This window comes from Nipponia nippon, unplaced genomic scaffold (genome assembly GCF_047370975.1).
Source record: "Nipponia nippon isolate SJK-2023a ecotype South Korea unplaced genomic scaffold, ASM4737097v1 scaffold_1, whole genome shotgun sequence".
In the NCBI taxonomy this organism is placed as follows: domain Eukaryota; kingdom Metazoa; phylum Chordata; class Aves; order Pelecaniformes; family Threskiornithidae; genus Nipponia; species Nipponia nippon.
This window is the reverse complement of record NW_028262290.1, coordinates 28,078,335-28,222,513: the sequence shown is the minus strand read 5'-3', so window position 1 is coordinate 28,222,513 and position 144,179 is coordinate 28,078,335. Positions and strand designations below refer to the sequence as shown.

At 39.3% G+C, this 144,179-nt stretch overlaps 4 protein-coding genes across 5 annotated transcripts; 2 read left to right on the top strand and 2 right to left on the bottom strand.

The window, feature by feature from the left end:
* The first annotated feature begins 26,806 nt into the window (after nt 1-26,806).
* Nucleotides 26,807-43,816, top strand: OSGIN2 (oxidative stress induced growth inhibitor family member 2). Its single transcript, XM_087750181.1, has 6 exons — nt 26,807-27,004; nt 30,114-30,268; nt 35,039-35,175; nt 37,662-37,853; nt 38,484-38,575; nt 40,585-43,816. Exons 1-6 carry the CDS (start codon nt 26,961-26,963, stop codon nt 41,630-41,632), a joined length of 1,668 nt encoding a protein of 555 aa, XP_087606307.1. The 5' UTR covers nt 26,807-26,960; the 3' UTR covers nt 41,633-43,816.
* Nucleotides 43,817-52,132: 8,316 nt separating this feature from the next.
* NBN (nibrin) lies at nt 52,133-76,999 on the bottom strand. 2 transcript variants are annotated; one of them, XM_087735105.1, is made up of 17 exons: nt 75,989-76,221; nt 75,517-75,521; nt 74,857-74,990; nt 73,589-73,734; nt 72,041-72,200; nt 71,508-71,611; nt 66,859-66,976; nt 66,389-66,579; nt 65,198-65,298; nt 62,862-63,003; nt 62,146-62,409; nt 61,390-61,861; nt 59,256-59,327; nt 57,632-57,787; nt 56,512-56,625; nt 55,423-55,472; nt 52,133-52,323 (listed from the first exon to the last, which is right to left on the bottom strand). In XM_087735105.1, the coding sequence occupies exons 1-17, from the start codon at nt 76,057-76,059 to the stop codon at nt 52,293-52,295; spliced, it is 2,331 nt and encodes a 776-aa protein (XP_087591231.1). In that variant the 5' UTR covers nt 76,060-76,221; the 3' UTR covers nt 52,133-52,292. The 2 variants fall into 2 exon arrangements, with proteins under 2 accessions (XP_087591231.1, XP_087591222.1); XM_087735096.1 differs by lacking the exons at nt 75,517-75,521; nt 75,989-76,221 and adding an exon at nt 76,679-76,999.
* Nucleotides 77,000-82,735: 5,736 nt separating this feature from the next.
* Nucleotides 82,736-104,225, top strand: DECR1 (2,4-dienoyl-CoA reductase 1). The gene is made up of 10 exons (XM_009469281.2): nt 82,736-83,071; nt 85,821-86,023; nt 86,995-87,052; nt 87,196-87,282; nt 89,761-89,908; nt 93,095-93,194; nt 94,372-94,444; nt 97,601-97,747; nt 98,063-98,125; nt 98,223-104,225. The coding sequence occupies exons 1-10, from the start codon at nt 82,997-82,999 to the stop codon at nt 98,280-98,282; spliced, it is 1,014 nt and encodes a 337-aa protein (XP_009467556.2). The 5' UTR covers nt 82,736-82,996; the 3' UTR covers nt 98,283-104,225.
* A 2,752-nt stretch (nt 104,226-106,977) lies between these two features.
* Nucleotides 106,978-124,890, bottom strand: CALB1 (calbindin 1). The gene is made up of 11 exons (XM_087750169.1): nt 124,676-124,890; nt 124,286-124,362; nt 119,651-119,725; nt 114,730-114,813; nt 114,585-114,641; nt 111,410-111,487; nt 108,934-108,989; nt 108,799-108,838; nt 108,659-108,712; nt 108,455-108,526; nt 106,978-108,039 (listed from the first exon to the last, which is right to left on the bottom strand). The coding sequence occupies exons 1-11, from the start codon at nt 124,755-124,757 to the stop codon at nt 107,926-107,928; spliced, it is 789 nt and encodes a 262-aa protein (XP_087606295.1). The 5' UTR covers nt 124,758-124,890; the 3' UTR covers nt 106,978-107,925.
* Between the last annotated feature and the right edge of the window lie 19,289 nt (nt 124,891-144,179).

The window sequence follows — 144,179 nt, the reverse complement described above, 5'->3', positions numbered from 1 at the left end:
AAAGAGATTTTTCTGAGCCCCGTATACTAAATACAACTGCTAAGATTCATGCTGATTGAAATAGATGAATCTCCATTAAATAAGCTGAATGTGCCTACTTAAAACAGAAACGGTACATTAGAGTTTATACCTTCTACCTCCTCCCCATTCTTTTATGAACAAAGTTTAAACTGGGTCTAAGAATATTTGATAATTTTGTTTCTTTAGTGAAAACCTTACCTTGTTGTCTTGTCACCAAGGACGTTTTGCACTTTGTTTGACCCATATTTGAATATGTGTAGTCCACAGCTGCAAACACGGAAAAAAAATAGTGAAGAAATCTTCCCTTCTTTTTTAATTAATATATGGCTATAATGCATGACATCTCTTTAAACACTGCTGACTAATGCTCCGTTTTCTAATTAAGAATTATTATCAATTCCCCTTCTTAATAAAGGGAAAGTGCTAGTGTAAATTGCACTTTTATAGTAAATAGCTTTTTAGCTGTTGCTTTACCGGAAAAGAATTGTATAGTACTCTCAGCTAATAACAAAACTACGTGTCTTCTATTGTTTTCTAAACATGGAAAAAAAGCTCTTTTCTAGATTACAAATCCAAATACTTTATAACCCTATATGGGTCATCTGGAATTAAACCTTTTTTTATATATGTCAGGTAGGATATAATCACCCAGATGTATTCTGAATCATGATTTCAGAGCGCAAAAAGAAATATCAGTAAGGGGGGGGATGGGAAAAAACCCTAAGTGAATAGAATATGTACTTTGTCACTAAGCTAAATGATGTATTAGAAAAATTATTTGCAAAAGAACAAGATGAAGTGTTTCTTCAGTCAAATATTTGCATTTCTTTATGTAATATTTCAACAGTCCTAAGTGACAACATTACATTTTAAAAGCTGTGTGGTAGCATTAAAAATGCCTATATTCTGTTTTATTTTCCCTACCGAGTATTTTCTACCCGTAAACCCCGGATAAAAGCATTAGTACAGCTGCATCAACCAACCCAGGGTTGTCAAAGAGGCTGAGTCCCCGGCCGATGTAACTGTGCCGGCCATTTCATTATATCAGTGTGAGATAAAGCCTTACCAGTGCAGCAGTGCTCTGGGGCCAGCAACTACTGCATGTCTCAGCTTCCAAGGGAAGCTATTCCTCCACTCAGCCAAACCCTCAGCAGAAACAGCCTCATGTTGCCCTGGGAAGGGCCATTGCAAAGCTTTTGGGCACAGTGTTGACTGAGGGCTGGTGCCATCTGAGGTGGACAGACCACATGGGGCAGACGCACATTCCGCCCAGTGAAATCATGCCTGCATCCTCCTAAGCATGCTGGGTGGTGTGTTCAGGAGCATGTCCTGCACGGGATGTAACTATGTAATACAGGAGATTCCACGTGATCTGAGATATCTGTCGAGGCTGGGATCTGGCTGATGTCTCAGCAATCCCCCACAGCGGGAGCCCAGGCCCTGAGCTTGGTGGCCTGCCTGAGGGGAGGGAGAGGACCCTCAAGGATGTCACCCTGGGAGAGCCTCTGCAGCTATAAGCTCGGAGACTGCTTGTTTCCAGAGACTTTGTCTTCCAAAGGGTACTAAGAATTAATCTCATGGTATACGCTGTATTAAATATACATCATTAGCTTCACAAATAGTTTTCCACAATGTATGTCTCCACTTGGAAAAAATGGAAAGACTCTGCTAGAGCCAGATGGAAAATACAGAAAATACTGTGGGAAGTTTTGTCACGAAAGAAGACATAATTTTAAAACAAAACTTTTCTTCTCAGAGGAGTCACTATTTTGAAATCAGACTACAAAGTACAGGTCACAAGAGCTTTTATTCTTAAACGAGTATTCCCTAAATGCTGAGAACCCCCGCACACTGCAACACCATTATTAAAATACTCAGGTTTTTCCATGTTTCTTGAGTTGTTGTAGGATGGAAAAAAACGGAAAGACATTTTGAGGAACATATTGTCCCAGCTGGAGATAAGAAAGTTCCACAGTATGAATTGATTTGGATGTGGCTGACTGCTGGTGAGAAGAGTGACACAACTTCAAGGTCAGGAAGCACTAGAGATTAAGAACTGCTGCAGCTCCCCATACTACATTTTTAATATTATTATATTTTCCTGTGAAGAAGTTATTTCTTCATCTTCCCAAAATCCATGATCTGGCCAGATTTCATCCCTCCTCACCACTCTAAGTTCTTAACCAACCAACCCTCAGAAAAAGTGCTGCCCAAACTTAGCCCCAAACTGGAAGTTCCTGGGATCAGCAACCAGAGGCTGCTGAGATCCTTCTCTCAGATGTCACATAGTGAGGCCAGTTTCACTGCCATTTGCAAAATAACTACTAGCTCTTTTCGCTTGTGTTCCACTAAGGACTACAACAGCTTTGTGGAAGTTCTGCAAAGTGGTGTCATCCCCAAACACTGAAGAATTACAAGTGCTTATAGCACCACCTCAATAAATCTTCCAAGGTTTAATACTAAATAATATTGTTAATATTACTCAGTTTAACACTGATGTTGCAAACATCACAAAGGCAAACTACCCACCGCTACTATGTACTTGATGAAACTCTAAAGACTTCCCTCTTGTGGAGAACTTGGTCATGCAAGGGCAGAATATACATCTGGAGATTCAAGGAACTAGAGTTTGAGGAAAACTTCTGGCAGAAAGAGAAGACAACATTATGGGACAGCTTTGTGACAAACCAAAGAGAACTGGATTATAAATCATTACCCAAATAGAGGAGGAATTTCTTGGAAAAGGCCAAAGTACTATATACAGTTGTCTGTTTATTTAGACACAGATTGGATTCCCGATGGTGAACAGGACAGTGTGGGCTGTTAACTTAAATGGTATAGACACTGTATTTCAGCATTGCCAGTAGTCATCAAGAATGACCATAAGAAACAGAAGTGAAAAAGGTCAAGATGTAGATGCAGTTAACGAATGTTAATGATGATCATATACTGATCATCATGTTGGGCTCCTAGCTAAACAAAAAGATTTAGGGAGTAGGTTAAATGCAACACTATTAGCAAATCCTCCCCCACAGAGTGATTCAATTGGTTGCATAAATGTCATTTTAACTATAGTGCAATCAACATACTCCACCCATGGTGACGCAGACTGTACAAAACCTAATGTTAGCATCATTTATCCTCTTTTTTTGCCATTAGGACCTGTTTTTTAAAAGGCAAAGGCATACTCTTTTTGTTTGTATGTATTAATAATATATTTTATTAGACTGACTGCCACAACTAGAAAAGCAAGACAAACTGTCAAGTACGCACAATGTTGAAATAGTGTAGTGGTAGCAGAATATCACCAAGTTCTTACACATCCTTCCCCTTTGCAATTTCATGTACTGGAACCTACACACATGCAATCATTGAAAGATTTATTAGAAGACAATCCTATTTTGAAATAGTGCTCTCCAGAACAACCCTAATTACACAGGCCCCAACCTCACTAAACCCCTTATGAGAAGCAAGTTGCCCGTGGCCAAAACAAACTAAATATGTTTAGGCCCTTCCCAAGGACAAAACGTAACCAGCATCTCTCCACTACAAGCACAATAAATACCCCTTAACACAGAACAGTCAACTCCTATGCCTGTTCTTCTGGGGACATAACACCTTTCATCAAGTGCATCAAGTGCTTTCAGGGTAACTATGCAGGTGAAACTAAGCAACTACTGTGCACCAGGAAGAATGAGCATGTACAAGCTGCAAAGGACAGAAGTGTCCAGTTGTCACGGAGGGAACGTTTCTTAGAAAATAATCACTGCATTTTGGACAGGCTGGATCGTTGGGCCGGGGCCAACTGTATGAGATTCAACAAGGCTAAGTGCTGGGTCCTGCACTTGGGTCACAACAACCCCATGCAACGCTACAGGCTGGGGGAGGAGTGGCTGGAGAGCTGCCTGGCAGAAAAGGACCTGGGGGTGTTGGTTGACAGCCGCCTGAACATGAGCCAGCAGTGTGCCCAGGTGGCCAAGAGGGCCAATGGCATCCTGGCTTGTATCAGGAATAGTGTGGCCAGCAGGACCAGGGAGGTGATCGTGCCCCTGTATTCAGCACTGCTGAGGCCACACCTCGAGTACTGTGTTCAGTTTTGGGCCCCTCACTACAAGAAGGACATCGAGGTGCTGGAGTGTGTCCAGAGGAGGGCAACGAAGTTGGTGAAGGGTCTAGAGCACAAGTCTTACGAGGAGCAGCTGAGGGAGCTGGGGTTGTTTAGTCTGGAGAAGAGGAGGCTGAGGGGAGACCTTATTGCTCTCTACAACTACCTGAAAGGAGGTTGCAGCAAGGTGGGGGTCAGTCTCTTCCCCCAAGTCACAAGCGATAGGACGAGAGGAAACGGCCTCAAGCTGCGCCAGGGGAGGTTTAGGTTGGATATTAGAAAAAACTTCTTCACCGAAAGGGTAGTCAGGCATTGGAACAGGGAAGTGGTTGAGTCTCTATCCCTGGAGGTATTTAAAAGACGGGTAATCATGGTGCTTGAGGACATGGTTTAGTGGTGGACTTGGCAGTGCTAGGTTAACGGTTGGACTCGATGATCTTAAGGGTCTTTTCCAACCTTAATGATTCTATGATTCTATGATTCTATGAATGTCTTAGTCCTGAGCCTCAAGGAATCCTACAGCATTTTCCAAAGAAAAGCCACGAACTCACAGACAGTGCTTTTGTGAGATTAAAATCCCCCATCACCACCCTGATGTCTCTCTTCCTCAGACTCCTCTTCCTCCCTCTGTTCCTTCCCCCAACATCTTCTTTCCTTGAAAAACATCGGCTACTTTCTCTTTGAGATTATCTGAGACACAACTAATGTAATAACTATAAGACAACGCTCTCAACTTGTACTTAGCTTTGAAGACTGCTGCTTCTATTTTAGACCTGACGAAGGACTCACATGCCCTAAAACTTGTCTAATTTTGCCAGTGATACAAGCTGGTCTAATAAAAGATATTGCTTCCACCAACAAAATCTGTCTTGATTATGTCTTTAGGCTGTCATAACAACAGCACCACCACCATTATTCTTCATGTGACACAGTGAATCAGTAGATATTTTATTTTTTGTCTTTCCATAAGTGATGCATAAAGCTAAAATAAACCAGGCGCTGCTTTTTTTTTTAGACTGATGGCTCAGAGAGAGAAAGAGAGAGCACTCCAAATAGTACTCCAACCAGCAGAGCCATAATTCTGACAGAAAATGTGTGTGGGCAGTGAAGGGGCAGGGGTGAGGGAACTTGTGGTTTCAAAAGACATATACAAACACCTGAATTAAAAAATTAAATTCAGAACCAGAGTAAGGTGAGAACTGAGAGATGCGTTCAACCAATGATGACACTAAATGTCAAATAAACTCATGAATTGAATTGGAATTATTTGGGGGAAACTCCTTATAATGTTGAATTAAACTGAATACTATGCTTAACCAAACACAGTGGATATAAGGTTGAATACTTTTTCTTCCAGGTTTCTTTTTACTTCTTTTAAAGGCTGACATTTGCCAGCAGTGTCTTTTTGAGGAGAAACAGAAGAGAAAACTCAGCTGTAACAAGAGGGAGAGATCATTTGCCAAAAAAACACAGGGGAGAATACAAGCATACAGTGAAAAAAGATAAAAGCAAAAAAAGGCTTCCAAGAGGGGGAGCCTGGCAGGAGTGTTTGAATAAGTACACACTGGGGGAAGGGAAAAGGGAGGAAATAAAAGACATGGAAATTTTTTTACTAGATGTCCATAAAGACAAAAAACTAGTGACTCTTAGTCACTTAGTGACTACATGATGTAGATCAGAAGGACCTGGTGAAGGAGATTGAGGGGATTGACACATGGCTTGATCAGCAAGAAAGGAAGATGATTTCTGTGGCAGCACTGTAACCTCCATCCAAGACCATACAGCAAAAAGAAATAGAAAAAACTTTACTAATTATGCAGCAGAAACAGAAATTTAAGAAAGCTGATTTTTAACCACTGTTTTCACATAATTTCTGTTATAAAATGTTAAAATTTAATCTCAAGGTTCAGCAGATATTATAAACCACAGTTATTTCTGGACCTGATAATTGTTTCATATATGCAGATCAGTTTACTTTATTAAATGCCAATCTGCTAAAGGCAAAGCAAACACTATCACATCAAACTTCTTTCATTGACTACTGTATTGCTTTTAAGGAGTAAGAGACCTGTTCCCCAAGTATCTATTTCCTTGAATAAGATGCCTATTTAAAGAGATGTGTGGGATGATCTTCACACATATTTTTAAACATCCAGCTTGGATCCATCAGAGTTTTATTCATGCATTCATTCTTCAGCCTTCTTTAAAGGACAGTCATAACAACCAGACATCTGAATTCCAACATAAGCATGTATCTGTACTGAGCATCATCTTCTGCCCAGATGCAGCTGTACTTGATAGGAAATAGAGAAGCAATTTCACAGCATTGTCAGACCAAGAATTCCTGTTTCAGTGCTCCACTCCATAAAGGCACAGAGCTCAAAACAAAAGCTTTGAGATGCGCATTACCTATTGCATTTGAAGGAGTATTTTGCGCTCTTCCTCAGGGTATTTGAGGCATTAGTCCTGAGCTCCCCAATACCATCTGAGCAGCAGGGAGGGAGCATGTCCTGAAAAAGGCACCGAACTGAGCAGTGAGAACACAGTATCATCACAACATTTTTTGCATTAGTTTTCCTCCACAAAATAATTCCTTCAACTGCCCTGTAGAGGTTTCTTTTCTCTGTTTCAGGTACAGTAACCCTTGTCTTTGATCTTGTTCGTTCTCAAATATTGCTTTGAACTACCAGGACCTCATTTTAATTTCTCATTTATATTTCAAAGTTCTTATACTCTCTACCACACCCATGCTTGCTCACTCTCTAGCATCCCAAATACTTTATTAAAGTTTACAGTTCTTCTGTAAAACAAAAAAAAAAAAAAACATTAAAAACATACAGAATACCTCAGCCTTGATGTCACAAGTCTAATACCTTTTCTTTCACCTCTCCAATCTTCACACCAGCTACAAGCAATTGCAATGTCTACCTCACTCTAAAACCATACACTGAAAGTCCCCCAAAACCTAAACTTTGTGGATTTGAAATTTTTAAGTATTGTTGTTAACATAAAACGATGAACTTTAACCACAGTCTCGCCTTATGAAGCCTCAGCAGACTCTGTGACTAATGAGCCTGAGTTTTATTCCCTCAGGGCATGGATTAGCGTCAAGAGAGGGCCTGCTGAAACCCTACTGTGTTTACAGTCATTCTTTCTCTGCTTATTAGTAAGTCTCACACATCCCACGGAGTACTGAGCTAACTACAACAGTGGGTTAATATAAACTGCTCAGCTTTTTCTCAAGAGGCTCAACAACTGCTAAAGATACTAGCATGTTACTGAAAAACATCTAATTTCCTAAAATAATGCTGCTATTTCTTGCTTTGTATCTTATTTCTCTACTGACATATCTTATGTGAATTTCAGATTGCAGTAATTTTAAAATTGCTTCAATAAGACTGTTTTGGAATGGTGTACTACGTGAATATACATATCCATAGGTCATTTACACACCACTCTCAAAACCACACTATGCCACAACAAAGCACATCATAAAAAACTATAGTCTACATGTGGTATCCTCAGACATGTCTAAGCAAATAAAGGGCCCAGAGCAAAAGAGAAGTCCTTTAAGTGTCTCTGAAAACTCCACCCTAAACCTCTTCCCTTTTTAATACTGAACAACCTTTGTGCTGTACATTTCTGATACTTCCAAAGAAACCAAAGAAATCTCATCTCTTGAAACATCTTATGCTTCCCCAAACTCTAGAAAGCTAAAGCATTAAAAAAATCTATACTGCCAGGGAAACGTATCAAAAAAGCTTTGCTAAAGGCAAGCTCCTGCTTTAAACCTCTGTGGACTTGGTTTCAGTTTAGAAGGTGTCCCTAGGTAGCCATAATTGCTGTCCCCAGATAGCCTGTGCTGGACAAGACTACCACAGGCTTCAGAAGGACCACTGCTGGCCTAAGGAATCCAGCGTCAAATCAGACAGGTAGAAGTCATGATTTTATTGCACCACATTTAAGAATGCAAAACAGCCAGAGTAATTTTCTGGAGGTTTGAAAAAAAAAAAAATGACATTTAGCCAATCCATTGACCAGTCTGTGCGGAGCAAGTATGGCCTCCGGAAAACTCAAAAGGGTTTTTCATAAGAATTCCTGTTGGATTTTCTGCTTATGTTTTTCATTCTCTGTTCATGTAATCATATTAATGAATTAGTCAGGTAGCAGCTTTCCTTCTCAAGAATGAAGCGTCAACTGAGTTCATTTGTAATCTGAAATATGTTCACTTAGCAACTGTCGCAAAATGAGTGGTTAGGTCGCTGAAAGAATCACTGTCAAAGATATTTGCAAATAGTGATTTTAATAATAGAAATTTATAAAAGGGTGATTTAACAAAGGTTGATGGCAAGGTTCACTCTATTACTTATTAAATGAATGGAAGAGAGAGAGAGAGAGAGAAACTGGAATATTGAGATATAGAAGAAAATACAAGGGGGGTAAAGGAGGCTCTCCTGTTGAGTCACAAGCTTCAGAATGGACTCCCTTGCTTTCTAAACTCCTTCTCAGAGAGGAGCCTAGGTGTGGCTGGACCCAGACCTAGTCTCAGACTTGGTCAATGGTTTATGTCTAAGGATTATATATGTTTAACAGCAGTTTAAGGTTTGTTCACAGTAAAGAGAGAATCACAGGAATTTAACAGTAATTAATCATTGGTTAATTTAGCATTTACAAAGTGATTAAATAAGGTTTGCTACAATATTTGTATCAATACACACACACACAGAGTAGGCCTAATAAAGGTACCTAGTAATTTATCGCAAATTTAGTGAAATACTCCCAATATGCATAAATAAAGGTACCTGGTAAAAATTCCCCCAGGTTCGGTGAAATACAATATGCATATATAAAGATACCTGGTAAAAATTCCCCTCGAGTTCAGTGAAATACTCACTTCAAATGATTGTCTCAACAGGCGACGGTCGAGGCTCAAGGAGTGAAAAGCGCTGGAGATTAGCCCAGGTCCTGTTTCCAGGACTCTGTATGCAAACTTAAAGTTCGCAACTCTGAGAGGCGTCCCACTCAGAGGGAGATACCAGCGCAGCCCGCCACGGTCCAGGAGAGCTCAAAGGGTCTCCCTTGGTGCTGCTGTTTATAGGGTTGTTAGATGATTGACTTTAGGCATCAGTGAATTTCCATTCTGGCCACAATTCCGGCCGGTAATTGCTGAGTTCGCATCAATCTCAGCAAGACAGGTACGATCCTCCTGTACCGATCCGCGTGAGTTATGATCCGCTCATTGCTCAAAGGCCAAGCCTTTGATCGTAAAGCAGTCCAGAGGAGGAGCGAGGATGCACCACCACAACAATCAAGCTTAAAAAATGCCGTAGTAAAATTCCAAAATCTTGTATTCAGAATGACTTCTGGAATTCAGGAACCGTATCAGCTTATTACAGTAATAGAAAGTCTGATTGCAAATGTATGATGTCCATTTAAAACAAAACTATTTTGGCAAATTTTGTATTCAAATTCAGACAATTTTTAACAAAGATTTCACTATAGGTGCTCTCAAAAAGGAAAAAGAAGCAAACAAAATAGCAATATTTTCATTTCTTAGAATGTCAAAGATGTTCTTAATGCTGAACGTCCACAAGTTGAACAGTCTTATAATTTAATATTTATAGAAATAAAATTAAGATCTTAATAGTTCTGCAAATATAACAAACTTTTTACTGTGTGACATTTAGTTTTATGATCATTTATATTTTTAAACTGTGACATACAATCTAGTTGGTTCAGGTGAGACAACATGACAAAATTTAGCTCTCCTTTATTAGCTAAAATCTGTTTATGTATGAGCTCTGTCTTGATTGACATGCATTAAAGCAATTCATGTACAAGAGAATTTCTCCTTGCTCATCGAAATGCATGTCTGTAGTAAGACAACTGTGCTGCTCTCTCTTAGGTAACTGAACCACAATAATGAATTCCCTCTGGGTTTTACCAAAAAACAGATGAAGGTTTTTGCTTTTTTGCAAGTAGGGTCTGTTGAAAGAGTCATGTCATAACGTGGCACCTGATGAAAGGAACATTAAACCAGTTCTGAGATTTCCAGTGGAAACTACTGCAAATACAGTAAAAAAGTGGCCTGCAGTGGAATATGGCCCCAACCTCAAAATTCATCACTTTTTGTTCTAAAATGAATTATTAGTAATACTTGCAGAACAGACTTCTAAGTTACACCTTTTGCTACCTTCATTTTGATAAATCTGTTGGTATGAACGGGAGTCTTACATAAATAAAACTTGTGGACTAAAATCTGAAAACATTTGCACCAACAGCAGATTTAGGTACCGAAATTTGCACAGTTGTCATCTCATTCCTGTTTCTGACCCTGAGCAGACTATGCAACGATGCATCCACCAATTAGATTATATTTCCTATTTAAAATATAACTTATGATTAGGCTCTGTTGATGAGTACAGTCAGTTCATTGCTAGCTTCTTCCTACCTGGATGTGTGTAACTTTTTCATTAAAGGAGTGCTGTACTCCTACTAATAATGTCTTCTGGAGAGCAGTGCTTAGACACAGCATTTCATTTATACAGCTGTCCTGCTTTCAGACCAGAGCAGAATTAAAATCTGGCCACCATGCACTATAAGCAGAGCAAACACACACCAGTTTCCACCTGCCTATCTGAATACACCATTTTATTTTTCTACAGTGACAGAAGATGTCTTATGTCACATGCATGTTTTTGTTTTTTTTCCCCCCAGGTATTTGGCAAAGCACTAAAACTGAGAATCAGTAAAGTAATACTATAGTAACTTCAGTAAGGACACCTTTTGCAAGCATAATAAAAAGTAAGACTCAGAGGCTGATAAGGCTGATAAGAGTGAGAATCCTTACAAGAACGTAGTTGCTTAGACCAGCAAATCTGACATTGACACAGTTTTTATAACATCCCTCAGTTTTACTCAAATAAATGAAGTTTTGTCAATATTGTTCACTTGATCTGTCTAGCCATGGTGACTTTTATCATCTTAAGCACATACTTTGTATCATGTACACCTGTCATTTGATTGAATTAAACAGATTAATTTATATTCTAGTAGTAGTTAGTTTTGTTATGAAGCAATAATTTACCACTAAGCTGCACTTTCATGTCATATTTTTCCCATTGCCCTCTGCTGCAGTTTGATAGCTCTTCTCAGCAGATGGCATTTCTAGAAAACAACCAGATTCCAACTGTTTCTACCAAAAGAAGCTCTGGATTCAAGGCAAAAAAGTGTTTGCTAAACACCAGTTACTACCAACTGCAGATTTGGTACTTTAAGCTCAAATCAGCTGACTTGTATGAAACAACAAATTGATTTACAGGCAAGAAAGACTTCTCACAACTCCTGGCTCCCCAGCTGCCCAGTTAGCAACCTAAGTAGGGTCAATGGTTTGGTTTGTTTCTTTTAAGGAGGGAGAGGGAAGGAAAAGGAGAAGGAATGTTAGTAGTTTTTTAGCATAAGCCTCCAAAAAGAAAACAGAGATTTAACATACAGAGGAGTAGTAGTTGGAGCAACGTATGCTACCATTTATTTCTAAATCACTACAGACAATACATAATGTAAACCTAGGTTTAGTAACAATGACTACACACTGGAAACAAAGGTATGCCAACCAACATCAGGGAACTGAAGGACTTAATCGTGTAATAAAGAGTACACAAAACACAGTCAAGGATGTATGTTCTGTAGTAGCACCTCCATTGCAAGTAAGATGCTTCAGTATGTCCTGAGAAACTTGGAAATGAAAGAAGTCTCCTCTGCTTAAGAATGATCTATTAGTTTCGCAATAAGTATCTTTTTTCTTTTGCTAAAGAAACTAATTGAGCATTTAATCAAGTATGGGAAGTGTTAAAATGCTATATCGAGAACACCCCTTTTATTACCAATTTGAACAGTATGTTTTACTTTACTTTTTGTCTTTCTGGGCTAAACACCACCTTACTTGTGAGGTGAATGAGTGGTACTCATGGACCTGTCAGTTGAAAAGCCCTGTGATCATAAGACTATGAGATTTTCCAGTTATTTGAGTCACATTAGTAACAGCTCAGCTAATTAGCAATTTTAAAAGGATCAACCCACTAACAAATTAAAAGAAGTATCTGTATACAAAGAGAGATTGTTCGGTTTGGCTCCAGTCTTGATAGTAATAAATAAAAGCATCTATTGTGTGCAAGCGGGGAAATGTCTCATCTGTAGTGATAGGGATTCATTTTGGAATGACACAGTCGCAGTTTCTATTTTCTCAGTGTTTTGTGGGGTATGTTTTGGTTTCTGCTCATTGAGAGTGAAATTTAAGGTCAGAGCCTAAATGATGCCAAAATGCCTTCCAATCATTTGATGTGACAAGGCAGCTGAGCTGTTCAGGATGTGTCCCAAACACCACAAATAGGTGGCGTTTAAGGGAATACTGTTGGTGGACTTACTGTTTGTCTGCAGTTCCTTTTTCAAAAATAAAGTGACCAATAAGGACATTTTTGAAAATATTGCCATATGCTTCTAGAAGTGGAAATGCTGTTACTCTAACACAAAGAGACTGCCATAGAAAAAGTGATTCTAGAGGTCCTGGCTGGATGCCCCCCCACCGTCCCAAGCACTGTGATGTCTTTCATGGATGCTATGAAACATTTCAGTTTGCCTTGGATTAGCACACTGGCAGTACAGAGCATGTGATCCCAGCCTCAGCAAAGCATTCTTTCTCTTCGGGATACAGCTATGGAGTGATTTTTCCTAGGAGATTAGATGAATCTAGCCTGGGCATCTGCAATACTTTTTCCTCTCACATAATGGAAAGCTTTTCATCAGAAATAAAACACAGACTAGTAACAGAAGCCCTCTTGGTTTTCTCAAAGCAAAAATAAAGAAATCAAACCAAATAAAAAACTCTAAAGACCCTAAACTAGTTCCCTAAATATGCAGCAGAGAATTCATGTAACTCAGAGAAAAAAGAGCCCCATGTTCCAAAGAGAGATTGTTACCACATGTTCAAAAATTATTCTAAAGGCAACCATGCAAACTACTTGCTGGCATAGCATTACCCCACTATCACAACTGAAAGCTTGTTAAAATAACTTCAGAATTACTAATCTGAAAATATCAGGAGTACTATGAGCACAGCTCCCTGACTTCCAGGGGGCTGGTATCAGGCACTGTGGAAATAATAGATGGCCAGACCCACAGGGCCTTAGTCCGTAAGCGATGCCAAGAAATTATGAAGTCAGTAGATTTTGTAAGCGAGTGCCAGAACAAGATACATAGACTACAGCTCAGCAATTTCCGAGGGAAAGATTATGGAAATGCATTGCTTTTCCTGTATTAAAAGCTATGGTGATCTTTCATTCAAAAAGCTCAGTCATTATGTGCCAACACTTGTGATGAGACCTTTCTATCGTTGTTTCATACCAAGCATGATAACCCATTGCTGCTGTTGGTAACAGCACAGCAGAAGAGGCAAAATTTTGGCTGGTGGATCTCCAAGGATTGATTTTAAAGTTCCCAGGAAGAGTCTAAGCATAAATGAAGAGAGTCCTGTAGGTTTTGATTGTAGTTGAAATTATGTGCACAGTTATATTCTGCTAAGATAATCAGAGAATGTCCTAATGTGATGAAGTTTTGTTGTTCTCAGTTGAAGTATTTCTAAACTGTATGTTAGATAAATCACAATGAATGAAAGCAAATAAAGGAAAGGTATTAGCAAGAAGAAGAGGGAAAAAGAAGTCCTGTAGGAAAAGTAAGAGTTTAATAAAAGTGACCTGAACACAGATGTTCATATGCTTGTGGTCTGAGGGAAGAAGGGTCAGAGAAAGGGACTGGACAGATAAAAACAGTTTTAAAGCAGAGAGGAGGAGGAGGGTATACCTGACATCTAAAATTAAAACAGCGTCATAAGTATCTTCAAGTATTTAAACCAAAGTCATGAATAGCTGAGGCTGAGTGGAAACTATTTTTTATAAAGAACATAGCTTAAGAGAGAAAATAAATTAGTCCATATCAGATAAAGCAACTTTTGGAAAATAAAAATACAAGTACCATATAATCATATAATAACCATACAATCAAGAAACTAAATGCAACAAAAAAATCTGCTTTTCACACTAAGAATTATCAAGATGAATAATTTTAATTGTAATTAGTGATTCAAACTCAGGAAAAAAAATCACAAAGATGAAATTCAAAACAGATAAAGCATTGCTTTTCTCCTTCTCCCATCTCTGATTTATTTTACACCAGCTTTTAAAGGCAGAATTTACAAGCATGAGCAGGTCAGGGATCCAAAATGACCGCAAGTGCAAATAAAGAGCCTCTACATTATTTACATCACAACTTGCTAAAAATCCCTTGCTCATTTACCAATGTCTTTGCTCCACAGAAGAGCTTCATAAGGCAACACTTGATAGGAAAGATGAAGCTTTTCATTAAACCAGCTGATACAGCTGTGGCAAGCAAACCCAACTGGCTCCAGCTCCATTGATGCAGGCTGCACCTAACTGGGCTCTGCAGGCAGCAGCCGGAAAGCACTCCTCATTCCGGTCCCAGGTGGGTTATACGAGCTGCAGAGTCTCATACCTTCCTTACTCTGCCAGGTCAGTGCAAAACGAGCAAGTCTAAATTCTGTGTAAGAGTCCCTGGAGTTTCAGAAAATTTGAAACAATCTCTTCAGTTTCATCTGAATGTGTGAAAGCAAAATTGAAATGTATGTAACATGTAGTTTTCCAAAGACGAAGTTACCAATATTGATTACAACAATGTGTATTTTTGCCATTCCACAGTGTGTATGCATGAGGGGTACGTATTCACATCCTGCATTCCCAAGGAGTTCTGTTTTATATGTACTGAAATGCTAAATGCTTGCAATTGTTTGCTGTAATACGCAAAGGCCAGTTGGCTGGCATGTAGAACAGTTAAGCCTTTATTGTTACTAGACTTAACGTTTTCAACAAGGTTGAATAAAGCTATTATCAGTGAGTCTTTAATCTGTTGTTTCAGTAATATAACATGGGGCTTTTTAAGCAAATGCAGAGACCTATGTGTATTACTGAGGCTGAGCCCAAAACAAAGTTGTACCAGAAACACTAAGCCACTTAAGAACATGCAAAATTAAGAGCCTTGTCTGCTTCTGTGCCAATTGTTCCCATAACTTGTCCCAATAGATTTTCATGCAATCCCACTGAGGAGCTAGATGAATTTATTTCCATCATGCATTCATCCAAAAATATTCTTTGAAAATGCAAATCAGTACATCAGTACACCAGCAAACTATATTTGACTACTGAGATAAATACAGTCTGGGGGATATAACAGCATCTGCTTTTACCTGGTACTGAATGCTACTTATTCATTTAAAATATAATTATAAATAGGTCCTTGTATTCCCCAGCATTACAATCCAGACTAAGGTGTAATGGTACTAGATACTGTAGAAAGAAAGAACAAAACACAACCCCTCCCTCAAAGTCTGTAGAATTCAGTGCTTGAGTGACAAAATGAGGAAGGACACAGTGATGAAGATCATCCCGTAAGCACTAGAAAAATACATAACATTTTTCCTAAGCATTTTTAAAGCATTATTATTAAATATCAATTAGATTTGAATTCCCTACTTTTTCCATCAAACTAATTGTTATTGTTTGCCTTCAGACATAGCTGCTAAGGTAAAGCAAATTTTACTGTTGGGTGCAGGTAATTTTTCATGATTCATTTTGCCAATTTTGATTTTCTTACCTAATTTCACCATCACTGTGTTACTCATGCAGATTTAATGCAAAAATCAGATAGCCCATTCGGGGAGGGGCTTCTTATCTCTCTTCCATTTCTTCCAAAGTTGTTTGCACTTCCACAGTTGAAGACTCCCTAAAGCCATAAAAACTACACCATTGAAATCACAGGTTTCAGTCCCAAAACATGAGTAGGAGGTGACCAAATGTTTAACTTTGCTCTACAGCCTTCTGAAAAAAAAAAAAAAAAAAAAAGATTTTCAGTGGTGAAACTGCTAATTTTGACAAACTGAAATGCTCTTCAAGGAATGAATGTCCTTATATAATACTGACCTTGAAGTTTCTAACAAGCAGCTTTTTCCAGGCTTTCTTTTTTGAATTTATCACAGCTATTGCAGGTGGTCTGTGTCGTGGTCAGTCTTCTGCTTCAAAAACATGTGAGCTTAGCAAATATTGCCTACTATTCTATTTTTCCTTTGTCTTATGGATTCTCTAGTGAGGCCGCATTTGCCACTCCTCACCTTTGATATTAAATGCCCTTTAGTAAAAGAACATATAATAACAATATGGGGTCAGGTAATTTGCTTGGTTTTAACAGGCTATATAATTCTGCTTTGAAATGTGAAGACTTTAATGCAAATAAAAAAAATAAATAAAAAACATGTCTATACCAAAACACATCAGATATACTCATGACTTAAAAAAATATGTAGGAGTCCTCTTTTAGAAATTGTGATGGAAAATTTTACTATATGAATCTAAGGAGGGAATCTGACAATATTTGGATGCAAATTTTGCTTTAAATTATAACTCCTAAGGAGCAAAACTGCATTAAAGAAATTATGGCCCTTAGCATTTCACACTGAGGTTTGCGTTTACTCTCAGAATGGGTCCTTGAAGTTGTAATCCATTCTGCATTTTCTCTAATGTGAGAAACAACTCAAGAGGAACAACTGCATTGGAATCCACTAAATACAACACATCTTACACAAACTGCCATTGTGTTTACAGCAATGAAAGAGGAATAATCACGCATTCAGACAAATAATCCTTTAGCCCATGTACAAGGAAATCAAACAGAGAGAGAGAGACTTTAAAAAAAGAAAAAAAGATAAACAGTGGATTGTGGAATAATCCATTTATTCTCAGATAGGAAAACATATAGTCAGTACTTATTTATTTATGTGCCTTTAGCTACATGTTTTCTCAAACTGGTCCTTAAAAATGCCCATCTAGAGCACTACATACTTTCTTTAGAAAAACAAACAAGCTACGAGTACAGTTATTACTGGCAAATGCTTCCAAAAATTTTGCCAAGTCACCACCCAAGTCAAGTCCCATTCTATCCTCAAACACATGTAAAACCAAGTGCAAGCTGCAGACCACTCCTGTCGTCTGAAAAAGACAGGACACAAAACAAAAGACTGAGTTACAAAAAAGTGAGGAAAGTTATGATTAGGCAGGCTTATGACAGGCTTGATAATGTAGTTGGCACATAACAGAAAATCCTGTTGTTTCTAAAGCTTTCTGCAATACTTGTTAATTGGCTGGTTTGCTTTTTGGACTGGATTTTGTCTTTTTTTTAGGATACCTATGTGTAATTAAAGCACACACACACATGCACATAGACGATGTGAACTGCCTTTTGGTTCCCTCTCCTGTAACCTGCAGCCTCTGCTTTCCACCCACTTATCCCATGACAGACTGGTCACACCTCTTATTTCACTATTTAAATTCCAAGATCCTTGCAGTCTTATGCCTTTTACAGACATGAAGCAGTTAACAGATGTAACAATTAAAATAGCGTGACTTAAAATAACAAGGCACTTTCATATGCAACTGCAAAGTGTGGTCGAAGTGTTGTTGCTACGGAGGTGCAGCTATAACCAAACTGTCTGTGTGTACCGTGCTCTTAAAATTTAGAAATCTATCATTTAAAAGGATAAAACCTTTTGTACAGCTCTTCTTTTGGTTTCCTTTGGTGCCGAATGGAAGGAAAGGCAGAAGGTTTGAAATAAGAATATGGTGGGTGTTGGGTACTGTGAAAAGTGACTTCCCTTAATTTTCAGCAATTGTGTCTCCCATTCTGTGACAAAGCTGCAAGTCACTGGCAACAGAGCAAAAACACCCCTACATTTGTCACTTCTAATTATTATTGGTCAGCTTTAGGAAATAGAGTGTCAATAAAAAACAGACTAACATTTTGATCAACTTGCAACAGAATCAAAAAAGCATTGATGGTCTCAACTACACTAAAAGTGAGACTGACTGCTACGTAAGTGGTTACAAGGATTAGTGAAATGCCAAATTGGCAGTAACTGTACTTTTCACTAAAATATTTTGATCATCAAGTCTTTTTTTTTTTTTCTCACTTACTGAATTTGGTTTACAGCACAAGTTGAAAGGCCTAATCAGAACCAAGGCTCCAGGATGGCAAAGCCCACCCAAACACACAAGCACGCATCGCTCTCCTAAGAATGTAATCAGAAATAAAATGCTACGAATAGCTGTGGCAGATAATAGGAAAAACAGGAAAGAAAAAACAACTGTGATTCTGAGACCCTACAAGTAATTACATTGCCTAGTTCAATGGCTGAAAGCTTTTATTTTCCTTTTTAATTAAATACCTTTAAGAGCTATTCCCGAATGCTCCATCTTTCACTACTTGACACCCTTGTTTTGATGTTTCTCTCCCACTCTCTCCTTCACTTCCCACTTGGGCAACACAACAAAAGTGTGATTCAAAGAAATGTGTGAAGCAGCAAAAGCAACAGGATGCTTATGACAGCTGGATTTTGAATAGATTAAAGGAGGGAGGAATGCAGAAGCCACAGCAAAAAAAGTAGGTTGGAGTACAATACGCTGCAACGTATTGTAACTGAAGAATTTCAGCTGTTTCAACTCCTGGGGTTTTGTCCTTGTTTTGCAAACCATTGTTATCGTTCTTTATATTATTTGTCAAATCCCTTGTGCCTTCATCTACGTCAGCCTTGACCAGTTTGCTTCACACACAATCCTGTCCTTGCCCTTTTCAAACGTCGGTGCAAGTACTCAAAGCTTCCCCATGGATTTGTCATTGTCCCTAAGAGATGCAACCTGACTTTCATAGAAGGCAGGTTCGGGATTAACTGGGAATAATCTCTGTTTCATAACAGAAGAATTGAGAAACATAAAGTTCATGATGAATTCAGTTGCAATTTTGACGTCTTTAGAATTATGTTATTCATATGTTATATGTAGTCCTCTACACAGTATGCACTGCTGACTCTGAGAAGGCAGCATGAAGGCGGCACTGGATACTGTCAGGCACAAGCAGTACATTCTTATATTTATATAAAAACACTGTTTGCACGACAGCATTGTATCTAAAAGCAATTAAAGCAACACAATAGAGCTAGCTACTACTACTTACTTTTTTACTACTTAAAAAGTATTTAAGAAATTATGAATCAGATCTACAAAATCTATGGAGTTGCAATTCATTTATATTTAAGGAGTTACTTTTGACAATGTTTTTGTGCAATCACAAGTATGGCTGAGTCACATCTTCCAGGGTTTTGGGGATAGAGGATTAGATGCAGTTTATATAGTAATTTGTCTCCAGGAGCTGGACTTCAGTAAAATAACAAGCATGGAGAAAGACCTGGCATTACAGGGGAGGGTGGGGGGAGTTCTACTCTTTTAAAAAATATGTATTTATAAATAAAAACTCATGTCTTAAATGTCTTTATATAGGAAGAACTCTGAGGTAACAGGAAGCCTTTCCTAATTAAAAATTGCAGAATTTCTTCCCCAAAAATGAGTGTACATCTGGATAGTTATATATGATATAAAGTAGCATTGCTAGTTGTTAACATTAATATTATCATCATCATTAAGCTTAGATGGGATTATTTACAGACTAAGACTTTTTAGATAAACTAGATAACAACTATGAGTTGTATGTGGAGGATATCTTTACGAGAATTTTGCCACAGGCTGGAAGTATGCTTCCATTTTGTTCAGGTCAGGTACTGAGCTCCATCCATCCCAGTGCCTCCACAGATCAGCATAAAGACATTACCCCAGCATGGCGCTTCAGTTGGTTCACTGAGGGCAGTTTACAATGCTAGGGGTCAAGTCTAGTAAATATTTATCTAGTTCTAACAGAACAGCCATTCCAAAGTAAAACATACTGTGCAAAAATAAAGAGATGAGGAGTATCTATCAAATGAAGGGCAAGTATATATTCTCTATAATACCTACTTGAAGAACACTGTTGCAAATTTATCAGTGCAATGATGCCATAAGAGCCCTGCTTCACCACGCTTCAGTGGCCTAGAAACACGGTAGCATGGTTTGCAATTTTGGCAATGTTATAAACATGTTTTAAAGATTGTTTGATAGCAAATTGATTAAAAGCAAATCACTGGCCCAAGTTTCAAATAACAGGAATCCACAACCACTTTCACTCTGCTCCGTTGTTTTTGAATCTGCTCCTGCACTGAAGCGTTTTGTATTTCGGATTAGATACAGAACGTTTTTGAATTATTCATGTCTCTGTGCAGAATGTTTTGTCATTGTTATTTTTCCTTAATATAATACTAAAATAACCTCGAATTGGAAGGGCAGATGTTCATCTGTGTGTGTAAGCACTGGCATGGCTCTCATTTTTTTCTTGCAAACAGTTAAGTATCTTGTGCTTATTACCAAGGGTGATTAAAGTTCCAGCTACATCCAAGAAAGATTCAGAGCTGTCTGACTGCCTACCAGAAATAGCGTGCTTGTATTAGTAGAATAATCCATATATCGAATATTTTCTACAAATTCTTTTTTAGACAACTACACCTAGTTTTATGTTAGAATTATTGAAAACATAAAGTATATCTATGCACAATAACTCACATTAAAAATGCAGAGGACAAACAAGGGTGATGCTTATAAGAACAAAGGTAGATTTGCTGGAACTGACAATTTATTATAGATTTAGGCTTACAACATACATGTGGTTCTGGTCAAATAAATAAGAGATGCAACATTATGCAACCAACAGACGATGTCTTTTGATAGAGCAATTTAAAATAATTTTTGCATATTTTCCAAGTATATTTTTCACAAATGCTTGTTATTTTTACAGAGGCAGATAGAGCTAACGGCTCCTTCAGACGTCACACTAGAGAAGTGTAGAACTGCAAAACGAAACAGAACTTCCAGACTAATTATATTTCCAAAATACCATTTGCATATTTTATCTACAGTCTATTTATTATTATAATTAGAGACCAGGTAACAATTTTGCTCAGAAAGAAAATTTCCTAAATAAAACCTCATATTCATTAAAGGTTGTAGCTTGTTAAATGTATGCATCCATTAAAGACACAGCAGAACAGAGTCTTAAACTTCCCTGGACACTTTCTCTTACTCGTATTACTTTACCGTGGGTATTTTGTGCACTAACGCCAGAGCAGTTCACAAATCCAAAGTTAAATACAAACCATCCAAAAGATTCACTTGTTCTACTGCTGAAACAGTTGCCTCAGGGATTAAATTGATTACGTTTACAGAACAGGTCTAGTATATGTCATAGGATATGTCCTCACCCAGATCTTCCTACACACGCATACTTATTCTTGCAAACAAATCTATGGCAATTTTGAATATATGCCTTTTGCCTCACTCAGGGATATGTCATAAAGGTTGTTTCATGCCTTGCAATATGCTTACTTCCACGCGTTTGTTGGAGCCACCAAATTCTCCGGTTCCCAGAGTCTGTAACTTCTGGCCCTATCACTTCTCACAAGTCTTTTAAGGACTGGAAGCTGCTTGCTCCTTTACATCCTCTTTGCTGGCACCTAGCCCCTTCCCAGTCTCTCTTAATGGTAACTAGATCTCAATTAGCTATTCTCTCTCCCAGCAATATCATCTTTCAAACATACTGGGGGTATACTTCACATTGTAGCAAAACAATTAACAAAAACCTTCAAATGCTCAAAGATGATAAAGAATATCCATCTTTTCGTGACAATTAGTGCAAAGTCTGATTGTGGGTGATTTGACAGGCTGGAGTGGTCCCACTCCTCCACACCCCACTCAGTGCAACTGCAGCCAGCTCCCCCAGCGCATTTCAGCAGTGGCCATGAGAAGGAAGCAATAGCTGCCATTTGGTTAAGCGCAAAAGCAGACTGACAAAGTTGTATTGCCTGTAATTGGAAAATCTGGAGTTTATCTCCACAATGAAGTGCTCTCTCTGCATTTTGGTACGTCCTTCTCTCTAGGTATTTGTAATCTGAATGTTTTTTACAATTTAACAGATTTAACAAGAGTCTATATTAGCAGGCTTTCATGCCAGTATTCATACCTTTAAATGCCTCAGGAAACCAATGTCTTGACACTCCCTGACAGTCAAACAACTCAAAGAAGGTTCTGCATCACTTTTTCTATTTCTTCTAAAGCCAAGTAGCACAAACCCCCAATTACCTTGCCACCATCTAATGCCTATTGCGAATTCTCTTCCTCTACCTTGCAAAAGACAATCATGATTGACTTGTTTCCACTAATACACAGAAGAACACATTAACTGCTCCCATGGAGGGTTGGATCTATAAACTCTTATCCTAAATGTCTAGAAGACTGACACCACCAGCAGACTCCAGGTGGTTAATCCCTTCCATGTGCACTGTTTTCCAGATACCGTTTATGCCTCTACCCATCTGTCACATCATGATCTTTCAGGCTTTCTCCCATCTGATTTTATCCATCTGTTGAAGCAGTCCAGCACGGTGTTAAGAAACATCGGTTCCTTCCATGTGCTAACGATGTTATCACAGCTATGCAGTTTACCACTGGCTGGGAGTTTTGACCTTGCATCGGCAGAATTCTTCTCGTATCCTATCATGACAGAATACTACACAGACCCCTTTTGAGGTATTCAGGCAAGTCTCTCTGAAGTGCAGAAAGCCAGTAAAGACCCTCCTGTCAATCCTCCTATACTATTAAGATAATTCTTTGACACAGAAATTGCTGCATCTTTATTCTCCAAGCAAGTATTTTTTCATTAGCATTTTGAAACTTCTGAAGAGAACCATTTAAAAGACTTTTATTCAACAGGCAATGAAAAGATCCCAGGAACCTGACAGACCTGCTCCTTTAAGCTTGTTCCATAAGCATCTTTTTTTTGTCTCTCTTGGCAAGTATATTAACTTTTTGGCAGGATCTGTTATATCTGCAACAGAACTTCTTGACTGAGATTCCTCCATCTTTATCACTCATTTTCCTTGGCCAGGCAGAAAGTTGTTTTACAGCTAGATTTTCTAGTTGCCATCTTGCTTAACAGCATTAAGAGTAAATAACCTCAAGCCTTCCTAATTTCTCCTGGTCTTTCTTCAGCACCTCATACTTCAGGCTGAGTGCCACTGGCTTGTGGCAAACTCTGTGTTTGCTCATCTCAGAAAAACTTCCACTACACTGTCACTTACTGGGCCTTGCGGTTCATACATCTTTCAGAGTTGTTTAATGTTACAGGGAACAAGTTTGTTTTTGATGAGACATCTGTCCTGGTTAAGCTCCAGTACTGAGATACTGCATTATTTATCCAGACAGAGTCGATCATAGTCCTGTAGTGACATTTGAAGCCTTGCAGGTCTGTTTTATACTTATTTTGTAATTTAATCTCATATTGCAGTGGGTGGAGGCACGGGACTCTTACCAAAATGTTGCAGTCATTTTCCTTTTTTCCCCTGCTGTATTACAACGTGCAGGTTGTATTCAGCATGCATTTGTTGTCGTTCTCCAGTTGCTCACTGACCATGCTGCTTCTACAGAAGAGGATGAAGCCTTTTTTTTCCACGCTGTGTATCATGGCTTGAGACAACAGTCCCCTGCTCTAATGCTCCTGCCTTATGTGTCCACAGGATTTTTAGGAATTCTGCAGTGTTGAGCTGATGACATACTTATGTATGATACTTCAGTCAGTTGATCAGGAGAAAGATTATGCTACAAATGTTGTTAAAAAAGACCTTTGTGATTCACAAAAACTATTTTCCAAAATCATTGGCTGAGATAATGATTTACTGAATATTTGGGAAAGAAAAACTTTTAAAAGTCAATAGAGTTTTAAAAAACTATTTCTTGAACAAATCCACGATTTTATTACCTAAAATAGCATAATGAGCGTTAGTGAAGTAGAGGAAATTTAAATTGGCTGATTGGTTAGCATGATTTAAAATGCAAAGATTTGGAATATACCTAGCAGCCAATAACTGCCTGAATCTGCTAACAGAAATGAACAGAACAGGATATCTATATCCCTTTAAAATGTGATTAGTGTTTGCGTGTGGGAGGAAACATTTGCTATGGCTTGGTGTGTTTATTTCCCTCTCACTTGTTGCCTCCCTTTTCAATATGACAAAGGTACATCTGAAGACGATATGTTTTATCCTGACACATCGATTTGAAATAAATCCCCATCAAAAAACTGACATTTGAAAACTCAGACTAACATGTAGAATTTGAAGGGAATGTAAAATTTTATTTCCAGGAGAAGCATGTAATTAGTTATAATTTAGGCTGTCTACACAGAATACTATTTCCAGAGAAGCCTCATGAATATTTGTTAGGTTTGTAAAATGCCATTTTTCTAACTACCTCCTTTGTATTAAAAACTCAAGGTCCAGTATAACTTTTTCAATTTTAAATGTAAAAGTGTGCTGGGGAAAGACATGTCCTGATCATAGGTGTGGACACGTGTGGTTGTTTTTCTCTTCTACTCAAGGTTATGTCCACAAAGATAAGGGCACAAACTAATAATAGTAGCAGTATAGCTGAGGTTCTGTTATATTCTAGGCAACCGGATATGCTGGTGGGGGGAAATAAAGAGGCAGCTGTGACCAAAGGCTGCGTGGTACTTAAAGCTGAATATGTCCTTAATACGTTGATTTTGAAGTCATTGTTACCTGACTCTGCCATCGGATAGCTAGTGAAGTCTGGAAAACTTTTCCTTGGCCATAGCTGGTTGCCTTGAAGCATGAGGTCCCACAGACCTGGCGTTTTATATCTATCTGGGAAGAGGCCGAGCCCTGACTATGAGCAAAATATTCGGTGAAAAAATAACATTGCTTTCAGTTTCCGTTGTACTTTTCTGTAACCCATTTTGAAGGAGAACACAATTTTAATAAAACAGTATGAATATTCAAGTAGGATGGTCAACATATCTGGTCAACATACATGTACTTTCCTGAACGGAAGGCAATATTTTTGGAGATAGTCTCCATTTAAAATCTTGTGAGGCAATAAAAGAGCAAACTAAAAGCAGTTTCAGGCTGTTGATTCTGGTCTAAAGACACATTATAGCCAGTGTTGGGTATACTTGAAGAACAATGTGTTTAACTTGTGTTTCGTCCTTTCTAAATAGAGATTTTATAGCAATATTCTGTATTTCCTCAGTGGTACAACTCAGCTCCTGTGTTCTTTTGCCTTAGGATTTTATAGTGCACATATCTAACAAATACAAAGCCATCCTTTCTAGTGGGAATCAGACCGATGCTATTAAACAGTAATTATTTGCTGACTACACTCACAACAATCTGTTGAACGAACAACCTAGAGGTAAACTGGACTGTCAGCGACCACCAGCCACTTCAGACACAGTAACTTAACAGCCTTGTAGGGTCTTGGTATTGCAGATTTATGGAACAGGTTCACAGAGAAGACATTTCAAATTGTAAAGTTTAAGTCAGTATGAAAGGCTATAATTGTTTAATGAATAGTCATCTTTTATTGGCATTCTCCCTTACTGCTTCTTAATAGATTTGGAGAGAGAGAACCAGCGTAAGACATGGGTGTCTCGGATAGCAGGCTGACTACTATGAGCAGAGGCTGAGAAAGCGGGGACTGTTCGGCCCGTGGAAGAGACAGGTCGGGGGAATCTTATCCATATGTATAAATACCCGATAGGAGGGAATGAAGAAGGCAGAGCCAGGCTCTTCTTGGTGGTGCCCTGGGACAGGACAAGAGGCAACGGGTACAAACTGAAATACTGAAGTTCCACTTGAACATAAGGAAACACGTTGTGATTGTGCGGGCGGTCAAACACCCCAGCAGGTTGCCTTGGGAGGTCGTGGAGGCTCCATCCTTGGAGATACTCAAAACCCAAGTGGCCGTGTTCCTGGACAGCCTGCTCTAGGTGGCCCTGCTTCAGCAGGGGGCTGGACCAGATGGCATCCAGAGGTCCTGCCGACCTCAACCACTCTGTGACTAGGGAAAGATTAGGAAAGAAATTATTTCTACCAAATAAGCACACCTGCAAAATATTTATGATAAAACACAATTTAAAGTACCTAACATAACATGTATAAAGTATTATTTCTAAATAGGTGGGCATTAGTCAAACAGTGCCTTGAAACTGTTTAATCTAGTCGGATTTCTGTTAATTTCCTCCCGTGCATCTCACACGTGAAAGACGCCAGGGCAGGGCAGGCAGCTCCGGGCGGGCTGGAAGGCCGTGCGATCGCCGCCACTGCCCCTGGCACGGCAGCCTGCCGTAGTTCACCTCGGGAACCGGAGCCCCCTCCCCGCGCCGCCGGGCGAGGCGAGGCGAGGCCGCAGGTGTGCCTCTGCCGGCGGCGGGAGGCGGCGCGGCCTGTGCGGGAAGGCTCCGCGCCGGAGGGGCGGCGGGCGGCCCTCGCCTTTCCCTGGGGGGGGCCGCGGCAGGCTCGGGCGGCCCCTCCTGCTGCCGCCCCCGGCCCAAGGAGGTGTCTCCCCGCCGCTGCTCCGCCTTCCCCGTTCATCCTTCCCCCGCGCCGGTGCCAGGCCGGGGCTCCCCCCCCGCCTTCCCCGGGGGGGGAGGCGGCGCATCCCGCAGCCTCCCGAGGAGAGCGGGCGCGGGAGGAGGAAGCGGCGCCCTACCCTGCCCGCCCCTCCTTGCCCCGCCCGTCCCTCCCTCCCTCCCGGTGCTGGAGGCGGCTCCTCCTCCCGCGTGTGACCCGCTGCCGCATGTGAGCGGGGCGGAGGGACGGCACCGCGCGGGGCCCAGTGTGGCGGCGGCGGCGGCGACAGGAGGAGGAGCGGGAGCCGGGGCCGCGGCGCGGCGTCCCCCCGCAGCCTCATCGCTGGGCCCCGCTGGCGCCCCGAGCCCGCCGGCGCCCCCCATGCCCGTGTGGTGCTGCCGATGCTCCTTGGCCGGTCACTTCAGGTGAGGCGGCGGGGGAGAGCGGCCGGTGGGTCAGGGCGGCTGCCCGCCGCCCCCTCCCCGGCGCGGGAGCCGGGCCGCGGGGGGAGTGGGGTGAGGGGGCCGGGGGGGGGGGGGGGCGGGGCCGGGGAAGACGGGGGCACCGGCGGGCGGGGAGCGCAGCCGCGGCCGCCGCCCCGGTGCTGCGGCCTCCGCGGGGCGGCTGCGTGGCGCCGGGCGGCCGCCGCGCTCCCCGGCCCCGCGCGTCCCCTCGGCTGCGGCGCTGCCGGGATGCGGCGACGGGCAGCGGCGCTGGGCGGGCGCAGCGCGGGGCCGGCGGCGAGGGGATGGAGGCGGCGCCCCGGGAGGGCGCGCCGTGACCTTGGGCAGCGCTCAGGCGCAGCCCGGGCTGGGAGGAGGTCGGCGCCCGCTGATGCTCGCTCTCGCTTCAGGGTTCGTAGCGCTGCACCCTCGGGGATCCCGGCCCGGGCGGGCGTCGCTCTTCTCGGTTGCTTAAAAAAACCCCAGCAATCTGACGGTGTTAAATTTGCTTCCCGAAGTGAGGACTTGAGACCAAATTTAAATTCCTTTTATATAACGAGTTTTCTGTTAACCGCCCACTACAGTCAATTTACTTAATTTTTTGCTAAAAGTATGGAGGGAATTCTAGGATCTTGCAGAACTGCTACCTGAAAAAGGCACCTCTTATTTTAATAACTTGCGGTAAATTAAGCCAGTTATTATGAAAGAATTATTCTTTTTTTTTTTTAAGCGAGAAAAATATTTACATATATGCTGTGTTTTTTCTCTTAATGGGTTTTCACATCAAATAAAAGTAATTGACTAAAACGCATTAAAAAGCAAAAAAACCCGTGAATAGTTGTGGAATCTAAGTGTTTGGCAGAATGTAACTCTCAAGGTTATTTGCTGTGACCAGCATAAGGTAAACTAAGCACTAGCTTTGGAACTGACTCATCCTTTGGCCCACTTGCATCTCTGCAGGACTACAGCCATACGTATCTTTACCAAATCCCCACTGCTGCAAAGCTGTCTACCATGAGTTTTTATCAATATGAAAACTTCTGGTATTTGGTGGCTTTCAGTGTTGTTCAAAGGTTAGGAAGATGGTGGCGTTAGCGGCCCCTAACTTAAGGTCTTCCTGAGTTCTGGGATGATGTTCTTGCGAAGGAATTGCATGTTCCTGACAGCAGCCCTTCATCTGCTTCACGTGCACAATAGCTGAGAAACTGCGCGTTGTATGCGGGCGTTTCTATGCAAAACTAGATTCTGCACTATACCAGTTAGGTAGTTTGACATACACTACCTAAGCTGCACAGAAGAAACATTTTTATTGTTAAAGATTCTTTTGTAGCCTACAGCACTGTGCATATATCCCATAAAAGAGGTTTTGAAATGTTTCTTTTGGTTTTTATCTTCCATCTAGCACAGCAAGTATATTAAAACCACACTAGAATACGCGTGCTTTCTTTAAGCCCGTCCTTTGCAAAGCATAGTGTAGTATCGCCTTAGTTAACTTGGACCAAAGGCTGGAAAATAATATAGTCTACCTGTGCCTATCTAAAAGTGGAGGTGAAAAAAGCAGTATGATAATTAGATATCTTCCCTCTGCCTTCTGCTCATCTGCATCTAACTCACGCTGTTTGCATGTTATGCGTCTCCAAGATCAGGAGGAGCTAACGTGCAGCTGTAACCAAACAGTAAGCACGTAAGTCGCGAACTTTTTTTGTTGCAGTGCGGGAAATAGAGCTATAAAGTACTTGCTTTCTGAAATAAATACAACCTTAGAATAGCTCCCTACCCTATTTAACAAGGAAATAACTATCAGAGAGCTCTATTACACTGTGCGCCAGTGCTGTTATTACTGTACAGCTCTGTCTCTAGTGTTACTTCGGACTTCCCCATCGAGGAAAAGCTTTTGAAATACTTAGCAGAACCTTCAGTCTTGCATTGAGGCGGCACATAACATACGTGGCTTCTTGAAGGCCGTGGGAATAGGATCCATGTCTTACACTTTTGGTCCCACCTGGAAAATAATTCCTGAAATACTGGAATCGCTTTAAGATATGCAGATTCTTAGGAAGTAAATAAGACTACTTTTATTTATTAAGTTAATTATTAAAACTGTGTTTGTAAAGAGAAAAATGTTTATTTTTCATTAAAAAGTTGTTAAGTCTTTATTTTGAAGACTTAATAAAATAACTGCCAATAACAGACTATTTTTAATTTGCCTCTGCCTTTCTAGCTAAACAGATAGTGCATGCTTCTTCAATGACCTGGAAAGGCTTCAGAAAGGGCTCCTAAATAGTTAAGCAGCAAACAATATAAAAGAAGTGTTCGTAGTCTAGAAGCACGTTTAGACGGTGAAGAGCTATAAGAGGAACCGAAGTGGATGTTGCAGAGAAAGAACTGAGAAATCTAGGAAAATGACTAGGGGTGAAAGCAGTCTGCTGCGCAGTAGCCGACCTGACTGCGTGGCCGTTCCTTTTATAAAAAGTTTTCTTTTAACAGCGGTAAAACGGGCTGTGTCTAGGGCTTATGGGGATCATGCTTTTCTCCATCTTCACACCATTGCCAGCTTTAACCAGCCTTCCTTCTACTGGAACAGAAATTTGTTGAGGCAAAGTCCTCTGTGCTGCTCAGTAGGTAGGAAGGGATACGAACGGCTGCTGTTGTACCTTAGCTACTCCTTCAGCCTTTGGCTGGCCTTAATGTCGTTAATTGGCTAGGCAGTGTGTATCTCCCTCTTTTGATAAGGATAATGAGGAATGAGTTCTGCTGAGTGTGGGATCAAAATAATGCTCGCTGGTTATATTTCGGCTTTGTATAAACTGAAATTAGAAATCTGCATCTCTGCAGAGCCATCTGTGCCTTTTTGTTATCCTTCTGTAGACTTACTAGGAGAAAGTGGACTTTTTAAAAATGTGTTAGAAAAGCTGTGCTGAAGAATAAAATTTTGTAGATTGGATGAAGCATATCTGTTCTGGTCTTGGTTTTGCCAATTCCATAGCTCTTAAAGTAAAGCATCAAAAGCAACTTTATTTTTTAAGAGACTGTTCGGACAACAGTTTAACTGTTTAATTTTAGTTTTCTCCTATCTGTCCTTCTTAATTAGAAGTTACAGCGGCCCTGAAACTGAAGGACAGCTTTTGAATTCCTTCGTGCAGTATTTTGGTGACAGCCTTGGGAGGAAGGTTAAAAGAATGCCTTTAATTGAAGAAACTGTTCTTCCTGGGGACTCCCTCCTTACTCTGCCTGTAGTAATAATAGGTGAGTTTTTTCACTTTTTTTAAGATTATCTGTCGCTGCCATTGCCTTTATAGACCTGCTGCATGATGTCATTTATCATTAAATAACTAATGCTTAGCATCCTTAGAGTGAAGATGTTTATTAGAGTAATGCAGTTGTTATGATTAATAACAGTACCATAAAATTATGTTAAGGGCCTTTCTGTTGAAGTATATTTGAATTCAAATTGTGCTTTGACAAAATGAGATGCATTATTTGGCAGCAGATACGTGAGTCTTAACAACTGTTTTGATTCTAGTGTTGATCATATAGGGTTTGATTAATGTCATATATTTACTTCAGGTTGCATGGCGGTTGTTGATGGTGCACCAGTAGAAATTTGTGAGGTTAGATGGGACAGTGAAAAGCATAATGTAATGTGTGCTGTATGTTGGTTAGATGCTAACCTCTCTCATTAATTGCCTTTTTCTTTGTTGCATTCATCACTGATGTCTGAATATTGTCCCATCTTTTCCAAAATGAATCCAAGTCAATTCAACCCATTTAAAACAATAAATTGTAGTTTTGATTAAATAGTTAAAGGCTTGTATTTGTAAAATCTTGCTGAATGACAGGAGAGCAGAGGGAGCAGGCTCCTTAGATACACAGCGTAATTGAGAATGCCAGGATGATTTGTATTGGGCCAAGGTTTTTCAGCAACAGCTGGTCACCAGCTCCTTACTGCCATGACTTGATGAGGGGATAAAGAAAAGATCTGGGGTAAAGGGGGTTTTCAGTAATCTAGTCCAAAGCTGTTGGGACCACAGCAAACCACCAGCTTTAATTGTACCTGCAAACAAGCAGAGATTCCAGAGAATGGTGTTTCAGTGTAAGGCGCTCACAGTAAATCTCCACAGCTTTGAAAGACTGGTGTTTGTACAGTGCCTTTTCTCAAAGCTCTCTTCATGACAGCTTAAAATAGTACTCATGTAATACACTTACGTGGATGTGACAGACATGAATCACTTGCTGAGTTCTGCATCATAGTTGAAGAGCAACAGTTTCCTGGCATTTTGTCAACCTTAGTATAGGTTTGCCATATGGTTAATGACTCAGTTTTCACTGTTTAGTTTTGCAAATATGCATTATGCAAATACCTGTGCTCAATACTTATTTTGTCTAGAACGCCTTTCTATGTGCTGACAACAAACACAGCTGCCTTGACTACTACTTCTTGAAAAATAAATGTGTGTCCCAAATGCTTTTTCACAGATACATTTGAGACACTTCACAAGCTGCTCTTCTCCATTGGCAGCCTATTATCACTAATTCATTGGCTGTCTGAAGAGCCTTAAAAGGAATCTAAAATGATTTAATAATGTAGTAGAGGAATACAAATATAATTCTCATCCCCCCCATATATGCACACACGCACACTGCCTACTGGTTTAATCTTCTCTTTGTGATAACCGTATAGCTGGAGTTAAACATTCTTTTAGCTTCCTAGGGCCGTCTTCTTCTCATTGCACTATTTTATTAATCAGAAAGAAAAAGATGGCACACGTGTAAGCAGTTAACTTAATGATGAAACAATCACTTATATTGCCCTTTCTTTAATTTCACCATCCCCTTTTTCCCAGTTTAAGATTTGATTCTAAGCTTGTGCTGCATATTGTACTGCAGTTCTGCACAGAGTACTAAGCAACTGTGGTGGTATTAAGTAACTTCTGTGCTGTACCTGTCTTCTTCAATAAATTGGGAAGAAACGGGTACATTCCATTTGAATTAATTGGGATTGAAGAATTTCACGCTAGAGCTCTAAGTCTAGAGCATGTTCTGTGCTAAACACTTTAATCTTCTGCACTAGTTTTGAATATTGCTTTAAAACACAATGTTTTAAATTTTCATTCAAATAACAAGGTTGTTATGATGTTTGAAGTTAATTATTTGCTTTAAATTTAGACAAATAATGTAAAGATGATTGTACTGTAGTTTACTGTTGATCAAGAGAAGCTTCTGCTGCTATTCAATCAAAATATTAACTGCTGCTTAAATGAACAGGGCCATGGGGTTTTGGGATATATTGATTGTATATCTAAAGTTTGTATAATAGTAATATCTCTCAGTTGCTATCAGAGCCATTATTGGAAGCATTGTGTGTAAATAAAGAGCAAACTCCTCAGGTATAAATTTTTCATTTCAAAAAGATCCCCCCCCAAGGATGTTTTTAGAAAATCATAGCAAGTCTAATTGCAGACCTTGCATCTGAAACTTAATCTTGTGTGTTCTTGAGAGCATATTCATGAGGGAATTTCTTTCCCTAGGACTCAGTCTGCTCAAAGAATAGGAACTGGGTTTGGATCAGCTCTCTGGATGGTCCCAGGGAGGGGCTAGGGAGCTCGGTGGCAGTAATTCACCTTAACATAATCCCTGTCCTCAGTAATTTCCTTGGCCCTTTCCAGCCTTTGTTTTGGCAACTTTTGTTATCCATTTGGTTCTTTTTAGTCTTATGCAGCAGGAATAATCTTTAGCACGGCATCCTTGGATATGGCACACATTTTTCTCTTTCCATCATGGAGTAGCTTCCTTTACACCCCAGTAGGAAAAAAATATCTAGCTACATCTTTGTAAAAAGAAACAATTTTTTTTTACTATGCACGAGATACAGTTCTAAAAAATAGTTAAGAATTTACTCAGTCATGGGAATGCTTGTGAACTATAGGTATGATTAGAGTGTTTTCACAACTTCATGCAACTTTGTTATGGATGGTTTCAATGTATTGCTAAGGTTCTCTCTCGCATCCGTCTCCAGCGTGGTCAGTGGGTGACTGGAAGGGCTTGCACCCAGGTTCAGCTTTAAATTAATTCCTGGACTGAAGCGTACCCGGCTATCTCATGCTGGTGTGTTTGTGGGAGGGTAGAACAGTGTGAGAGTAAGGAAGAGTATTTTCGCTGTCTGAAAGATTCCTTACGGTCTTTTTTGTAAATGGAAGAATAAGAATGGAAGTGGTTTGGGAAATAATACAGGCAGGATCACCAAGACTTAAACTTTTTGTTACAGATTTTTGATTTAACTGTCTTGGGAGATCCCAGTGATGGAAATCCATGGCTTTCCCAGACAGTCTTTTTCCAGTGCTTTATGGTCCAAACAGTACGCAGGCACTCTAATGCCATTATTTTTGCCTCTACGTTCTGGTGCAAAACCCAGATTGTTTGGTAAAAGCCTTTAAGGGACTCATTGTGCAGTCTCTCATACTTGTTCAGGTTCTAGACCTTTAGAGAAGGCGTGCTGATTGAAGATTTTTTTACAGCTTAGCAGTCTTAGCCTTTGAAGAGCTTATCTGTAGTGAGCCCAAATTATTTTCTTGTAGCCCATGACTGATCAGTCTACACACTCAGCATTGTAATAAAGTATGGGATATAATGCTAGTGAGGAGCAGAGTGATGAGTGTAGCTTGATGGAAGAGGGAAAAGAGATCTGATGTATGAAGAGACTGGGAATGAACAGGGTCTCAGCAAACTGATGGGGGATTTAGAGACTGCGAAATCAGAAAAAGGAGAAGACAGAGGCATTGGAGAAGTGGGATTGGAAACAGGTGATGGACTGTGTGCAAAGGTGATGGGGAACAGGAAAAAATGGGTGAACTTCTGAGATCAAGAGCTGAAATGGTAGGAAGTACGAGCTAACAGCCTAACGATGAGTGCTATATAAAAACGTGAATGAATTCGTAACTTCATCTTTAGCCCAGAATTTGAACAGTGTGTGGTAAATACCATGTGTGGCACTCTAGATGGAAAACAAAGACAAAATACTGAATAGTGCCTCATTAGGAGAACACTATGCTCTTCATTCAGTTAATGAGGAAGAGGAGCTATAGAAATCACAGTACATAGTCACATGTTTAAATTCTGTATCATAGCACATACTTTTCTGACTTCAGCTTTGCCTAGCTTTTGATATTGCAACATGAGCATTACTTCTGTATTTGTATGTTATAAATATGGTCCCCTACTTTGTTCAGTCCTAGTCAAACAAATAGAAATAATTACCTTATGGTAATGTATTGGTCCCATCCATTTCACACCTTTAATAACAATTTGAAAATACATTAGTCTATTAAAATTGCAATAATGCACATAAATTAATTATAAAATGTTACAAAAAATATATAGGATGTTTGAATTGATACTATTGCTGAACGATGAATGTGGTCTTACATGACTTCCTTGTACTTTACAACTTATCTACTGTATCTGTCTTCACTCAGCTTTTACATTGCTGTTGTGCTGTGTCTGTAGCTTCTCATCTGACTTGCACAGTCTTCAGCTTTCTGCTTGTCTCTTTTTCTTCCTTCTTATTTCATGATCAGATCTGAAGAGCATATACTCTAGGTTGTCTTTCTGTTCTGTGTTTTACAGTACCCAGCGTAAGTGGGAACACAAAGTTGTAAGATGGCAGTAATATTCAGATATCACTGTGATTGACAGGCAGACTAGATCTTATCCATTGGATCATTTTCACACAAGAATAGTGAATTTGACGTAGTCCATTATGAAGTTCCTTCATATGCATTTTATTTCATGGTGTAAACAGTCATTCGTTTCTTGTTACCTGAAAAATGTTTTGCTCAGTTTATTTGGAGGAAGTTCCTACGGCAGGCTTTATTTTAACTGTGAAGTTTATAAGCTGCTTTGAATCAGGACAGTGTCACATTATACTACTTTAGGATGATTTTGTTGCTGCTTATTTAGTGACTTACAACCTTTAGGTTTTGACATTTTTACTAAAGCAGTAACTTCTTTCTTTAATAGGAAATGGACCTTCAGGAATTTGTCTTTCTTACCTGCTCTCTGGATACAGGCCATATTTATCTCCTGAAGCTATACACCCGAACCCCATTCTACATACAAAATTAGAAGAAGCTCGACATCTTTCCATTGTTGATCAAGTAAGCTTTGAATTACAGAATCATAGAATGGTTTGGGTTGGAAGGGACCTTAAAGATCATTTAGTTCCAACCCCCTGCCATGGGCAGGGACACCTTCCACTAGACCAGGTTGCTCAAAGCCCCATCCAACATGGCCTTGGTTGCCATCTTGTCTAGCTTTTTTCCTCCTGCAAGCTGGATTATGAAACGGTAGGCTTTCTTTAATGATCCTGTTTAAAATGCTTTTGCAACTTACATAAGTAGTGCCATAGACAAAAAAAACACTTAATATTCTCACTCCACAAAGAATCAGACCACAGTAAAGCTCAGTAACTGTGTGGCCTTGAACAACTAGCTTTATCTTTTGGCCTCTGTTTTTCCTACCTGTGCAATAAAGAGCAGTATATATCTTCTTTAGTGGCTTGTAACAAATTACATATAGGGCACTTCAGATGAAAAGCAATGCATTTTAAGAGCTGCTTATAAAAAAAAAATTCAGATTGCATTGTAAAGAACCAGCCTGCTTACTTAATCGTATTTCTAATGCATTAATAAGTTATTTTGTTATTCTGTTAATTTCAATAAAATCAACTCATGACCATTAGATCCTATCCTGGGGCATGTGGTTTTTGTGGTTCTTGAGGGCTTTTTTTTTTTGTGATGTTTTTTGGTTTTACAGTCTGCCCTTTGTCATGTTCTTACTACTTGCTAAAAGTGTCTAAAGCACCACTTGGTCAGAGAGTAGCTGATGCAAGAATTCCAGCTTTCATGTCCTAGGATGTTTGGACACTACCATAAAAGAAAACATGCTGCTAACATACTTCAAGTACACATACTTAAAGTTAGAATCTTCCTAAATAGCACAAGTCTCATTAAGACTTCATTTTTTAGTAATATTAGGGACGTATATCCTCCATAAACACAACCCATTTTTCTTTTCTGAACAGTATGCATCCTTCAGTGTTTGTGTTGCACTCACAATTGTTTTTGTGCTGAATTTTTTATCCACATACACATCCACTTTTTCTGTCTCATTTGATGAGTTAAATCTTCTCCATTGTTTTTCTCCCCACTTGTCCATTTGTTTGTCACGTTATCGTTGTTTTCTACTCACTTCAGTATGCTCCTGATGGATTACTCACAATACTATCACTAACTGTATTGCCTGCGTGACTAATTTATTTGAAATACAAACATGCATATGTGTTTGTAGTGGGGAAGTAGGGGTTGTTTGGCTTTGGGGGGGGGTTGTTAGTTTTAGTGCTGTGCTGTTTGCATGTAATGTTGACTTCAAGTCTCAAGGTTTGTTTTTTTTGGCAGGAGAGTAAGTTGCCTAAGCTTTTGGCTACAGATGTTTCATGTCCTTTATCCTCCCCCGACCCCCTGAGATTTTCCCAATTTAGGAAGCTAAACTGTCCTGTCTTTGTCAGCAAAAATTAGCCTTGTGGCGAATTCTTTCTTTGGATCTCTATTCTGTCTTCAGATATTTCCCATTGCATCACGAAGTTTTTAGAACGTGCTGGTTAATAGATGCTGAAATGTGAACATTTTAAAAAGTTCTAGAAATTAGAAGTTCTTAGAAATTCTCAACATCAACTGCTTTGTAAAATAAGCCTAGTTTTAATTCATTTTTAAAAATAATACTTATAATACCTCCATTATTTCAAAATATAATAACGTTAGTGTTGGAACTGCCTAAGAGCTGTCAAAGAAGCTTTTTCTACTCAATCTTTAAAACTTAATGTTTTTAGATTCCCATTTTGCTTTATCAAAATGTGGCTCCTAGAAATACTAGCAATTCTTCGTTAAAAGAGGTGCTCTCATTACCATGTACCAGTACTTAAAGGGGAGCTACAAAGAAGATGGAGACTCCCTTTTTACAGGGAGTCACATGGTGAGGACAAGGGGTAATGGGTACAAGTTACTCCCAGGGAGATTCTGGTTGGACACGAGAGGTAAATTTTTCACAATGAGAACAGTCAATCATTGGAATAATCTCCCAGGGAAGTGGTTGACTCCACTACGCTGAACACGTTTAAGACTCAGCTGGACATGGTGCTGGGCCATCTTGTCTAGATTGTGCTAGAAAGGTTGGACCAGACGGTCCCTGAGGTCCCTTCCAACCTGGTATTCTATGATTCTATGAAAAGCTGTCTGCTATCTATAAATATAAATGTTACTAAGTTGCTCCGATCTCTGAACATTTGTCCCTATATTTCTTTTTCTACAATGAACTTCAAATACTGACCTGCCGTGGTATTATTGTGTTATTAACATGTAATTTTTAAATGAGTAAAATGTATTATTCGGAGTTATAGAAGAACTTAATCGTGGCAGTTATTTCTGAAAAGTGTTGTGATTGAATCTCTACATTAAATACTTATCTCTACTTAAAATGCAACTTGAACTAATTGTCTTTTCTTTTGAAATTCAACTTCTGTGTATCAGAACAGCATGATGAACAGTAAAAGTTGCATGAACAGATCAAACTTTCTTTCATACTTCAGGATCTGGAGTACCTGTCTGAAGGCCTTGAAGGACGCTCTTCAAACCCAGTTGCAGTGCTTTTTGATACACTGCTCCATCCTGATGCTGACTTTGGGTATGACTACCCACCGGTTTTGCACTGGAAGCTAGAACAACATAATTATATCCCCCATATAGTGCTTGGTAAAGGACCACCTGGTGGGGCTTGGCATGTGAGTAAAAACTTCATATCGCTTCCAGGGTAACGTGATAATTTTGTGGTTTAGGGGTTTTCTTACTGTCTAAGGCTGTTCTAGATAGTAATGGCAATTGCAGTTTCAACTGGTTAATTACCAAAGCCCAAATATGTTAAGAGAGATGCGAAAGGAAGGAAAAAGCTGTCCTTAATTTGAGGATCTGTGACCATGACCACTATCTTATGTGGGTTTTTTATTAGTTTTGATTTAATGAATTATAATGAAGAGTATTTTCTATTACTTTTTTTCTCCTGTCTTTGCATTGTTTCCAGGTGCTGTTTATACAAAATCTTAAATCTTAATGTTCATATCCTGTTGGTTTCGGACTTTTTTTTTCTTGTTTTGTATTTTAAATAACTTCCTTTTAGTTTCCCTTTCACTTGTTCTCTCTTCACCTTCTGCTTTATTAGATCATGTAGTTGCTCCTTAAAATAGTATCTAACTGTAACACGAAAAGTAGTTCATCAGCACTTCATGTAATGTCCTGGTATTATGCTATGGTATTTTATTGCTCTAAATGAGTACAATGAGAACTTCACTGTGTTCTACATAAATGTATCCATTTTGAAATGTATCTGGTCATGCATCTGTTTTTTTTCTCCATAGTCCATGGAAGGCTCTATGCTAACAATCAGTTTTGGAGACTGGATGGAATTGCCTGGCCTCACCTTTAAGGAGTGGGCAGCTAGCAAACGCAGGTAAAGATATTGCATAATGTATTTGGGAAATGCAGTTGCTGTAAGAATCCAGATAACATTATTTTAAGAACTGGAAAACATTCAGACTTCATTGTTCACAGGAGGGCTTCTTGTTTTGTTTATTAAATTGCCTAATGGCACTGGAAATGATACTGCTGTGTGTACTGTGATGGAAAAAAATGGACAATGGTTGGCCAGAGTAATTGCTTTGAGTGTATCAAAAGCACACATATTAGCAGTGGTGTGTTTTAGCAGCATTTCACAAAAAGAAGCACTGTTACTGTAAGCAGTTTTGATCAGAGTTGAGGGAAGATTGAGGGAGGAATTTAAAATCTACTGAAGTATTGGAAGTTCCTCTTTCAACATCGATGCAGCTTAAGTTGCTGTGCACACTAGCTTTCTTGTAATTCAGGAAGTTGTATATTTCAGTATTTGCTTTTACAGGCAAAGCTGCGGCATCTGAAATGTTGCTATCTATGAATTTTTATTTTAAGAGCATAATTCAGTATTTCCCTATGTTATTTTCTAGTAGTAAATTTCTTGGAAAAATTTTAGAGAAGAAAAATCACTGTCTTGTACAAGCTCACTTTTTTTACTTCATTATACAATTAGTTCACAAAGGTCTGTGTCAGCAGATGAACCTGGGAACGCTCTACATAAGCTTTTTCTAAAATTTTAATTTCCCTGACTTTGTTCTAGCAAAATTAAAGGAAGTTGTTCTTCTACCATGTATGGCAAAAGAAGAAGTAGAATTACTTGGGCATATGTCTTTAAAGGCAGTCTGTTACTCATTTCAGGACAATACTTCTAGTGAAGGAAACAGTACCTTTGTTCTTTAATCGCTTTCTTAGATAACCACAGTAATCTTGCCTCCTTATTAACTGAAATCCCATAAGCTGCTTATTATCTGAAGCTAATTTGCTTATATTACAGTTTTCAACAATACTAGAAACAGAAATGCTAACCTGTTACACTACAATTAAACAAACATATTTAAAAGTATTGATGATAATGGAAACTTGTAGTCATGTAAAATAGTTTCCTAAGTTTCCTTGTAACCGGTGTCACACTGTGGCATTATCCTCTTCAATAAGTATCTCATCAGGATTTTCAGACTAGTAACCTGAACATTTAAAAGTACATATGCTATTATCTTGTTAATCTATGAGAATGAGTAGCCTGATTTCTTGTAAATACGCTTTTAAGCATAATTCAGTGGCAATCCTGATGTTTGCTACTGTTTCTTTTGCCTTCTTCCTAGAGCTTACTTCTAAAAAAGCAGCAAAATTCATGCACCTGCTCAAAATAATTACATTTTCAGCTTATTTTTTTTATTAAGGAGAATGCAATAAACATGAGAAAAGCATAGATGTAATATCAGGATTGCAGTGCAGAAATGTTTTTTATCGGACACTTGGACATCATTTACATAGTTGCATTAAGGTTCTATGTCATACTTGCTTTTTTTGTTCCTGTGATATGGAACTACTTAATTTGATACTTACTGAACTTACCTGTAGCCAAGGGAGAGATCTTTTGCAAAGTATAATGAAGAATACTTGACTCAAGTAATATATCGAACCTAGAGTTTCAAACTAAGCACTTAACAATTACTGTGATATTTAATTACTTGTATCCTAAGTGTATTCTCACTGAGTACTAGTTTGTTGACAGTCGTGATGCTAAACTGGCTTTGTAAAACACTTCCATACGGACCTACTGTGATGCTGCACAGTTTTGTCATGCTTAATTTGTTAATCACCATAGCACTTTACATTGTAAAGATTTACAACTATTAAAAAAAAAAAAAAGTTAGCTTGACTTGTGTATCAGGAATCAAAAGAACAAATAAAACAAATTGACTGCATTTAAAGATATTGAACCCAGTGTCAGTTACACGGAGCAGATTCAATCCTCTTAAATTTGACTGTCGTGTGGTATGTCATATATGATATTCAGATTACCAATAAGGTCTAAATATTAACTGGAACCATTCAATTTTGTTTCAGAAATATAAAGAGTGATCGAGTAATGCCAGAGGAAATAGCTTGTTATTATAAACACTATGTTAAAGTCATGGGCCTCCAAAAGAATTTCAGAGACAACGTTTACATAACATCGGTATCCAGGCTTTACCGAGGAAAGGATGATGAAGATAGAAGTCAACTGAATGAAAATATTTCAACACAGCATTTGGAAATGGAAGACGGACAGAAATCACTGATTAAGAGAAACTGGGAAGTCAGAGGTTATCAGCGAGCAACAGATGGTTCTCATGTGCCCTTCTGCCTCTTTGCTGAGAATGTGGCTCTTGCCACGGGAACCTTTGATTCTCCTGGACGACTACAAGTTGAAGGAGAAGACTTTCCTTTTGTGCTTCATTCCATGTCTGACTTTGGAGCTGCTATCAGCAAGGGAAAGTTACGTGGGAAGGCAGACCCTGTGTTAATTGTGGGTGCTGGACTTACAGCAGCTGATGCAGTACTGTGTGCCTACAACAACAACATCCCAGTAATCCATGTGTTTCGTAGAAGAGTTACCGATACAAGTCTAATTTTCAAACAGTTACCTAAAAAGCTTTACCCTGAATACCATAAGGTCTATCATATGATGTGTACTCAGTCACATACCGTGGACTCTAACCTACATTCTGCTTACACTAGTTTCCCTGAACACAATGTACTTTCCTTCAAGCCTGAAATGAAATGTGTTCTTCAGAGTGCCTCCGGACTGAAGAAAATTTTGAAGTTTTCTGTAGCCTTAGTTCTGATAGGTTCTCACCCAAACCTTTTCTTTCTAAAGGACCAAGGACATAGCATAGGTCACCACTCTAATCAGCCCATCACATGCAAGGGGAATCCTATAGAGATTGATCCATATACTTATGAATGCACTAAAGAAGCTAACCTCTTTGCTTTAGGTCCTCTGGTGGGAGACAACTTTGTACGGTTTTTAAAAGGAGGTGCATTGGGCATTGCACGATGCTTGGCAATAAGACAAAAGAAGAAACATGAATTGATTGAAAGTGGGGATGGAGGAGGTGATGGGGTACCATAAATGAGGCGTTAGAAACTTACACATACAGGATTACAGATGTAGTCTAACAGAACGCTCACTGACAGCGAAAGTTGATAGCAGTCACATTTCTGTTGTATACAAGTAACCTGCACTTGTATTGCTTGGTAAAGGATGCTGATACTACAATACTTCACCTTTTCAAAATAAAAAAAATTGATCTGCTATTACAACTGATCTCTACTCAGCTGGAATTAGTTCCAGATAAACAGAAAATGAGACTAACTTACATTGACCTGCCTGTCATTTCTTGCTCAGCTAAAAGAGCAGACTTCCTCTGGGAAAATCAATGCCTACCAGAGTGGCTTTACATTTTAGTGTCAAATGTGACAAAATATTTTTACCATGAAATCAAAATAAGTTCTAAAAGCAGAAAGCTTGCTTAGTACAAAGTGATTCTTGGTCCCAAAGCAAATTTGGAGCCTTCTGCTTAAAACAAGGATTTTATTTATTTGCCGTAATAATACAGTAATACTTGGAATGAGCACTTAGTAAAATGGTTTTTACTATAAGAAGGGTTTCTGTAAGCAAGAAGTATTCCTCAGCAGTTATAAATTATCCTATTTGATAATTGCAATAAAAGAATAAGCATTCCCATTTAATCTTTACTACATGATTTGACACAATCCATTAATGTTTTTTCACACTATGCCTAGAGTGGGGTGAGTGCAGAAAGACTAACATGAGATGTTCCCCTACAGTGATATGTACATTCTGAGAATACTCATTAACATAAACAATAAAGTACTGATATAAGTGCTCTTATTACAGTGTCAATATAATGAATATCTAGTGTACTACTGAAAAATTAAGTACATGAGAAAAAACTTAAGGGTTTTTTGCTTCCTAGCTCAGGAAGACTGAATGGGATTACTTGACTGATGAAGGTGGGTGATAGATATTCTCATCTCCCATTTGACCAAGTATTGGTTATTTCTCTTTTTTTCTAGAGTAGCACATAACACTAAAACTGTTCTAGCCTGCGGTTTTTGAAACTTGAAAAAGGCTTATATCTCACAGCCAGCTAAAAAACAAACAAACCAAACCCAAAACAAACATGCTGTAGTTCCTGTAAATCTTAAAGCTTGTTATGAAAGACAAAGACTTAACTTGTACCTACCTCTGAATTGAAGTTTCACTTTTCTGCTCCATAACATAAGACCTAGATTTCATTTGCTGGGGTTTAGAGTAGTTGTTAGTTTACCTAAGCACAGTCATGGGTTATTCACCATAGTGAGGTAAGCAACAGCTCAGTAGAAAACTTAAGTTATCTTCCAGAACTCTCCATAGACCAAGTGCTTGGTTTTAACAGATTTATTACCAAACATTTTAATTCAGGTCCAATGTGATGGAATAGATGTTATTTAATTTAGTGTTTTGTTTGGGGCTTTTTTGTGTTGAAGAACATCATGTTAGTTTAAGATACTGTATTTGCATGATTAAAATCTCCGTATTGGAACTCAAACAGATTTTTAAAAGGAAATTTGGCTTAGACTTTGTGAAACTGCTAGTGCTTGCTGGTTTCCCAGCTGTCTAACTTTCATAAGTTGTAGATACCTATATGCAATAAATGCCTGTTTTCTGTGCCTACTGAATTTTGGGGTTCTGTGGCTACTGCAGGCCTTTATGCATCTAAGTTACTCAGACTTCGGACATAGAAGTTGAAAAGGTAAAGTATGCAAGGATTAAAATGACAGTATTTTCAATGAAAGTCCAAAGTAAATTACGAAATGATTCTACTACTACTACTAAATTTTAGTTTAGAGCCAACTTAATTGCATAAAAATAAACACAAATGAGGCAAAGTTCATATTAATTTCTGCCTTGCCTACATGGTTGGGTTTAACCAGGCATTGTCAATACTAGTCAAGATACCTTTTTATACTTATATTGAGCTGGTTTTAGTTATGCTAAATTCTAGGCTTATTTTCTTCATAATTGAATTGAGATTCTATAATTTGCCGCCTTTGGCAAAAACTGTGTATGTATAGATCTATCCTAAACGTGTGATACCTAATAATTTTAACTGAGAATCAGTGTTACAAATGCTAAATACTTGATTGTAGAACTTTATTGCAGTTAATATATTGGGAGTACATCTGTGCTGTGATTACATTCCTTCAGTTTTGTGTCAATATAAATGTCCAAATACAGCGTATCATGTCATGTTGCTGCATTTTCATTTGTCACATGAAACGTTTAAAATGCCAACAAAAGAAAGGAAGTACCTTACTTAAACAGTTATTTTGCGAAAAGGGGAGAAAAGCTTCAAACAGCCAAATCTCTCGCCTCAGCTGCTGCAGCTGCGTACAGGCTGTGTGTGTTGTAGTGACAAATTGGTAGCAGATTTTTGTCCTGTTGTTACACAGGTATCTTTCACTGCAGTATTACAGCACCTTGAGGTTTAACTGCTTTTTTCTTTTATCAGTCTTGCCAGTATTTTTGAGATAAATCGCATGTGAGACCCCTTAGTTGGGCAGAGTATTTTTCTCACTGGTCATGTTTATGAAGCCAGTATGAAAAGACTTTTTTTGACCAAAGCTTTACTAAAAAATCATCCTGTTTCTTCTAGGAATTGCTAGTTTTAAAATTGTAGCTGGACTTTCTCACTTTTGGGTTTCTGATTCTGAGAGAAATTTCTGTTTCTCTCCTTTCTGGTATTTGAGAGAATAAGATGTAAAAATTCAGCCTTTGCCTTAGGATAGTTTTACCTAAAGCATTATATCATACTTATTGCATTTATTGTGGATTAGATGTTGGCACTGAATAGTTGTCTTTTGGGGAAATACTTTGTTTCTCAGATTAAAACTAAAAAATAATTTGAATTTCCTGTATGTTATAATAGTTCCCAGAAGGGAGACTGCTACTTTTAGCTCTTCTTTCAGTGAGAAAGATAAGCTTTTAAACATTATGGATTTAAAAAGAATGCTTACTCCTTAAGCTTTATTACTAAAATACAGACAGGAAGAATATAATTTTCAGCTAAAGGAATTTAATTTGGATTTATAGACTTTGTAAAGGTATGTTAACCTGTACGGTGTATTTTCTAATAGGCTAGTGGGAAAATGGCTCTTACATTTGGGTTTGGTTCTTAATGCTGAATGTGTCTCCTAGTTAAATTATTGCCAAGATTATTTTAAGTAGAATCCAGCTGTTGAACTGGGACTAAGATTTGTCATAGTAGATTTCCCTAAATCTGCCTTATATGTGATTATTTAACTATAGGTGCTTGTTAATGAAGGCGCCTGCCAGGGTGGTGGGAAACAGCACAACCTTTCTTTTGGTTTCCAGTAGATGATGGACTTCTGCTTAAAACATTTTCCACAAAAGAGTAAGGCTAAGTTTTACCCTGGTGAGTAAACGCAGGAATGCTTTCTGTAAGTAATCCAGAGAGTGGTGACAGTAACGTTGGCTGCTTCTGCCTCAGGAAAATGCATTGCCTTGGGCTAGCAACCAGGGCTTGCCAGTGAATGCATGGAAAGAGTACAGGTCCCAGAAACAGCGCCTATACACTGAGTATAGGGGACAGCAAAGTGCATCCCACAGCCGTAGGTCCCTAGTCCTTAGCATTTAAAGAATTGTTGGGGTGTACTGTATTTTCCTTCTGGCCTGGTAAGTGTAGGCACCTTCTTTTTATTTTTAATGATTAATTTCATAGAGTGATGGTCACATAATGAAAAATACTAATTTTGTAGAGGGAAGTGGCTGTAGCTTCTTTCTCTCGCAGCTCAAGACCTGTGAAAAGCAGGCTAGAGCCAGAAACCCAGAGTACTTACTCAAAGCTGCAGGAAATTAAATGAATACCCAAACTTTGAGGCAGGCCTCACCTGCATACCCAGCTGAAAGGAAGAAAAGGCCATTTGTAGGCCAGCTGCTCTTCAGAGAGAAAGAAAGGGTGTAAAATTTGCAAACTTCGAGTGAGTCCTCACTGATAACAAGCGATGGCCAGTGAGGAACGACGGGAGGAAAGCAGCAAACAATGTGAGCAGTGTGAACTGCAGACCCGTAGGTGCTGACGCGAATCCATGCAGTGTTGACAGGCTGGTGGTCTCCCATCCTCTTGTGTCAAGATCTGCATGCTGTAACTTCAGAGCTCTGCGCTGGAGCTGTTGGTCTAACATGTTGCCATGTATTTTTAATTGGCTACTGACTGAAGTTACACTGAAGTGCAACACATACGTATGAGCTAGAAGTAATTCTATTGCTCCAGAAGCTGTAGGACTGGATCGGTAAGGGGGTGTGCCAAGAGATGAGACTTGGTTGCGCTGGTACCATATTTTCTACTTCTGAGAAAGCAAGCAGGTATTTTCATGTAATAGCAGAATCTGTGCTGTAACAGTGGTAGCTCCCAAACATTTCTGAACAGCAAGAGGTAGCACACGTATGCCTTAAAGGCAGCTGATTATTCGATTTTATTATCATCCGTATAGTAATGATTTCATTTTGAAGAAGTTATGGAACAAAAAATGCTAAAAGGTTTATGCTGTTACATTTTAATTTAGATAACATTTTAGCACCTTACAATAACAATGTTCTGTCATGATTTTGGATTATTTTTTGAGGTGAGAGCAAGATGGGAGCGCAGTACCTCAACTGATATGAGAGGAGAGTTTTTTGGACATTTACTTCCCCCTTTTCCCCTTGCCCAACCTGAAAGAAAAGTCATACTGTGTTTGAAATAACCGTAACACCTGATTCTGTTTAGCAGAATCAATGGAAACTGAAACACTCTTTGACAGAGAAGGGAAGGCTTTGCTACATTAGGGGTACAAATTTGAAGCTAGGATATTGAATTATAAACAGCTCTTTTTTTCTGAAAAAATGTATTTTGGGGAATGTGGTACACTTCAGGTGTTTGAGTTTAGTTACTTTTTGAAGCTTGAGTTACACAAGGAAGTGTGAGGTCAAGGATGAATTTGGGGTAAGGAACAAAGATTATGGGGAAAAAAAGTGATAGCTGAGCACTGTTGTAAGGATGGTTTTGTCTCTGCAGACACTATGGAACATTTCAGCTTAAACAGACCCTGAACTTGAGTTCACATTACACCTGTCTGCATGCCAGCTGATTTTCTAACTGATAATTTTGTACTTCTAGCGCATATTAAGCCAACTTTTATAACCTAGTGGTCATTAGTAGTCATCAAAACCAGGGAAAAAATATACTTCGTATTCTTAGCTCTCCTATCCTTTTGAAAGGACTTGTTCTGGAGACTAAGTTAACCTCATTTGCATTTTCCTCCTCCATCTCTTTATTCTGAGAACACTGGCAATGTGCAAGTATCAGCCTACATTGCCTACAGTGCATGCTTCAATAAACTAAAATTCCGCTTCATATTCCTGGACACCCTCTGTAGACTTACATACCAGCATAAAGAAAATTAACAACTAGCTTTGTTATGTATTGACAAAATATTATGGAATCCTGGCGTTTCTAGGTTCTTTTTTAACTAGGTATATAAATAAAAAAATAGTTGTCCACAAATCTAAAGCTAGAGACAAGACCATCAGAGAGATTTGATACAGTTCCAGGGGGTACTCTGAGGAGAGGGAAATGGTTCATTTTTCATCAGTTTGGATTCTCAGCCCAGCTTCTAGGTGAACACGAGTTACTGCTGTTCAAGAACTGATCCTGCTGCCTTACATCTACCTGGCACAAGTCAGAAAGTCAATACTCTGATCTTGCCCATTTCTCTGTTAGGTCTGGTATGCTAGTTGGGGAATTCCAGTTCTAAATGAGATAAAGGCTTATATTCATCTACCTATGTTTTTGTTCACACACACGATACACCCAGACTTAGAGATACTATGTAAATGTCATTTCCATGTGCCATGCCTCAGTATTTCTGCTTTTGCTGGAGTAAGCTTGGGTCATATCCTTTTCATATCCTTTTTTTTTTTTTTTTCTTTTCATTTTAGATGAGCAATGTAAACACGTACAGAACATCTGCTGTCAGCTGAAATACATTCTCCTTCTGAGCTGCAAGCAACTTGTGAGCAAAACCTCAGCTTTGATTAGATGATAAACCTACCTGAGGCTTGCATGCTAAGCTCGTTTTGTCTTCATGTGTGAAAACTGATGACAGAGGGAAGGCTAAAGGAGTAATATTAAAACAGTTTCACCTAGAGGCCAATTACTTTGGTTTGGAGAAGTGGGGAACTCTGAAGTCAGACTCAAAATTCGGAGAGGAAGAGGCATTCGGAGAGCTGTAGTGCTCAGAAAGAGGGAAAAGGTGTTGGTTTGCATGGATCTGGTACTGTAGCCAATGCTTGAGAGAGATTCTGGTAGCCAAAGCTGGGGCAGAGTGCTAGAGCAAACGGCAGGGAACGCTGTTAGTTAGGGGGATCTGATTTTTGTCTCGCATTTTTGTAGCTCTCTCACTGGAGTGTGGCGATGGTGGCTATCAAAACATTGCAAGGGGAAGTGCGAGGAATAACGGTAAGGAAGACAGTTCAGGTTTTGCCACCTGTGGCTTAAATTCTAAGGAGATACCAGAACACAATCGGAAGGAGGTAATTTGTGAATCAAACACCAGATGTGGCCAAATGTGACCGTGGATAGATTCAAGAAATGGACCAGAGCAAGAGAAGGGGCAGGTGCATGGGAGGGGGGAAAAAGGATAAGAATCAGGACTGAGAACACACCTGTGCAAAACAAACTGGTAATTGGAGTGGGTTAGAGGTAGGTCTATAGCAGAGACTTCAGCTGGTGTATCAGTTACAAACTGATGTTTGATGGTAAACACGTGGAATAGAGCCTCTCGGCCACATCAGGAATGGGGGTAATGAAGGGGGCTTCGCACTCTGGAGGAAGGTGGTGGGGAGGTTGGTGGAGGGACGAAATCAAAGCTGACTGCAAACACGCTTTCTGAATATAGGAACTGGTGCAATGACACAGGAGAGGCCAGCCCTGCTGCACCAGCCCCCCCTCGCTGGGAGAAAATGGGGAGCAAGGGTAGGAGAAAAAGGGGCAGATGGTCACAAATGTGAATGGACAGAAATAGAAAGCAAACTTCAACAGAGTGTCGTGATAGTCTTGCCAAAAAAGGCAGTGGCTTTCCCAGCTGATGGAGGAGAGATGGGAAGTCAGCTGAAACTGGTGTGAGTTAAAACTGAAAATTAAGCATGTTGTTCCTGCAAGGATACAGCACCCATCTTCTATTTTAGTGGTGCATGAAGTAATTCAATCTGCTTTAAACTGTTCAGTGAAGCTGCTGAATGCAAGACTGTATTTTAAAAGCCTTGCTAATAAAAAGTATATTTAGTTTATGTATTGAGTGCATCTCGTTCCTGTGAGCTGTGCAAACAAAGATAATGCATGCTATGAAAAAAGCAATCCTAACAAACCCTCAAACTTTGTTACACAGGAAAATGCAAGAAACAAGATCTGAAGATAAGTTTCTGCTTAGATTTATTTTTGTGAAGAGCATCATTTTGTCAGAAAGGTGGGTATGCTTGCAGATCGTGGTTTGAGGCAGATAAGAGAAACCTTAGATGTCATGTCTGAGTTACTGAACTTTTTTTTAACCTTCTAAAGAAAGTCACCACCACAAATTCTCTCAGGAAACTGGTGAACTGGATGTTGAAACTGCAGGGCACACGCCTCGCAGAATGAAAATGGAGCATGCAGCAATAGTTCTGAACTGCAGAATGCAAAGTTAATTTCCCTTGCTTGTGCTCACAGCTTTTGCTTTACCTGTAAGACTATCTTTATCTCAACCTGTAAGTTTTTCTGCTTTTACCCTTCTGATTCTCTCTTCCCCCACCCTGTTGTGGGGAAGCAAGTGAGCAGCTGCATGGGGCTTAGCTGCCTACTGGGTTTAGGGTAATAAGGAATAAAAAATAAATCTTAAACACCTTCTTCCTGTCCCTCCCTTCTTCTTGGGCTTAACTTCACTCCTGATTTCTGTGCTTCCTCCCCCCCAAGTGGCTCAGGGCGATAGGGAACGGGGGTTGCAATCAGTTCATTGCACGTTGCCTCTGCCACTCCTTCCTCCTCAGGGGAGGACTCCTCACACTCTTCCCCTGCTCCAGCATGGGGTCCCTCCCATGGGAGACAGTCCTCCACCAACTTCTCACATGTGGGTCCTTCTGGCAGGCTGCAGTTCTTCACGAACTGCTCCAGCGTGGGTCCCTTCCATGGGGTGCAGTCCTTCAGGAACAGACTGCTCCAGCATGGGTCCCCCACGGGGTCACAAGTCCTGCCAGCAAACCTGCTCCAGCCTGGGCTCTTCTCTCCACGGGTCCACAGGTCCTGCCAGGATCCTGCTCCAGTGTGGGCTTCCCACAGGGTCACAGCCTCCTTCGGGCATCCACCTGCTCTGGTGTGGGGTCCTCCAGAGGCTGCAGGTGGGTATCTGCCCCATCGTTAACCTCCATGGACTGCAGGGGGACAGCCTGCCTCACCATGGTCTTCACCACAGACTGCAGGGGAATCTCTGCTCCAGCACCTGGAGCACCTCTTCCCTCTCCTTCTTCACTGACCTTGGTGTCTGCAGGGTTGTTCCTCTCATATTCTCACTCCCCTCTCCAGCTGCAGTTGCTGTTGCACAGCAACTTTTTCCCCCCCGCCTTCTTAAATCTGTTATCCCAGAGGCACTCCTACCGTCGCTGATGGGCTCAGCCTTGGCCAGCGGCAGGTCTGTCTTGGACCGGTCTGTCTTGGTCTGTCTTGAAGCCGGCTGGCACTGGCTCTGTTGGACACAGGGAAAGCTTCTTGCAGCTTCCCACAGAAGCCCCCCTGCTACAAAAACCTTGTCATGCAAATTACATGCATCATGTAATCATGTCCTTTATCCTCTACCTCAGAAACTTCAGTAACAGAAGGCCCAAACCAGTAAGCCAACAAGTACGTTTCCTCTAATGTCTGGAGCTGAAAATCATGACAAAATTATGCTAAAATGGAAGACAAGTTTCAGTATTATGAATAAATTTGTTCCATGAATTTGGAGTTACAATTCAAGCCATGGGTCAGTGTTAGAGGTTTAGATGTCTAAGCTTCTCTTTTAATGCAAGCATAACTTTGTGTTTAGTAGCAAAAGGCTCAGGTTCACTAATTGACAGGCTTCTCATCAACCAGATAGCAGATGCAACCGAATTAGAAACCAAGTATCACCTATTAGGCACCCTCAAGTTGGACCCAAAACAGGAACACACACTTGGTATACCTGTAGTCAAGTGCTGATCCTAACTTTTTTTTTCTCAGCACTACTGTGGAAATCCCTACACTGCCCTCCCCTCTTGAGAGCACACAACTGCCTGTGGAAGACTGCAAAGAAATCTGAAGAGGATGTTCGAAGTGTTGATACAGAAAAGACCTCTCAAACAAGACCTATAAAGAAATCTCCAAGTGTTTGTGGGTGCTCCCCCAGTCACATGGTGGGTCAGTCTATCAGTCCTAGGACACTAACAAAAAAAAAAAAAAGTATCAGAGCTGCTCAATTCAACTGTCTGGAGAATTGGATTTGAAGAATCCCAAGTCATATAATGTGAATAGAATAGTGGTCTCAGATGTGCCACCAGGGTTGCTTGAACCCTAGCAGACTGCAGGCTGAGCAGCAAAGGACTTAGCCTTTACTTTCTTGTAAAGGCTCCCTGTATATTAATATCTTTTGAGAATTTCTAAAGTGAAATGACAAGTTCTGTTTTTTGCAACTGTAAACGCAACCTTTCTCAAGGATCTTGTCCACCATTTATATTCTGCTATCCAAGCTATCTGCCTGAATTTAGTAACAACAATCAAAAAGGCCATCCTCAACAGTGTACAAGAGGTGCCCTGTGGGACCAGTGGGTCTTCAACAGGAAAACCTGGAGATTCTCATTGTGACCATAGAAAAATTCACCTCAGGGTGCAACAAAGAGCAGTCAGTACATCTGCTCCAAGAAATATTTCAACTGCTGAAGAACACTCATAGAAATCATCATAGAATGTCCCAAGTTGGAAGGGACCCACAAGGATCATCATGTCCAACTCCTGAGTCTTTTTAAAGGTGTTTGGTGGACAAGATTCAATGTGCCCTGACGCAAGTTACAATACCGCAACACTCTCATGGTAATTACTGAACTCAGAGGTACTGGTCTTGCACTTTGGGTATTGCTCTGGCCAGTCCTGACCAAGTGAGGAAAGACTGGTTTTTGAAGACCAAATATTTTCTGAGACCATACAACCATGTTGACTTCAGCATGTGTGCCATCTTGATATACACAGAACTCAGGATGCTGTTCTTCAAATCTGATACACAACAGAGTGGCTTGAAACAGCTCAGCTCATCTTGCTTGCATGTTCTGAGCTCTCACCAGAGGAAGTAGCTTTCCTTACTAAGTACTTAAATTCAATTACATCAACCAAATTACTTCCTCACATAAAGGAAGAAGATCCTACCATCCTGCCTCTTGAAACAGGATGCAGGTATTTTACTGAGCATTATTCTGAAGCAAATAACGTTAAGGTCTTGAAAATGTGCAATCCCTAAGTACCAAGCAATGAAAGAAACTTTTCTTTTTGTTTAATAAAAGCAAGACTTAAAAACAAGTGTTACAACAACAGATAGCTCAAATGGTCATATGTAGGTATACATGTAGCCAGCAAACCTAAGGAACAGCAAGCAGATTTTGCTAGAGAATCACTGTAAATTCAGGTCACAACTTATCTTCTCCTTTTTACATTAGGATCGTATCTGCAACAAAAAAGAAAATTTGTCACAAATAAGTAAAACTTAATGATATTTAAAGGTAACAATGTGATGTAAATAGCTTTGTTATATATTCATAACAAGGGATTGGTCAGTGTTCAGTCCTTTCCTGATGCAAATCTGATGCATGACCAAGCTTCTCAAAGCCCAACGTTAAGTTCCTCACATTAAAAAAAAAAAAAAAAAAAAAAAAAGGAGGGAGGGGAAGGGAGTACTGTATATTCACAGAAACATGCAACATGTGGCCACAACTCATTCAGACAAAACCCTTCTGCTGCTTCCTACTCCCACATACCTTTCCTTACCTTCCTCTTTACATAGCTTCCGATTGATTTTTAGTAATTTATATCTACTTTTGATATACTAAATAGTTACCTCATTTACTGCAATATGCTTATAGTTTGCCTCTGCTTGACACTGCTATCCCTTGGCCTTCTCTTTCTCTCCATTTGTGCTTCATCTCCCAAAATCCTGTGTCACTTCTTTGAAATTCTGATGTGTTTTGTATTCATGCATGAATAACTTATGGACACAACAGAATGATCAGGCAGTTTTACTTCCACTAATTCTGTTCTCATTCATTTTGCTTAGACAGGAAAATGTGACAACTTGTGAGCCAAATTACATCACCACATAACCAGAAAGGTATTAGAAGTCACTGCTGTTGCTACACAACTCAGACTTCTGGCAAAAATGAACTGTGTACCCTTTCAAAGAAATGCTCTATTTAATAATAACAGCACAAGCTGTTAATGCAGTAAGATTTTCTGAATGGCTCTTACACATGTTGATAATGCGGTATCATGTTTCTTTGATAGTGATTTGGATAAAAACATCCTTTGTCACCATACACTTTTCTACCGAAATGCACAACTTTTTACTGTTAGTCAAACACATGGCAGGTGAGAAGTCAAACAGTGGTTGCTTGTTTCTTCACATAAAAAACTAAGAAAATAATGAAATCTTTGCTAAACAAGGGGAGATCCTTATATTAAATCTCAAAGCATTTCTTTGAATTTACTGCTATATCATTGTAACACACCAGTTCTAACATTTAAATATGTCCTGGACACTAAATCCTGTTTTGGGGGTGGGTGGGGTGGGTGGGTGAGGGGGTGGAGGGGAAGATATCTGCCATCAGGACACCAACAGCTTCAACCCTGTCTATGACTGTCTGTGGAGATGCTGACACTGACAGTCACAAACATCTTTTTATGTAATCTCCCCCACCTCACCTCCAGCCATTTTCTATGTTAAATGAAGCCTGGATGATGTTTTCCAGACAGAAAGAAATCAAACACCATTATCAGAGAAAGGAAACTGTACAGTGCCTGCGGCCTGAAATGGAAAGAGGACTACAGAGATTCCACTACTGTGAGTGAACGCACAAAGAAACAAAAGACCTTGCTGGGAACAGGGAGTCAAGGATACAAAGGGCTATCACTGAACCTAATCCATTTATCTGTAGTCTTAGCAGTCAGGATGATATGCCTTCCCTTCCTCCTCTGTCTCAGTACGTACTCAGCGGCAGTTGAGGGTACAGATTTTCTTTCTAGCTCATCTTTACCTTGGAGTACTGCGTGACGTTTTCTATGGCATCTTCAAAAGCAATTTTCATGGGAAATGGCAGCTGTTAACATTAGCATTATGCCAAGTAGTTTTACTCAGGATTAAGGACAAAATTAGAAGTAGGTTACAAACTGCTAAACATTAAATTGCGTGTTTTAATATTTCTGCCTGTGGAAACTTCTGTAAGTACAACTATCCTAAATAAATCGGAGTTGAGGTAAAAACTTTTCTAAGCATGAATGCATGCAAATTATCTAAGTTTCCACTGCTGTGTTCTGAAAGGCTAAAATTAATCAAGATATTTTGGACCAGTTAATATTCCAGCACAGCAATCAAGCTGCACCATGTTTTTATAAATGTCTTCATAATTGACATACATTTAAGGGCTGTACTGCTGATGTAAAAACTGGATAAAACAGCAAATTTGGCTTAGAACTTTTTTTAATTAGAAAGTGTTTATAAATCATTAAATTAGATTACAGTTGAAAGTAGCTGGACAGGAAATCAACTGAACAGGATGATTCTCTCTTTCAAAAGAGAGATTAGGGAAAGTAGTAGATAACTGAAGTGTGGGTTATTGAAGAAAACTGCTGAAACAGACTGTATTTTGGAGGCAAATGATACGAGTTACAGCAAAAAGCAATGGCAAACAGCCAAGGTGAATCTGGACATACCAAAGAAATCTCTCAAACTCCTCTGACATAAGCACTGATTAAGACAGAGTTAATGACTCTATTACACTGTCAGAAGCATAGAATGATTGGTGTAAAAATGCCTCCTCTCCTCAGTCTGAAAACTGGAAAGATGGTAAGGGATTCAGGGAGATTCTGAGAAGGGAAAAAAAGGTAGGAGCTCTTTCATTGTGAATGGGTTTGAAAGCAGCTTAAGGTCTCAAAGATCAGAGGGGGCCCCACCAAAGGATTTTCTTAGGGTTTTTTTTTAATATTTGTTTAAAATTCTGGGAATTATTACTTCAAAGATTAAAAAAAGAAAGAAAGCAGTCCTGCCCATCACTTTTTCACAGAATTAGTTCTCTGTTGCTTTATCTCCCTCAAGTGACTCAGCACAGGGACAACAAATGCCACGCCCAGAATGAAAAACTGGAAGACCCCATCACATTTTCTTGGAAGTTCAGATGACTGACTGAATTGTAAGATCAAAACACTTCATTAGGCTCTAGCAACGACTAATGGCAGAAAGCCTGACCCCAGAATCTCTTCCAGCCTTTGTGAACCATCAAGCTTGTGCATATGAGACAGGAAATAAGAACATTCTCAAACAAAAATGTTGCTATTAAAAGACTAGCAAGTCTGAATTAAATTGGAAGTTTAAGACATAAAAAAATTTGAGATTAGTTGATGAGTCATTTGGGGTATATTCCATACATGGGCATACATGGAATTTTCAAAGAATAGTCAAAGTAGTCTTTTACAAAATTGGAACCTGCCCAAAAAAAAAAAAGATGTGAATCAAATTATACACATTTTTTTAAGTACAAACATAAAAAACTCCTACCTAAAGAGATCATCAGCAAGCGATTCTTCTCTTGCATGTCGGTTTTGTTCCTGAGAAAATAAGTTTATTCAATATTTGATGTTAAGGGTGAAGCTAATGAACAATACAGAAGAACAATATACCCCAGCATTAACACAGTTTTTCCTGAAGAAATAAGTTTTCTTTAAGTACTCCACTCAGTGCGTATTCACATTAGGTAATATATTGCACTACTCAAGTTTGGCTACTGCTACCAACTAATGGAATGGATTAGTTTGTGCAAGATATCAATTTTGGCCAGAAATATGTTTTTTTGTTTTTTAAGCATCATTATAGAAATAGGGACATTTTTATCTGATTATTGGTGTGTAAAGGGAATTTTAATTTGCATTATTTATACCCAGGGACAAAAAAAAAAAAAAAAAAAAGATACATAAATATTTTTTGGTTAAAAGGATCTCGATCAGGCTGTGGAAACAGAATATTGCTCATTAGCAAGTATTTTTAAAGACACTCTGGAAAATGAAAGTGCTAGAGAACGGCTATGATAAAATATAGTATTTTTTAGAACGTCTTCATACAAAGGTGAAGATTTTCGTAATAGAAAAAAATTGAATTTATTCTTACTATATCTCTTCAGTCTACTGCAACAGAATTTTACTCAGGTATTTTCTGTTCAAGAGTAGAATATAAATTGTACTGTATAATAACTTGAACACAGATTACCATACAGAAGTTGATCTTGGTTCTCTGTCATATTTTTAAGAGCCACAAGTGTCCATGATGCTTTTTTTTGCTCATTAAAAAAAAACCCACTCTCTTTTAGGTTACTGATTTTTTTTTAAACCAGTTTTTCCAATTATATGAATGTTGCACGTAAAATGAATTCAAATAATCAGGAAAAAAAAAAAATGAGCCTTACCACTGACCCCTGAATTCCAGTAACTTTCCTGATGTGTATGTTCCTATGAGCATGTGCGGACAGCTAATTGGCTGAGGTTTTATTTCAAAAATAAAATTCTGAAGTATTTCAGAAACAACCACAGCTTGGTATGACCAATTGCATGAGTCAAGTTTTTATTTGCTCATCTTTGAGCAAGAATTCCTTACCTCCATTTCTTGTTTTAACCAGTCTTCTAGCTCTGAATTCTTTTTCGCATGGTGAGCAATCAAATCTGACCCTCCAATAATGTATGGAAGTTGTCCTGCCCCTGGATAAGCTACCTGTCAGACAATAAATTCTTACAATTACAACACAAGGCAAGCACACTGCAAGTAAAAGGTCTGTTTTAACAAATTCAGAAAGTCTACTCAGATATCACAGAAGAAAGTCAGTCAGTTTTTCTTTGAATAACATTTATCAGAGATAATATTTAAAAGAGATTGAAGTGAAAAAATCATTTACAGAAAGCTATTAACTCCCTCCTTTCACCAAAGGAAACAAAAAAAAAGTGGACAAGTTATATATGCTAAATAAATCTGACAGTACATTAAATAGAGTTTGAAAACATTGTAAACTGATTTTTACTGATTCTATTTTATCATCAGAATGCATAAGAATCTATTACAAAACAGTGGAAAAGAAAATACTACCAAAATTTAAAATGTTATCTAAAAATGAGAGCACGCTCCCAGAAAGCTGCAAGTGACTCACATTCTCTACATAATATTTTACTGAAATGTATTTCTAGTAATCTTATACCATATATACATTTTTATTTTTAACATGAGCTGAACTGGTATTTTTACATTGAACACTAAGAACCTCCTTGAAATTATCCTCAGAACCCAAGCAACCAATCATCATACTTTTGTAAGATACTAGATTTAGTTCTATTTAGAAACCCAGGATTTATTAGATAAAATGCAAGATTCTGAATCAGCATATGCTTTATATGTAGGTCTTTGGAGAAGTCAAATGGCTAGCTTTTGGAGGTACAACCGGCAGTTATGGTAGGCATCACTGAATGACTTACTCCAAATAACAGCTTGGAATAGAGAGTACAAGTATCTAATCTGGCATGAGGTAAGCCTTTGTCAGCCTGGTACTTGTTTAGTCAATTAGAAAAATATGTTAACAGTATAATACGGTATTTAAATTGTTTCTTTCTGTAGTTACTATCAATTAAAAAAAAAATCTTTCATAACACACATTTCTATAATTTTAAGGCAATACTTTTTAGTATTTTTAAACAGTGCCATCTTGTGACCATTTCAAATACACACTAACCTTTTTGAACATTTTGAAATTTTTCTTTCCCCCGTAACTGGTATTTCCAGTAAGCTGACTGTTCTGTCTTGGATGGCTGACAACCAATGATCTAAACTCTGTCAACAGAAGTCTGCTAGGAAGATTGGTGGCGTCATCTTCAAGTTTGTTGTGGTTCTTATGTGGGAAGAAAAAGGAAAGAGCACTTCAAGTGTATAAACAAACATACAGCATATCTAACAGTATAAACTTTAGAGAAAGAAATTCTCATGAGCACAACCGAGGCAAAAATTAAGATTACAAAAGGGCGAGGGGAAACGGCAGCAGTGCTAGAAGCCAAGAAGATGGATGTACTTCTCAGCCTCCTTATATACTACTAATAGAGCTGCGAGCTCAGTAAATTTATTTCTCTCATATTTACATCTATTGAAAAAACAGGATCATTAAGAACGGCAGTAAAAATAATGAAGTCAATATACCTCATTTCACTAGGATTTTACTTCAAGATAAAACTTCAAGTAAAAAAAAAATATTTTTTTTTTCAATTTAGCTAATATCTAAGAATTACTTCTCTCCTCCCCTCCACCCTGCCTCTTACCTGAACTAATTCAATCAAGTATGCTTACTCTAATGGCAACTCCAACTAACTCCAAGGAAGACAAAGCTGATCTTCAGCTCAATTCTAGCCTATGGATTTACCATTTAGGCAAACTTTAGGGCTGTAAGCTGGATCTGATCCATGAAAGAATTTCTTGTACATGAGAATGCTCATATGTCAACAAGTTTGCATGCACACTTTGCTTCTTGGGACTAGACCTATGTGGATTAAAAAGGAAGGCTGGGTGCAGGACAAGTTCACAAGAAACATTAAACTGTCTTCATGGACAGCTCCAGTCCAGATGCACTACAGCTGTTTCATAGCAAAGTATAAACTGAAAGTCCCTTAAACTGAGCTGACCCTGCACTTTGGTATACCTGCAGAGCATTCCCTCTTCTTGGACTGTTTTCTGTACATATGTGAAAAGGTTTTATCCTGCCCCTTGTTGAATGGCTACACTCTCCTTTATCTCTTCAGAATCTTTCCACTTCACTTTCATTTAGCCTCATCTCCTTTTCCTCTGCCTCGCTGCCATTCCCAGCAATTCTCCCCTCCTTCCTTTATTCATCTCGCCTATAGCAAAGTTAGCATGCTATTTACTGTTAATCAGTGTATGTTACATCTATTTTCTCAGTGATCCATCTCTTCCATTCTAGTTGTGACCTCCTTAGAGCAGACAAGGAGATACGTTCCTGTCTGGTCTTTAAGCAGTAACCTAACAAAAATATCAGTACAAGTACTAACCGCATGGAAGGGTTAATACAATTACATTAGGTTTCAGTAGTTCAAACATCTTAAGTAGCCATCCAAATGCCATTACAAAACCATGCAGATGAACTACAGTTCTCTCTGTCTTTTCACAGTCAATAAGTTGGACTGTACTATTCAAATTTACACACAGTTATTTTAAGGAGTACAATCTTCAGAACCTCCTTTACTCTGAGAAGCATTAAGAAAATGCATCAAAATTTTGCTTTTAAGAACACAGTATTGGTGGGTCCTATTTCCAAGTTTGCTGTTCAAACCTAGGATTAATTGGTTTCTTACCAAGACTGGTGACTCTTGCGTGATCTTACTTTTCATTTCTGAAGTTAGAACTGATCCAAGTTCCTCTTCTTTCTATTTGATTAAAAATTATTTAAAATGTAACATTGAAATTAAATACAAATTTAATTACATAAAATTGTTTCCTGCTCTTTGCAGTGGAATAAGCGTTTTCAAATCAATATTTCGACAGAAAAGAAACTGCACTGTACTTTCAAATTTATATATTTTATATACACTATAACAATAGCTGGGTTTGTTCTATTAAAAAAAAATCACGATTATTTTCTCTTTTTTTTTTTTCTTATATCAGTAGCAAGTGTTGTCCATCTGTACAATCTTTAAAGTCCTGCCAGGTTCTGGAAAATACTGTAAAAGCTTTTAAATATAAAAAAGTAGCATTTTCAATTCATATGTTAAGTGTACATGTGTGCAGAATGGACATTTTGTAACTACGATAGAAAAGTATTCTGCAGGTTGCTTTCCTTCTATAGTTTAAAACCAGATTTGCCTTTCATAAATTATTTTCAGTGGCTGAAAAAAATCACATCAGCTTTATGCACCCTGTAGATTTTGAGTCAATTACTCACATTTTCTGTCTTGCCAGATACACAAGGTGCATCTGTACTTAAAGAAAATAGGTAACATAAACATGCCTGCAGAGCTTTATCACGAAAACTCCTTCCTATTCCACTGGAAATATAATCTACGTAAATAAAATAAGTCATTATTAATTAAACTATTAGAAGACTTTGTCAGCAAAAATCTTGAAGTGCTCATATGATAAAATAGCAGTTTAGTTTTATGTAAGAATTTGTTTTCCTTCATGATCCTGACAAGAAGTTAGACTAGCAATAGGCCATAACAAAATTTGAAAGACTATTCCAAGCAGCCATTTTAGTCTCTCACTACTGTTAGACCTGATAGAAAGTACCTCCTCTCTGATAGTATAAAGAGCAAGAAACAAAGATTTTCTACAATTATAAGACTTACTTGTCTTTTAAAACTTGCCTGTCACTAACACAAAAAAAAAAAAAACAAAAACACATTATATCGAAGTTCAAAATTCATACTTTGCTGGAAGCAAGCTCCAGTAAAATATCAAGAGAAGAGTGTTAAGCTGGTCTGAGCTAAGGATGCACAGACAATTACTAATTCTCATCTGATCCAAGGCATCTTGCAAATTCCAGTTACTCAATCATACGTTGAAACTTTATTACTACAGCATTTAGACACTGCCTACACTGTATAAGAATTGACTGAACAGTAAGCTTTCATATATATATTTTTTAAATAAAAAAAAGAAGAAACCTGTTCCTTCTCTCTTATTCCCCTCTGTGTTGTTAACAGTCTACTTTGCTAGAGCTCTCAACATTGTTTTCCTCTACAAACCTGGTTTGGGGTTTTTTTTCAATGAAGTGGCTACCGTTAACTCAAAATCCACTGTTTTCTTCATTTCTTAGAAAATTGCCTTATTCTCAAAAACAAAAGTGTGTGTGTGTGTGTGTGTGTATCACGAAAACTAATCACAAGCTGTGTGGTTCTGGGGTTTTTTTTGGTTGGTTGGTTGTTTTTTTTCAAGAGGACATTAGTGATTTGAATTGCCTCATACAGGAATTTTAATAATCTTTCATGTGACATCTAGAGATTCTGACTTGAGAGACATTGGACACTACTGTGGTATTCAACAGAAGACGTCAACTAAAGGTTTCTTCAGAAAATTCATTACATAAATATAATGTAATTGAGTATTATTTTAGTATAAATATCAACATTATAATTAACACAACATGCAATACGAGAAGTTTTTCTTGGACCAGGGGTATATTCTGCTGTTCTGCCTACAGTACTTCAAGCAAAAAAGAGAGGAAAACTTTTAGAATAAAAGCAGCTTTCAATTCACAAAGAAACCTGAAGAATGAAAAAACATTTAGATAGGTGTAACACTGCAATGTTCACATGTAATAGATACATCATTTCAATTTTTAGTTTGGAGTGATTTGAGAGGTTTAAGCAAACAAACTTTACAGAGTCACCTTCTGTATGAAGGCAGCCTCCATCCTTAAAGAAGCTATCTGCATCCTTCTAACATGGTTGTAAATTTCAAGATTAGGCTGAAGAGAAGAATATAACTTACCAATATTTTATTCTCCTCTCTCTGCTTTACATTTACTTCTTGAATTGAGCTTCCTTTGGCTTCCAAACATCTTTTTTTTCGTATATTTCCTTGAGCTCCCTGGTCATGATCTGCCATTTGTTCTTTCCAGTCTAGGTCTCTGCTTCCAAACACAATTTCTAGAGTCTCTGTATCTTCAGATAAATCATGTAACTCCTTTCTCTTCTCTGGTGCGTGCTTTTCATTAGATGTAATTTTAGTGTCTGTTTTATCACTTGCTAGTTTGCTGCTTTCCCTCATAAGCTTTATACCTGTGTCTTCTAATGCAAAATGAGGGTTTGGGTCCAGGATGTTATTTTCCTTTTGATGCTGTTCTGCCTCACTGTTCCACACTGATGAAGCTGTGGGTTCAGTGCACTTGGAAACAGGTGATGACCTTTCCTCCAGTTTTGCTAGCTTGGGTACAGACGTTTCTTCTTCTTCAGGTCTTTCCCTTAGCCAGAAAGTAATTACAAAAGAAGTAAATCACAAACGCATTTTTTAATATGACTAGCTGCATCTGCAACACAACAGCTTCCTGGGTTTTAGTGACTGCATTGTGAAATTTGAACTTTAAGAACCCTTGAGGAAAAGCTTGCCATTCTAGGAAGCTGATCTAAAAATTACCTTTTTAAGTGTGTTTTGAATTAAATGTACATCCCTTGAGTTAAAACTATTTTCTAGAAACAGCACCAACATAACAATAAGGGAAGTAACGTCAAGAACATTTCAACATACCTTTTTCTAGCTACCTGGAAGTAATTTGTAATTGAGTTAGACTGGTGATGTGAAGCGCGCTCACTAGGTTTACTAGCTTCTAAAATTTTAGATGGCGAGACAGGATGACTTTTTTGACTAAACCCAGATGTTCTGTTCACTCTAGGTGTCGATATTCTTGCATCTACATTGCCACTTGTACTAGGGTTTTTCTTTACAGTGGTTATATCCTGGAATGCCATTTTCCCTCTTCTGTCCATCTGGGCAGTATTCTCTGTCTCCATACTATATTAGAGAGAAAAAATATGAAGTGAACACACAAGAAGTTACCAGAGAGATACACTGTAGAATATAACTTTTTTAAAAAGCTGTACCTGTACTTTGAACATACTTACGAACAATGTAGGTGTGCTAAAAACAAATTGTACAATCTGCTACAACAAATATATTTTTATAACTGTGAAATGGCTTGAAAATTTTTAATAGTTAAGACAGTCAAGTCAGATATACAGTACCTACAGTTGCATCTGAGAAGAGTCATAAGTCCTATGTGATGTTTTCAGCTACCTACCACTCAAAAGCAGAAATTATCTCACGCAGACAAGTGACAACAATTTAGTAAGTGCCATTTCAAACACTGTCTATCTTTGTCCATGGCAATGATACAGTTCCTCTGCCACAAAAGGTTGCTTTATTTGCAAATATTAGCTTAGAAACTACTTCCACGAATACTTTACCATGTCTGCTCTTCTATTTCTGTATCAGCTATGTATACTGTGCTGTTATCTGCAGCAGTTGGCATTATGGTTTCATCCACAGCCAAGCTCTGAGAAATGGCTCGCCCTACAACAGCTGATGCAGGAGTACTCTTAGTTACAGCTGCAAGATCAACAGAAGGAAAGAATTAAAAAGTTAATGTCAAATCTGTGTATCTTTGCATGTGTTATGACACATTGGTAACTGATCAGGTGAGATTTTTGTAAAACGGTCTTAATGCTATTTTAATAAAAAAAAAAGCAGATTTATTAATTAAACTGAAAGAAACAGTTCTAAACGACCATATTCTGGGATTCAGTTTTAGTTAAATATTCCACTAAATTAAGTCATGGAATTTTGCTTAAATAAAAATGAAGCATAATGGGAAATCACACATTAATATAGACATAATGTGATCAATAAATCATGCAATATGTATTTTATGCAAAACTGTCAGAGCACAAAATTCCTTACGTTTACTGCTTTATGATGATCTCTAACATGTGATTATTATATTTGGGATTATTTCTATTAATACAGAACCAGTATTTGCTATCAAAAAAAACTCAGAATAAATGTCTTCTACAGCCAGTTTCTCACAGTCCCCATAGCCAGGCAACTGCCTTAAAATATCGTTTGCTTCTCCCTATTTAGTTACTTACACCATTTCTCTGTAAAACAGAAAGAAGAGCATATACATCTTTTATATTATCTGCCCTTTCACTTGTCCTTGTCTTCATATACTTACGTCTTCTCCAAGACAACAGATACTAATATTTACTATTTTAACATACATCTCATCCTGCTTCTAGATACATTTTTTTAATTACTACTCATCTCTCAGCCCTTTACATTCTTCCTGCATCTCATTCAGATTGAGAATATGATGACAGTATTATCCTTTCAGATAACCCCTTCGTTATACATTCATTCATTAATTTTTTACTACCACTGTAACCTATAGAGGAATAACCTATAGGGACACCTAGGTCTCCTCCTTGAGCAACTACACATCATATATGTTGCCATTCATTGTTCTGAGACAGGATCAGAAGAATTAGTCTTTTTTACAATCCCTTTGATTTGCAACACATACATGGAAGTTTTTTAGCAAATAAACTGTCAACATAGCTACCTTTAAAAGCTTGATATACAGTCCTTTCATGCAATTCAATGAGATGATTTAATTTTTATCCAATTGAATCATTCAGACCGGAAACAAGAATCAGCATTTCTGATTTATCCAGATGCCTGCAGGGTCAATATCTTTAAATTTAATCTGAGAATCAATTTATCATGTATTGTTTTCTAAACTAACTGAGTAGACCACAGATCACATACAAGTTATTCATATAAGAATACCAGTCAACCAAAATATTTTTCAGAGCTCTACCAGTACTGAATGTAGATCTTTCGCTCTTCAAAACACATTTTTTAATAAGTAATGTTCCTATATGTAAAGACAAACTTATGGGGTTTTTGTTTGATTTTTTTAAAACTTGTAGGATTTGCTATCCGATACAACACTTTGTAGAACAGAACAGAACCTAAAATTATAGACATAACTGACAATTTTATAGAAGGAAAATATAGACTAATAATTTTGGAAGAAGCATGAAAAGAGAATTAGACAAACAAAAACTCTTTCTGTCTCTCACAGATTTTTATTACTACTGTATGAGCAAATACAAGTTAAGTTTCAAGTTGAGACTTGGAATGTCCACCCCCAAACTATTACTTTAGCAAATGTGGCAATCGTGTCTCATTGGTTTTACTTGTTATGTCAAGATTATGTTTGATTTTGAACTGGGTGGGGGGGCGGCTGAATTTCCCTAAAGCAAATACCTTTTTGTACATAAAAAAGCAAGCCTTTACAAATTAATTCCGTTCTTATTCTCTGAATTTCTAACATTCACCTTTTACCTCCTTATTACTCCTCTTTTCATAAAAGACAGAACAGCATGGAATTCAAACTACCACATACATACTAATTCAGTGGCCACTAAAAATGTGACCTTCAGAACACTGTTTTGAAGTACCTTTCCTTTAATGATCAATGTACTACGCGTCCACTTTTTACACTAATTTTAGATCTGCTACATCTTTATTTACATCTAGGAGTCATGTAATTTTCATTGCAAGACCATTAAAAAGCAATTACCTCTTCAGACTTGTACACATTTTTCATAGAATGTCACTCTATTTTAGTGGTCTTGCAAAACAAAACAACTCGAACATTAGCCACTGATGCCCCCGTACCAAAAGAAATACGGCCTCTTTAATGCTGTTAACTTATTACTACCCTTCTTCCAATTACCTCTGTTACCAGGCTGCTTTTGAGGGTTGCAGTATTTTTCCGTAGACATGAAGATAACTGCCAATCCAATTTCTGCTTCAGGAATAGCTCTGAGATCCTTGCTGTTAATATACAAATAAAATAAAGGAAAAAAAAAAAAAAGTTTCTCAACACAGATTCAAAGATGAATAGGTGAATGGGCATAGATATGACAAAGTACAAAACGTTCAATTCCTCCTTTCAAAAAACCATCAGTCTACACTACAATTTTTCGTAACACAGTAACTCAGCATAATTATCCATCATTATACCCATGTCCCATATGTTATGAACTTCCATATTCCCTGCTGCTGCAGCCACTGTCTAGTCCAGTAATCTGGCCAATGCATCTCTCCCTATCTGATTTCTGGGCATTTAACCAACTGTGCTCTACCTCCCATCCAAAAATGCGTGTGAATAGGAAAGTGACTTGAAAGATTTGAGCACTTCTTACAAGTCAGTTAGGCACATACACACCTCTTCCGTGCTACAGCCATGAGAAGAGCTTGAGTACAGTTTTCTCTATTTAGCAGGAAAATTCAGAGGAACTAGGTTTAGGTGTTAGGTTAAAGGTTGGGATTTTGTTTTCATTCATTGTTTTAATGAGATAGCATCATGAAAATCCTAACAGCTATAAAAATATGCAGTTTGCCCTCTCAAACAGAAAAAACACCATCAAAACAAAAACTGATTTTTATTAAACAGAAGCTGCTCTTCAGAAACATTGTATGCAAATAATTAGACAGCAATGGACCGCATGACCTCAAGGTGCCATCTCACCTGTTTTCCATTAAATACATACATATATTTATTGAAAAATCACAGATGATCTGTTTTCCATTCTTAGAATATATTCATTTTTAACTTCTTTTAAATAGTACAAGAAAAAACACTTGCTGTCTGTAATTTCAAATACAGCTTCAATACAATGATTTTGTATAGAATTGGATCCGGGGGCGGGGAGAAAAACCCCACCAAATCCTCACAGAACTGCCAAGTCCTTTCTTTCCTGCTTCAACAAATTTTAGTTACTATGCTAAATACTTAAAACAATGAAGAAAATACCCTCTTTATAACCATCCTACTGCTTAAATATATATGCAAACACTATGACTAATTCTCTGCAGAAATTCTGAAATTACCATACCACTGTACAAGAGAACAATGCTGCACCTTTGCAAGACAGTCAGAACGGAATCAGTCCAGTTTCTCATGGAGTCAGATCCTGGGATCTGAGAGTCTGTCAACCCCACATCAACAACACAAACTCCAGGAGAAAGCAGTAAAGATGTTTCTTTTCTTCCCTCCATCATCAATTTTGCTTCGCCTCCTCCAAGAATAACTGCTGGACCCAGTTTCTTGTGCTAAAAAGAGGATACAAATAAAAAATAATAATAAAAAAAAAAAACTTAAAATACAGTCAGTTTGGAACTACCAGCATAATGCTTATCACTGATGCACTAACGCAGATGTGATGTGTTCTGTTTCTCCCCCTGTATTTCACCTTGCTTAGGCCATCGTATTATAAGATAAACACAGAAATCCTTCTTTCCTGATGAATCCACAATGAATGTGAATTCACAGAGAACAGAATCCATGCTTAGCTAGCCCTGCAACATTTTTGCAATGTAAAGCCCAATTACCTGTTTGGCAGTTAGAAATACAAAAGTTTTTCCACTGAATATTTTTTTCCTTTCATGATGCTCAGATAAATCCAGTTTTTCAGTGCCAATGGAAGGCTCATCAACTGGAGGATAAAAGCTGCAAGAAGAGAAAATTAAAGTTACAAAATTTGGATTTACCTCTCAGTACTGACTCATAGTCCTTTCTGGTTTAGAGTAAAGCTCTGAAATTAAAATATTGTATTGCTCTCTTAAAACTATTTCCATAAGTATTTTTTCAAGAGATTGTTAAGAAGAAACAGAGCTGCTAATTTCTCAACATCTGAGGTAAGATTAAGACTTTCTACTTCAGTAACTAAGAGGACAACACTTTTAGGAACGTATTCAACCTATCCGCTTTAAGCATCTGCTGTACACATATCTACATTCTCCACTAACAATACTGACAAATGAGACTGCAATCTCATTGTGCACTTACTCTAGCTAATAGTAAAGCTCCACACAAAATTAGCCATCTTTCTTCCTCTGCCCTTCAGGTGGGCAGAGCCACCCCTCCTTCTCTTCTATCAGATCAAGAAATTGTGTACTACCACACTAGGTGACAGCAAATAAATACACTTTTCTTGCTGGTGGGCTAAAGAACTGAACTGATTCACCCTGCAGATTCTCAATTGTTTTGTCCAATACAAGAAAAGTGACCAGGAGTTCAGCTGGGGAACAAATTAGGCAGAAGTGAAATTCTACCCTGAAGCTCTCATGTTTGTCACGGGCTGTGATATCAGCTCCAGTTAATGAGAGCATGCCCACATCATAAAAAGCCTCTACAGTTAAGACAAGCATCTAACTGACAATTTCAGGATAGTTATTTACAGAATCTTTGAGCCACATAGTCACTACTACAGCAGTTCTGACAGCAAGGTGAAGGCACACGCTAGAAAGACAGAAACTATAGGTTGATTTCAACCGTGCTATACTATGTCTGTACCTAAACAGCAGTTTATATATGTACTCTGGCTGAACAAAGAACTACTTATTTTTATTTTAACTGCTGATTATGCATCCTTCTCGTGCTACTATGCAGGAAAAAAAAGATGCTGAAACACACTCCCAAAATCTGGTTTAACAGCCCAATAAATTACATATATACATGTATATATACACACACAGATATGTTTTTAGATTTTTTCCTCATTTATGCAAAGCAAGATTCTAAGCAAGAAACATATTCCATGAAATACATTTAAGTTTCTGAATAAAATGCATGTGTTACATAGGTAATTTCACCATCTGTAAACATATATTCTTCAGACACTGTGAATATTCACATACTTACAGCTGAACAAAAATAAGCATGTACATTTTCTACTGCATCCAAATATGTGATTCAATTATAATAGGCTAAAATGTACTATATAGTTACAGTTAATTTTAAATAATCTTTGCTCTTCTGTGTTCTTCATGATCAGTTCCTGAAGCTTTATGTACACAATGGAAATTAACCAGCATAAAACCATCACGTTTTGAAAAATGAGTATTTGATAAGTTTCAGCAACCTGTTCAAGTCTGTTTACAAAAATATTGTTCCACTGAAGTTGAAATAGATATGATAAATTCTACTGATTTTAAGAAATACGGCAACTCAAATGTTAGTTACCAAGCCAGAAGACTTCTGATACTGAGCCCCATAGAGACAGTTATTAAACCTAAGATAAATACAGGGAGCAAAGTTATTTTTAAAAACCAAAGGATGAGTAAAAAAAGGAGAAACGGTAGTTTTCATTACTTCAGAAATGGACTAGTTTCTCTAGAAATACATTTCAAATCTCTGGTTTTTAATTTCAGCAGGAACCTTCAACTGATCATTTCCTTCTCAAAGAAACCTTTGATTTTCCTTGGAAATTCTTATCCAATCCTGATGTAAGCTCAATGGCAACATAGTCTTTTTCCATCTTATGATTCTGAAGTACTCCTTGTACTCTCTCCCCATAAGCTTTGAACAATAACACCATTATCCAGAAAAGACCCTCTACAGTCTTGAATCTTTCAATAAATAGATTTTGATTCTTGATGAGTTTCTGTTAAATGTTCAGTTACTTTCCTAGTTTTTCAAAGCCCTGCACTATTTACACTGGACGGCTGTAATAAAAGACGTTATTTCATATAGAGCTGCACTTTGCACCTATTACTGAAATCCAAGTTATTTTTCTTCCTTGCATAGGTTATCAAAGAATATCAGCAGACTGAGGTAATATATTTCACCATAAAAAGCCTCAATTAAGAAGCCACGTTCATTATGTGAACTGCAGGTTCGCCATTCTATGAAGTCTTAGCATAAACAAAAAAGCTTTAATTTTTTTGAACTTTAAGATTTTATTTCCCTAAGATTTTTTTTTTTAATCAGATCTACAGTAGTAATCAAGATTTAAGTAACAGTGTCCTCCTGTATTACCACATCAATATGCCTTTCTTATTTCAAATCCAAAACTTATTTCATATCCAAGTTGTTCTTGCAGATGTACCAGCTCAGGTCAGCTCCAGCTAAAATGCACAACAGAGATTCCCTGCGGAAGTTAAAAGCATTTTTGGAAACTGAATGCAAATGGTTGCTAAGTAAATTTTCAGTATCTTCCCACAAGCTTCATCTTAAAAATATCACCTATTTAAGATACTGTAATTATTTTAAATATAGATCTGTGTATTACAGCAGCTGTCTCATTTAGCTTGATGCAGAAAACTCTGTGAAAGCTAAATAATGGATATACTGCTGGTGTGAAGCACATTTAGTGAACACAATGACTCTGAGGGTCTGAAAAGTTCTGAAAAATGTTAAAAAAAAGGGAAACCTATCCACCTGATTCTATTTTAGGAAGCACTTAACAGCTCAATTATACTGTCACTTCTTTAAATAACAGGAATGGACAACATGCACCTCCGTTTCAAGAGCTCAAACCACTGCCAGCTTGTTAGCGTAAGAGACAGTAACAGCAGCCTTACAGCTAGGTAACATTAGACCAAGCAAATTTCAGATTGAAAAACCAATTGCTAGTGTTTGATGGCTTACACTACCTGTACTAAAAAAAAGTCAGCCAGAAAAAAATACATCCAATATTTCACAGAGGACTCTAAATAGTTTGTTTAGTTTTCTCATGTCCTTACAAAACAATGTAGAAGTGTAAGTAGAAGGGAAAGTTGCAATTCACCAAGTTTTCCCCTTTCCTCTGAAACTGGAGACCAAATGAGCTTTAAACCACTCACAGATGACTGATTTGACGTATTACATAACCATACAAATGTAAAACAGCATCTAGAAACTGAAGAGTATTTGCTACCAATTGCTCCAGATTGGCACCTGTGTTGTTCTACAAAGGTACTGTCACATTCTCTAGAACATATTTTAACACATCGCAAGTGCAGCATATTGTGAATCCTCTGCAGCTTCGCTCCCCTTACCATATGTGCACCACTGACGTTTGTTTAGCTGCCCTTTTTTCCCCTCCTGTTCTTCAAACTGTTCTACCAATGGCTATCATCAGAACTGCTAAAGAAAATAAAACAAATTGCTATGTCTAAAACATAATGTATGTATGTATATCCATACATATGTAAAAGCAACAAAGTGACTTCTCTTCTTCACCCCTTATTTCCCCCAACTCAAATGTCTGGTGTCCAGCAACCACCTGGTTAAAACAATACATCCAGAAAAATCATAGCGTCTTGAATGCATTTCAAGTAATTTCACAAATTTTTCTCCCTGTTAACTGAATTAAATGTTCAACATGTTATTTTTCAAATGCCAAGTATTCTCGCAATTTCCATTTGTTATGTTTTTCATTTCACAGTATCTTCCAAAGCATACAAAGAGTAGAAGCGATAAAAACACAAGTACCCATGCAGTTCACCTTTTAAAAATACACGATGGAAATTTCTCACCTGCATAAATCATGTGTTCGTAAAAAAAACCCCAAACAAAACACAACTGTCTCCCTTTTCAAGGTAAAAATAGTAGCAATACAGGCTCAGATTAAATTCTCTCATACAATAACGGGATTATTTTACAGTTTTCTACACGTAGAAAATAACTGAAAGGGCTATTCTACAATAGTTATTTATTCCAAAGTAAGAATTCCCTTTTCAAGTTAATTTAACCATGAAAACAAGGCGTACTTTATTCTCATATAGTGAAGACCAATGCACATTAGTCTCACTTCATCTCTTAACAGATAATTAAAAACCCCTGCTATTTCAGAGAATTCACTGGTCAGGCTAACTCTGTTTTGACCAAAGTTTACAGTAAACTCAGTAACTAACTGCATACTGGGAAAATATGTCTACATAACGAAGTATGCTTGATATAATTTCTTTTCTAAAAATATAATTTTCTGTAATGTATCAACTCCCCATAGAGTTTAAACGTTGCTTCAAACATATCAACAGAACAAGTTCCTATTAGTAACATTTCTAAGCATATAATCCATTCCAAGAGCTCATTTTATAACTCTAAGGATGACAGCAAGCCTGAATATTAAAATGTGTGTCATGTTAAGCATTCTTCCACAAATAAAGTTATGTAATTCACATAGTCTGTCAAATATAATCAGATAAATGTGTAGTCATTTGATAATCTAACTGCCATAAATTTAATTCTGTGGCACTGAAAACATGATACTTACCTTTCATGATTCGGCAACTGTTGCCTGGACTGAATAGCTTTGATTAATTCAACAAAAAACTCTGGTTTTATAATTGGTCGACCACAAATCAAAGCACATATAGTCTGAAAACACACAAAAATATATATTTACTGTATGGAAAAAGTTCAGCTAGAATATGGTTCAACTGACATTAATTTTCTTAATATCTTAGATGTGGAAAAAGTCACATGAACAAATAGCACAATATCAAATTTTGCTACTGAAAAACAAGACAGTTTTGCTTCTAACAGCCTAGCTTTTAATTGCTGTCTTGACCAAAGTTATGGAAATGTACAAAGCAACTGATAAAAACCAGTAACACTCTTCAAAATTGGCATTTTCATTTTCTTTCCCTCCAACTGCCCATCAACATACATGTCTTTCTAAACTTGGAAAAGGAAAAGTTGATTTCATTGCTTTGTAGAGGAACATCTTGAGCAGGTCTAGAATTTAATTCACATTTGTGGGAAAACTTTAAAGCAACGCCATCAATATGCAAAAGCTCAACATACCTTAACAGTAACTTTTACTGATACCATTACAAGGTGAGTACACTCTTTTGTCCATTCATTCACTACAAGGCCTCCAAGCTGCTGGATGGCTTGATTTAAAGCAGTTTTTTGAGCAACATCTAAACATGAGGAGCAGACAACCAAAGCTTCATACTCTACTCTGAAAGGAACAAGTAAAAGAGAATTGCTTTAGTTATTTCAGCCAATCATTATGATGAACAGAGCTGACTTAACTACTTAGTTTGTGTCTCAGGGAAATCTGGGGAGAGAGAAAAAAAACAAACAAACAAAAAAACAACAAACAAAAAGACCCATGACTCTTACCTAGATCAAAGACTCTGCTTTAAAATTTCCTGAAGAAAGTAAATACTGATTTTTATTCAGAAAAATTTACAACATTTTGACTTGATGTCTGAAATATTTCTAAGCACTTTTGGATCTTTCAGAGACATCACGTAGAATTAGTGCTTCAAGAATACTGCAATGTCAGGGAATATCAGAAGAAAACGAGCATGTGCTTTCAAAGGCAAAAAGTATGCTCAACAGACCAGTCCACAAACAGATTAGTATTTAAAAAAAACATGTGTCGTAGAATGCAAGTTCAAGTAACTGTTTTTCCTAACACTGCCGTTACCCTTGACCATAAGCCCATTTATATTTGTAGATCTTCCATACAGAGTTACAGCGTATCAAATTCCATGATTTGATTTGGTTTAGTCTACAAAGCAGAAAGAAATTTAAATAATCTTTCTGGCACAACAGTCACGATGTATCTGGTCTCATGGTATGATTCCTGTATCAAGTTCAGGTATGTTTATCTAAAATATCAGAAATAATTTATTGTAATAAGAGAAGGAGAATGCCATTTTTCCTATCAAATAGCAGCAGCAGTGAAAAAACAGAGTCAAATTTTAAGGAACAAAGCCAACTTCTGGTTGCTTTGATGTTAACGGCCATTAGAATTTGTTCTATTTACCTGCCACTTCACCTCAAGGAGCGTTTCATCTATTCAAACAGATAGCCCTGACTACCATGTTAAATTTGAAAAATTAGCAAGTGGGGTTCACTGAAGAGAATGCAGGCATACATCACAGCAACAATCATTCAACAGCTAGTGCTGCACAAAGCATCCCCCAGCTCGCTCAGTTCTTTTCTCATTACATTATCAACAGCCATCAATGGCTCAGGCAAGCTCCCTCCCTACCCTAAACTCTCCTCCCTTCTTTAGAAGCATTTATGCTTTAGGATTTTGTTCTTTGCTAAAGATAGCCGGAAAACACTCACTGTACATGACATCTTCCAAAATGCCAATGCTTTACTATGAACAACTTTAAGCTCTTAGTGTCAAAATAAATTATATTATAAAATTATGTAATGGAAACTATTGCAGAAGCAGGTATGGAACATAGGCAAATATATTACTCACCTCCTTTGCTTTCTAGAAACTCATCATTGCTGTATCACTTGCCAAGTTGTACGATGTGAAAAAAATACTCTTTTCAAAAACTGCAATTTTCTACTTGGTATTTTATAAATCAAAACACTTACCTAAACTTGCTCTCAAAGACTCCAAAGTTGATTCTGTCACCAGACTGCAAAGACACTGAAGCGCCATTGAGTTTTGATCCATTAACAAAGGTACCATACTTAGATGTATCTGTTACTGTTAATATAGGGACTGAGAAACATTGGCTCTGAAAATAAACATAAATAAGCCATTATAGTTTATCAGAATTAGATAGTTTTATCAGAAACGGATTACTACCATTATGGATCAAAGCAGTACATAAATAAGAAAAAGTCCACAAAATACCATCCTAAATAAAGACTTTGAACAATGAGGCTGGCTTCTGGTTTTCCCTGTGAAGGAATGAGAGAAAACACACATATTTTTAGCTTCGGAGCTTTTGTGCTTCTTATACTCAGTCTTTTTGAAGGCTGTGCAAGGCAATCATTCACTGGCCCAAAGCCTCTGCTACTGCTATTTAGCAAGGCTCTGAGATTTGTTATTGATGTTTTTACCTACCATTCAGCCCTGCATAGGTGCCCAAGTCACTCTCCCTCACTTCCTTCCACGAGCACTGCTAGTCTTCCACAAACTTGCAGGGCATGGTGGCACCAGCATGTCTTGAGAAGAGGTTAGACACTGTCGTATTTCCCAAATGGTTGACAGACCAATGAGAACACTGTCAGCCTGTTTTTATGAAATTTTGCCACGTAATTATACGCTATTTGCAGTATTAAGAGGACAAATAAAATTTATGTATTTCACGTCAAACTCTACATACTGTTACTTAAATGAAATTCCTGCTGACTGGCTTCAAAATGTCCATAATCATTGCAATACATAAGTGATAGTAAACTGCTGCTTGCTAATTCTCCTTGGGACATTTTTATTTTCGGTCCCCTAAGCAAATACAGAATCAATGATGTGGAATGAAACAGAAACTAAGACTGCAGTAAGACAACTGAAGCACTTTCCAGAACAAAGACCTAAAACTTGTCTATGTAATGAAATTTAATTGCATAATTTTCCTGCTATGATTATTTTAATACAAATTCCTAGTGAATCTTCACTCTGGGATAAAAGGAGCACTCAAATGGCAGCTTGGACTAGTAGAATTATGCCACTAAACTTCTCAACACGGGCAAGCAACCCAGATGAAAAAAAAAATAAGTCAAGATTAAGAAAAGACAGGTGATCAATGGTTCTACTCCAAGTATAAAACACCAGTGAGAGCGAAATGAGAGTATGTATGATCATGTGAATTATCCACATAGCGTACTGATAATGCAGTAAAATGCTGGCTACTTACAGGGGTTGTTTCAGGACGACTTACTGTCAGAACTGCATGACTTCGACTGATGGACTGATCATCCTGAATTAAAATTGTGCAGTTTTTGCGTCCAACAACATATTCTGTACCACTTAAAAGCCGATATGGCTCTCCTGAAAATAAACACAAGACACAAAAATATCAATTTACAAAAGACTCCAAAAGATTCAAAGCACTTACGAAACATTTAGAAGTTCCTAGTATATCTGAAACTCAACTTTGTCATGCATCATGTTATTAGGCTGACTAGAATTATGCATTTAGTTCATAGACAAAATCTCTTTCTTCCCCTCTTCCTTGCTTTGTCCACTATAAAAGGACGCAAGTTATGATAAACAAAGCAGTTTCAAAAGTGGCAGCACACTTTTTTCAAGGACGATATATTTTTACTAATACTTTGCTTCTTAACTTTCCTCTTGTATTACCTCTTGAAGATTGTGTTACATATAGAAGGAAAAAAAAAATTACTCTGTAAGATAGCTTTTCCAAAACTCAAGTTTTAAGGGTAAATAATTTTTTGAGGGTACGTAATTTATTTAAATAACTTATTAAGAGGTTCAGAAGAAAATGTCCTCCTAATGAATGTGGGAAGATCTGCAATGTAAATCAAACTGATACTAAGTAAGTTCAGTCTCTGACCTATGCTTTAACTCATTTTTGGTACCTGTCATCTAGACCACATAGTAGCTTTTCAGTGAATGGCTTGGCTACATCCAAAAGGTGTGTGTTACCTACTGGTCAACAAAACCAGAAATGTTTCTTGATGAAAATGAATGAATAATTACAAGTTAAATTCTAGTTATCAACCCTGGGCAAGTAACTTCCCAAACATGAACTGCACAGAAATGATCATCCTGAATACGACGACGATATCAGTGTTTTGGCTCTTGCTCAAGAGTTTTCCAGGCAGCAAGAGGTAACTCAGTTTATTTCAATAGGATTAGGTACTGTTGCCACTAGGAGATAAACCAAACATCCAAAATCCATTCCCAATGAATTAGGAAATAAAGAGAACATGCAGTTGTGATAGGACTACTCATTACACAGAAGAGAAAACAGTCAGGAAGAAATATGTATATTATATGAAAACTACCATCAAAGTTATCAATACATCAAAGCTGCTATGAATAAGGAAACTGATGAAGAAAGGTACAGTGGCAATTCAGTCTCAAAACTCTCCATCCAAGAGACAACGTGATGTCTTAAATTCAACACTTGGTCCTTGAAACATCAACATAGTATTTAGACATCTTTTCTGAAAGGAAGGACTCCTCAGGTTGACTTCTGCATCCGAGCTCAATTCTTCAGGTATTTTAAAGCAGCACTCTGCGACCTGCTTCACTGGCTGCAGCAGCACCTGAAGACATCCCAGACATATAAAACAGCAAAGCAAAAAGCCCTGTTAAATTTAACAGGAGCTGTGGTCTGCAGGGCTCAAGGGAAAAACGGAGGCTCAGCCGTGGGCGAGTGCCCAGCGCAAGAGGACTTCGGTCACCGCTTGCCCGGGAGCACGGACAAGCAAGCCCGCCTGGAGAGCCCCGCGGAAGCCGAAGCGCCGGCGGCCGGCGCCGGCACACCTCCGCATCGGCAGGTACCGGCCGGGCCGGCGGGCTCCCGCCTCACCCGCCGCAGGCGGTCCCGGGCCGCCGCGGGAGGCGAGCCCCAGGCCAGACCAGGCCAGGCCAGGCCAGGCCAGGCGCCGTCCCCCACCCCGGGGCCTCGGCGCAGGCTGGGGCTGGGCAGGGCCCGGGCACCGGGGCCCACCCGCCCGAGCGGCGGCGGGGGTCTGTCGGTCCCTCACCTTTTCCTGCGGCGGGCACCAGCTTCCACATGCTGGAGGGCGGCGAGGGGCGCCTCAGCGCAGGGGGCCGGCTCCGCCCAGCGCCCCCCGGCGAGCTGGGGGCAAGGCTGGGAAGGAAGGAGAAGAGAAACCCCCTTGCTCGCTGCTGGTGCCGGGACCGCCGCCCCCCGGCGAGCCCCGGGCCGAGGCTGCTGCCGCTGGAGGGAGGGGAAGGGAATGGGAGCCACTGCCGCCGAGGCGCGGGGCGCATGCGCGGCGGGAGCGACGGGCCCCCGCGCCTGCCCGGCCCCGGGGAGGTCCCTGGTCTCTCACTAGCCCCAGGTGGGGCCTGCCCTTCCCCTGCCCTCCGCCCAGGCGCTGTGTCTGCCCTCCGCCCAGGGCCCTGTGTCAGCCCCCCGGCCCCCTGCGCGGTGACAGCTTTGGCCGGGACTGACAGCCCCCGGCTGAACTGAGGCGGGGCTGCGGGGCCCGGGGGCAGGCGGGGCCCCCAGGTGAGGCTGGGCAGGGCCGGCCAGGCCTGAGGAGCCCCCCCCGCCCCCAACAGTTGTGTCCCTCTGTCCTGCCCTTCACGGGGCTCTTCTGTCCCTAACAAAATGCATTGCATGACGGAACAGAAAATACTACAGAGATTCATCTCCTAACTGAAAGAAACTTTTGGATAAAAAGAAATAAACTTATTAGAATTTTAAGTAAAAAAAAAAACGCCTGGGAAGTTTGAAGGCCATTTGGCAGGTTACTAAAGACTTGCTACTTTGTTACACTGAATTTTCTGGACAGGAACAGCAGAGGACAGGTATGGAGAAGCCATACGTGTCTGACTCCAGTCACACACGTTTGAGGTATGGCTCAAAATACCCACTTCTCCTTGTGCTGTGCAGCTCACAAGGAGCAGGGTGTCAAATTCCCAATGTCCATAATCATACCGGCCAGCAGTTGGAGAGCAAATGTCTTCCTACTGGGCAACCGCCTTGCTTCTCAGGTAATGAATATTGGTAACTGTTCACCCTTTGCCTTTGCAAAACAGCGAAAGCTTTTGGAGGTATGTCCGCAGTTAGTTAAGTTTTAGCATCAGAAAACCCATGAAGTTGAAAGGGAGTGGGGGAACTCAGGATAACATTTTTCTAATAGGAAAAGATTAACTTAAAACATAGAAATGTAAATACAAGCTGTCAGTCAGAAATGTTGTTTCTGTAGAATCATCATCTGTTTAATCTCCATGTGTTATGACTAAGTATCCTTTGTCCTTAAATGGTCACTTAGATACCTTTTTATATTTTCCCTCCTATGCTTCTCCTGAGATAAATGATCCCAGTCTTCTTAGTCTCTTTTCTTGCAAGTTGGCTTCATCTTCTCTGCTTGTTTTTTTAGTCCCTCATAATTTTGCAATTTCAGTTTTGAGCTAGGGTGACCAGAAATACAGAGCGTATCCTAAATGAGACTATTTCTCAGCTTTATATAACTGTACTTAAATATTCTCTGTATTGTTGTCATTATTCTATGTCTTATTTATCCTGTTGGCTTGACTTTTGTGATCACATCCTCATATGACAAATCATCATCATAAGAGACTGTATGAATCCTGTAAATCCCATTATAATCTTTCTAGTTTCCATTTCCCTGCATTTATCCAATTTTATTTTATTTTCTGGTACCATGTTTTCCTATTCATTTACCTCATAGACTTCTTGAGTTCATAGAATCATAGAATCTTTAAGGTTGGAAAAGACCCTTGAGATCATCGAGTCCAACCGTCAACCTATCACTGCCAAGTTCATCACTAAACCATGTCCTCAAGCACCACGTCTATCCGTCTTTTAAATACCTCCAGGGATGGAGACTCAACCACTTCCCTGGGCAGCCTGTTCCAATGCCTGACCACCCTTTCGGTGAAGAAGTTTTTCCTAATATCCAACCTAAACTTCCCCTGGCGCAGCTTGAAGCTGTTTCCTCTCGTCCTATCGCTTGTGACTTGGGAGAAGAGACCGACCCCCACCTCGCTACAACCTCCTTTCAGGTAGTTGTAGAGAGCAATAAGGTCTCCCCTCAGCCTCCTCTTCTCCAGGTTAAACAACCCCAGTTCCCTCAGCCACTCCTCATAAGACTTGTGCTCTAGACCCTTCACCAGCTTCATTGCCCTCCTCTGGACATGCTCCAGCACCTCGATGTCCTTCTTGTAGTGAGGGGCCCAAAACTGAACACAGTACTCGAGGTGCGGCCTCACCAGTGCCAAGTACAGGGGCACGATCACCTCCCTGGTCCTGCTGGCCACACTATTCCTGATACAAGCCAGGATGCCATTGGCCCTCTTGGCCACCTGGGCACACTGCTGGCTCATGTTCAGGCGGCTGTCAACCAACACCTCCAGGTCCTTTTCTGCCAGGCAGCTCTCCAGCCACTCCTCCCCCAGCCTGTAGTGTTGCATGGGGTTGTTGTGACCCAAGTGCAGGACCCAGCACTGAGCCTTGTTGAATATCTCATACAATTGGCCCCGGCCCATGGGTCCAGCCTGTCCAGGTCCCTCTGTAGGGCCTTCCTACCCTCCAGCAGATCGACGTTTCCACTCAACTTGGTGTTGTCTGCAAACTTACTGAGGGTGCACTCGATCCCCTCATCCAGATCATCAATGAAGATATTGAACAGGACCGGCCCCAGTACTGAGCCCTGGGGAACACCACTCATGACCGGCCACCAACTGGATTTGACTCCATTCACCACCACTCTCTGGGCTCAGCAGTCCAGCCAGTTTTTAACCCAGCACAGAGTGCACCCATCCAAGCGGTGAGCAGCCAGCTTCTCCAGGAGAATGCTGTGGGAGACAGTGTCAAAGGCCTTACTAAAGTCCAAGTAGACAACATCCACAGCCTTCCCCTCATCCACTAAGTGGGTCACCTTGTCATGGAAGGAGACCAGGTTAGTGAAACAGGATCTCCCTTTCATAAACCCATGCTGGCTGAGTTCTTGCCGGCTCACTGATCCCGACTGACCTAACTGTCTGTCCTCTAATATTTGTTGGTTTTCTACTTGTTCCTTTTTTCAGTTCAAAAATAAATGATTCAGTAGAGTCCCAAACTCAGAAACTATCAGAGCAGAAAGAGGTATTTCAGACACTCTCATATAGACTACAGGCTTACCTTGCATATAACTGGTGAAATAATACCACAGTTGACTAACCCCTGCGAAACAGTATCTAAACAGAATATTGAGGTGATTTATCATTAAACTTTTGCCCTTAACAGCAATGTAGATCTGTGTTATGTCCATGTTGGTATTTTATCCCTGACCTAGGATTTTTTTTTTCTTAGTAGCTTTTTGTGTCAAAAGTTTCTTGGACTATTTTTAAACTTTGTCATCAGGTGCTATGCATTTCTTTCGACAAAGTAGTTTGAGTGGCAGAAGCAGCATAGGCGTGCAAGTTTACAATGAGGACTCGGGTTTCTGCTGAGCTCTATGTTATAGAATCATAGAATCATTAAGGTTGGAAAAGACCTCTGAAGTCATCAAGTCCAACCATTAACCTAATTGCAAGGTCCACCTCTAAACCATGTCCCTAAGCACCACATCCACACGTTTTTTGAACACTTCCAGGGACAAAAATTTGCACCACTTCCCTGGCCAGTCTGTTCCAATGCCTAACCACTCTCTCAGTGAAGAATTTTTTCCTAGTATCTAATCTAAATCTCTCCTGGCACAACCTGAGGCCATTCCCTCTCGTCCTGTTGCTTGCTACCTGGGAGAAGAGACCGACCCCCACCTCACTACAACCTCCTTTCAGGTAGTTGTACAGAGCAGTAAGGTCTTTCCTCAGCCTCCTCTTCCCCAGACTAAACAACTCCAGCTCCCTCAGCCACTCCTCATAAGACTTGTGCTTTAGACCCTTCACCAACTTCGTTGCCCTCCTCTGGACACGCTCCAGCACCTCGATGTCCTTCCTGTAGTGAGGGGCCCAAAACTGAACACAGTACTCGAGGTGCGGCCTCACCAGTGCCGAGTACAGGGGCATGATCACTTCCCAAGTTATGCCACTTAGCCAAACCCTTTAAAGTCTAAATTATGCCTGCCAGCTCTAATATATTCATTACCTCTTAGGCATTTCTGTAAGACATTATTGAGACATAATTGTCTTTGCAGAAGACGAGTGCTGGTTAGATGCCTTCAGATCATGCTTTTCTAAGTGTTACAGTTTTTAATTACTTTTTCCCCTACAGATATACAGTCTTACAATTTCTCATGTTACCCTGCAAGATTTTTTAAAAAACAGATATTTTCTACACTGTAAACCTCCTGACTTACTTTAAACCAGAGATTGGATGCTTTAATATTTCAGTTAAGCTATTCTTAAACTTTTCCTAAACTTGTAAATAAGCATCACCCAAACTGAAGTAGGACTTTATAAAGTGCAATACTAGCCTATTAGGCCAATTTATTTTCCTTGTAAAATGCAGGCAGTCTGCCTTCAATTATATTTTTAGATCACGAGACATGAAAGTGTTATTGCAATTTTTTAAATTTGTCTGCTTCCTAGTCTTGGAGACCACTTTCTTCTTATTATTAAAAAATAACAGATCTGGTATAGCAATTGCACCTCATCGATGAACATTGCTGAAAAACATTTTCTGAAATTTAGTTTGGTCATATCTTCTTGTTCAGTTTTATCACAACAATACAATGATTCTTTCAGAGGTAGCTGTTTGGCACACTTCTATCTTCCAACGCACAAAAGGTTTGCTTTTGTAGTTTGTTTCCTCTTACTTGTTAGCTTCATTCCAGTGAGGCTTTCTAATTTCCGTAGTATCTGTTCATTTTAAAACATCTTTTGAACTATATTCAAGAGAGACTCCCTTTCTCCAGCTTTGCCTTTTTTGTTCCATGATTACATATCTCTTGAGACTCCATGTGTTTTGAATTAAGTGATTTGACTGAAATATTACTATCTAAACCTTACAGTGACTCTTTAACACCTTCCAGATATTTGACATATGGCTTTAATGATAATGTGGCAAATACTACTTAGTGGTGTGGCACTATTGCTTCAGTGGCTGCCGGATGGTATGCAGGACCCATTATTATCTTACGAGTTCTAGAACTTACTGTACCAATAAACAAGAGCATCAACAATATTCTTCTCTAAAATTTGAACATTGAGCTGTTTGACCATTTTTATACAGGATGCTGATGACTAAGCCTTAGAATTTTAATTTTGATGCCTCTGAACTCCCATAGCAGTGTATATTCAGTTGCCCTAAATTCTTAATTCAAACGTTGACAGCATAGACCCACTGATAGGTTTTTTGTCTTTCATGCTGAGTTTTTTAACTGCATAGATTCATCAGTGTGGTCTCTTATCCTCCAAATTTGCAGGTTTTGCGAATCCGTAGGTTCTTACGGCTACTGTGCTATCTCCTACCCCCTTACCCTGCCTTTCCTTATGGCCAGATACGACTCTGCAGGCTTCTCTGCCCTATTACCCAGGCTGTGAAAAAGGGCGGGTATCAGTCAGTCATTACCTTTCTAATCAGCCAGTCTATGTGCTCAACACAAATAAATCAAATGTCTTTTTATCTCGATATAATCCCCTGTAAATTAACATGGTTAAACGTTCACAGACTGTTCAGACCGTTCCTGAACCCCACTGAAGTGCTGAATTTGAAATGAGGAATTTTGGTCTTTCTGGTAACTGATTTTCTGGCAGTGATTTGTGACTGTGCTCGTTACTCTATCACCCCAAATCAGGCTGTGTGTTACCCACCCCATTTGAGAATCCCAATTAGCAGACTGCTGTGCCACCACTTTTCTCATATTTCTTAAATGAACAACCCCACTCCCCCAAAAATGCATGCCAAGAACTGGCAAGACCGCTTGTGGGGAGCCGTGCTAAGGGTACAGAGGGCACATCAATTCCTGGTTTTAGATCCCACAAAAAAAAGTTATTTAGTGTCCTTCAAATAGCATTGAGTAAATAATTTGCAATAAAAAAAAGAACCCAGTGACGCATCTAAACTGAACCAAGCCCAATCTGTCCCTCGCAGCTGGAACTCGGGCGCCGTGGCCAAGCCAGGCGCCTCTGGGGCGGGGGCGGCCGGAGCCCCTGAGGCTGGCGGGCTCCGATGTTGTGCTGCGGCGACGGCCCCGCTGATCTCCCGACTTGCCTGGCTCAAGCAGCAGTGGGGCGGCGCAGCCCTGCCTGCCCTGGGACGGCGGGGAGAGGAGACCCGGCGACCGGACCGCCTCCCGCCCCGGGGCGGGCGCTGGTCCTGGCCTCGGCCCCGGAGCAGGCGCATAGGCCAGAGCCCACCATCCGCGACCGCTCGGCAGGGAAAGATGGCGGCGGCGCTGCGGTTGTGGAGGCGCGGTGTCCGTGGCGCTGCGGCGGCTTGCTTCTCTGGCACCGGGCGGGTAAGGCGCTCCCTGCTGTGGTGCGGCCGAGGGCAGTCGGCCGGCGCCTCGGGGGTGCTCCGCGACATCCCTCCCCGCTCCCCCGGGGCTGCCCGGGCGCCCTTGTCCCGTCAGAGGACACGGCGCGTCGCCCCTGACGGGCCGTCCCCGAGCCTTCGCAGAGGTGCGGCCTCTGCTCCCCTGGCCGTGGCCCCCTGCCCCACCGCAGGGCAGTTCCCGTTTCTCTCCCGTTCCGGTACCGGCTGTGGAGGCATTCGTGTCGCCCTTTGATCCCGATAGCAAAGTTACTCAGGGCGATTTAGGTGAAGTGGTTTGAGCGTTGCCGTCCAAGCGGTGACACGGCTGATTTATGTGGGTGGTGCTGGAGACCCTTCCTAGTGAGTTCTGCCCGGGCACAGCGCTTCTTACCAGTGCTTCCGAGAGGGCCTTCTGCAGTGGTTTCATGATCCACTTCCACCCCCTGGGTGAGGGTTGTTTTTTGGTTTGTTCATCTTCTGGGTGGGGCGGTTTAATGCTGTTTCCTGGCTTCTTTATATCTCTCTTTACACCTGAGGTTTAATTTCAAACCTTGACCTTAAATGGTGGAATGATTAAATTGAGTGAATCCTGTCATGGAAGCCCCTTGTGCAAGCTAGCAACGGGACGACAGCAGTCCCACGAGAAGATGGCTGAATGATACCAACTTTACTGGCTGCTTGCATTACAGTACTTTTTTTAGTCTTAGTGCAGTCTTCCTACCTGCGCCTGCTGTGGCCTGCTCCTTCATCCTCCTCCCCCGAGCAGGAGGAAAGTTGCTTGCCCAGTTTCTGTGGCGGTGAGCAAGAGGAGCAGGCTGTGTCGGTCCGTAACAGAGCACCTGGTCAGGGAGACTCAGTACAGTGTGGGGCTTACCTCCAGTTATCTCCTTATACTGGAGGGAGTCCAAACGCCGTCTTGATTTGCAGTCTCTGCCGTGAGCTGAAGTTCTCCGGAGGGAGTCCTTCTCTCTCCCTGCATACCTGGAGAGAGATGATACAAGTAGGGGAGTATTAAGAAAGACCCGAAAGAGAATCTTCACACTCCCCTTTCCTGCAGGCTTAATAGCATTCTGGTACTCCGTGAATATACGCAGGTTTTATTGTCATTGTGAGAATTAAAAAAAAAAAAAAAAATCAGTATTTTACACACATTTGGTGGCAGATCTGATCTGTAGAACTTTGTTATTTCAGAAAAATGTTGTGACATTCTTTGTATTTTCCATTTGGTCTGCTTGTGTTCCTTAGAACCACCTTTGCTTTTATTTTTTTCTTTGTGAGAAGCCATTGCATATAGCTGAAGAGTCCAAGTTCCAGAAAGGATCCCTAAAGTACATCTTTAATACAAAAGCCGTAGGACTTGCTGCACTGGTTTACTTTTGTGATAATTCTAGCTTTAGTTTGAGCTTTACTTTCTTAATTTTGTAATTACTGTTTAGTAAATAGAACAGTAAGTTGTAATATTTTTACTATTTTAAAATAACCTTTCTTCTTCATGTCAACCTGTTGAACAATCGCATGTCTTTTATTAACAACACCATACAAGAGTAACCATTCAGTCTTCTTTCGTAAAATTATGGTAAAATTTTTTGTATTCAGATAAACACATTAAACGCTCAAGTACAAACTAGTATTAGAGAAAACAAATATAACTTATATTCTTGTAATTTTTTTGCACGTCAAAAATAAAAATAGTCCAGTTTCATCATAGTTAGAAGTGTTTGCAGCTTCGGATGAAGGTAACTTTTGTATTCTAAATAATTTGGGAATTTCTGAATTATTACTGTAATGCTGCTATCCCAAAGCATTTAACTCAGTATTTATTTTAGGGCTTGAGTTAGTTTAATGTTTTAGGATGCTAGAAATATCCTCTTGGCTATTTTTGCTGTGACTTTCTTGGTGACATCACAGATTTTCATTGCAATAATGAGATATTTTCTTATTAACATGGATCACTAGATGTAATACTGAATTTTCTTCTCTTTTCCTGTATGTTTTTAAACATGTACCAACTGTGCGTCTTTTTGCAAGGACCAGTTCATCACGAGCTAATTTGCTGTAAATGGTATTTCTGCTGGGACAGAGTATATATATATAACCAAACCTTGCACAATTTTGTCTGGGAGATGGCATTGGTTTGCTTAGCAGCTCCAGTAACAATTGGGACAGGTCTCATGGAATTTGATTCTGCCCCATTCTCCAGTAAAGAAGAATGTTTTGTTGACTACAGTAGTAAAGGATCAAAGCCTTGAAGCTACTATTGAAGCCTTTGAGTTTGTAAATATATACACATGTAATCTCAAAATCACATGGATTTGTTAAGGCTAAACTCCTTATGCAAAAAGTACAGTTCATCTGTCAATCTGGAACCCAGATCCTGCTGGGAGTCTGTAATTAGCTGGTAATGGTTTTCCATACACTTTAGTAAAAGTGACAGACATCAGAATAACTAACTTTCAAAATAACAAAAATCATGATTAAAATATTTTTTCAGTAGTTCTCTAGTTGGACTGGAACGTCTAAAAATAGCTCAGGCACTTTCCTAGTCTAGTATTAGCATTTATGTGAAGGTCCATGTGTTTTAGTATAATACAATCTAATCATTCTTACATTCAGTTTATAATAAGCCGGTTATGGTTGTTACTTCCACTGTCATAAGAAAATCTAATCTTGCATAACAGTCCTGTATACGGAAATGAGAAAAAACTAACTTTCCTCTTTTTTTTTTCTTTTAGTTTTTCAGCTGTGGGCCAAATGTGCTGCATCAAGACAGCAAAGCTCCGCAAGCTGCATTCTTTCCACCTCTTCAAAAAGTGATGTTGCCACCAAATACCTTTCAAGGGAAAGTGGCCTTTATAACTGGTGGAGGTACTGGGATTGGCAAAGGGATGACAACAACTTTGTCCAGTTTAGGTGCCATATGTGTTATAGCAAGCCGGTAAATATTAATGAAGACGTTTTAGAGCTTTCATTTAGTACTGAATGCTGAATGGATCTGTTTTGTTCTTCATAATGGATCTTGCTTTCTTCTCCATAAACTGGATAAATTTATTCTATTTACTCTATTTCAGTACACTTTTAAATTATAACGTCATGTTGTAAATACCAGAAACTTGCAAATCCATCTACAAATGTCTCATGGTGTAATCAGCAGTAGGAGGAAATAAACTAAATGCATTTCCGTGAAATGTGGCAGCAAAATAAACGACCCAGAATATTAGACATAAATTCAACGAAAGCCTAAAAGAGAATAAAAAATTGAAATAGCCATTACTGAACATTTTGAATATATTATTGCAGGTGTTCTTGATACAGACTTGAATTGTAATAAAGAATTAAAGCCGTTCCTGTTAATGCTTATGACTTGAAAAACAGCCCTGATTTTCCCTTAATGAAGATGATCTTTCTACAGTTCTCTGACGTAGCACTACAGTAAAGACTAGAAAAACAATCTCATTTTTAATCAAAATAAGCAAAAGTGGTGTGACATTCGTCCAAACAGTGGTTTAGATATTTAGTTTTAAATCTGAATATGCATGTCCCTTCTAAAATACTAGTAGAGTAGTAGCTAAAACTAAGTTTGTTATGATTATGTACTCAGAATGAAAATATTTTTTCTAGCTTATCATGTTCGATTAGCTTAAGATAGTCTCTTACTGTAGTCACTTTGAGTTGCTTTGAAGTAGCACTAACCAGAAATTACTGAGATTTAGGGTTTTCTTTCCAAAAGTTAGTGACTAAATATAGTTTTTATGTTAAAGCTCAATTTTCATGAAAATCGACAACATGCACGTATGCACACACGTTTTAAGTTTTAGCTCATATTTGCTCGGAAAAAATAATCAGATTTTATTAATCTGAATTGTAATTGCATTTAATTGAAATTTAGTGACATATACTTATTTCTAGGAAGCTTGATGTTTTGAAAGAAGCAGCAGAAGAAATTTCTTCTAAAACAGGGAATAAGGTAAATTTTTACAGAATTGTGAATGTTAGTTATTATACTTAAGATGGTTATAGGATTTTTATGCATTTATGTGGTTCTGTGGGCATGTTTAATTTGCGTGATACAATTTTAAGTCTTACAGCTGCTTTTGCGTTATTATATAGGTTCATGCCATCCAGTGTGATGTGAGAGATCCAGTTTCGGTTAAGAACACTGTTGCCGAAATAATCCAAGTGGCAGGACATCCTGATGTAAGTGTTCTAGTGAAAGGAAAGAACTTCAGTCTTCATTACTGTAAATACTCTGCATAGTAGGTATGAAGAAAATGACTATGACAGAAAGTTAATGGAATGTAAAGAGACACCAGACAAAAAGTGGCAGTACTTCAAGATAAAGTTCACAGTTAGGCTTTTTACTCTATTCCTATGGTTCTTAAAATGCTTAGTGGCCAAATAGACAAAAAGTTGTTGTCGTTACTCTAAGGACTATCATTTCCTTTGTGAACAGTGGGACAATTATGATGGGATTCTTTGAATTAATTAAGTGAACAGAATATTGCCCTTAAATCCTCTTGAAAAGCTGACTTAGCTGCATTAGTACTGAATTACACCTGTTGCTTATTAATGGAATATGTCACAAGAAATGGAAGTAATCATAAACTACTTCTTTGGTCCTTGCTTAGCTTATTAAAATACACTAAGAAGGTTCCAACTTGAAAACTAAGTTCTCATAAAATCAAGAAAAAAAATCTTCAGTCAAGCTAAGCATATAGTTTTTAATAGTTTGGCACAAAACGCAGAGGTCTTTACATCAGACTGTTGCTTTGAGACGGGTGGTCTGATGGGGTCTGAACAATGATAGGGACCAAATTCCAATATGATCGTGGGAGAAACAACTCAGATTCTGCTAGCTGATAGAAAGCGTGATGAGGATGTAAAGGATAATCAGTGAGATTTAAAACTGTTCACTGTAGATTTAAAACTGTCCTATGTGTATTGTAGACACTTTGCATTCACCAAAAGCTTGCTATAGACAGGGAAGAGAACCTGCTGAATACTAAATGTGGTAAGAAGTGGAGAAACTATTTCTCATAGCTATATGCTATCACAGTGCTATAAAATAAGGCAGCTCACTGTGCTGATTTGTAGACAAGATACTCTGGATATTATTTTCACTACTAGCTACTGCAATTTTTGGCCAAAGCACATCACAATCTCCAGGTTTTAAGTGTGTGCAGAGAGGGCGGAGATTTCTTCCTATATATGACATTTTTAGTACACCAGTAATTTTCCGAATAAATACTTCCCATGACTTGTTCTTTACAAGCATGTCCTTTCTCTTTAATTTCACATATTCTGTGTGTTTAAGAGAGACTGCAGAGTAAATTGAATATTCAGTTCTTTTTGTCTAGTTTTTCTCTTAGTGACAGACATGACATGTATGTTATGAATACTGCAAGCCTGGGTATCACTGCCCCTGTGCATGTGAGGGGAGATCTCAAAGATAGACATTAATGGCAGTATCATGTTTCTTCTAGCTTTGTTTTGTTCATTCCATCCCCAGAACTGTTACTCCCAATTAGAAAGCAATCATTCTTTTGTCATATGGATTGTTTTGGCAGTCATATATATCTACCTACCTGAAAGATCGTATCATGCAGTCCTTAGTTCACTGATTTTATTATTGTGTCTTTGCTATATTTATTCAGTGATTCAAGTAACCTCTTCAGTATCTTGAGGTGTTTGGATTTTTTTTTTTTTCTTTCTTCAAACTGTGGGGAGGTCTTCAAATTGTATTTACCATCTATACGTATAGTTTATGGCTGTTGTATTTTATTTGTTTTATATTTGTGCAATATGTGCTGTGCTCTGTTTTTTTATTGACAATTTTAATGTCTTAATTTAGCCCAGTTGTTCTTCAGGACAAAGACTTTGTTTTATCTGCAAACCTACAGGAATCTAGGTGCCATTTCATAAGTAGTACACCATTTTATTGCTTCAGCATATTATATTATTATTAAATAGACAAGATCTGGCCATATAAGTTTCAGTTTAAAAACTGCTTATGTGATGCTTAGTCCCCTTAAAAAAATATATCTGACTTGCTAGCTTGAATGGCTAAGCAGATGGTATATTGAAAGTATCCTCTGCCCAATTATTGTTTGTAGAAAGGTGACAAGTGGTGGATATACATCTATTCAAAAAAAGTTTTGTAGAAGTTGCTTGCAGTTCATTAAATCATAATATTCTCTTTGTCATAACTGATTAGACTTCCTGTTATGCAACAGTCAGCTAATCCAGACTTTAGTCATCAGGTCACCTGAACATCTTTTCCTTTTTCCCATGCATCCATTATGTTAAATATGATATGTGACCTTGGAATTTGGCGGGGACAAACTTTTCTGTTAGGATGCACTTGAGACGCTATGAAAAGTAGTGACTTAAGTCACCCTCTACGCTTACAGTTCCTTAGGACTAGACTAGTAACTACAGCAGTTTGGAAATACAGCTCATTTTCTGTTACTGATACGTATCTATGCTGCAGATGTTAAAATTTCTGATGGATTATTCCCCCCCTGTTTTCCCTGCCTGCTCCCCCCCCCCATTTGGTGAGGATATTTTTTACTTTTCTACCTGGAAACACTAAGAAGTTCCTTGTAAATTCTTTTGCTTTTCTCTCAGGAAGAGTTATTTTTAGTTAACTCTTTGGTTTTCCTTTATGTGTTTCAGGTTGTGATAAACAACGCAGCTGGAAACTTTATTTCCCCTTCTGAACGACTTTCTGCTAATGCATGGAAAACAATAACTGATATTGTGCTTAATGGTACTGCTTTTGTAACTCTAGAAATCGGAAAGGAGCTCATTAAAGTGCAAAAAGGTATCCTAAAATTAAGATAAATGATAACTAAGCATAGTGACATAATATTATTACTTGCCCTCCTTGCCTTACTATTATTATAGCCAGTTTTGAGAGTTGGAAACTAAACACAATTTTTAACATCTGTTTTAGAAAGAAATTTCATTTTGAGTAAAGCTGTACTTAAATAGCACACAGTTGAACTGGGCAGCAATAACTTCATTGTAGAATCTGCCTTTAAAATTGGACCCAGAGATTGAATATGAAAATCTCATTACAGAGCTTGTACTAGTTGTAAAACGTTTTTAAAATTTAAAAAATAAGGCTTTGTTTAAAACATATGCTGTTCTTTCTTTTGAGTCTTCTATATCTATGTTGGTTTCATTGAGCAATCGAACATGTGGCATTTATTTAAATGAACAGTAAGTCAGGATGTCACTTTGAATTTTCCTCCTACACTTAAATAAATAAAAATCACAGCTGTGGTTCTCACAGAGAATATTACCTTTGAGATAATTTGAAAAAGAAATTAAAAATTGAAATCAGTATTAGATTTTATTTTCCCAGGTATAATTCTTAGTTCTAGACTACCTCGGAGTTTAATCTAATATTTTGGCTTTACCTTAAAAATGTGATAGTTCTTTGATATACTATTTAAACAAAGATTTACTTAACCAGATTATTGTCTTTAAGGGAAAGATAATGTGTGCCCTTCTATTTTATATCACAGATTATATACAAAGAATTGCTTTCATTTTACATTATATTGTAATTATGAATTCAAAAACATGAGCTTATTTTTTGATCAGAATGATATAATCTCAAATAGCATTTAAAAGCAGTGAGGTATATTATTGTGACGCCCTCACTTCTGAATCCTGTTTTCTAGGTACAGCCACTGTGTTGAAATAATCCTTTTTGTATTTGCACTGTATATCTCTAACTTCTGAATTAGTTGAATTTCTTCAAAACTCCTCTCCAAAAAGTACTCGGTGGGTTCATACTATTTAATGATAACAATATGAAGTTAATGTTGTTTCAGTAAGTCTGTAACAGTTTTGGTCAGTTGACAAAGTATGTCCCACATATATTTTAGCAACACATGAAAAAATAATTTCCACCATTCTAGTGCTAATATCCCCACACTCAAAACCCATCCCCAGCTCTGACTTACTATATCACTATAGCAAACTATTGTAATAGTTTGCTTTATGGCTGTCCAGTTGCATGCAGTGTCTCTCTATAGTAATGTGAAATATGGCTTTAAAATGCCTTTGTCTCTGCTGCTGTTGAATGAAAAACTACTTTCCTTGCTTCCCCCTTCAAATTCGGCAAAATCCAGAAGTCATTCACCTTCGTGTTGTCTCTCTTCCTTTCACTTCTAAGTTTCCAAAACATGAATTTCTTTTGCTATTACAGGCATGCCTTCTTTCTAGGGGATGCCGTCTGTAAGACTTTTTATTTAACGCTTTCTTTAAGACATGTTTTTGTAAGTAAATCAAGTGTACCTGTTTGACCGCTCATTCTCCGCCTTCATTTTCTTTTTACTTGCTTGTTTTTTTACGTTTGAGCAGAGACCTTAGTTTCTGAAGTAATTTAGATGCTACCCAATGCACATATTTTAGAACAGTCTGTGAGGATACTATACATCTGACGGTTACTAGAACACTGGCACATCCTTTAGGTCTGCAGCGTGACCTACATTAAACCTAATTTAGTAAATAATAAAAGTGCTCTGCTTTTAGACTGTAAGTTTGCACTGGTATTTAAAAGGGATTTGTAATCTGCTAGTTCATTATTTATTTATGCACTAAAGTTTTATAAAATGAGAGGAGTTAACTGGTTAGATATTTCCATTTTATGAATATAGACTTTAGAAATAAAAACTGTATATGAACTGGAGTGTACTTTAAACTTCAGAGCTGTAAATTTATCAGTCATTCCTGCTTCTGTGTTAGGCTCGCCCAACTCACCTCTATTTAACCTGTATTTTAAAAATTCTATTGTTTAGTTTTGCAAAATGTATAATTAACAATCAACTCTAGATAACTTCAGAGTTGTTCTGTGTTTTTTGCCTCTGTTGATTTTTCTTTTTGAAGTCTCTTACTGTAGACTACTTCTGTATAAGTAGGGTCCATGTTTTATGGGTATCTGCTGGCATTTCTATCACTGCTTGTTTATGGTTCTCTTTAGTTTCTCTTGTGTAACATTACTGTAATTTTTTAACTGAATCTCTACTTCATCGTCACATACATTCTGTCAGTAACGTATATTGTTTTAGAAATATCCCTTGGGTACGTATTCTAATTTATTTTTTTTTTTAAATACAGTAAGTAGAACAGTTATTTTAGTTACTGTGGCGTAAGTAGTGAACTGTTATCCCTTGTCCTCTATTTCCCAGTTACAGTAAGTTCATGCTAGTCATTGATCAGACAATTAAAATTTGCAATTAAAATAAAGATTAAATGAACATTTGCAGTTTCTATTATTTTCCATAATGTTTTTGCAAAATCTGTTGTAAAATATAACATATTAAAAAAGTGGTCTTTCTATAATATAGTTTGTTGTGATAATAATGGGGAAAAAGTTATGCAGGTTAACTTTGTCATAAGCCCTACTGCAGAAAAAGCTTCTGAAAATTTCTTAAAAAAACTCTTCCTCCCGCCCCACCCCCCCCACCCCCACCCGCACGAACTTTCACTCTAGTCCTAAACTGTCATTTTAAGATTATACCAAACCTAATTGTTAATGCTGTTGGTTTTGGTTTGACACCACCCCCACCCCCACCCCCCCGCGCCAGGAACTGATGAAATTAGGGCTAGGGCAGCTTCTAAAAAGACACTGTAAGATCTTAGGCCTTCGCTCCAGGTAGACTGATTGGCACATATAAATTCATTATCAGTAGAAGTCTGAGGGTTTAGACCTTTGGAGCCTAATCAATAGCTATTTACACTTACATGGAACAGCTCTTAACATTTGTGGAAAAGGGGGAACTGAAATGAAAAGGCTTGAAAGCCAAGCTTCCTAGACTAGATTTTTTAAAATCTCTTTTGACAACCCAGAGTGAAATGGCATCCCTTACACTTGAGCTGCAAACTTCTGTACCACTGAGGTTGCTTTTTACCTTAAGTTCAGAGTTTGATCTTCATGCATTTTTTGTTTGTTTGGTGTGTTTTGTTTTGTTTTAAATGTTTTTGCAACTTCCAGGAGCAGCATTCCTGGCTATTACAACAATTTATGCAGAGAGTGGTTCAGGATTTGTGTTGCCGAGTGCCTGTGCCAAAGCTGGTGTAGAAGCAATGAGCAAGTGAGTAATATAGCAAAATGTGTGTTCTGCTTTTCACATCTAATTGGTCTATAAAAATGAAGTGAGTTGGTATAGTCTTCCTATTGCATTGTATCATAAGAGAACCTTCCAGCCTCCAGTATCCTAGCAAGAAAATAGTGTATGCTGACAGCTTCTTACAGAAGGAAGTATTAACTGCTATTAATGTGGTGATTTTTATCACAAGGACGAGTGGGTGATTTTTATCACAAGGATGAGATAAGGACAAGTGGAACTACTTCTTTTGGCAATAGCAAGTTCTAAAGTTTCGATTACAGAGTTTCAATAATCAGATTCTCTTGCACTGTCATAGGTAAACCAGCACTTAAAGACAGTAATTAGGGGAACTGTTCGAGGTCTATAGTGCTTTCCACTTTCTTTTGTCTCAGGAAAAGATGTGCTTGTATTTGGGTGGAGTATACTGTTGCTTCACCTATCTAGTTTCATAAAGAAATGTGTTTTCTATCACTGTTTTAAATTAAGGTCTGCAGTTAAACTTAATTCAGAACAGTATCATGTGACGTATCCATGTTACTTGGCAAACAAAGGGATTTTTATCATAATTAACTGTAGGGCAGTCCTTCATAGCAAATGAAGTAGTAGTGTGTACTTTTCAGAGACTTTATGACCCAGCTAATTCATTCACTGTAATAGATGATCTATCTGAAGTACTGCTTATGCAGAGAAAATGTTGCCATAAAGCAAAATTATTCTGCTGGTTTCATTTTAGAATGTAACCTCTGGTTTGTGTTATTTCAAAACATCTAATATGAGAGCGGTGTTGAAAAATGTTAGAAATGTATACTTGTGGGATAGTCTAAATTACCAGAGGAAGATGGTGGCCTAGCAGTTGTTTGTCAAGGAGTTTAGGTGCCAAAATCATCTGTATGATTTGCAAGGGAGAAAGAATTGCTTCTTCCTGTTGTTTTATCTATAATGCATCTATTAAATCAATATTCCTCTGTTTGTGAATGTGATTTTTTTTCTTCTCTGAAATGTTTTTGATAAGAACAAAAAAAAAACCCTAAAGTAAAAATGCCTCTTTCAGGATAATTCTAGTATTTACATATTTGATTCAGTTTAATTTTTTTTTTTTCTGCATAGCATTATTAAAATATTGTGTTTAAAATACCGATGCATTCTATTAATGAATTTTTAGGTCTCTTGCGGCTGAATGGGGTAGATATGGCATGAGATTCAATGTGATTCAACCAGGTCCAATAAAAACGAAGGTACATAGCATGAAGCGAAACACAGCCTTGAATATGCTTTGTATTACAGGCTTAACTTCAAGATAGTCTAGCCTTTTCTGTAAGTGTTAAATTCAAGTATGAAAGATGCTCTAACCTTTTCTGTAACTGTTAAATTCAAGTATGATTTCCTTGGTAGTCAAGACTGTGCTGGAACACACTACTTCTCAATAATTCTTTGGTAAAATAGAATTTCTTAAGCTTCTGAAACCTGCCACTGCCCCTTCTACTACACTAATATAAATGAAACCTTTTTTTAGTGTTTCAGAGAAATGTTATATCAAAATATTTTATGTTGATTCTTATCAACTCTGTACGTACATAATTTGTCAAGTGAATTCTTGCACTTGTTGGAGTAAAAGTGCCTATTTCTGCCTGAACTCCTAATTTTTAAACAAAACATCTCATCAATTCAAAAATTTCAGAATCTTTTAGGTATATGAGAACAGAATCTTAGTAGTTTTGTTGAAAATCACAAAACTAGAAAGAGAAAAACTAAGTCAGGAAGGAAATGCGAAGCTTCGATATGAGTGAAAAGGAGGACTGGAGTGTTTGAAGGCAGTAATCCAGACCAGCTGGAACAGGAAGAAAAAAGAAGGCAGTCCTGCATGAGGAGAGAGGAGGATCTGTTTCACATTGCACCAAAATATTACAATTATGAGCAGTAACAGCTAATAATAGTATTACTACTACCTGTAAAATATTTCACAGTTGGTTTTGCTGTTGTTCTGGGCGTAGGGGTGCAGGGTTGCTTCTTTTTTCTTTCTTTCTTTCTTTTTTTTTTTCCCTTTTTTCCTTTTGTCAGTATTAGATGCTACACTGGCCAACTGCGTTTTACCTTTTTTGACTGTAAAGAAGGGTAAGTGGCACTATCAGCAGGGTTATAAGAATGTTGAGACAACATTACAGGAGCAGGCCAGAAGTCCTCCAGGCCTTGTATGTGGTGGATTTTTAGGCAAGAGTAGAAGAAAAACTTTTAATGACATTTCTTCTTTACGTCTCCAGCCTCTGGCAGTCTATGGCCCAGGGAGTTTGATAAAGTTGATATCTCTTCATATTGTAATCATCTTGATAGATTTTTTTCTTCCATTAGTTTGTCCTGTTCCTTTTTTAATCCATATAAACTTTTGGCATCCACTATATCACGTGGCAAGATCACTTGGATTTATAGATTCTCATAATTTTTGGCAAGTTACCTACTTTGAATGTCAATATGGCTACCTCCTGTTAACATTTCTGATTTAAACTAATAGCGTATATCCCACTTGAGATACTATGCATTTTTAATAAGGAACATAGTTGTCATACTGGTTCCAAGTTAAAACTTCTCTGAAAGCATAAAATGGCAGACCAGCTTTACTTAAAACAGCACGTTGCAAAATTGAGGCTTTCTGCCTTAGGGGCTACATCCATGCCTTTAAAAACCATGTAAGTCATGATAGGAAAAGGAAAAAGCATACAAGCGCAATACCATTAAGCTTATAAACTGGCATTTAAAAACATGGCAATAGAAGACTTAAACGGCATGAGTACACCCATGATTACCTAAATTACAGCGTGCTTTAACTCTCATAACTTCAGTAACTTAACATAAATAATACATTTCTGATTTTGCCTGAGGAGGTTGTTTCCTTGTGGAGGAGCCAGGAAGAACAGAAAATCTCTTCTGTTTCCCATGCTATTCTAAGCTATTCAAATACTAAAATTTCCAGTGACTTAGTTGAGTTCTAGCCATTGGTGCAATTTAACCGAACTTGATTTTTTTTTTTCTCTTTTCTTTTCAGGTTTAATTACACTGTGTCATGTATCATTTTTCTGTTACTTTCCTGCTCATCTTCTCTCTTTGTTCCTCTCCCGTGTCAGTGCAGCAATTTTGAGTCTTGCTTATTTCCTCAAATGTTTATCAAGGGTGTTTGAGAAACAAAGTTTCTCAACTTTGTTGAGAGTAAGTTTGCAGATGACACCAAGTTGGGTGGAAGTGTTGATCTGCTGGAGGGTAGGAAGGCCCTACAGAGGGACCTGGACAGGCTGGATCGTTGGGCCGGGGCCAACTGTATGAGATTCAACAAGGCTGAGTGCTGGGTCCTGCACTTGGGTCACAACAACCCCACGCAACGCTACAGGCTGGGGGAGGAGTGGCTGGAGAGCTGTCTGGCAGAAAACCCCCAGACCTGGGGGTGTTGGTTGACAGCCGCCTGAACATGAGGCAGCAGTGTGCCCAGGTGGCCAAGAAGGCCAATGGCATCCTGGCCTCTATCAAGAATAGTGTGGCCAACGGGACCAGGGAGGTGATCGTGCCCCTGTACTCAGCACTGGTGAGGCCGCACCTTGAGTACTGTGTTCAGTTTTGGGCCCCTCACTACAAGAAGGCCATCGAGGTGCTGGAGCATGTCCAGAGGAGGGCAACGAAGCTGGTGAAGGGTCTGGAGCACAAGTCTTATGAGGAGTGGCTGAGGGAACTGGGGTTGTTTAGCCTGGAGAAGAGGAGGCTGAGGGGAGACCTTATTGCTCTCTACAACTGCCTGAAAGGAGGTTGTAGCGAGGTGGGGGTCGGTCTCTTCTCCCAAGTCACAAGCGATAGGACGAGAGGAAACAGCTTCAAGCTGCGCCAGGGGAAGTTTAGGTTGGATATTAGGAAAAACTTCTTCACCAAAAGGGTGGTCAGGCATTGGAACAGGCTGCCCAGGGAAGTGGTTGAGTCTCCATCCCTGGAGGTATTTAAAGAACGGATAGATGTGGTGCTTGAAGACATGGTATAGATGAACTTGGCAGTGATAGGTTGGCTGTTAGACTCGATGATCTCAAGGGTCTTTTCCAACCTTAACGATCCTATGATTCTAAGATTATTAATCCCGTCTGTTTCTCATAGATAAATAGTGAGTGACTATCCCGAACATGTTAAATTCCAGCTTATCTCCCTCAGTAGATGCATATCAGTGCAACAGGGATAAATTCTGTTTTCTGTTCCCTACTTCTTTTTCATCCTACTGACAAAGATGGTGTAGACAGTTTACTCACAAATGTTAAGTTCCATATTGTTTATGTGGAGTCAAATCTCTGTTGGATTTTAATTTCTGATACAGTTATAACTCCCCCTGCCCCCACCCCCCCCACCCCAATGTTTCTCTTAATTCTCAGGGTGCTTTTAGCCGCCTTGACCCAACAGGCACGTTTGAGAAGAAATTTTATGAGAGGATTCCCTGTGGCCGTCTGGGAACTGTAGAAGAAATTGCAAATCTTGCTGCCTATTTCTGCAGTGACTATGCAAGCTGGGTTAATGGAGCAGTAAGTTTTAGTTGATCTTGTTTATACAATTAACTTGATGATGGTCTGAGTTTTGCTGACATTTGTTAAAGCCCTGGTTTCAGAAATGAAACAAAAACTGTTACTTTGAAATTCTTTGCAAGCATTATTACACTTCTAATTGTAATGCATGGTGGTTAGTACCTTTAAAAAGAGCTTTTAAAAATGATTGAATTAAACTATTTTGAACATGGGTTTTTCTGATCCAAATCAATAAAAATTACTTTCACAGTTCATAACAAGGGAACGCTACAGAAAACCCACTATTATTAAATATACTTCTTATGCTTTTTCTAGGTTATTAGAATGGACGGTGGAGAATATGTTTCGATGGCAGGAGAATTCAATGATTTGAGGAAGGTATTAAATTCCTTGCTTGCTATTTCACATTCAGACAAATACTTAGATGTGTAATTATTATATGGAATTCCAATAAAACGCTCTTTTCTTTTATTAGGTTTCCAAAGAGCAGTGGGATATGCTGGAAGCAATGATTAGGAAAACGAAAGGCTCTTAAAGTATGTAACGGTATGGTGGGGATTTTTGGAAATGAAGCACTACTTTTTCATGAATATTTAGAAATAACCAATTGAGAAATAGCCTTCAGAATCTTTTGTATGCTGATTTCAACAAAACATTTTGAAATTGTCATCTTTTGAATATGGCCTGTATATATTTGCCATCTACAGTCTAATATGTTACCAGTAGTGAACAACAGTTGTTCACTGAAATTTTATTGTTCTTTAGATTATGTCTTACATAGCCATGCCGGGGTCTACAATTAGCTTTTTTTTTTTTTTTAATATTTCAGAGGATTTTTTTTTTCTTGGATACCTATCTCTTAATATTGTAATTCCAGTAGCATTTCAGGACTATCATAACTGAATATAATTGTTAAGCTGAGGAAAAACTAAGGAATTAAGTCCTAATCTTCACACTTCAGTACTAAGTCCTAAACTCACGAATAACAAAAGTTTCAGGTTATCAGCAGGACTACATACACTGAGATAGGATGTAACTCCTGTGGTTACTTACAAAATCTTGAAATACATAACCGTCTTGGTCTCATCTTTTGCTGACATTTTCAGTCTGTTAATTCTCTTATGCTGAACTTTAAAAATGGCATTTAAAGACTAGCAGTGCCTTTCTAAGGAGCTTGCTCTTTGTCATGATTAAGTTAATGTTCTTGAAAATGAAAAATTAAAAATCATTTGATATTAATGTGTGACTGGGGGAGTCTCCATAAAAAATGGTTTACTTAAAACTACTAACGGACATCAGTAAATCGGGACTGAAAGCATTGAAACCTCATTGGCTGAGATCTACAGAAATCTTTAGGTTTCATTTGCGTTCACAGACTGGTACTAAAGAAGCCTTAATATGGCACTACCTCTGAATCTAGTCAGTTTATCCATCCCAAATAAGCAGGTGATTAAAAAAAAAAAACCAAAAAACCCCCAAAAAACCAACCAAACCAAACCAGTGTTTATTGCTGTCTCTCTTTTAGTAGTATTAAATTTTCCAGATTAGGGGGTTGCCATTTGTTTGTCCCTCCTGCTTCAAGCAATGGATGGAATTCTTCAAAGAAATTAACAGGCTGTATTGGGTTTGCATGGCAAGGTTTTTGTAGTGGGGGGCTACAGGGGTGGCTTCTGTGAGAAGCTGCAAGAAGCTTCCCGTATGTGCAACAGAGCCAATGCCAGCCAGCTCCAAGACAGAACCGCTGCTGGTCAAGGCCGAGCCCATCAGGGATGGTGGTAGCACCTCTGGGATAACAGATTTAAGAAGGGGGGGTGGGAGTGCACAACACCACCAGCAGTCAGAAGAGAGGAGTGAGAATATGAGAGGAACAACCCTGCAGACACCAAGGTCAGTGAAGAAGGAGAGGGAGGAGGTGCTCCAGGCGCTGGAGCAGAGATTCCCCCGCAGCCCGTGATGAAGACCATGGTGAGGCAGGCTGTGCCCCTGCAGCCCGTGGAGGACCGCACGCCGGAGCAGATGGATGCCCGAAGGAGGCTCTGACCTCGTGGGAAGCCTGTGCTGGAGCAGGCTCCTGGCAGGACCTGTGGGCCCGTGGAGAGAGGAGCCCAGGCTGGAGCAGGTTTGCTGGCAGGACTTGTGACCCCATGGGGGACCCACACTGGAGCAGTCTGTTCCTGAAGGACTGCACCCTGTGGAAAGGATCCGTGCTGTTCGTGAAGAACTGCAGCCCATGGGAAGGACTCACGATGGAGAAGTTGGTGGAGGACTGTCTCCCATGGGAGGGACCGCATGCTGGAGCAGGGGAAGAGTGTGAGGAGTCCTCACCCTGAGGAGGAAGGAGCAGCAGAGACAGCGTGTGATGAACTGACCACAACCCCCATCCCCCTGTGCTGCTTGGGGGGAGGAGACAGAGAAATCAGGAGTAAAGTTAAGCCTGGGAAGAAGGGAGCGGTGGGGGGAAGGTGTTTTAAAATTCAGGTTTTATTTGTCATTATTCTACTCTGATTTGATTTAATTTCCCTCATTTGAGTCTGTTTTGCCCATGACAGTACTTAGTGAATGATCTCTCTCTGTCCTTATCCCAACCCATGAGCCTTTTGCTATATTGTCTCTCCCCTGTGCAGCTGAGGAGGGGAGCGATAGAGTGGCTTTGGTGGGCACCTGGCATCCTGCTGGGGTCAACACACCACACAGGCTCTGGCCTTTATAGCCTGAAATCCATGCCTTTTTAATTGTTTAATCAGAGCTTCAGACTGTGCACACATACAAGCGTAGACAGAGCTGTATGTGCTTTGAAATTGATACAGTGGGTTAAGAGTCAGGAATCTCAAAGCAGTTCAAGAATGTATTCCTTCAAGTGCTGACAGCGGTCTTGTCACTTTACCCACACTTCAGGCCATACTTACATATGCCAGCATCTGACTTTGAAATCATTTGGTTGCCTTAATACAAAGCTGAAACAAGCTAATATATGTTCTGCTGAAAGGGTGGATTTATCAGTGCAGGCTTCCGTGTGCCAGCTTTCTCCTGAGAGTGATGGTCCTAGGGGGGATCGAATAGCATCTGTGCCACTGATAATAAAACAAAGCAAATGTGTTTATCATAGCAGCCTTCAAGGTGTCTCTTGAACGTAATGTAAAGCTTTTTTATAGCATCTTGGATTTTGGTAGGTTTATTGTCAAGATCAAATTCTGACATGATATCCACATCTTTTCCCCAAAAAGTGATTTAATTGAGAAGCTAGGCCCATATATACTGTTCATTGCTCATTGTCCTTTGCATACATTTTCTCTTCATATGGGACACAGTTGCAGATCAGGCTTTGACACTTGGAAAAAAAAAATGTTTCAGAAAAGAAAAATCAAAGGTATGGTTTGTGAGCTGTGGTATGATCAAGTATTGCTATGCATTATTTAGTAGCGTATCCTCTGGAGGCTGTCAATAAAACTGAGTTTCCACAAGTCCCCTGCATCTGTGGGTGTGTACGACTTTTACTATAGGAAGATTTGTCATGTGGTTGAAGTACTGGACTGAAATTGAAGATAACCATGTTCAGTGTCCAACATCGTCACAGACTTTGTGGGACCTTAAGTTATTTCTGTTGCATCTGAACAGCAGGGCAGGTACACTTTGCAGCATTCCCTCAGGAACTGGTCACCTGAGGCAGGGAAAGTGGCACATTCCTATTAGTTCACAAAACATAGGTCCTGGGTGGAGCACAGGTGGAAAAGACCAAGAAACAAGGCACGTTCCCAGTCTCAACATTAAGTTAGGATCAAGCCTGTACTTGGCTTTGGGGGCTAGGAGGTGCTGCTGGCTGCCACATACTCGTAATCCATCTCTTCCCTGCATATAAATTAATAGTAACAATACTTTTATTTTTTAATATTGCATACTTGTTTTATAAACCTATGTACTGTTTAATGTATTTTTTAGATATTGAAAGCAGAGGCATTTTTTTTGGTGGGGGTAGGGTGAAATGGGAAAGAAAGGAAGGGCAGAGGAGAAAAGGGGGATAAGTCTAGCCCTGCTACCATTATTTTTTTCCAAATATTTCAGCAGTAGGTACCACGGTGCTTAGATGTAATGCCTGCTGGCATAGTAAATGCCAGAAATCCATTACATGGCTATAAACACACAGATTCACTATTCTTTGGCTCAACCACCACTATAATATTGCTTTGCCTGCATATGTCCTTTGTTTAGAAAGTAAACTTTTCAGAGCTCAGTTCAGAAATGTTTCTCTTCCATAACAAAAGGCAGTGGGTTCCTATGCAGAAGTACTTAAATAATTTCAAGTGCTTTCCCAGTTTAAAATGAATACTGCTTCTTGACCTAAAATTAAAACATGAAAAGATCGTCGTCTTTCCTTCATTGCTTTACTCATCAGATTCAGGCCAACTTTGCATCTATGAGAAACTCGCTTTAATTCATGGTGAACCTTGCAGGGACTGAAGCTCTTTTCCGAACCATCAGAGTTACCGGAACATGTCCTTCAAGGGTGGGGTTTTTATCTCCGTTTGATAAGGTCAGAATATTGAAGGGAGGCCTCTTAAAGCCTGTCTTGTAAATAGATACTGGGTATTTCTTCAGTAACATAACATTTATCACTTGCAGAAACAGGTATTGCTTCTGAAGTATCATCTTCTACCTGTTTACTGTCCATAGCTAAATGAATTATTAATTGCAAAGTGACAAGAAAATATTTTTAAAGCATATATTATGCAGTGATAGAACCAGAAAGCACATGTTAAATTTTAATGAGCATCTATAAGAAGAATAGTGTGTTTTATCTTACCTATACCAATGGCATCCATTTCAAGCTGTGCGAGTTAGTTGCTTTTAGATTCTGAACGTTCTGTGTTGACAAGATGTATACAATGTGTTGATGCAGGTTTTAGAAATGGCATATAATGTTTTAAAGAATTATATGTTACTGAGTAGTTTATGAAATATTTCCTAATATATAGACTTAGTTAAGTGAAAAAACTTAACTCTGATCTAGCCGTCCACTTTTGCAGGAGAATGGAATAGTCTGGCTTGGATTCCTTTACGTCATTAAAAGAGTTGTTAGAGGAACGTTACTATGAAGAGATGAATCTTGAACATCTCAAGTTTATGTTTTACCTGAATACAATTTAATTGTTTGTTACTGAAGTAGCAACACATGACATCTGAACTCAGGAAAAGGACAAGAGAAAGTAGCTTTATAGCGACTACTTAACCCAGGCCGTGGCCGTGGCTGGCTTGGCTTGGAAATTCCAACAGAACATGTTCCTAAATGCCCACGAGGATGAGACTGTCCTGAAAGAGGCATAAAACATCCCTAAATCCCAAGAGATACGCAATCCAGGAACATGCTCTGCAGTTTTATATTGTGCAGACTATCACAATTGTATATCACAGACTGACATAAAGCATAGTCGTTACTGTTACTTTATTCAAAACATAGCAAAAATGGTAAGACATAGTATCCCCGTTCTACACGCTGTCTTATGCTGACATATTTGCCCTGTTACATTCCTGACCCTACCTCAGCTGGGCAGTGAGCCACAAGCTAAAGGGGAGTATGAAAAAAGTATTGCTTTGTGGCATAATAATTTTATGGAGATGAAGTTGGAGGGACAAGAAAGTAAAGGGATGAGTCAGAAAAAAGGTGATGGTATACATTGGAGATCACGAAAGGAGTCAGTGGGGTTGCAGAGGCAGTTTAATTTTCATGGAACACACAGAAAACTTTCCTGGAATCCAAATACCTTTTTTAAAAATTACTTTTACATGACCCATCAGCCAAAGGTGTTAACACTTCCGTGAACTCAGATGTCAGACACTCGCAAACGAGGATTCGTTGTCTGGGTTCAGCTGAAAAGTACATCTTGTCTGCTTGATTAAATCTTGAAATTAGCCTTTTTATTTCAGTTGATGATTTACTGTCTTTGAACACGTCTGTTACAATTACTTAGATTAATTCTGTGCTGTAAAAGGGGTATTGTATTATAGTAGAAGCTTATAAACAAGTTATGAAAATCATTTGAGGTTGCAAATGAAAGAGATTAATTGTATTACCTCTTCGCTATGATACTAGAAGTGCTGTCAATCTTCGGTTCTCCTGTTTCTGGGAATTCCCTCCTCTTGAATATTTCATTACTGTTGAGAATATTGCTATTATTTACCAATTCAAGAATCTGCTTTACAAGCACAAAACGACAGTATGTGAGGGAACTATAGGTTCCTACCTGTCTGTACTGGCTTCCAAGTTCATTGGCACATGAACTGCTTATTTATCTTTCCTTTTTTTCACATGCTGGTAACACTTGAGTAAAGACACTGAAGAGCAAGGAAATTTGTAACTTTATCTAACTCCATGGAGCTTCTTGTGTTGTAGCTGCTAAACATGTAACCCCACTTTAACCAAGGTAAAAGCTTCTATCTTTCATCTGATAATTTAATATGCAGTAAAATAAAATGATCTTTGGGATTTTGGTGCATTGGCCTGCTTTTAATTAGTGCAGAACAACTTCAGTTGATTTCAGAGGGATTTGGAGGTGCTCAGCACTTCAGAAAATCAGGCCACATGTATTTGGGTCCCTAAATATGGATTCTGAGCCTCCTCGTAGACACAGCAAGTAGGTGTGCATTTCGATGTGCCTCCACAAGCAGTGATTATAACCATGATTATGATGAAGGCTTAGGATAAATGCACAAGATGCCAAATGGAAATGCATCAGAAAAAGCTAACGTTGTCTAATGTAACAAAGACTTAATCCTAGTTTAAGTGGAGTTTAGCAGCAGCATGTGCGTATTTTGTGAAACAAGGTTCATTTTACATAAAAACGCTGCCAGTTCTCAGCATTCTGATCTGTATTTGACATTTGCACATGGAGTATGCTGTCTAGAAATTTCTTAAGCTTGCTGAGGTCATCTTTTCAAAGATAAGTAACTAAGTTGTAAACAGGGGAGATTAGACCAGTGCTATGATACCATGCATAAAATGTTCGGGGTAGAGCAGTGCAGCAGTGAAGGAAAGCCAAATGGCTTGCTGCAAGGCCCGTGTTCAATCCTGATGAAGCTGTCGGTGAAAATTAGCATGATATTCTCCATAACGGGCAGTGGTTTGTATCAGAGCTGCCAGTGGGGCAGTGTTAGTGACTTCGGATCAGTTGAGGCCCCTGAGGTGCACTGATGGACTGCGTTGTGGGCACAGCTGGAAGCAGGCACTCACTATGCCTGACCTGATGCTGGTAAGGTTTACGTCTGTCAGCAGATACTGCATTTATAATGCCGAAGGTTTTTAAAGGGCCTAATAGTTTCTGGAATTTTTTTTTTCTTTGAGCATTACTAAAAGTTTGGTGTTTTGTGCTTTAAAATTAATAGAAAATCACCTTCTTACTTAATTTGAATAGGAAACCGTGTTAGGTTTTCATCTGTACACATTTACACTAGAAGGGGCTAAAATTTTGCACAGCATAATTGTCTGCAATTTGTAGGACTGTATTTATTAGCTTGAATGCTTATTAGTTTGAGTATTTATTTAAATAAAATACATGTTTTTAGATGGTAAAACGGTTAACAACTTCAGTAAAGTAGATCCCATGTAGCTACCTGTCAGCCAGGTCCTATCTTTAGCAGGAATATGGCGTACCTGCACTACCTCATGTAATTAATTTTTGTGCATGCTACTATTTTACTTTCAATCTTTCTTTTAGTCACCAAATGTCTACCAGAAGAAAGAAGCTTGCAGTCTTCCCTGTCATCCGCTTTCTTATTATTCCAAGCTGCATTCTGCCCCAACCCTGACATTTTTAAGAGCTCTGCCCAGGAGCGTGTTAGAGATTTTAAAACCTGGAGTTTTTACAGCAATTTTGGCTTACCCATATTTGCTACACTTTGCTTTGCACTGACATGGTAGACACCTTTGCTAGAACTGGGCTTTTAAATTGCTGTCTTTTAATCCAAGTTTTACTTATGAGAAATAAATGCAGGAAACATTCTGCGAGCGGGTGACTGAGACCTGGTTTCTGTGCCGTGATCCGCAGCGGAGCCAGCTGGTAGGCGGCAGCAGCAGTGGACGGGTGACTTCAGAACAGATCTGTGACAGGTACCTACTCGTGTTCAGGAAGACAGATGCAGATTTCTGTGGTGACTTTTTGTCAAAACACTTTAAACACTTTATCTTCCACTGTAATGATTTTGGCAAACAGTCACATCATATTTTTACATAGAAGTTTTTGTGTTTTTTCTTTACCTTTACACTTGTAAAATGTTAAAATAAGGCAAAATCCAACGTCTCAAGTGCACAGTATGAACAATATAAATCATTTATTGTACTGATAGGCAGATTCACCATTCCTTCACTTGACATACACAACTGTATTTCACATTGCATAGAGAAGCAAGGAGAACAAGCCGGTGAGAAGTTAAATCGCTGTGCATGGAGTGGGAGTAAAGCGGTGAGAATGAGCTAGCTTAATCTTACTTTAACTTTTTGTGGCTTTTTTCAGCAAGACCCCATCCTGCACCACCTATTCCTTAACTTTCCAAGGCTCAGCCTGGGGAGAGCCCAAGGCCATTAGGCCATTCCTGAAATGGTATTTAGTTGCCTGAGTTCACCTGAGGAATTCAAGGATTCATTTCAGTGGGAGTTCAGTGACTGTAATCTTGAAGGATCTGAGCCTCATTGTTTGAGACACTTTTCAAATAAAATGCATTTGCTTCTGCTTGTTAAATAAGACACAGAGATGCATCTGAGAAGTTGTATATAGTTAATCTGCTAACCTGGAATTGCTTCTGAAACAGTTGTACATGGAGGAAACGTAGGTTTATTGGCTTTAAGACACAGCCCAGTTTCCTTCCTATGCCAGTACATACTGGGAGCAACAGCCTGCATGGAGTTGTCTGGCATAAAACCAGTGTAAAGTAAAAAGGGAGCCAGGCCAAAAAAAAAAAGATGGAAGAAGACAGGGCTGTTTCCATATTATAGTTCCCATTTAGAAAATACCTCTCTAGCATAATAAAAAGCAGATCCCACCATGTAAACTAAATTACTAAATTGGTATAAAATCTGTACTAGATCTTTTGCTTCTTTTAGTGTTAAATTTGAATACTGTTATTATAGATTAGTAATTCAGTGTAAGATCCAAGGAGGCACATTTTTTTTAAATAGTTGTTTTGTCCTTTATATGGTACAGAAAAAAGAATCCAGGAGACAGACAAACTAGACACCAACAATCTTAGGATATTAAATTTAATTATAGATTACACAGAATATGATGTAAAAACAGCAATTTACTAGAATAATTATAACCTGCAAAATGTGAAAATAGTTTAGAAAATGGATTGTCATATTCTCTGACACAGCAATAGTCATGAAAGGTACACTTATAATATCATATGTTAATCTGTGTATTAACTATACTACCTGTCATTTAGCCAGGATTCCAAGACAGATTAAAGGCATTTATTTCTGAAGTGCCTATGTTTAAATTCAGTAAAGTTAAACAGCTAGATTGAAAACACTATATTTTTGTCAACTACTGCGTGGAGTTCTATCCTGGATAAATGTTTTGCCTATATGCTATGAGTTTGTAATGACAAGAGTAATTGAAAAACTTCAGAGAGCACAGACCTGTAAGTGGGTGGTTTGACAACTGAAAATATTTCTTAGTGCCTTGGTAAATTTTGGAAATCAGATATGCCAACATCTCTTTCCTATTTCAAATGTAAATAATATGTCATCTGAATTCATATGTTGCATTAAAAAGCATTTAGTTGTAATTGGGAAAGAGATCTGTAGACCTTTTTGTTATGTAGATCAACAAGGAGAAATGTTGCAAGTGTCAAAGGATATGATGACCACAGCAATGTCAGCAGGTTTAGTTTTTTTCCAGACATGTTTATGAAAGCAAAAAAAACCAAAACCAAAACGAAAACCAACCCCAACATATTTTAGTTTCTTTTTGAATATACAGACTGGCCCAAACATAGACATTCTCTTTATCAATCTTATTGTTACAAAAACTGTACATTACAAACAGTATAGAAACAAACTGAAAGGAATGTGCCACACATCCTGGCTAATTTTCTATATGCAGTTTAAAAATACAGCCTACTCCCTTATAGTGCACAGTTATTGTGTAGATAGAGTACATCACTAGTTAAGTGGACATGATAGAAGAGTTCTAGTTTTCCTCAGCACAGAGAATAAGAGCCAGTTCTGCTCGGTAAAGCTTTCCTCCATCAGACAAGGCCATGATGCTTTTCTTGTATGTCGCGAGGTTGTTAATGTCCAATTCCTATTTAAAGAACAGATAATGCTTTATAATCCTGTTTAGTTACCAGCATGAACAAGTTTGCTTCCAGTGGCAGAAAATGAGGAAAAAAAAGGGTATTCTCAGCCTATTCTCAGGCTGTCCAACACATTGCAAATGTTGTTTATGTATTTGTATGTTATCCATATTATAGCCGTATGTTAGATTGCTGATAGCTGATGCCTCAGAAGCAAGCTTTTGACGGTGTCGCTATGTAATCGCAACACCCCTAGTTCAGGATTTACACTGCTATGACTTCTGCCAAGATTTTTAGTTGTACTTTGACTTCAGGAATTATGACTTAGAAGCTCTATATGTATCTTAATTGGGTGGATTAAAGTGTCCTTAAAATCCAAATTAAATCTAATCTCTAAAGGGAAAAAAAGCCCTCTAGGATTACCTTTTTGTTCTTTTCACAGAGATCCTTCAGTAGTGCATCAAGTTCATTTTCATCTATATAGCCATTGCCATCCTGAAAAATAACATTAAAGATAATTTTAAACATTTATTTTTCATTTCAGAGGTTATGGCTAGTTTCCCACAAATTCAGAAAATAAGTGCCATCAAATTACGCAATTAATAAAAAGGTTTTCTGAAGACTTACTTGATCATACATCTCAAAGGCTTTATTGAATTCTTTTGCACACATTTTGACACCCTAAATGCCGAAAGGAAAAAAACCCATTAATGACACCTGTTATGTGTGATGGTAACAGGTTACCTCAAGAATGTGAATATTCATACCTGAAATTTAATAAGAAAATTTTCCTGCACAGGGAGTAGTCTTTGGAGAGAAAAAACAAAGGTCAAAATATTCAAGTGTTTCCATAACAGCGATTGGTACACGATATTTGTTGTGAAAAGAGACAGAAGACATACCTGGCCAGTTCAGTAAGCTCCAACTTTCCATCATTGTTTGCATCAAACATCCTGAGCTGAAAGAATAAATAATTTTTCATTACTAATCAAAATTAATCAACATAATGAAGAAACCACTTCTTTGGAAAACTTAAATTCAATGAAATTTAACCTTTATTTCATGCTGAAATGATGGCTTCAGGTTTTAATCTGTCACATTTGCTGTGTAATACGTTTATTTGAAGTAGTGAAGAAGTAATTTATAGTAATTAATTCTACTGCAAAAGCCTAATAAGAAACGAGATGAACAATTCTGATCGACCTACTGTAAGGTAGGTCTTTAACCTGCCTACAGTGATGAGTGTCCCATACGAGAAACGTGCATGTAATTATTTATAAATGATAGGAGTGTTGACATGATAACATTTTACTTTTGACTTCATGTCATGATCTGATAATAGCATCATTATTCTGTATTCATAAAGGAAACAACAGTTGGGTAAAGTTCAATAGAATCCAAGGCATTCAATTCCTTAGACAGAAAATAATAGACATTTCATTCAATTGGCTGCTGGGTCTAAATATTTAATTAAAGATCATGTTCTGTTTCTGTGATATAGTTCAAGAAAAGAGTGAACAGATGCTGTAGATGATCACATTTTGTTGATGGTATGAAAATGGGAAATTAAATGTCTCCAAATAATTATAATTAAATTATAGAAATAAATATATTAATGTAATTTGACAAAACATGTGAATACTATTTATAATAATTTTTCATCATCCTATTGTATCAAAGTGTTTTCCTCTGAGCCCTTGAAAGCATGGGCTCCTGCTGCTTGAGTGTCACAAACAGCTTATATTCGTTATTGGAAATAGATGGAGATATTACACCTGCGTGGGACTTCCTCTCACAGTTTTTATGTCTGTATAGTTCCATTTTTCTACTTGAAAGTATTATTTTGCCTTTGCTGTATAAGAGAGTCACAAAAGCAGCAAACTGTACAAAACATTGTTAGACATTGTACTGAAAACACCACCACCCACACTCCATCCCATCACTTTCAATCACAGTAATTTTAGATGTAATTTTTAGATAAGAGGAAAAGCAGCATCCTGCACAGAGATAAGTGTATGTCCTTTTAAAGACAGAATTAATGCCATGAAAAAAGACCTAATTTCATTTGGCTAATACACAATAAATGTCAAAGGAAACCAGAAAAGAGACCAATTCTATAAACATTTATTTCTACATAACAGCCTGATTCCTTTTAATACATTCTTTCCTTGTATAAAAGCATCTGCCTTGCATGCATTTCCCATGCAAGGAGATTTGGTTTTGTGGGAGGTAAGCAGTGGCAGCTATGAAGTCAACATATTTTCTATTTTGATGGGTTGTTAGTGGCTGGCTGTGCCTGCCTGCAGCTGCTCAGGATCATATGTTTTCTATTAGTCTTCTTTTCTAGTTTCTGAGGAGATTATGGGAGAGCTGGCCTTATATTTTTTTTCTTATTGCTCTTAATTCTTTGTCATTGTGTCTCTCTGCAGAGGCCAGAACTTAGAGTGCACTTTAAGATGAAGGTCAAAAACCTCCCTGAATGAAAAGGATATGTGTTATCTTCACCAGTGAATAAACAGTGACGGTTCTAGGTAAATGGTTTATACTGGTACAACAAACCAGCAGACTTCTTCCAGGAGAAACACAAGTTTTGATCAGCCGTTCTCAGGCCAGTTTGAGGGCTAGTGTGTTTACCTAGCATGGTTTTGATTGCTAAACATATTTTAGGATGAAACCAAGCTGGTAAAACAAAAAAATGTAGTGTTATGCATTTTCTGAAGACAAGAATTCTGAGTCTTTTTTTTCTTGAAACGTCCACTCAGAAGCCAATACTGGTCCCTACCATGGAGCACCATAGCTGTGGGATGGAAGGCGTGCCCCAAGGACAGGCTGATTTAAGGCCAGGGAAGGGACAGTTTTGTTCTGGTGTTTATCTAAAACATCAGTTTCTCCTTCTTGAAGGGGGGAAGAAGGAGAGAGTGAGATGTTTATAAATGTGATAAGACTCTACAGCACTGTAAGAAGGCAAAACATAGAAAGTTACCCCAAATTAATTTGATACAAACATAATAATGTGATTATGACAGGTACAATTTTTCTCCTATGCACTGCGAAGACTTCAATTTTCCAACTAATGGCACAGGGAAGCATAACAGGGGAAAATAGTATGGCATGGTCTGGTAATATATAAATACCATGAAGACTCAAAATTCCTGAGCTTTTTTTTTTAAGCAGCACAGAAAACTGCCCATCAAAACTCTATAGCTGCAGAAGTACTTGCAGTGCTAGATGCCATGGTCGTCTCTCTGTTGCAATGACATAGTTAGCCTGATTAGGACCTGGTGGGGCTCCAAGTCGTTTGGAGCCTTCCAGGGGTTAAAGATAAACAGAGTTTGGATTAATCCAATCTTGATGAAATATGCCTTTACATAATCTTACCATTATTTCTGTGTATTCTGTTAGCTTTGAGTCTTCAATCTGCTTATTTGCTTTCTGTAATAAATCTTTCAAGAAGCTCTGTTAAAATAAATAGAAGAGTAATAGGTGAATTTTTATCTACAGTATAAAATGCTTGACTTGCTAACTTCAGATTAAGGGAAATACTATTTTGTCCCACTTTAGTATTTATTGCTGAAGTTCCAAATAAGTATGAAAAGAAGTAGTAATTAACAGCTAAGAATATAACTGTTTCTTTTGATCAATTCAAGTATACTGCACATTTTTATTTGGAAAAAGTGACTCATAAAACTTTCTGCATTTGTTGCATTGTATGCCATTTGTTGTATTGTGAATTTGGAAAAAATAGTTTGACTTTCAAGCATACTGCTTCCTAATCAGCTCTATCAGTAAACTGAACTAATTAACCTTGAGTGTCCTTGAAAACTTGGATGCCTAATCACTTCTTGCAACATAGGAACAATTTTACAGAAAAGATCAATGATTAATCAAGTTTTCTCCTTGCCTATGGCAGTACCCAGTGCTAAAAGTCAATGTTAACCTATGTTGCTCCTTCCTACCTTGTATTTTAAATGTGTGCGGCCAGTTTCATTGGATTTTTTTTGAATGAGAATTTGATATTGTGCAGCCAGTTTCATTGGATTTTTTTGAATGAGAATTTGATATAATATCACATGATTTTAAACACCAGCCATTTTTACTTTAAAAAATAAGATTGTTTCCACCCATTCAGTGGTTTAAATTTCTGTACTAGATCTGTGACATTAAAAAAGAAAGATATCAGTTTAATAAGAGCATTACAAGACCTGAGATGTCTGTATGCCTGTCAATGCTCAATGAAGTACCTAATTACTGTCATCAGTTGTAGTGTCATTATCTTTGTGTAATTTTGGGCCACATTTCAAGATAGTAAATGGGGTAGCTCATAAGAAAATCTATTTGTACATAGAGGACATTCTTGAACTTGAATGCAACCATGTCAATAGTCATATGACTAATACCTGCTATAGTTCTTCCAGTCTGGCCCCCTCCTTGCTGGAAGGCCTTCCTGGTAGCTTGTATACAAAGAACGTGATTGAAATGTTGTAAATGGATGTTACAGAGACATGTTTAATCTTGTATGCTTTGATGGAAAATAGAACTGGAAAGGGTATTGAAAGGCTGTCCAGTCCATCTCCATGTCTCAAGACAGGATCATCCTGAGTTACAGTCTGATTTGAGCTATTGCCAAACCTTTCCCAAATACAGGCAGTGATGGACAGTCTGCTTCCCCCTTAGACAAGGTATTCGACTGCCATGACTATTGTTAGGAAGTTTTCCTGATTTCCAGCTTAAATTTCTCCTACAAACTTGTAAGTGGGTGTACTCTTCACATAGCAAATACTTAAAGTGTTTGGGTTTGTCAAGAAATACTGATCTAAAAATAAAACTGGACATTTATGTCTTATTTTCAATATGTTAAAATGGCCTGTTTCTCTGAGGCAGACAAAACCTCGCAGCATAAGAGAGATGGGACCATTAGGGATCCAGTTAAAATGTCTTTATTCTTCAGCTGGTCCTCAATCAGCCCTGCCTTTTTAAGTCTATTTTAAATTATAGCAGCCAGTAACAGTCCTTAAGGCATTGCCTAACAGCTGAAGAGTTCTCAGGTGCTACATGCATGGCCTCTTCCTGATCCTACCAACTTTAGATACACCAACCTGCTGTGACCAGCCACCAGAAGAATGGGCTCATCTGCCTGAGGGTTACCTTGACGTAGGATCCTCGGCAAACGTCACACAGATACCAAACTCAAAGAGGAAGGGAAAAGGAAAAAAGATGTGAATTGTCTGATGTGGATTCCTCTTCTGAACAGAAGAGCAGTAAGGATTTCAGACAGTTTGTTCTCCTGGTGCTTTAGTTAATAAAGCTTATGTAGTTCTTCTTTAGAATACCACATATGGGCAAAATAGTCCAAATTAGATGGATAAACACTACTAGGTCTTTCTCTTGCTATGAACTGTTTTGACTCCTCTGAATTTAAAGCTACTGTAATGCATGAAGTGCAATTGAACTGTGGAAAATGGCACCTTTTACTCAGAGTCTGCCGTATATGAGCATCTCTTCTATGAGGAAGGGCTGAGAGAGCTGGGGCTGTTTAGCCTGGAGAAGAGAAGGCTCGGGGGGAACTCATCAATGTATATAAATACTTCAAGGGAGGGTGCAAAGACAATGGAGCCAGGCTGGTGCCCAGTGACAGGACAAGAGGCTTCAGTTGTGGCACAAACTGAAACACAGGAGGTTCCCTCTGAACATCAGGAAACACTTTTTCACTGTGAGAGTGACGAAGCACTGGCACAGGTTGCCCAGAGGGGTTGTGGAGTCTTCATCCTTCATCCTTCATTCAGAAGCTGTCTGGACATAGTCCTGGGCAACTGGCTGTAGGTGGCCCTGCTTGAGCAGGGGGGTTGGACCAGATGACCTCCAGAGGTCCCTTTCAACCACTTTGTGATTCTGTGATGCTGTGATTCAGCATCTAAAACTTTCTGTTAGTTTTATGATTCTAGTTTTAAGGTTTGTTAACTCTGCAGGGCTGAGATGGCTAATGGAATAATCTTGATTCTGCTCTTATTTCTGCATAATAAAGCTGATACCAAAATCCCACCAAGTTAACCAAGCAGGGGCAACACAATTCCAGTTGTGTTAGCCTAATAGTATTATTAGTATAACAGTATTACAATGGAAACTGTAGGGTTACATGATACTTGAAAGAGCATGATCTATCCAGCAGCATAGTGATTAATGGTAGTGATGCCCTTAGGAAGAAAAACAACAAAACAGCCCTTCCTAATACACCAAAAAAAGAACAACATAGCTTTCAGAGGCCTATTTGTCTTTCTTAATCTTTCTTACTTCTAAGCTAGAGTACCCGCTACCTTGAGTCACTTGAGACAAACATTGATCTGAATTAAAACACACTTTAAAAAACATCGATTAGATCAGAGTTTCACTTTAAGTAATTCACTGGTGATAAAAACATCAGCTAATCATGTTGCCTTTTGGTCATGTTTGAAATGCAAAAACGTGCATGGGTGGGTATCTGAAGAAACAGATAGCAGCACAGGCTGTAATCTAACGCCCGTTCTCATGTCGTGCATACTCATAGGTATTGGTTTACCTTAAGTTCCTCAGAATCAATGAAGCCACTGTGGTCGCTGTCGTATTTTCTCCATGTCTGCAATCAGAACGTGAATGCCTTAATGACATATTTATGGCAAGCGGGTCTTCGATGATTTTACAAAAGGCAGCTTTTCATACTGTACCTGCATGAAGTCTTCACTTGACTTCAGCTGCTGGCACCTGAAGAACAACAGGAAATTCTCTTCCGTCGGTAATATCTGAGCAAGCTGTAACAGAATTTAAGAAAGATTAAATTTTGATTCTTCATTAGGCCAGCTGAGTCTGTAAAAGAGCATGAAACTTTTTAAAAGAGTATGAAATTCTTCGTGCTCATACCGCCCTATTGTGTCCCCATAGGAAGCTTCATGCTGTTAGCTGAAATGTTTGGAAGAAGCCTCTGAAAGGCTTCTGGCTTGCAGCTTTGCCGTATTGATCAAGTCAAACAAAACTGAGGTCTGAGAGAAGGGAGTGAGACGGCACTTTACCAAAGGGGAAGCTGGGGAAAGAGGGGAAAAAATTCACCCATGCAGAGTTAGGCTCTGTGGTGAAAACCTTGGAATCGGCACAAAGGGAAAGCAGGACCATGAGTTAAGAAAGTGAGGAAAATAGACTACTCACAGGTACTGAGGAAGAGGAGAGAGGAACACTGACGTGAAGAACACATGTGTAAGGTAAACAGAAACATATATGGAAAAGACAGGAGAAAAAAGGAAAGCAGGGAGAGTAAGGGGATGGCAACCGGTGATCATTTGTCAGGCACAGAGATGTGTTCAAGAAGAGCTATAAATACCACAAAGAAATCAAAAGGGCTTTTAGCCCTGCGAAATCAGGGGTGGTTCTTCCAATGCCTCTGCTCTACAAAAGGCTTTTTTAAAATCAGACATTATTGTACTGATTATTGAAAATGTTCATTTGCTATAACTCAATTTTAGCAAGTGACAAATGTAGAAGATGGAGAGTATGCTGTATAATTTAATGTAAAATCATTATTTGTTTTTAATAAAAGCCCAATATTTTTTTCTGTCCTCAAAATGTATGAAATGTGTTTTGATTAAAGAAAACTTTTTACTGGAAGAATAGACCAGCTGTGCTTACTAGGAAGAGAAAATGGAGAGACATTTCTTAGCTGCATTCTTTTATAAAAAACGACATCTGCAGACTTCCTGGAGCTCCATCTTAAAATTTTGATTCAAATTTTTGTTTTTCTGCATTCATTTCACACCCTCAAATTCCTCGTTCTGTCTATTTCAGTGCTATTGCCTAATTGCTCAGGCTTGTTTATTGGGTTCCAGCGGCGCCGTAGGTGACTTCAGCTCTCCCTCCACCCTACAGGCACAACAAGGGTACGGAGACAGATCTCTTGTTTCTCTAAAATTATCTGTGCAAGGAATCAGTTATATTCTTTAAGTGCTGGTACAATTGAAAAGACACATCAGAGCACTCTCCTTACAGAAATGGAGCAGCTGATGACAGACTGTCAGGCCCATCAGAGTGTTCTGAGTGCTTTTGCTACGTGGCTGAACACCAAACCCGAACACCAAACCCAAACACATTAAACAATGTGTTTTTGTCAGCAGCTTTTGAAACCTACTCTGTTATAAATAGGATATACACGTGTGGGTAAGTACATGTTCATATGTACACAATAGCTAAATGTGTGTAACTTAGTACTGATTTATGGAAAAATTTCTTTATTTCTCCTATGACAGAGGAGCTTTGATTTTTAGAATAAATCAACATTCCTACTCAAGAACAAATGCTGAATGAAAGAACTGATTATAATAATAAGCAGAGTTTGGGGGAAGGGACTGATTATGACAATGGGGAAAGGTTTAAATGTGTGGAAATTATAAATAAGATGTCATTCTTGGGACCTCTGTAGCTAACTGGTGAATTTTGCAAGGGCACTGTAAAATAGTACAAGGTGCACAGGTAAATGTAAAATAGTAACTTTCCAAAGAATCATTAACATCTTATTAGCAGTACCAAGCTGTATTTGAGGTACAGAATATACTACCTCTGGAAGAAAATTACCTTATTTTAAGCTATACCTCTCATCCTTTGTAAATCTCAGGGGAAAGCAGAGGCTTTTACATTACAAAGATGCAGTAACTCAGTATCCAGCATTAGCTCAGGCTTCTGCCAAAAAAGAACTCTTTCGTATTTTCATGATAGAAACAATATAGCTAAAGAGAAGTCCAGTTCTCCAGGCTTATGCATCAAACAGCATTAAATTGCTTTTCGTGGAAAACTCTGCATTACTAAGGGATGAGGAGATCGTGTGGAAACTGGCTTGATTTCCCAGTCTCAGTTATACCACTACAGAGAGGAAAGATGGAAACCTGGTGCTATTTCTAATGACGACTTCTTTGTGAGGATAAGCATCGGGCGACTCCGTGAGCATGTTCGAATAAGAGTGCAGACCACCACAAGTTCATGTATGGCAGCAATAGCAGTTTAGTGAGCATTTCTGTGAGCTCTGATACTTTTATGGAGAATGTCAGCTATTTCTGCATTGTGAGTAATAGAGGACAACCACAAAGCCTGAGACTGGCTTGACTCCTCTCTGCTCAGCTGCAGGCTGAGGTATGTCTTTGTAGGTTACCTAGCAGAAAAAATGCTCTCAGTACTTATCTCAGTACTTATCATCAGAACTATTTTCTAGAAATCATTCTCTAAGTAAATTCTGTTGATATTTAATGCTATTTAAAATTCTCTTCACCTAATATAGTGAATTTGCTTTTTTAAAATTCTATAATAGAGAATAGAATTACAAAGAATATTTTAGGCTAATAAGTAGTTATTTTTATGGCAGCAGTAACCTTCAAATAATTTGAATGTGGAATTACCACAGTCCTGAGTTTTGAAACCTTGGGTTTCACATCCACATTTTAGTGAAAGCGTTGGTCTGAATGAGTATAAAAGGTGAAAGACGGGTCCCTTACTCAAGACAAGCAAGTGGACAGGTCAGACTCTACCTTTAGCTGGAGGGCACTGGATAAAAGCTAGTGAACTAACTGCAGTGTGCTTGCAAAGACAGAACCGACACTCAATTTGAGCTGAAAATCCACTCCTTCCTCTGTGAAGCCACTCAGGCCTCCTCTTTATCTCAGTCAACAGACCTTTCCCGAACACCCATTATTCACTAGGACATTTTCTGTCAGATGCTGGGGTATTCGTTATGATGGCTGGGAGTCTGAATGGCTTTACATAATTTCTTTTTAAACAACATTCATACACTCTTTCAGAAAAACTATTTGATATACTATGTAAATGGGAGCAATCTGGCATTACTGGACATTTTTATTTATAAGGAAGGAGAATCAAGTCCAAATACCAACTTTAATATCATACTGCTCTGCACGTACCACACATTTCATCTGCATCCCATCAGCACTTTCCAAATCAAGCTTCATGCTGATGTAAGTGAAACAAAATATAGCTATTGGGTTAGGAAACTGCTATATTACGGGAGAAAGTCCCTTCAGTCACTGAACTGAGTACTGTCACTATTTAATGGCTTCCGTGGATGCTGAGCGTGCTTGGCACTTCACTGGGGGTGGTGAGCACCGCACCATATCAGGCTATATTGGATTTGCTCACCTTTACCGATTAAGTCAATAGCAGAATCAGAAACAGAATTTGAAAGGTAAAACTTTCAGTTATCTTTCCTAAGCAAAGAAACAGTCTTTTTCAGGCACTGTCTACACATTCTTCTTGCATCCAATGCTTGCTATTACACATATTCAAAAATACTAAATTAAATAGGATTCTTCAATATCAAATGAATAAGCATGTTAGTCCAAAGCCAAACAATTCCTTAGTCCAAATAAATACTAGTTCTTTTTAGATGCAGAACTATTTGATCAACGCAAAGTATTGTCAAAATATGCATTTTTAAAAATCAATTATAACTGCAAATGAAACAAACTGTTCATATTTCCAAGGTGGTTAGGTCATAATTACATATGTATTTAAACAAGTATGTGCAATTCAGACACATGACAGAGGAGAAAAGATACCCTGAAATGATCTATTGTATCAGCAGTGATACTTCCTATTGACTTTTACAGATTCGGTTCAGTCCTCTATTTTAAAATTAGCTACTGACCCAAAGTTGGTCGCTGTAGAAATTTTGGCTTGTTTCCAGCTGTTTCTTAATTAGCTCTCTAGGTCAGATTTCTTATTATCAGAAAAAAAATACATAAGAGCATTTAATAATAAAACCGCAGTCTCACTGCACTCAGTGACATACATGAGTCGTAGATTTAGGCTTGAAAAAGTGACTTCTCAAGCTGTAACCCAGTGAACTCTTCTTTTTGACTTGCAGTACTGAACAGCAAAAGCCAGAGAAAACACAATCGTTCCCCCCTTCCTAGCAAGCTGTCTAAATCATGCAATTGTGGAGCTGCTGTATGTGTAGAAGGGGTTGGTTATCTTTGCCCTCTTTAGAAAGTGGTAGTAAGGAACAGGGGAATTTTCTGCCCAAAGTTCTGTTAAAGTTCAAGAAGGGAATTAAGAAGAAATCCTGATCTTTCACAAGCTGGATCACAACTACTATTGAAATGTTGTTTAAATTTAACATGATTAACGTGCTCTCTTACCGTATATATATTTTTTTTAGAATAGACTACACACAGTGATTGCCCAATTGCATTCACTTGTGTGTTATCCTTACTATAGGAGTGGTGACAGAGCATTAGTTTAAAATCATAGGTAGAAATAAATCACATTACCTGTCACAATTTAAATTTCTAAAATAGAGCTCTTATTTGCTTTGCAGGAAAACTAAATTGCTGTTGATGCTTATTTGTCCTGAATAAAGTGTGCAAAGTTAAATGAAGTGTAGTGAAATGTCTGGAGAGGGGTAAGGAATACCTTACTTTTCGTTAATGAAAAAATTGCATTAGTGAAAAAAATACTAAAAATCTTAAGACAGAGGAAGAAAATTTCTGTGTAACTAAAAATCCAAAATATTTACATATTATGCTCGCATTGTTCTGTGCTAAATGTATTTTCTACAAGTAAATGTGTCAGTCTTTTTTTATAAAGTAACCGTCTTACCTCAACGATTCCTATTTTTCCATCAGCAGTCTTCCCATATTGGTCCACAAAAGCTTTCATTTCGGGTGTTAAATCCTATGAATTTACAATGAGAGAATCATTACTTTAAGATATAGAGAAACATATGTAAGCTTATTTGAATATTCTACTAGCTGCCAAATAATATAGTACATTTAATGAAGTGCTCGCACATACTGCAACTAGATTCCTCAAGTTTAAATGAAACTGAGTATTTTTTTGTCATGAATAATGTCATTGTGATAAATTTTACTTCCTAAGGAATTATATTATAGTCAGTGTGAATGATTGGCATCTAAATACTCAGGACTCCTATTTTAGTTTACAGAATGAAACAATTATCAAGACAGATGTGTTGGAAGATGTGTATAACAGCTCCTTTGTTTAAAAGGATGACAGTGAAGCTCATAGGCAATTATTAGTCAATTTTCTCAGTTTTCATTTTTAAATTAGTAACTTGAAGGCAGTGCAAAATCTTTCAAAATAAGGAGCATTTCAGTATAATACATCTGAACACCAAAATAGCCTTTCCACGTCTTTGAGTTGATTTTTCCTGAACAATGGATGCTATTTTAGCTCTAAAAGAACTCATCACGATATCATATTTTTCACTGTTTAGTATTTGGTTATCACAAAAATGGAGTCAAAATGTCACTGCTGAAATGTAGAGAGGCAGATTTAGGAGGGAGAAAACTTTGAGCAGTACCTTAAAATCCAACAGAGTAAAGCCAGCATAATTGTTCTTCATATAAATTCTGGTCCCTGCTATGCACCTGTTCTCTAAAGGCTGTCCTCACTCTAGGCTACAGCAAAGGTGCCAGCCTTGGGGTAAATATCTAAATGTCTGATTTCACACTTCAACTTGACATGCCTTGCTTTGATATGAGCTGCCATCAACCTTCAATACTGATTAAACTTTTAACTTTCTTTGTATTTCTTATAGGTGTGAGCTAGTAAAACCATGCAGCAAGAATCAGGACTACAGTTATATTAAAATAATGGACAATTCTATTATAGATGACGATACAGCAGTCTTTGGAAATTAAAGGCTGAGTTGCTGTAATAGATCTGATTATATAGGACCTAAGTGATTCTCTCACTGGAGACACGGAGTCAGCCGTACAAAGTCCATTGTAGTTTGTCCCAAATTTCAATCACCAAAGCTAACTAAAATGTCAGTTCCTTGTAGCTGATACAATCATGGCCTAGTATCCTATTTCTGTCAAAGTCATCCATGGCAGGTTAGTAATTTGCCATGGCTTTAATTAGAGATGTGGTTATTAATACAATGCACTTCAATGTCACCTTTCATCTAATGGTCCCAAAGTGGGGACAAATTTACTTAGCAGATAGAACAGAGAATTTAGACACTTGGATTTTAATTAGTCCTGGTTAAATATTTTACTAATCTTTCTAGTAGCAGCTCCGCGGTGCCAGACAGTGTCCAGCCGTTGAAGGATGCACAGCTGATTGCAGGTTAAAAAAACCAAGATGCTCATCCTCTAGTACATTATTCAGAAAGGGTTGGGGTTTTTTTTGGTGTTCACTTCACCTGCTCTTGAGCTGCCTGATGAGTTATTTGAGTTATGTTAATCAAATAAATGTTTTCAGTCGAAAAATTAAGGAACTAGCCCTTCACACCTCAGTCTCCCCTTTTAAAACTTAAGAGACACTTATCCAAGCAAGTGGAGCTGTAGAAAAAATTAGCTTTTTTTGATATGATTTGAAAATGTAAGGATAGATGGCATTACAGAAACACGCGACTCTATTCATAAACATCTATTAAATCACATATTTCTCTGGAGAAATATTGTCATTGTCTATATATACAGAGAAAGTGAGAAACGGATGTGGAATAGCTCGGCCGAGATCCACCTATTGACCCTTTATCAGCCTCTGTGTTAGTCACTTATACCCCACAGTGTCTTTTGGCAACTGGCACACCTAAATAGAGAAGCTATTGCATAAATGTGGGGCACAATAAATGGAATCTATGCTTATATACTTACATAGCTTTTATCTTTAAAAAAGAGGCAGTTCTTTCAGCATATCTGAAAGTGTATCAGATCAATTCACCATCTACCGTAATGGATGAAGTGAAAAGACATAGTGTTATCAAAGAAAAGCCCAAGCCCTAAAACCTCCAAGTACACATCCACCCTTTGGGGCTAGCATGAATCAGGCTGCATGCTACTGCTCCGTCTGAGAAAAGCAACTGTGAAAGTACAGGCTTACTGAGTGGATTAATAAAAGGATTAGAATTAGAACATAATTAGAACAGTTCTGTAGTTGGGAAGAATACTGGGAAATGTTAAACCACCCTATGCGATGACAGAATCAATGTGATTCTTTAATGCATATGGCATGACTGATGTAAAATCCAGCTATGAAGAATGCATAATTGAATATTTCAAAAATAGTGAGCAGGAGAGTGACCTGAAATGCAGAAGTTAATGATGACAAAGAAGCTTTGGGGTGTTAAAAGAAGGACAGCCGAGGAAATGACATATAACCTACACCAGTTTCTCAATGTGTCCCTTCTGGCAAAAGAATAGAAATTCAAAGCTACTGAATTAGTATCCCGTGAGACAAGACATGAACTAATGAGATGCTTGTTTGGCAAATGAGCCTTCAAATCCAAGAATCAGCTTAGATTTGAAATCTAAGATGACATATATCCATACTCCAGAAAAAGACTTCGGGGATGAAGGTAACATCTACAAAAGCAGAGCCAATGGATCAAGTACTGAATTTGATATTGCTACTGTAGATTGCTCTTTTCAGCAGAACACTCCAAAGATACGTTTGAATCAGAGAAATGGGGAAGGAAAAATAATTAAACACCTGAGCATATTTAAAATATAGTGTGAAATATGGGCAGAGATTATTTTTATAAAAAAGCATGAAAAAGCATGAATTATGAAATTTGTGGCAGATAAGAATAATCCTGCAAGGCTTTTCTTTGTTACTTTGAGCAGGCTCTGTTTTTAAGAAGAGGTGAACACTTGCTTTGAGAGAGAAAAGAATCTGATCTTAAAATGATAACTATTTTTTTCCTTGAGCTTCTAATTAATTTTTTAACTACTGAATAATATCAGCATTTCTACTAAGAATGCCATTCATACTCAATATACACAGGCTTTAATATCTTCTTTCTAATGGATGTATTTAAGTTTCCTGCACTTCAATATAGAAGAGAGATTTGTTCTGTTGCAATACTTGAAAGGTATTGAAGTGGTGTTTAATATTTTCTGTGAAAAAAAAAAATAGACTTTTTCCCTCTAAAAACCACATTCCTTTCCCAATTTTCTTGTTTGTTTTTTTTTTTTTTTAGTTGATTGGGTATTTAATTTTAGTTTAAACTTACTTACACTCATGAAAATGAGAGCCTACATCGACAGCTATAAGAAGAATTAACTGGTACCAAGACCGCAGTAACATTAGAGGCGTTGCTGGCAGACAGATTTTCAGATGCACGAAGTTTGTGCTCACACGATTAATAAGAAGATACTGTTTTCCACAAAATGAATTAGGACGCTTATTGATTTTTTTTTTATTTACTTCTAAATTATACAGCAACTTTTAAGGAAAGTTAATTATTGAAAAGCTATTGCTCAATTTGGAGGTATTCTTATATGAAGTAGTAATCTATATCACCCCATGCACACATGCCATCTAGTTAAATTATAATTTTATTTTCTGTTACTTCAGAAGTCTTTCAGCATTGATTGATTTAAATAGACATAATTAGCTTATATATTTGAGTTTGATGCTAACTGGCCTGTTTTAGAAACTAATTATTTTAAAGGCAGTTTATTTGTTAAAAAAGTTCACTTCTATTTTAATTCAAATCCTGATATGGAATCTTTCATTTCTTTGTTTTTTCCTTTCTTTCTTTCTTCCACCCTCTGTTTTCGCCCACGTGGGCATAGTTTGGAGGAAATTTATAATTAGTGCTTTAATAACTCATGCACAGAATTGTTTTGACAATATTGTCAAAAACTTCACTGTCTCTCTGAACAATTTAAACTACCAAGATTTGGTACTCATACTCCTGGTGTACAACAGTGGTGAAGGGCAAAAAGTGGTTAGCAGTCATCTGCAGATCTATTTACTGACCACCAAGGGGCAGAAATGCATTTCAGCCCATACTGCCCATTAGGTATGAAATTAAAACAGAGTCCAACTACCTTGAAGTGTTGTTTTTTCTTTTTCTTTTTCTTTTTTATTTTCTTTTTAGTATCAGTACCTATCTGGATCAGGTAAAATTAATTGCAGTGGGACAAGGTCCCATCCATTACAAAAGGATGGCGTCCATGCATTTCTTGACTGTTCTTTTTAAGCACTGTAAGAAGTATCAGCTCGTAGCCTGGCAAGATGTGAGCAGGACCTGCTCTCCAAGGAGATGGACCCTGGCCTCACCTTTCCAAAGCAGACGATTTATTTCATTTGCAACCTGCTGATTTCTAACCGAGCTACTTCCCTTTGCCTGGTGAGGCAAGTGCGCGAACCGTGGGACGGCAACAGAGAACAGAAGGAACCGGGGCTCCGGAGTTTGCTCAAGAAAACTCTTCTTTCCCGGAGAAGGCGGAAAAGTGGGGTGAAGAGTTAACCTACCAAGCCTGCTTTCTTCCGCGCCTGCTGCAGCTCCTGGATGAAGTTTTGTAGCTCCTTCCCATCCATGTACCCATTGCCTACAACAGAAAGAGTTACGGTTGCGGTCACCGCTCCCTCCAAACTCTCTCCGCTCTTCAGCGCTGGCAGGGGCGTCTCCGACCCGTGTGCTCCCTCCCGGCGGAGCGGCTCCCTGCACGCCCCGCCCGGCACCGACCCCAGCCCCTGACGGCTCCGGGGCTGCGCCCCGAGGCTGCGGGGCGGCGGGCGCGGAGCGGGGCCGGGGCCGGGGCCGCTTTCGGGCGGAGAGCGGTGGGGTTCCCCCCCAGCCTCCCGCGGGCCTGCCCCCCTCCGCCCCCCGCGCCCCCGCCGCCCCGGGGGGAAAGGAGTCACCGTCGGAGTCGTAGTGGTGCCAGATCTCGAAGAACTGGGAGGCCGAGATCTCCACGCCCTGCAGGTGGGTCTCCGCCGTCATGGTGGGGCGCGGGGGCGCGGAGGGACGCGGAGAGGGGCGCGGGGGGCGCGGCGGGGCGCTGTCCGCGGTGCTGACTCTGCCCGCGGCCGGCGCGGCGACGGCGGCGGCGGCGGCGGCGACTGCGGCGACGGCTCCGACGGCTCCTCCCGCCGCCGCCCCGCCGAGGGCTATTTATGGGGCCGTCCCGGCCGGGCCACTCCCCCCGGCGCTGCCCTCCCTCTCCGCGGGCCCCGGAGCGGCCTCCCCGCCCTGCGCGGGGGGGCCGGGGTCTCCCGCCGGCGGCAGCGAGGCTGGGGCCAGCCCGGCGGCACCCTCCCCCGTCCCCCGGGCAGAGCCCTCCGGGAACAGTCGCTCCTAAGCGTGGGTCGGAGTGAGGGGTCTGCTGGTGCCGCGTGGAGGCCCCCGAGCAGAGGGAGCAGCGCTGGGTGAGCCAGGGGTTACTGCGGGTCCCTCGCTGTGGGAGAGTGTGCCCATGAGATGTGGGGGACAGAGGGCGAGCACACTCTCCCAGTTTAGCCATCGGGTTTCCATCTGGGAAGGGGTCCTGGATGTCAGAGCATGGCTAATAGCACTGCAAGATGTCCCGGTACAAAAAAGCCATATGGGACACCATGTGGGGTTATCAGCTTTGGTTACACCATTTTTCTCTGCTCCATCCCCAAACCAGACTTGCAGATAGCTCCACACAGACTTAATCTTTGAAGCGTTGCAACCTTTTAAACTGATATTCCCACTGAGATATCATGGGATATTGAAATATCCATATGGAGGTAGCATGGGAACAGGCATGGTAAATCTAAAGATACTGCCCTAGCAGGTAATTTCATCCCAACAGGTAAGTATGGAAGACTTCATTAGTAAGTTCTTTCTTTCCCAGTGCAGAGGTGTGAGGGAGACTACTGCAGTCACTTCTGACTGGGCAAGAATGTTTTTTGGTAGACCACCTTTGGAGACTTGCCCTCCTATAGCAATGGGGTGGTGGGAGGGGACAGAGCAGCTTACCAAAGCTTCCTTTTGTCACGGGGCAACATGGTATTGCACTAGTAATAATGATTAAGCCCCTTTTGGGATGACTCATTTTAGTCATTAGGGTTACCTGGGTACTCTGAAGCACTGAAACTGCCTTTCTCCTTCTGGCAATATCCCTCAGATGCTACACTGAGTTAGCACAGTTTGATGGCCAAGATGATCGGTTGACAGGACATAGCCTAATACAGTAGGTGATACAGTAAGGATGGGGGATGAGAACAGCTGGGAAACCTGGGAATCTCCATGTGTTAAGTGATCGACATGAGTAACAGTAGGACAATAGTACGTTAAGACCCACATATAGCGTGAGGATAAAAAACCGATGGGATAATGCAGAACAGAAGACAGCAAAATGCCAAGGGGGACGGCTAACCCAGCAGGATGAGAGGTGGATGCTTAGTTAAAGGCTGACATGTCCTGGGAGGGATTTCAGTAGATTGGGTGGCTGAAATCTTGTATGCATTATGGAACAACATGTGGGCATAGCGATTAAGTAATCATGAGACCTTACACTTGATTCCCTCCATCTTTCCATTCTCCTGTTTCTCCACCTGTTACGCGCAGCTTTCTCTCATTCTGTTGCTGCTGTTTGGCTGTGAGTTCTTCAAGAGATACATCATGTTGGTCTGTGTTTTGTGAGCTGCTGAACAAAGCAGCAGCTAAGATGAAAGACACAAGAATCTGATCATTAATCCCTTCAGTTCTAAATATTTGTAAGTATTAGTGAAAAATGTTCAGAATAGTTTTACAGCTACAAATGCCATTATACGCTTGCAAAAGGACTGAAGAAATTTTAAATATTTCCTTACAATCAGGCTTTGTGTTTCATTGTGTAAAAAAGAAATTTAAAAAAAAAAAAACATGGCTGGGTCAATTTCCCATCCGGGAACTGTTTTTCAGGCATGGCTTTCTCAGAGTAGTAGACTTCAGTGGTAGCCAGATCCTGAAACTTCTGTAATCTGCTTACATCCTGTCTTGAAAATAAAAATCTGAAACCAATGCATTCCCATAAAGTAGCAATGATGACAAGAAACGAGAGGATTCATGAGGGTTTTTTTACCAGGAGCAAGGACATGGCAGAGCTCTGGCCTTGACAAGCAGAAGCACAGTGACTCGAGCCTCGGATTATCCTTTGTACTTGGAAAAGACAACGGGGTGCCAGTGACGCAAGGGCACTGGAAGGAGACAAAGGTGGAACTGGCATTTCCATCATTTTTAGATAGAAGAGGTCTGTGCCAGTGAGGCAACTTCTTATATTTGCCAAGCGTATTGAATTACTCCATTCAGTGCAGAATTTCAGCTTCCAGCAAGCCTGCACAAATGGAAACTGAGCACTGAACCTGTTTCAGCAGTCCTCTGACTTGCATCTTATGTTGATTTGCTCCTTGCTGCGTACCATTTTCCAATGGCACATCAAATCTTCTGCTTGCTACTCTTCCCTGACCCAGAAGTCTGTAGCTGAATGGGAGAGAAGAATTCAGCACTGTTTGGGGACAGCCCAAACTTGCTCATCTGGCTTCTCAGACTTTTAAATGAAGAGGAGCTGTAATGTTTACAATTTCAAAAGTTCTCAGAATAAAATATTTTACATAGGTCATATGTGGCCAGGAGGGTTTGAAGGAAGTCTCACAGGAACTTTCAAAATATGCTACTTCTCCCCACCAGGAACATGTATAATCGTGTGCAAGTAGGATGCTTGGACACGCTGACCTCTCATTATGCTAGCATCTACAAAATCAGTGTTGTCTACAGAGCATTTATAAGTCTTTGTGCATTCTTTGTAAAACAGTGTATCGAGGTGAATGGGTTCATACGTTCTCGCTGCTGAACTCGAAGTGATCCTGCACGGGCATAAAAGTAGCAGACATTTCCATGCAAAAATAATCACTTATATAACTAACTGCACACCATATTTTCATGATTAATGAATTACCAAGCCATGATTCATATTTAATCTCACTGGACTCTGCTTCTTATGCAAAACTAAATCGGAAACTGGTCATTTCAATTCCAAGAAGCTATTAATTTCCATTGAAAGAGGAAGCACTAGAAAAGATTAAAAAATGCAGATATATACATGATGTGATCCATAACCCAATGAAGTCCATGCAAATTTTTCCAGTGACTCTAGAGGGCTTTATACAAGGACAAAGTTCTTCATATTTTCAGAAATTATATGTATGGCGATATGCATATATACACATCGATTAATGAATTACTTCACTGAGAAGCCTAAACCTTGTCATTCATTTTACTTAGAGCTACTTGGAGTTCTCCTTACAAAAAATGAGCCAGATCCATATCTGGCAGAAGTCTGAAATGCTACACTGAAGCCAGCTGGGAACTTGACCCAGAATCTAAGTGACTATGATTTTCTTTGAAAATATTTGTTGTTCATAGCTGTTCTTCAAATGCTTTTCATGAATACTTTTTTGTATGTGGATTTTCTGAGACTTCCTAGTTCTGACTACCAGACTTTTGTCTTCACTCTCTGAAGACCATCTAGCTGTAATATCCCAATGGTTTCTCAAGATGTGTGGAAATCAAATATGCCAATTATAATAGCAATCCAACCTAAAATATCCCCCAAACAAAAGCAAGAAATAGCAAGATAAGTAATTCTCATCCAGAAAGCACCAATATTTCAGCATCATGTGAAGCATCACAAACTTGGATTTTGATGAGCAGAGACCAAAAGAGACCCAAATGTAAGAACTTTCAAATGAGAAACATGAATAGCACAAATGGTCCACAGGGACAATGGAAGTTATTTACTCAGTTATTCTCAGTCCACCATCAGGAAGATACATCAAAGGCAGGGACTGTTGTGTCACCTCTCTTCCGAAAACACAAATTCATGTGTGATCTTGAGGTGTGGCTGGACTTCCTTGTCAACTTCTTCTTTCCCATTTGATGCTTAGTGATGATTAGCAGCACAGTCAGTCTTGAAAGATGTAGAAGGAAATTCTGATCCTTGGCTGTTATTCCTCACTACAGTCCTGCCTTCCTGTAGAGAGCCATCACAGTAAGAAGCATTTTGAAAGTGATTCCCTAGATTTTAATTATAACCTTTTCATGATTATATGACATGGAAAAAGTATCTTTTACACTTTCATACACTCCCACATTAAAACTTGTATCTGAGAAACATCATAACTGGAAGGGGGATAAGGTTTTAAAAACTGGAACAGTAGTGGTACCTGGTTTGGGCTGTGGCAGAATTGGCAGAGGTAGCACTGGGCTCTAGAAGGCAGCTTCAAGTTGTGTACAACTGCCAGCAAGTATGGCTGGCCATGGTGGAGGAACGTGTCTTTTCAAAATGTTTGGATAATACTGCAGAATAATTTATTGCTTATTTTTTCCTTATCTGCATTTCATACAGTATTTGTATTCTTTAAAAATGAGAAAGAAAATGCAACATTGAAGTGCACACTCTATCTTAAGCTGTCCTAGGCTTATACACTCATTATGGTAAACCACTATTTGCACAGGAAATGCATTATTTAAATAGTGATTTACATGAGCCTGCACTGTTTTTCAAAGACAGCATTATATAGAAATATATTTTTCATGCGACAGACAGAATTGTCCAAAAGAATTTTAACGACATAAAATGTAGTTTAATATAAACTACAAATTGGTGAGCCACTTGTAAATTCATATTACAGCACATCCCAAGCCTTAACCTTCTGACAGGTGAAACCAGGGCCTAATTCATCCCATTTTTACCTATTTTATAACCTTACAGTCCCATCCGTAGCTTTCCAAGGAGCAGCATGCTGATGACAAGGCAGTGTTCAACAACAGATTCCTCAGTATTAGAAAGCCCAAAGTCCATGCAACCATGCTTTGCCATGTCTTCCTACCCTGTAAGATCCTTGGAGCCACAAGAGCATTTCATTCTTCACACTGCAGCTCCCTTCCTTCAAGGACCACATGGATGTCCAGCACACGCCTTGTGGGTGGTGCTGGCCTTGCACCAACCTCTGGCCCAGCAATTCCCAAGGGCAGGGAGCATGAGAGCCTGTGGCTACAGGCATGGGGGAACAGCTTTTTTTGTTTGAAGGAATCCAACATGTTAGTGCTACAGATGCATGAAAGGTTGTACTGGGGTGTTGATGTATCAGTGCCACCAGAAAAAGCACCTGAGGTCGATGGGATCTGTTTGATGTTCTACAATAGTATAGACCAACTAGGAAACCAAGAAGAGAGAGAGTGAAACCATGCAGCGTTCTTGTATTTACCTTCATCTTTTCCAAGATAATGCTTAACAGTGTTTTTTCTTGTATTTTGCAGGCAAATACCTGCCTAAGTATGAGATTTAGAAGAGCCTCAGGGATGACCTAACTCATACCAGGAGAAAGCAGCTTGGGGACGACCTAACTCATGCTAGGAGAAAGCATCTCCCCCCATCCACCTGCCATAATCCCATAATACCTTCACATTGGTGGGGTGTGAGGCACTGTGAAGTTACCGTTACTGCCAAAGCTACCCCTGGCATGTGGAAATCTTCATCTGTTGCCTTGAGCTCTTCGCATGGCACAGACTGAGTGGGGATGGGCTGCAGCTGGCTGGACCCAGTGCTTTCTCTGAGAATCTGATCCAATGTTTATCAAAATCAGTGTTTGTCCTTGATTTCCAGTGAGTTTCAGTGGGATTTTTAGTGGCTTATGTTGCTATATGCCAGATCTGGTTTTTATTATCTCTTTACTCTTTGGATAACGTCTATTTGCCTGTAATTCCAAGCAAATTTAACACAGTATAATAGTCTAGCAAGTAGTTAACTGGAATGTTAGTGCTACTGGTGGTGTTGGTGGTTGGTTACCCAAGCTTTCAGAGACCCATTTTGTGAGACATCTTACTGAGAGACTGCTGGAAATTTAGGATCCTGATTTAGGACGATTGTCTGTCTCTTTGGAGGATTTTAGAGCTCCTTTTGAGTATTTAGGACACTTTCGCTTCACCCTACCCACTCAGACTGTGTCTAGCTTACAGGGCCCGTATGCATACCCTGGCTGAGGATTAGCTCCACAATGGGAGGAGAGCTGGGTGTGTGTCAGTGGTTCCTGTTCCCAGAGTCCTCACTTCCTGAGCACTGACTTTTTTTTGGAAAGAAACTTGAGCTGACAGCTGAAAGAAAACTCCCGAGTACGCCCACAGGTACCACAGTCCGGGTGAGTGGGGGACCAGGGCTGCGGGGTGCACCCTGGGGCATGCCTGCTCTGCAGCCCAGGAACATCCATGGGGCATTATTCTACTTGGAGAAAAAGCTGACTGTGTGACCAAAACTTAGGGGTGCAGTTTAGGGGTATGGTAGATGCGATGGGATCCAAGCAAAGTAGTGTTACGGGTCAATCTCCTGTGAACAGAACGGGAGCAAAATGCTCCCGTCTTCTCCATAATTCCCCTTAACTGAAGCTAATGATCTCTAAGAAGAGCAGGAATCACGAGAAACACAGCCTGTGTTCTTGAGGAATTACGCAGGATAAAAACATGCTGTTAATTTGTAACTAGGAAATGCAGTGTTCTTCAGAAAGGTTGAAATAAAAATTTAAACTGGAGGTTTTTCTTGTTTGAGCTCACAGCACAGCCCTATGCTGTCCAGTCTGTGTGCTGCAAGGGTCTACCACAACATAAAGGCTGCTTGAAAAAGTATTCATTTTAGCAAAGTTATGGAATATGAAGGTGTTTAATAAGTAGCCTCAACCTTTTGTAAATAATGGAAAAACTTGTGTTATCTCATTCCAAATTCTTTTATTACAGTTATAGGTCAACCCACACAACTTCAAAGCTGTAAAATTACCTGGTGAGAGTCTCAAAGTGTAATATGGAAAAAACAATAAATAAAGCAAACAATATTATAAGGTGAACAGGTTCATCTTTCAACTCTGCTGAACTCAAAACTAGCTCAGCAAAAATGACGTAAGTGCTGTTGTAATAAAGCTCTCAGTCACTGCATGCTGCTGCACAGCAATGTGAGTTCTTGGTATGGACAGAAATCTGTGTGATCAATGATCACTGCGACTGGAAGTCTACATAAACAGGCGTGTAAATCTATTTACTTTTTCTGTGTAAAATACCAACAACTGTGTTCAGCTGTAAGGTCCATTCTTATGCACGGCTCTCACTGAAGATCAATGGCTGGTAATCTTGCGTATCAAAGGAAGAATAACTCTTCCAAATGCTATTTGTCTCCCAAATGATATCAGCTCTTTTTACATAGACTGTTGCTTTCTTCTCTTTATTTTTTTTTTACTTTTCATATTTCCACCAGCTTATCTCCTTTCTTATCCACAGATTAAAAGGTATATGTGATTTTATCAAGAAAATAGAACATAACATTGGGAAGGCAGACTGGCTAACAGTATTTTCCATCCCTCTGATCTATTTAAAAAAAAAAAACCTTTAATGTTCTTTAAAAATTTAAATCATTTACTTTGTAGATGAGTTCAAGCTCAGAAAAGAGAAATTTAGTAAGGAATCTCTTTATTAATTCTCCAAGGCATATCACTTCTGAAGAGAATTGACAGCTACTTCTAAGTAGCTCCTGGAAATGATTTCAGCATCTGATAAGCACGGTGGCTTCTTGGAAGCTTGCAAATGATACATTAAAAAGCATTTATTTTGTTTTATTTCAAAATTCAATCCATTCTGCCTGCCTGCGCTAGTGTTCAAGATTAGAAGCTTCCCTTCCAACAATTCATAACATAACCACTATCGAAATTGTCCAAGGTTTGCAGTAAAATTATGATGAGCAGGTTTGATTTAAGAGCTGGATCCTTTTCCGAGCAAAGATCAGGGCTTGGCCTTGTGAATGTGGAAAGAAATGACATTTACAACAGCCAGAGAATGGAAAATGTTAGCAAGTTAAAGCAAACAGAAGCTAAACATTAGGCTTTCACAACACAACAGTGCAGTGTGTCCAACTTGTTATCAGTTTACAACTTTAGCCTCGGAGCCCTCTTTTCGAACTCATGAAGTTCTTTGTTACTTCTTGATCGAGATCGACCTGGATTGCAAGGCTATTCCCACTGTGCCTCGTGCGATACCAGTGGCGTGGGAGCCAGCAGAAGTTTAAGGGCTGTGCAGTCCAACCTGCTGCATCATTTCTCATCAGTGAGAGAGAGTATTTAGTACCTGTCATGAAAAGATTCTGGGGGGATTGCTTTCTGTGCTCAGCTAAGGACAAGGAGTGGCTACCAGTGGCACTGCCAGTTTGACAAGGTGGAAGCAATGTAAATCAGGAAAAGTTCATCCTATATTTAAATAGCTATAAAGTAAGCAAAGCAATGTAATGAAAAAGTACATGGTGCGGACATACCGACTGATCAGGTTTTGCACTCACCCATACAGGAAAAATGTGTCATGAATACTTAAAATGACCGCTGTCCTGTCAGGGCACAAACTTACTTGTCCAGGTGTTTTTCTCTCAGTTTTACCTACTTGCAACACAAGACTGACCTCAGCTCCAGGTTTCTAGTCCTCTGTCTGTTTGTGAGAGAAGCATAGGGACACTCCCAGAAAACTTCTTGTCTTCCACAGTCCCACCAGCAGGATTTTTTGCACAGGTTTTCCTTGTGATCCACCATTAGCTGCAGTAGGTTCTTCACCTGGAGCATGGAAATCCCACATATTCAGGTGCCTGGGCTGGCTCCCGAGTGCCAGTTTGTCTACAGTGAACCTATCCCAGATTTGTGGGAATGAGAATAATAGCCAGAGGTTCCCCACAACTTTTGAGCAATGCCTTGCTGTCTATATTCCGTTGCTCAGTTTCAGAATAACTATTTTGAAACGTCTGTCCCTTTGCTTCTCATCACATCCCTACTCTACCCACAACCTGGAGGAGGCTAAGGAGGAACTTGGCTCTGTGCCAAGGAAAAGCACGGAAGGGAAAAGTGGCAGATAAAAGCTGTCCCCTCAAAATGAGGTCCTCTGCAGCCTGAAACAAAACATGAATCTGTGGCCAGAACATGCAGAGGAAAATCTCCTGGAAAGCTACAAAGAACTGAATAAATAAGCTGAGAAATAACAAAACGTGAGCTTAACACCAGCAATACTGCAGTCTGACAGAGCCTGTGTTAGACCAGGAGGCCCTGAGAAGAGATTAACCTTCTCCCTCCACCTGTGTGGGGATGACTTTCTCCAGCCATACATATGAAGACAAACTGCTCCCATTTTGGTGCGGCCAAAGCTTCCATAACTGCTCTTGAAGTCATTCTGCAGACTGAAGGACAGACATGCCAGAAAGTAAATAACTGCATTGGCACTGAGACTAGCCCAGCTCCATTCATGTACTGCAGTTGCCCTATGGAACTTATGCTTGTCTAACCAAAAGCTTGCTCTGTGCATACCTCATATACTATAGAGCAGTCTCATTCTGATTTTCTATTCAAAATTGCACTGTTCTCTTTATTTCAGGGATATCCTGCATGCCTGATGGGCCGACTCTTCCCCTCTTCTCTGTGATATTATCTAGGGTACAGATAAGTGGAGGAATTGGGAGTGTTTTGCATGGCTGCTCTAAAGATTTTGAAACACTTAGAGCCTTTACCTTTGAGAAAAGTTCGCTAACTTCAGCAAGCCTTTCCAGCACTTTTGTAGAGACTAACAAATGTTTTTCACCATATCTTTTCCATTGGCAAGCCAAGTTCATAGAGCAGGATTAATCTTTAATCTTTGTAACTAATGTTTCAGGTAACCTGAAGATGTATTATTAAACATTGCAAGCCACATTTCTTCCCTGGATGCCAGGGTGTGGCTTCTTTTAACTCAGAATGAAAATGTACATATGTATGTCTGGCTTGTTGATGCTCTGCATGTTGGTAGAAAAGCCATAGTACAAAGGACTTCTCTAGTTTCTTACACAGGACTCATATTCTTCCCTTTTGCTACCCATAAATCTTCAAGGTCATCTGTTCCTAAAACTAATGTACAAAGCAGATACAATTCAAGAAAGTGGGAGGAGGCTTTGATTTCACAGGATGGTGTAGTGGGCAGGCTGGATTCTTTAGGCAACAAAGTCGGCGGAAGCTTTCTTAACGGTGACTTCTTCAAGGGGAGATCACCATTAATGACAATTCACAATCTCCTCTCTCCATGTATTTAAAAGACAGTAAGAGACAAGCACACATCCTAAAATGTTGGCAGCCAGAAAATACCTGGGACTTGCATGTGGAAGACATGGCGCAGGAAACCCCACCAGAGGTGGCCCCCATGGGGGAGCAGATGGCCTAAGTTCAAGCAGGATTTTTGCACTTATCCTTAGTGCAGAGCATAGGGAAGAGCTGCTTCAGTCTGGGAGGGGTCTGCAGACAGTCTCAAATGTTATATGAAGATCTTTAAACTTAGAGAAAAGGCCTTTTTCATGAACTAATATGGTTGTAATGTACCTAGACCCATAGCTTCTGGGATGTTATTCATCCTTCCCCTGTCAAGTGGTCACAAAGTATGTATGTAGAAAAGGAAAAACATGCTTTTGGGAGGCAGAATGATGGATTCATTTGATCAAATTGGTCTGCTTGCTGGTTTTATGCAGACAGGCAGCCTATGCCACCTGGTGTGTACAGCAACCTATGCACATGGCCATTTGTGTCTTGTGCTAAGGAGGAGCGGACTGGACTACGGGTGGCAGAAACTGAAAGGACCAAGTAATGTTCACTTCTTCTCATCCCATCGAGGAGGGTTGCTGCCAAGACCATGTCTTATATCATGAGAAAAAGTAAAGAGTGTGGAACTTAATTTTTTAAAGTTTATTTAAAGAAGAAAGGGACCCAAACTTGTTTATATCATATGGAAATATCTTAAGACTGCTTCTGGACAAGCTACATTTTCTGCCCAAATTCCAGCAAACTAAAAACCTCATTTCTTTAGTGTTTGAAACTTCTTAGAGAGGAAAAGTTTTGGGCTTCTGAGTCCTGATGTTGCGATACAGAAATCTTTGAGGGTCTCTTGAGGTTAAGTGAAGTTATTCATAATGTAAGCTAAATGAATGCCCAATGTGATTTTCTGTGCTTTGAACCAAAGTTGTTAACAAATGCTAGAAAACAAGTGAAAATGTAACACTTTGCAGCTTAGTTTTTCAAATGGGTTTTTCTTTCACCTAACAGTAGGAAAGTCTGGCAAAAGAATAATATGTCTTGTTTTGTCAAATTGCCTGATATATGCCAATTTAGAGATTTATATCAGGCTCTGAAGTCTATATCTAGGCACCTATGAACACACTGTATGACTTTCCAAAACTCAAGTGCACACAAATCCTATTAAAGCAATGGAAGCTGCAGATATTCACTATCACTTCATGATGACTTTTTCCTGCAGGCAGAAAAGATTATCTTCATCATCAGTTTTAGGATCTTTTATGTTGTGTACTGTAGCTCAAGCTGGGAGATGGGAGACTTCTTCTTAAACTCCCTAAGTGGAATAAAACAATTTTTTGATCGGGACCATAGCTAATTTATGATTTCAACTGCAAGGGCCACCAAAACATGCACATAACTGGGTCTGAAGGGTCTTCAAATTTAGGTGTCTGACGTTTCATTTAGCTCCACTGAGCTCAAGCTATTAGTTTGGAAAGTCTACAAATTCCCTCTCTCTGCAATTCAGTGCAGGCTACGTAATGATCAAGACATTATATCAAATTAGGGTCAAATCTTTCCCAGCACCAAAAGAGAGGAGATGAAATCAATAGTCTAAGATAAAACTAGTCGGATCAGACATAGTTAACTTGAATTGCTCGTGAAGATCTATTTTAAACTTAAGATTAACAAGTTCGTATTGCTGTGGGCATCACACTATCAGACTGGTTAACACCAGTTGCTTTCCCGGACGTGCTCTCCAGATTAACCAGGCATGAAGTAACAGAACCTAAATATAGGTTTCTATTTTTGTTAGCAGGTGTTATCCTTACCAGGTAAAATTTCTCATTCCTTCCCTTGGTAGCATACAAGGTTTTTATACAGTCAATTGCTTTAAAGCAGAGACAAAGCATTTTGGGAGTGGTCACTTGTAAGTATATTACGTTGGCAAATAAAAATATTTGGAATCGTGAAAGGGAATTTGGTGCAATCATTTTAGTAGCTCTCCTTGACAACACTGAATTCTTTCTAATGCCTTTAAGTACGTGGCATTTATGAAAATGTGAGTTAAATCATTGCTCGTGCAACGCTGTTAGCTGTCAGGGAGTGCTAGTTGACGAGATGTACCTCTGCTTCAGTTTCCATTATCAGCTTTTCTGTTTTTTTCATCTCCCTTTGGAACCAGGTCCTTTTCTAAGCAAACATTTGTGTATAATTCAGAATATTCTGGGTTTGGAAGGAGTCCTCTTTTTTTTTTTTTTTTAGTTTATAAATACAAAAAAGCCAACAAAAACATTAAAATATGTCAGTTTCCATGATTGTTAGAAAAGAAGAAAATTAATTATTCCCTGTATTTTTTTTGCTCAGGGTTTTAATTAAGAGGAGGGTAAGTAGAGAGGTCCTTTAAGCTTTTAGCAGGAAATACCCTTGTTTTATCAGCTCCTGCAGCCTTGCCTCAGTAAGGCATCTTGTTGCCTGTACCAGGTCGCCATGCCCAAGAAATTTCACACAACTGGAAGGAGTCCCAAATGCCATTGCCCTAACACTCCCCCAGCTTGGCTCTGTATCATCCACACAAAGCAGCCTTAACACCAGCTTAACTGGCTGCCAGATGATCCCCAGCTCGGGAAGATCCACGGGCTGAGCAAAATCAGTTTGACAACTGCCATGGCACCTCTGTGGACCAAGGTGGCTGGGTTAGGTGAGCAAACGACTCTCCGTAATTAGAGAAATCCTTCAGCAGCTCTAATGCCTGCTAGGACAAGTAGGGGAGGCTAGGAAAATGGTGAACCCCCAGGTCAGGGGGACACAAAAGCCACCCCTCATTAAAGTGACGAGCAGTGCTAGGAGGTCTCTGACTTAAAGCTATATATTTATGTTAATGGCTCGAAACCTGAATTTGTTTATTGCATGGTAGTCCACATTTGCTGTTGGATTAGTGACACTTGTAAATGCGTTGGCCAGTTTCTTGTTCTCACTTGTGCTAAAAAAGTGTGGATCTGGGAGGACAGAACTGCTCCTGCAGAGCAAAGATAATAATCTAATAAAGGAAAGGAATTCAGAAACAGAGATAAGTGGGAATCACTTCTATGTTACCTGCTATTATTTGTAATTTCCTGGCATTTACAGATTCAAGACTTGTAAGGTCAATAGTCAGGATTTTGGCACCTGTGGTAAACATGCCTCCAAAATTGGTGCTTGTACCCTGTTTCCCACAAACCCCGTGTTTTCCCATTTGTATGCAGACAAAGCTTAGAAAGACTTTGTTTTAAATGTGTCAGTACAAATGTTGCCTGCAGAGCAAGAGTCTGACCTGGAAGGAAAGAATCCTGTTTCCTCCAGAGGGTTTTGAGTAAAGCCTGAAAAGCATTTATAGGGAGGATGGTGGTGTGCACATTCGTCCCAGTGTTTCCAAAGGTATCTCTTAAAGCTATCCAAGACACTATTTCATATTTAGTACATTTGGATAATATGAAACGCAAGAAAGGAGTAATCAGCCTTCTATGATACATGACATAAAGTTCATTATTTACATAGTAGATAGAAATAGTTCCAGTATATTTGCTTAATACAGGGTGGAATTAAATTGTTATTTTATAAGTGAGCTTCTTGCTGGTGATCTGCATCTGATGAAGGACACTAGAGCTCTTGCCATGCGGGTTCTGCCTGCTCATAACCCCGTTACCAGGGCTTGCGGGGTGACAGCCAGGTATGCCATAGATGTGACAAATTCTCATTATCCACAGGAAGCTCTTGTCTTTCATTTCTTCTGCATAACCAAGAATCTAGAAGTCACTTGGGTCTATGACTCACATTTGAAAATGAGATTATAAAGAGCACAGGTAAATTTTTCAAGGAATATTTTCCCATTTTCATAGGTGATTCAGAGCTAAATAGCCAAGGAAGAAAAGCAATGATTTTATTGATCTCTAGAGTGAACCATAAGGCAACCACCAAGCTGGGGCACATGGGTCCTCTGTCCCGAGCCCCTTTCTCCAGAGGCTGTCAGGCCTCCTGCTGAATGCCAGATATCAGACGCTAGTGCTGCTTGTCCCAGACTCAGGAAATCTGCTAGTGCAGCCCTAGATGCCACTGTTCCTTATTTCTGTCTCTCTCAAATCCCTCTTTCTTTAGCAAGGGGTATGTTGAGCTGGGGAGGGGAGAACGATTCCCAGAAGAACTCCAGTTGCTCTGGACTCCAGTGAACTCCAATTGCTGTGGACCCTGGTAAAGCATCTGTCTTACTTCAGGATTTGTACCTCTCCCTGTGCTCTTCCTGCATCACCAAAAGTGGAAAGAGCAGGTTCGCCCTCTCCTTTCTGCCCGTGTACTCAGTTGCAGGGGTCAGTGCTCTAGCAGCAGGCAATGGGGTACCGCAGGCTGGGGGTCTTCTCCATCCTCCCCTTGCAGCTGTTTGACACTGCATTGTGTGGCTTCATGTTCCTACTGCGGGAGAGAAGGAGCATTGTCTCAGCGGCTGGGCACTCACCTGAGCAAGAGGAGAGAGCAGGAGAAGATACCTGCTTTCTGTCCCTGCTCCACTGCTGTTCAGGTAGTAATGGGAGGCAGGACTGAAACACAGGTGTTCCCTTGCCCAAAGGAGCATCTAGAGAGCAATGCTTATTTTCTGGCCAATTAATATTTAATCATCCTATATAAAATGAGCGGCTCCAACAGGAAAAATTGCAAGTGGGCTTTCTTCCTCTCCCCCCACCCCCAAGAATATGTAATAACCTGAAAGTGAGAGCTTTCCTCCCCTGCAAAGGGTGAGGCACCATGGATTCAGACCCTCGTGGGCAAAGCAGGAGGGTATAATCTCAGCTCCCACACCCCAGTGAATACTTCACACAAGCTGATGGGTAAAGACCAGGGTGTGAGGAGCTTCCCTTTCTCTGGAATCAGGTGCCTGGCTGGCCTTGTGCTACAACAATCTTTGACAAATATTTCAGGCTTATTTGAAAAACTCAGTTCTGTGGCTGCCCCATTCTTAAGTCTTCTTTATATTGTAAAAGGAGTCATACATATTCTGAGGAGAAATTCTTTAAAGTGCCCTGCTGTCATACCATACAGCCAGCCTTTAGGGACTGCATTGTAAAGGCCTTGGGACCAGGGTGGTCCCCACCAGACCAAGCACTTTGAAAATTTCCACTTGGGTTGTAAGACCCTCATGTCCTTGCCTTTTTGCCAGCTCCTAATTCTGGAAGCAAAGGTCAGAATACATGGCCAGAACATTTACTGATGCAATGGCTGGGTTTTACAAGGTCTGCACTGAGGACTGTTTTTAAGGAAAGTACTAGCCCATTAAAAATTGTATAATTATAGATTGGAAAACTTAGAATTTTACCATCTCAAAGTATTTTGCTGACTAAGTAGTAGAATGAAAAGCCACATATTGTTTACTTTTATGGTCAATAAAGTAAAGTCTGTTCTCAGGTGCAGTGCTCTTAAGTGGCTGCCAATCGCTAACATGAGACTTTAGACTGATTTTTATCCTTCTGACGTTCAATGGAACAAATATCCCATAGTTTGCAGATAAGGATCACTCCAGGATCAGTTTCAGTTTGACACAGTTGTTTCAAAATTCACCTTGGGTATATTTTTTTCCCTTTGGCTTTATCTAAAAAACTAATCTGCCTGGCTAATGAATTAAAGGGGTCAAAGGAATCAATGGTCCTTATTTGCATTCATTCAAATGAATACATACCTGTTTTATTGAATAAGGAGTTACAGCTCTGGTGTTCATAAATACCTGATGCAGAATGAATATAATTCAGTAAAAATATTCTAGTTTTCTTGTTACGAATTAACATGCACTGAATATAAGTGTTTTTACAATTAAAAAGATTTATCATATGAAAGTGATCTCCAGACAGGCAAAATGGTGCTATTGAAAGGAAGGATGATTGAATACCTGAGGTCCTGCTGTTAGACTTAGGAGGTCTGGGCTCAGTGCTCTCTGAACTGACTCCCTGAATGGCTCTGGGAGCTCTTCAGAGCGCTGGTGCTTCAGTTTCCCACTCATGAATTTTCTTTCTTAGAGTAGTTTGGTGAAAATGAATACCTTAGAAGCTAAGGATGTCAAATCTTTCAGTTGTGCAATATGGTAAGAATAGAAGACCAATACGAAAGAAAAAAGGTCATTCTCTTTTAAATGGAATAAAGAAATGTAGTGGGAAAACTGGAAAGGCTGACAAGGCTTTTTTGTTAAAGTCTGTCTTGTTTTTCCATGACGTGCTAAGCTAGGCCTGGTTGTAATATGGAAGGCTAGAGGGAACCTGATTTGAAAGCGCATTGAGCTGTTTTCAAAACTGTTCAATCCCTAATCATTCTTGAGACTGCTGGAAAACTGCACTACATTCTTCTGGAAATTATTTTATGTATTTAAGGTAATGGAGTTACTTGCCTAAATGCAGGCTGCAGGGTTAAAAGACTCCTGACTATTCCTGTAACATTTGTTCAGAAGGAAAATACTCTGAGTTTAGGTCCCACTCCTGCTGAAGCACACATGCTTTTAATTGTAAGGGCACAGGATGTCAGCTGGCAGGACTTTATTAGTGTCAGTGAGATGGCTCAGGTGGGAAACAAAACTCTTCAGAGCAAGTCCCCTTTATGCAGAAGTAATGGATGTGTCAGTGCCACACAGTTCAATGCTGTATGGAGAAACCTGAACTGTTTCTGCTGCTCCGGCTGGGACCACAGAAGCCAGGCAAGCTATGCCAGCCAGTGTGGAGTGCTGCACTGACATGGCCCTGCTGAGACAAAATGGTTTCATTTGAAGTAGCTACTAAATGTGAAACCCTTTCAGCAAACCATTTAAACTCCTAAAGAGTTATAAAAATGTGCTTCTCAGATTATCTGTGGTAGTCTTTTATTGAAAATTACTTGATATAAACCACATAGTCAGTAGCACTCAGGTGTCTCCTCTCTCCGATCCTCAACCACTAGCCAGATAAAGTGTTTGTCCCCCTCTTCCATGCAGAAACGAATGGCTTTTACGGCATGGAGGAGGTGCCTTTTTTGCAGCCCACAAAGGAGCCTATAGATGCATAGGCAGGGTCCTCTCATGCTCAAAGTTAAACCCCATTAAGACAGAAGCCGGAGCTAAATGCAGATCTCTGCATCTCAGATAGCTGCAGACACCGACAGGGGAAGCAGATCGCCATCAGAACTTTGAATGAAAGGGATTTTTCATGATCAGTTCAGGAAAGAAACAAACTCGGAGCAAGATTCAGGATTATTGTGGCACCAGCTCAACATTAACCAGCTCCCAGTCTAACATCTAGAGTCAGAAGAAGATTGCCTGGTACAACACTGATGCCTGAAAGGCCACCTCCATTTCACTGCAGACCTCAGTGTTTACCCATATGTGAAAAGATTTTGAGCTAAGAGTTGCAAATAGGGAGAATCTTAAGACACCTTTTTCGGGGCTTTTCTGCTTTGTGACTTAGGTGGCTTTCCCTTGGAGTACCAGTTTTTGCATATCTCTTTCAGAAATGCTTCACTATTTCCAGCCCGTGTAAGCCAGGCAGGCTCCTTCCCTGGGGCTGTAGATCAGAGGGCTGGAGGGCAGCTGTCTAAGATCCCTTGTGTATTTAACCCCCTGCTAGTAATAATAACAGTAGTTCAAAACTGAAGACATGCAAATCTTGTCTGTCTATAGAGAAAGAACTGAAACAAATATTTAATTTGATTTAACAGCAAGACAGGAAGAAATGTTTTACAGAGCTCCAGGAGTTTTCTATTGGCTTTCTCCGTGCACCATGCCTTTAAATTTCTTCCTTCTTAATTGGTGAAGATTTAAGGGCAAGACTCCTCAAGCTCTTTTCATCTCTGTAACAAGTTGTGATTTTAACAGGAGTCATTTTGGGGGTGTTGGAGAAGGAAGAGGGAACATTGGACTCTGGGGACACATTTCCATAGGGTAATGCTATTGAGCTGCTTGATTTGTGCACATCATTGTGCCTCGGGATGAAAGCCAGGGAGGTGTTTGGAAAGCTACCTACTCACTCAAGTTATTTGACTGAAGTTTGCCATTACCTGCATGTGGACACAAAGTACTCATTTGTGTTTATAACTGCTCTGTGCAGATTTTTGGCAGATGTTGTGCTGTTGTCCTGAAATATGGCTCTTTGTTCTCTTTAATGAGCAAGAGCTGTTAATACCATGCTGTTTCTGATGTCTTTTTGCTGGTCAGCACTCACTGCCCTCTTTGCTCCAGCAGAAGCAGGAATAGAAGCAGTGGTAGCAGACCACTGCACCTCCCACTTATCTGATGTTACAGACTGACAAAGTGAGGAGATCTCTGTGAGGAAGAGCCATTTTCTTTTAATCAATTATTAACTGGTAAGTCACCGCGGTCAATCTTTGCTCAGCAGTTAGGTGAAACTTGTTAGCAGGCTTTTGAGCAGACCAGGCTTAGCTGAAACCCAGTGAAAGGAAAATTATATTCTGTACAAACCTACTGAAAAATTAAGCAGGTGGCAAACTGTGGAGAAAATGAGAATGCATCCACTTATATTTATAGAAGTGCTCTTGTCCTAAGTGTCATAAAGCTCTTTAGAAACCTAGAAATAACAGTGCACACAGACTCTTTCATTTTCCCCTTAGAAACAGTAAGTGAATGAAAGAGGCCTTCTTATGACAATACATGGCAGCACTATAGTGAAGAATACTCTGTCTAGTAGCAGCTTATCTTAGCCAAATATAACTACCTGGTACCAGCTTGGCACAGTGTTGTTACTAGTGCAGCTATTTTTATTGTGAGTGATACAGCACATGTTGCTAGTATATGTAGTCAAAACACTGATGATGTCTTCATCACCACAATACCCCTTCAAATGGAGGAGTGCACAGATGCAGGACAGAAAGAAATATCTCATTTAAACTCTTTTTTCCCTGGGAAAAAATGCAAAGCTATGCAGTTGCTGCTTCTTTCCTTGCAATAAACCCCATCTGTTAATCTGATAAAAACAAAGATGTCTCCAGTTTAGTAGTCAAATTAGCTAGGTATTCTGACAAACATCACCAAAAGATGTGTGCCATTAAAGGAAGTAGGGTCAAAGTTTTGGGTTTGCAATGACATTGGATGCTAAGCAAGCATGATCCAGATTAAGGTTCATCATAGTAAGTGTCCCAGTTGACCTGCTGGAAAAAGTAATTCCCATAAGTTCTCTGTGGAAAAGCTGATGTATGTTCTCTAGCTCTGATTCATGGGTGACACGACATACAACCCTGTCCACTTTTTCACAGCAGGAGGACTTTTTATGGCTCCGGCAATCATAGCTTTCCTCAGAGAAGCCCTCTGGGACCTGAGATATTG

What these genes read in the sequence shown, in the direction of transcription:
- NBN (XM_087735096.1), bottom strand. Translation starts at nt 76,928, where the DNA reads ATGCGCCCCGCGCCTCGGCGGCAGTGGCTCCCATTCCCTTCCCCTCCC. An exon ending in GTCTTTGAGAGCAAGTTTAG is followed by an intron (nt 72,201 to 73,588) that starts GTAAGTGTTTTG and finishes TGTTCCTTTCAG; the next exon opens with AGTAGAGTATGAAGCTTTGG. An exon ending in CAGTTGCCGAATCATGAAAG is followed by an intron (nt 66,977 to 71,507) that starts GTAAGTATCATG and finishes CTCTTCTTGCAG; the next exon opens with CTTTTATCCTCCAGTTGATG.
- CALB1 (XM_087750169.1), bottom strand. Translation starts at nt 124,757, where the DNA reads ATGACGGCGGAGACCCACCTGCAGGGCGTGGAGATCTCGGCCTCCCAG. An exon ending in CAGAATACACAGAAATAATG is followed by an intron (nt 108,990 to 111,409) that starts GTAAGATTATGT and finishes TTATTCTTTCAG; the next exon opens with CTCAGGATGTTTGATGCAAA. An exon ending in TCTGTGAAAAGAACAAAAAG is followed by an intron (nt 108,040 to 108,454) that starts GTAATCCTAGAG and finishes TTCTTTAAATAG; the next exon opens with GAATTGGACATTAACAACCT.
- OSGIN2 (XM_087750181.1), top strand. Translation starts at nt 26,961, where the DNA reads ATGCCCGTGTGGTGCTGCCGATGCTCCTTGGCCGGTCACTTCAG. An exon ending in TCCTTGGCCGGTCACTTCAG is followed by an intron (nt 27,005 to 30,113) that starts GTGAGGCGGCGG and finishes CTTCTTAATTAG; the next exon opens with AAGTTACAGCGGCCCTGAAA. An exon ending in TGGGCAGCTAGCAAACGCAG is followed by an intron (nt 38,576 to 40,584) that starts GTAAAGATATTG and finishes ATTTTGTTTCAG; the next exon opens with AAATATAAAGAGTGATCGAG.
- DECR1 (XM_009469281.2), top strand. Translation starts at nt 82,997, where the DNA reads ATGGCGGCGGCGCTGCGGTTGTGGAGGCGCGGTGTCCGTGGCGCTGCG. An exon ending in CAGGTCCAATAAAAACGAAG is followed by an intron (nt 94,445 to 97,600) that starts GTACATAGCATG and finishes CTTAATTCTCAG; the next exon opens with GGTGCTTTTAGCCGCCTTGA. An exon ending in CAAGCTGGGTTAATGGAGCA is followed by an intron (nt 97,748 to 98,062) that starts GTAAGTTTTAGT and finishes TGCTTTTTCTAG; the next exon opens with GTTATTAGAATGGACGGTGG.